Source organism: Pogona vitticeps, chromosome 10, assembly GCF_051106095.1.
Source record: "Pogona vitticeps strain Pit_001003342236 chromosome 10, PviZW2.1, whole genome shotgun sequence".
In the NCBI taxonomy this organism is placed as follows: Eukaryota; Metazoa; Chordata; class Lepidosauria; order Squamata; family Agamidae; genus Pogona; species Pogona vitticeps.
The window spans coordinates 10,893,847-11,038,025 of NC_135792.1; the positions used below are offsets into that span (position 1 = coordinate 10,893,847).

Genomic DNA, 144,179 nt, shown 5'->3' on the forward strand with positions numbered 1-144,179 from the left:
GGTAATTATCATCCCAGTATTTTTCCCTGTTAAAAGAACAACAAATACATTCTAGTAAATGGCTGAAATTTGGAGATGATGCATACAACTTTTCAGATGAGAATGTCATTGGATGCCTACTTGACAGGCCTAGTTTTGTGTGAATTCTGCAACTAAATGTAACTTAATGAACTAAAAGGCCGCCACCACCACCCACACTGCATAAGGGTGAACATTGCTGCCACACATTTCTATTATCTAAGGCAGGGGTCCCCAACCTTTTTCACCCTGCAGTCTGGCTGGGGAAGGCGGGGCACCTGCCGCGCGAACACAGGCGTGCGCGTGCACAAACAGTGGCACAGTGCTTGTGTAGGGACATGCGCTTGTGCGCATGCGCAAACGACACACAGTGCTCACATGCCAATGTGCATGCATAAACGGTGGTGCGGCGTGCAAATCAGGTGTGCGGCGGTGAGTGCGTATGGGGGGGCAGGGGAGGTCTGTCCGGCTCAGGCCACAGACCAGCACCGGGCCACAGACCAGGGGTTGGGGACCTCTGATCTAAGGGACTATCAAGTAGATTTCCAGAACATAGGAAGCTGTTTTATACTGAATTAGGCCATGTGTCCACTTAACCTCAGGGTTTTAATCTTGGGATACTTTAAATGAATACACCAAAAAGGATGAACCTGGGCTTTATGCAAATAAAACATATGCATACCAAGGAGGTGAAGAATAATCTCAAAATTCCTGATCCTCATTTGTTTTAGCTGCCTGAACCTGAAACACATCTTAACAAGCAATTTGAGAGCTGGATAAGATTCCTTTTCTCCTGTCAAAAAGGAGTCGACGGGATTCTGTTTTCTTAGTCTAAGGTTGCTGTATTTAAGAAAAGTATGCACAAGTAACAAGAAACTGACCTCATCCTAACAACCTATCTGCTATCAGTTGTCAAATTTCCTGAAAGCTAAGGAGCAGTCCTCACAGTTTTGTGCAATGAAACCATGCCACTGATGGGGAAGGATATGCAAAAAGCCTATCCTTGCAATTGTGAGGATGATTTGAGATCAGCAGGAAATCTGCTCTCGACAGGTAGGGGGAATGAGACTCTTCTTGCCTTCAAGGATGAATTCAATGAAGTTTTACATTTCTGTTGCACACTAAGCTATAGGTTTTAGGTCAGTGATGGCGAACATTTTTGAGCCCGAGTGCCCAAAATGGGGGGAAAAAAACAACCCAGCAGTGGCAGTGGTGGCGGAAGGGGGAATCCCAGGTACGGAGGTGCCTCCAGACGCCACTCCAGATCCGTCTCCAGTCGTCCCCAACTCCACCATGGCCTATAGCTCAGCTGGCCCCCCCAGTGTCAGCTGCTCCGGATCCTGGCCTGCCACCTGTCGGGGTGCTAGCAGTGCAGATGCAGCCTCCTCCTCAGGTTTGGCTGCTGGGGGTCACGATCCAGCGACTTATGGCTCGTATGCCCACAAAGAGGGCTCTGCGTGCCAGCTACACCATTGCTGCTGTAGTTTCTACAATGGAAATTGTAAAGCTAGACAAGTGCAGAAAAGGGCAATTATGAACAGGTGGCAAAAGCATTATATATGGGAGAGACAACATAGAGCTTTTAAGTTTAGGCCAAAAAAAAGTGACTGAGGATGAGATGGAAGTTTGTAAAATTATGGATGGTATGGAAAATACCAGCTAGAGAAACATTTTTCCTCCTCTGTCATGGTCCTAGAAGCCACCTAACAAAATTCAGAGGTATTATAGTCAGCATAGATGAAGGAGAGTATTTCTTCACATGTTTGACTCAACAATTTGCTGCCACATAATATAGTGATGGCTACGGGCTTAAGTGGCTTTAAAAAGGGAAGCCCCAGAGGAGAAGCCGATCGTTATTACCAACAGTGGCCACATCCTCCATGTTCGAAGGAAGTACTCCACTAAATGCCATTCATTTGGAATCTGGAGAGACTTTCTGGTTTCATACCTTGCTTTCTGATTAACTACTGTAGAAACCAAACCCTGGACTAGATAGAACTTCAGTTCAGCCTGTCCAGGTTCTTTTTCCATGAATCTTTTCTATGATCATCATCGGGGACTTGGTCTGTTGTTATCTGTCTGTCCTGTGCAACATCCAGCCCACCACCTGCTTTTATTTTACTTTATTATGCTTTTATTATGCGGTTTTTTAGTGCACTCATTTACTACTTTTTATATTTTCTTTGGTTGTTGTTGATTATCCTTGTTTTCATGTTATTGTCTTATCTTGTTTTGTAAACCACCCAGAGTGGCCTTGGCAGCCAGATGAGCGGCATAAAAATCAATTAAATAAATTTAGAGAAAGATGTATTGCCCTGCTAGATAGCTCAGTGGTTTAGGTGTCTGCCTATGGAGCCAGAAGTTGAGGGGTTGATTTTGCACTGTGCGTCCTCGACAAGGGCTAGACTCGATGACCTATAGAGACTCTTCCAGCTTAAGATGATTTAACATGATTGTCAACTCATAATACTTAGCTCAGGGTCAGGCTATCTGACAGTTCCCTCAAATGTGAGCTGATTTGGGATTTTAGGTTTGAAACAACCATCCTGTTATATGTCACATTACCATGATGTAGGCTGTGATGATGAGGACACAAGGTACAGCTGTCTCAGTAACAGCAACTCACTTGTGCAACACCGTTGTACAAGAAGTCAGGCTGGATCCGTCTTCGTTAAGATGTTGCAAGACTATTTTGTACGCATCATTTTGGAATCTGGGGTGGGCTGACAAGCATGTATGAAATACTGTTAATAAATAAGTAGCTACAGAAAGAAATTGAAGACTGGAGCATCAGAGAAAAGACTAGACACAGAAGCCAGAAATTGATGGGAGTCAGGAATGCAGCTGTGCAAGAGACCTACAACTCAGTAGGGAAAGAAAGCTTGCTTTTAAGCAAGAATAATGTAATATGGGTCTCTCTCCCTATCATTAGATGACTGCTCCCAGCATCCTTCACATTCAGCTATACTGGCTGGACACTATCTCAAGGGCCATGCATTCTCTACCGCTGCTGAAATGACCTTTCTCAAATATTTAGTCCAAGAGAACACAGAAACATATTCACAGATGCATGTCTACACACTGCAGTTGAAAAGCTATAGAACTGCCCTGGCTTCCCCTGGTGAATTAAAGAACTGCAGTTCAGCAATGTCATGGGAATCCTGCTACCCTTTACACCTTGTCTCTACAATTCCCAAGGATCTTTCCATAGAATGAATTATCAGAATTTGGCAACATTGCTTTCTTTCTTTGCTACAGATTCCATAATCCCCCAACCAACATGGCTACTAGCAATCCTAGGAAGTAAAGTAACTTGGAACTCAGAGACACTAGGATGGGGTGGGTGAGTTTAAGTCCCCTTAAGTCTAGGTTGAGAAGCGAACATGAACACTTCAACCCAGAGATGATTGGACACAGCTGGACGTTCTGCATAGTTGAGACTCTCCAGGAATGATAAATCAAAACCCAAAGTGTAATAAGAAAAACTACACACACAAAAAAGATAACTGCTATTACAGTTAGTTTCTCTCATGAGTAAGATGGAAAATACAGTGGTGCCTCGCTTAGCGATTGCTTCGTTTAACGATGTATTCGCTTTGCGATGGGTTTCTTTGAGGAATTTTCAGCATCGTTTAACGATGTTCTCTATGGAGGAGTTTCACTTAACGATGTCCATGTTTGCTCATTTGTAAGTGTCTTACAATGTTTGGAACATGTTTTGAATGGTTGGAATAGTTAGTCCACCTTGTGAAATCTATGCACACTTAGTTTGACTTTCTTCTGAGTATCGTTAATTTTTGGTGATTTTTTGTTTTTTCCCTCATTGAAATCCATTGGACGGACAGCAAGCTGTTATTGGGTTTTCCATATAACTACAGTACCTTGAAAAGACTCCTAAATAATCTGTGCTAAAATGGAACCTCCTAGAATTTAACATTGCTTTAGTAACTGTAAATATTATTTGATCTTTGAGGTCTGTTCTGGAACAAGTGTCCCTGTAGATTAACATTTTGGATTCCTCTCTCCTTGCAGTTTCAAATGATAAACATGCAGTTGTGTTGACTGAATTCTTACAGCTCTTACTGCATTTCTTTTTTTGGAAAAAAAAAAGAAAATCCAATATATACCCAGAGGAATTGTGCCAGCTCAAAACAGCAAGTTAACATGCACATTTGTGAGAGATACCTGAAATACCTCACTCTATTTTGCAATTTCTAGATATCACTAGGGTGTGCTATAGCTCATGAAATCTCAGGCAGGTTGTATTCTGTGTCGCCCTCCCAAGTCTTAAATTCTGTGGAAAACAGCTTTAGTTGAAAAGCACATCTACATATGAAGCAATGTATGTTACCAGAAAGGGTAAACAGGAAGAAACAATTTACTGGTTTACATGGCATTGTTTCGTGATATACAGCATGCTTAGATCGTCAAAACATTTTACATATATTATATTAGCATATGGATCCTTAAAAAAATAGAATGATAGTATTTTTAGCATTTCATTGTCATCACATCATGGCAATCTGTAGAATGGCAATATAAATGTATTATTGTTCCCATACTGCAGATGAGAGGGGCCATAATTTTGAAAGAAGTGACTTGCTAGAAGCCTAGTTTTTATTGAGAGGATAAATATATGTCCCAGTGATTCAGCTTCAGACTAGAGGTGGAGTCTCATTTATGTATAGATCAATATATCTATCTCTGCACATTAAGAAAAAAAAAAGCCTAACATGTCATGATCAAGCTAGAGGCTTTTTTTTCTTCCAGGAGTTACTAGCTTTCTGTGGGCGCAGGACTTTTCTGTACAGAGTAGCATTTCATCCTAGAATCTCCTTTTTATATATAGTTGGGATCACAATACGTATAAATGTCCAATATATTGCTTTGTGGTATGCAGCAATATGGCATGCAATAAATATTTATCCATAAGCTGCTAGAGAGCCAATTCACAAGCAAGCAACCAATGAAACTAGCTCCCAAGTGAGGGAAAGTAATTCTGAAATGGCACTCTGGAACCAATGCCAATATTGGCATTGGGAAGATTATTAAGTATTCGGAAACCACTTGCTAATTTTTGGAGAGTTTGCCATGTTGTAATAGCCTAGCCACATGTCCCATTTGCTCCTGGTAAATAGGTGGTTCCAGACTCCAATGATTTGGATTAATGTAACAGATCCAGATGATGTTACAGACATCTCAAATAAAACCATCCTACTTCCATTTTATTTTAGGATTATCTTCCCTCACCTGGCAACAGTTTTTTGTTTGTTTTTGCACCCCAGGTGCTTCCAGATCTGTTATCCCCATCTGGTCCTTTGTTTTGAACAAGCATGGGTCCTACGCGGGTGCGCAGAAGTAGCTCCGGGAGTGTTCTCCCCTATACAGAGTGGGGCTGCCTCTCCAAAGAGTGATGAGAAGGGCTTTTCTCCCCATTACAGCTGCCTTGTGCCTTCATTTTATGAAGAAGAAGAAAAGAGTGAATGGCTTTAAGTTCCAGGGGTCTCAAACTGTGGCCCTCCAGATGTTCTTGGACTTCAACTCCCAGAAATCCTGGCCAGCAGAGATGGTGCTGAAGGCTTCTGGGAGCTGTAGGCTAAGAACATCTGGAGGGCCACAGTTTGAGACCCCTGCTTCAAACTCTGCAGATTTTTCCCCATGTTCGGAAGAATCCCACACTCCCTTCTGCACAAAATGGAAACCTCCACTGCCAAATCAGGCAGCATTAAGAGAGGGAAATAGACAGAGGGTAGAAACAGGGCAGAAAGTGGGAAGGACAGGAGAGGGAAGTGAGGAGAGGTTGGATGAGGAAGAGAGAAGAAAGAAGTGAATGTGTTATGATTTGGAAACTCAATTTAGATTATTATTGAAGGGAAAGAAGCTTAGAGTGAGCCAATCTGGATCAATGGGGAAAGAGACCACCGTTCCAACCCATATCAACCTTAGCCATACGGCTTGTCTGGGAGGGCCCTTAGTTTGTTGTATTCAAAAAGCAATATGCACTGAAAGACCTTTAAAACTTAACAAACCGAATTTTCCATGTGAGCTTTCTTTCATGGATTACAACCCTGAGGTTTGAGGATTGCAATCCATGCAAACTCACGCTGATAAAGATTTGTTGGTCTTAAAGGTGCCACAATAACTTTGGTTTGGGTTCTAGGTTTCAGGCTGCTGGTTTTTTGTTGATTGGAGGTGTTTAAAGCAATTGTTTTTGCTTTCAAGAGACTGGTTTAAGCTTGACCCTTTATTGGTTCACTACGAAGTTAAAGAAAAGAGAACCGTTTATGTTCCCTCGAGTTCTTCAGGCTTGTTGCTCTTACATGCAATCGAGCTGAAACTGACTTATAGTGACCCTAATAGAAGTTTCAAGAAAAGCGGGGCATTAGAGAAATGGATTTCCAGTGCCACACAGCCCAGTGAGTTTCCACGGCCAAGTGAGAATTCAAACCCAGATGGCTTGAGTCCAGTCCACCACACTGGGCACCTTCAGAGATCAATGGCATAAGATTGGGGGTGAGGGGGACGTAAAGGAGAAATGTAAAGCCAAAAAGGGTGGGCAAGATGTTTGTGAAGGCAAGGGAGCTATAAAAGACCGCAGCCCGTCTCCTGTCCCCAAGCACATTATTTTGAGCTCACTCATTAATTTCTTCGGTGTTGTTCATCCATTCCCATTTTTACTAAGACACTGCCTTTCAATCTTCATTTATTGGAAAGCTAAAATATGTTTTCTAAAAATAATATTGGAGCTGCTAAAAAATGCAGCCGTTTACTTGTAAGCTCCCACCAGCTGGGCCTGTCTGCTTTAAAAGTGACACCCTTGAGAATTACAAATAGGATTTAAAGGGAGGGGTGGGATGGTTTATGGGAGAGTGGCAAACAGTCTTTTTAATTCCTCATTTTGTGAAAACTATTGCTTTAATTGTTTCTCCCCTTTACGTACTTAATTATGTAATCAGAGAGAGGCATGCTACAACATTATTACTTCTGCTCACCTGTACTGGGCTTTCATTGGTATATCTTAGGTTCGCCAACTGGTTCTTGTTTTTTTTTTAATACAAGTGTGGCTTTATTCGAGTCAACACTTAGTCCACTGCTTATGGTTGGTTGAGGGTTTGTCAGACTTATTCAAAAGAAGTACCGTATTTTTCGCACCATAAGACGCACTTTTTCCCCACAAAACAGGGGGGTGGAAAGTCTGTGTGTCTTATGGAGGGAAGAAAACAGATTATATTTTCCTGTTTTCTTCTCCTAAAAAATTGGTGCGTCTTATGGAAAGGTGCGTTTTATGGAGCGAAAAATACGGTAACTTTTACACTCTCAGTCTCCAGGAAACTGCATTACAATGCTAGATTGACTATGCTCTGTATCTCAGTCTCCAGCTCCTATGGGCTATGGAGGGTTAGACCATGGCCCGTTCAGATCTCAAGACCCCACATAAGCTCCAGCACAGAGCACAGGAACCCCTGCTAATTTCATCACCAATGAAATTATCTAAAATAAAGGCTGCACTGTCTAAGTGCCAATACTCACTAAGTGCAAATCACTCTGAAGCTGGAGCATACCTGCCACTTCTTAACTGCAACATCACAAGGACCTGCCGAAACAAATGGACCACCACATGGGTAACACAAGACAGAATGGGCATCTCACTTTGAGCGCACTGCTGGCACACAGTTGGCCATCATCAAATGCAAAGAGAGACCTGTGTTTCACAGTCTATGAAGCGCTCTCCATGTAATTAGAAACCCTGCAAAGCAGAGTTCTTGATCATGGAGAGCATCTCCACATGTAAAATTTCCTCTTCACATGCATTGTCTCCCATGGGAACAACAGCAAGCAGTGGGGAGAGCTAGAACTCACTCCTGCTCGTGTTTGCATATTAAACCTGCTTTGAACACCTGCATATAACTTACGGAATACAAGCCGGGAGCAAATTTAGGGCTTAAAGCACTAGATTTCTTTATTTCCACAAAGCAAGGTCTGACACAGAGCTGAGTGCTTGACAGAAGACTGCCACAAGTAAGAGATGTGCCTACCTTATACTGTATAGGTTTGTAGACTAGTTATGGAGAGCCCCAGATTGTCTTGATGGGGAATGTTGAGCTACCGGGCCTTGTCTCCCAATTATTCCTGCATGAGAGTGCAGTAGTGATCTTGTGCTGGCAGAGCAAATTTACCTTCTACAGTGCAATTCTAAAAATGGAGGCAGGCCAAACAAAAAAAATGGCAGCGCGTGCACAATAATGTGCAGCAACATAAAGCCATTTCTTGGCATTTTTAATCATGGATACAGAAGCACAATATTCCTCATCCATAGACCGGAGGTTTTTTGAAGAGCTGAATAGCTCCGTTATGATTTACTTTCTCTTCTGTTTAGTAGAGAATTTAATCTGATGTTTTAAATGTTTTATGATATTTGTTATTGTGTTGTTTTTATCATGTATGTAAGCTGCCCCAAGTAGACTTTGTCTAGGGGGGTGAGGTAAAAATCTAATAGAAATATTAGTAAAAGTATTAAAATATGTGTATTTTATTCCATACTGTTATGGTCAGAATTCCGATTCACACTTGCATAATGGAAATTGCATATCTTGACAGCAAATCCACTCATGACCAATTTGCTTCCAAGCTATGCATGATTTCCCTTACACAAGTGTACACTGGCAATAGAATTCTGGCCATTGCTTGATGTTTTATTATGTATTTATTGACGTGATTGTTCAAGTTGTCTTTGAATTGTTACTGTTATTCAGTATCTTGTGAGCCACTCTGGTGCCTCCTTTCCCAGTTAAAGTTTTCTCCCTGAATACAATACGGTGGTATAAGAAAAGAACAGTTCGTGTTCTGCAATATTTACTTTGTTAAATGTGTTTCCAATTAATCAGGCAGACTGTTAACAAATTATTTCTGTTTACAGCTGTTTATAAACACTGCAGATAGTGTTAACCAGTTTAAAAGAGGCATTTGCTCCTGTGTGTTTGGGAAAAGGGAGTGCTTCTTCTAAAATAACGTTTGATGTGGCACCTGTGCATCATTGTATAGTGTGCTTTTTTTCTTCCATTTTCTTAGATGAAAACTCGTGCAGATTTAGATTAATTAATTAATTGATTTCTCTGAACATTCAACTGGCTACGTTTTTTTTTTAAATAGGCTAATAGCTCAAAGGCACATTGTGTGGATTCCACAAAGACCTACAAAAAAGGAGAAAGGCCATGTAGTTTTTCCCTTCCGCTGACACAAATAACAACCTGCCATTTCAGAAACATTTTAAGAGAGGTATAAAAACACTTTAAATCGATAAACATTTTTTTCCCCAATCAATTCTTCCAACAGACTTGTGCAGCTCTGCTCTGCCAGCTTCACAATCATTTCTTAAAAGTGTTCCTTAGGATTGAAATGGACTGGACCAGAAGCCGCTTGCCATCTGGTGTAGCCAGCTTCTGCATCGAGTCATCTTGTATGGGACCAAAGAAAGGAGCTGCTAGCAAGAAACAAGAAAACGGGACGTTGTCTCTTCACAAAGAGGCTCTTCCACACTCTGCTCTGTAGTTATCAAATATGCCTTTTGCAGTTCAGGATTGGTAACAGAGAAGTTACCAAGGAAGAGAGGGATCTTAAAGAGTGGCTGCTAGGAGTCCCCTGCATAAATCTCCATATTCCTGATAGAGGGCAAAGCTTCAATTAAGATTTGGCCGTAAGTGGACACAGTCTCGTGCTTATATTACCCCTAGCTTTCCTTGTGCGCTTGTTAAGCTACTTAACAAGATTTCTCAGGGGCCTGCTGCAGAGACAATGGAAGTCCCCTGAACACCAGTTAAGTATATGCTAGTAATGAGAATAAATCATACCCATATACCAATTTCCACCAGTCTTGCGTGGAGTTAGCCCTTCCTACATAAATATTCTCTGCAGAAATAAATCAGAGACATTAGCAAGAGCCCTGCCACATGAAACAGAAGAAGTCTTAACAGTTATCAGGATAGTTAACAGAATAAACCTATTCAATAAATAAATTTGCTCTCCACCAATTTATGTCACTGCTGTACTTAAAGTGAAACCTTTTAAATGAACAGATTTACTGTGTAGGGAGATCTCCAATGGGCCAGGGTAATTACACAAACGTGAGGCGTTACTTTTAAAGTGGATGAATGGATTGATACTTTTTTGATTTACTGCTGGAAACAGAAAAGATGGTAATGGCGCAAAATAAGCTTTTGCAAACCCCTTTTGGCAGACAGAAAATGTTTGATTTACCTAGGACATCCATCAGGTTCTATATGGTAGATTAAAGAAGATAGATGTCAAGGCATATGTGGAGGGTGGAGGGGGGGGGCTGCCTCTTTCCTCTTCACATTGCAAGTTAAATTAAAGGCTGGGGGGGGGAGCAATCCTATTGTGCCAATGAGAGGAAGTCAAATATAATTCATTGGCTAATCTAGTAAATGGATATTCTATACTGCTGAGGCTGGGAAAGTCATACAAATGCAATTCATGCCATCTTTGTCTCTTCTCCACCCCAACAGTTTTTTTTGTGAGTCTCAGCTACCTCCCAGGCCCCTTTGGTCTTGACAAAAAAGGTGAAGTTGGCTCCAAGAGAATCCATTTGGATGGTCTACAGGCCTCTCCCTGCACTAGTTTACACTCAGGGAGGCCTCATTTTTCAAAACTAGGAGTGAGTTTCATTTATTTGCTTTTTGGCAGCCCACGGGGCACATGGATCCACCAAAATGATCCACTATTGTTTTTGAGGCATTTCTATAGAAGGGTATGAGTGGAGACATACCCCATCCAATGCACATGAACCTTACTCTAATCCTCGTCAACAGTCCATTAGTTCCATCAATAATCAACAGACTTGGAAAAACCCCAACTATGGTAGAGTCAACTCATACCTCAGTCCACGTGGCTCCAATTCTAATAAATATGGACAAATATTAAGGAGTTTAATTGTTCTATAGTAATTGCTACTTTAATGTCTAAATAGCCCTCCAGACCTGAATCTAATCTTATCTGGCAGTTACTTAAAACAACAACAACTTTAGCCTTCATCCTATCAATGTCTTACTTGCCTCTGAACCCTCTTTAACTATAACCATTCCTTACATACCACAAGGAAGTCCTATCTGGGAATGTGTCCTGAGAGGGAAAACAGCTGTTTTGCATCTTAGCACACCTTCCTCTTAAAAACTCCCTGCTACATGGATAGGTAACATGCCAATGTTCCTAGCCTTCTTCATGAAAGGCTCATTTTTCCTGTGCATGCACATAAAACTGGCAGCAGGATAAGCATAACAGACAATCTCATCACCTACATTTTGGTGATGTAAAACTTTATCACAGTTATTTTCTGAATGCTTCAGTTGGTTCATGACCTATTAGATCACAGGGTTGTTGTGAGCTTAAGCATGATACACAAGTAATACAGAAAATTTATTCAAGTCTGATCTTGAATGAAGGTGGGATAGGACAGAACGGCAACAGAGAGGAAGGCGAAAAGAAAGTAGCTCAAAGCCCGAAAATAATATACAAAACAACAAGCAAAGTGATGCAGAGTTTCTTGGGCTTAATTGTCACACTCTTTTCTAATGCCATAAAACTGCCACTAATAACCATCCTTCCGTATTAGATAGCATTTCATTTCCAAGCACCCAAGCAATAAGTTGCTCTTGCTATGCCAAAAGAAACGTGATTTTTCACTGTGACTGACAGCCAACCACAAAGAGGTTCATCCATTCAAAACAATGCCCACATAAAATGGATACATGTAAAACTGCTGGATAGCTCAGTGGTTTAGGTCTATGGCTGCTGAGCCAGCAGTTGTGAGTTCAATTCCCCCACTGTGCCTCCTTGATAAGGGACTGGGCTGAATGATCCATAGAGTCCATTTCAGCTCTGCCATTTTAAGGTGATGATGATGATGATGATGATGATGATGATGATGATGATGATGATGATGATGATGATGATGATGATGATAATAATAATAATAATAATAATAATAATAATAATAATAATAATAATAATAATAATAATAATAATAATAATAATAGTCATTGTAAGTATAAAAAGTTATAAAAACACACACACACATGGTGGCGGCTTTCATGTCTGGCGTGACTTCGTTTTTCGTAGAAGACAAAAAAGTTGTGCAGACATCTTTGAACTTTCTGCCTATTTCAGTCAACAATTCTTGAGTTGTCTCTTGGCTCAGAAGCAAAGCCTTGCTTGCAATTTGGAGGCATGAGAATTTCTGTACCGTACCTGGCAGATTTATGTAGCTGAACATGCTAATGTCCTCTGACCTACTTAAAAATAAATATGACCTACCAAATTGTCATTTTTATGGCTATTTACAGCCCAAGCACTCTGTAAACTTAAGAATTAATTTTCCCTCAAGGAGATCGGTACTCCTTTATCCTTGGATAAACCATTCAAAATGCATACGGTGACCAGACTTGTAGTTTCTACCAAACTTGTAGTTTCTATGCAGTCCCTTCTTTTCTATAGTCCTTCTGTTTAGCAAGACTAAATATCCTACAGATCTGAAATCTGTAAAGTTAGGGCATAGGAGAGATGGCATTTGTGGGGAAAGGAAGGAGTGAGCCCATATGGGCAATCCAAAGCATGCGGTAGCTGGAAATTAAGGGAAAATACTATGCAGCCCACAGGACAAACATTTTCTCTTCCTAGCTGAAAAGATAACGAATAATAAGAGGAAAAGTTAATATTTTAGTGCAGACACAGAATAATCATAATGTGACTGAAAAGAAATCATACTGAATATGCTACCATCACAAATACTAGCATCCTACAGATAGAATAGTACTTCCCCAATATAAGGAAGCTGTAGTGTTACAGATGCTGATTAACTGAACAGATAAAACATTTCAAAACCAAAAAGACCGACTCCAGATTTAGCTATCCTGCGGAGAGCAGAATATACCAATTGCAAAGTATGACCAGTTACAATCAACAGGAATTATGTTACTTATGACTAATTCGTCCCATCAATTTCAGTACGTCTGCTCCAAATATTAAATATGGCTCCAGCTATAAAATAAATATAATAAAGTAGCATAAAGATAATCTGACACATGTGCCTAAAGAAACAGATTATAATCCAAGATGAATTAATCTGTTACTTTTTAAAGATGCCACGAGTTTTATTTTGTTTGCTTTTGTTATATTTGCTATCACTTGGGAATATCACATAAAAAATTTAAAAAAGCATTTTTTCTAAACATTTTAGATATTAATGGTGGATATATGAAGAAGTATTTTCATTTGCTTCTGTTTTTGATTCACATGCAATTATACCCAACATTATCACTGCAGGGCAAACTACTGTAGCAGATATATTGATATACAGTGGTGCCTCACATTACGACGTTAATTTGTTCCAGCGAAATCGCTGTAGAATGAAAACGTCGTAAAGCGAAATTTAAAAGCCCATAGAAATGCATTAAAACCCGTTTAATGCGTTCCGAAGGGCTGGAAACTCACCGTCCAGCGAAGATCCTCCATAGGGTGCCCATTTTCGCTGCCTGTGCAGCAAGGAAACTGTCCCAGAAAACAGCGAGGGCCATTTTGTTTACCCGGCAGCCATTTTGAAACCGCCGATCAGCTGTCCGAAAATCATCGTTTTGCAAAGAATCTGTTCCTGAAGCAGGGAACTGATCATCGCAAAGCCAATTTCCCCCATAGGAAACATCGTAAAGCAATTGCAAAAGCGACATCAAAAAGTTTGTCGTAATGCGGTTTTGTCATTAAATGGAGCAATCATAAAGCGAGGCACCACTGTACCTGTTAACAACAGCCTTTTGCAAGCTATCTTACAGTTAGAAGGAACATTTAAACACCTGGCCCTAGAAGCCCCACTCTGACTAAAAGATTCAATAACATTGCAATCCCTTCACGATTCAACCATGATTGCCTAATGTCCCTTTTACCTGGTATTCCTCCTAATACCGCATGTTACATGACAGAAATATGCAGGCCCAGTGCAAAACTGAAATGTGAGAGGAAGGATAGATTCTACTAGGCAAAAGGCAGCTATATGACATTTTTAAAAGGGCAAATCGAAAGCAATCAACACAGAAAAAAATTGTGTTGTGTAGGCTGGGGTGTTAGCTTAGGATACTATAATGAACCTGGCAAGTGCTGTAGTGTTTTAATGTAAATTAACACTAGATAATCTCTTTGCATATTTAAGCAATGCACTTCAAATTAATTAATACATATTTAAGAGATGTCTCCTTGAACAGCTGTTATTTACTTCTAGAGTTTCTCCACATTAACACAAGTTGCTTTGTTCTCCTCCAAAGTTATTCATGCTTCTTACAGTACTTTGTGAACATGCATGATGTAAAAATCAGCATTCTTTGCTCCCAAAGAGATGAGCCTTTCTGATAACTTAATATTTTAACATTAAACATTCAAGCAATTTTCCAAAACAGAAAAGGTCAAATCGTACTTACAGCATCTGCTTGCGACAGACAAGCAGATGCTTAACGCTACTACACAAATACTTGCAGCAGTGAACATGATAAAAGGGAGGCAATCAATCTTCTACGGTGAATTTTAAAGTCAAATTTACTTTTGATGCTAGCCCACTAAATTTCACCATTACTTCTTTGTGTGTGTGTCATTATTTAAGGCCACATTACAGGCCTTTCTCTGGTTTCTGAAGTACCGGAAACTAGTACATGGAATGCCTATACTTGAAGAGAGGCACCAGAAAGTAGGATACATATTCTGAACACTACACAGTCAGAAATGTCATGTTCCTTTGCAACTCATTTATATATTGTTGTAAAATGCAAATGCTGTTTTTCCCCTAAAGAGCTATCTAAACTGCAATCAAACTGGTGTAATAAGCTTTTCAGCTTTCCCACCAAGATACAGGTCCTAGGATTTTTGGTGATTCCCTGGTGACAGTTTAAATGAGCATAAAAACCAATACCACTTGCTATGTAGATGCTTCTTAAGTACTGAATCATATGGCTGCAAAAAAAAAAAACCCCTAAATTCTGTTCCAAGGTTAAATAACCTTTTATCAATGTACCCTGGACTGCACAAGGCAGATTAAAGCAGCAGCTTGACAAAGTGTGATCTAAGACATCATTAGGTAAAGGTTTCCCTTGACATTTTGTCCCATCGTGTCCGACTCTAGGCGGCGGTGCTCATCCCCATCTCAAAGCCGTAGAGCTATCGTTTGTCCGTAGACAATCCTCCGTGGTCACGTGGCCAGCGTGACTAGACATGGAACGCCGTTACCTTCCCACCGAGGTGGTACCTATTTATCTACTCGCATTTTTACATGCTTTCGAACAGCTAGGCTGGCAGGAGCTGGGACAAGCAGTGGGAGCTCACTCCGTCGCGTGGTTTCGATCTTCCAACTGCTGATCTTCTGACCTCACAGCACAGAGGCTTCTGCGGTTTAACCCTCAGCGCCACCACGTTCCCAAGACATCATTATAATGTGACAAATTATGAACTATTTAAGATGAGGAGGATGTTAATGCAAGAGGTAGGCGCACCACCACATGTCCTGCCTCCCCCACTGTTGGTCAAATGTAGACCTAGTTAGCATGTCTTGGTTTGCTGAAAACTCTGAACCTCAGTCATATCTGATGAAGTGGACTTCTCCACGAAAGCTCAGATCAAAGAATACAAAAGTTCGTTTTTAAGGTGCCACCATATTGTTGTGTTTTTTTACTTTTTATTTTGTTTTCAGTTATGAAATTATCCCAAAATCCCGAGATGAACCCATGGAATATGCACATGCAAAGAACAGGAGAGAAGACAACCACAATGAAATGCCTGCTTACCACAGGGGACCTCAAAATTTAGTTATCACAGGAGAGCACAAAATGGAGCATTAAGTATTCTATAATTAAGAGCCAGAATGTAAGCAATAGATAGTGTCACTGTAAATTTGTTTATATAAAACACAATAATTTATTTATGTACTTATTTTAAACATTTTTATCCTGCCTTTCTCCTTAAAAAAGATACAAGGTGGCTTACATAATTAAAAATACAATATTTAAAATCTCAAACAGTAAGTATACAAATATTTAAAAAGAATTAAACAAGTGCTATATTAAAAACAGTAAATAAAATCAATGCTAAAACATATTTAAAACAATAGTGCACCACAGTCAATTTTTTTAAAAAAAAGCCCTCTCAGACCATCAGCGATTAAGGAAAAGCCTGCCTGAGGAGAAAGTTCTTTACCCCCGCTTGCGTGTGGACAAGAAAGATGGGGCCAGCCCGGCTTCGTTTGGGAGGGGATTAAAGAATCAGGGTGCAGCAATAGAGAAGGCCCTCTCGTATCTCTCATAAAGGGAGACGTAGTCTTTTAGATAGCTTTGGTCCAAGCTGTTTAGGGCTTTATGGGTTAAAACCAGCACGTTGAACTGGGCCCAGAAATGGATCAGCAGCCAGTGGAGCTGCTGTTAACAGGGAAATTCTGTGTACCCTGTAACCAGCTCCAGGAAGCAATCCGGCTGCTGCATTTTGGGCCATCTGGAGTTTCCAAATCCTTACCAAAGGCAGCCCTATGTAGAGCACATTACTGTACTTAACACCATATCCTCGAGATGTTACTAGGGCAATAATAACAACAGTCATGTGCTGTCATTAATTCTGACTTATAGCGATCCACTGAGCAATCTGGCCAGCATGTAAAACATAACACAATGTATAAAACAACACAAAATCCCTGATAAAATGTCCTAACATGGGTTCCGGACCATGACCTGAAGCTAAGTAGGTACAGACCCCACCTATTTTTGGACGGGAAGAGACAAATGTAATTTTAGAAATCTTAAGCTAAACAATGTATTTATCCAATTTATATCCCGCCTTTCTCCCAAGAATAAAATGCAAGAATGCTTACAATTACACAGAATAAAATTAAAGCATAGATTGAATTAAAGCATAACAAATTTAGCACATGTTTTTAAAACAGAACAATAAAGAAAACATTGTCTCCAAATTATAAGCCCCTTTCACAGCAAGGCAGGTCAGTTGCCAAAGTGTTACCTGAATGAAAAAGCTTGTGTCAGTGAAAAGACAACAGGGTGACATAGTATCCATTTACCTGATAAATAGATCCTTGTCAAATTTGTTAATGGTCTTGAGGCGCTTTTTAATCATCACTGGGCAATATACAGTTTATAGGATGTATGCGCCCATCACCCTCTCTGGGTAATCCACCTCCATATTTCTTTCACAGCCACTGTTAATTCTGCCACCAAGGAGAAGCAAGAAAAGTCACTTATAATTATAAGAATAATAAGAAGCAGCCTTAAAATGATTCAGACCATTCATCCATCTAACCGACACTTGTCAATTCCAGATGGCAGTGGCTCTCCGAAGGTTTTTAGAGGTTATCCAGAAATCCTTAGTATTGAATAATAGTCTCCCATCCAAATACTAACCAAGCCTGATCCAGCTCGGCTTCTAAAATCTGATGATAGCAGAACTGTTCATCATCAGATGATACCAGAGTACTCAGAGCCGTCTATATGAACTTAAACATCCATATTTATCGCTCAGTGACTGTCCTAAAATGTGATGAACTGCACACACGAAACAGCCATCACAGAGAGAACTTTTGCATCGTGAGACATCATCTCAAAACATTTTACCTTTCACTGAAGACCGTTCGCACATTCAGTTGAGAGACATCAATAGAACCTGAAAAGAGCTGCAACACACACATACACTGCTGCAGTGATTAAAATGTTGGTGTTCCACTAGAACAACTCTACCTTGGAACAACTCCAGTGGCACCACCAGCTATTACATCTTAAATTAAATGAGTGTAAAGGAAGGAATCAAATGCTCGTATTTTCTTTCCTTTTTAACTTGCATCACTGTAGTAACAGATTATAGCTTCACCTTCCCAATAATGAATAAATATGATTTCTAGCAAGTCAGCATCTGCAAAATCATGACAATCATTACTCCTGAACAGTCATTATCAACATCTCTAATGCAGCTTCTAAATGCTTTTCTAGAATTGTGTTTGTAACACTTGAAAAACATTAGCCTGTTTATTAGTTGATGCCTTAGGTTCTAACGGGAGGGATTTCTCAAAACGCAGTTTCAGAGCTGGTGATAATTTCATCAGGAAAAAACTATAGCAGCACAAAAAAACTTGGGGTGGAGGGTAAGACTTCAAATATAGACTTCTTCTTGATGAGTGAGTGGGCTACGAACGTCTTAAATGATTTCCACATGGACAAGTTAAACTGTGTAACTTACTACAGCAAATTTCCACCAACCAATGATTACAGTACAAGACAAACATCCAATAGCAGAACAGGAGTGGACCTTGTAACATGACTGGTACTTTGTTAGTTAGCAGCAATTCACCAAAGTGAGTTATGCAATTTAAGTTGCATTCATAAAAATCACCAACAAGATTTGGGCCAAGCTGCTTTAAAGCAGGCGTGTGCAGGTTTGGGGGCCTCCAAATCTACTCTGCCCCAATATTTGGACTAAAGATAAAGCATTTGGTGTAATTGTATTACATGATAAACCCTCAGTAGTGCAAATACTAGATATGCTTGCAACAAACGCTAACCATTTCATTCTTTCAGTTTACGAATATGCTCCATAAATCTCTTCACACGATCTGAATCAATTCTATTTGCCCAGTAGCCTTCCTTCTTGAAATAGGAACCAATGATCAAAGCGTTTGCAGCCAAGTAGTCCTGCACATTATCCAGAGTCACTCCAGATCCAACCAGCACTGGAATCTTCACAGCGTGTCCAACTTCTAGATAAAGTTTTTAAAAAATTATTAATAGACCCTCTTTGGATGCAAGGCAGGTTGGAAAGTTGTTTATAATTTGCAGCACCACACAATACATGGGTAATAAAGGTAAAGGTTCCCCTTGACAATTTTTGTCCAGTCGTGTTCAACTCTAGGGGGCGGTGCTCATCCCCGTTGCCAAGCCATAGAGCCAGCCAGTTTCCGTGGTCATGTGGCCAACGTGACTAGACACGGAACACATGGGTATTCCATACACAATTTTAAGCAGTATTTCATTGTACAATGTCACCTATCTGGAAGATTTAACTAATACAGGTCCTGTTCTGATGTATGTACCATGGCTTAGTAAGCCATGTTATTTATGAGAGTTTGGGTCTGGATGATCCTACCCATGAAAGAGGGAGAGAGAGAAACTGTAGCACAAGTATGCTTGTATTTGGGGTTTAAACTGAGCTGTACTGATGTTTTGCAGCAAGATTTTTAGCTTTCAGCCTCACCACCCTGTCTTATTCTGAAATGGGTGCTTTTCAAGAAGCCATAGCAGTCATTTTGAAAATGGCCAATTGTGAGGCGAACACCTCAGGAAACCTTGGTGGGCCATCTGCCCGCGGTCCTGCAGCCCCAGGTGAGCCCAGGAGAAACTGAATCTCAGAGCATCAGTGGCTGTAATCAAAAAAGCTGCCTGATGAAGGGCACCCAGAAAGGGAGGCAACAGCCAGGATAAAGGAGCTGGAGGAGGAGAGCTTGGGGTTTTTGGACAGAGCAAGAGTGGTGGAAGCATGGGTTCTCATCTTCTGCATCTCCAGAAGGGGTGGAGGGTCAGGTAGGAGACCTCTGGGAGAGCCTCCTCCTACTGAGCCTGTTTGGCTGCGGACCTCGAGCACCCACGTCAACACTGGCCATGAGCCAACACGCCAACACAGCCTTGGCATCCTGCCAACTGATGGGAGCTGCTGAGTCAATATCCGCCCGATTATAGCCTTGGAGATAATCTGGTCCCCTCATCCAACTATACCAGCTATTGCTGAAATGCATGCAGCCCAGGTCAGGCCTCTGCGCTTTCCAAGGCCAGGACCTAAGTGATATCCAAGTGATATCAACTGGGCTCCTCTTGGATAGACAGCACCCAAGGGGTTAGTTCCAGAAACTCACCCCCTTGGAGAACATGGTAAAGGAAAAAGACAGCGGAGACAGGTTATGTTAAAACAAAATAGGCTACTACTGTTTAGACTTCCAAGATAGAACCCGTGGAGTTATTGCCAAAGGACATTCTGGTTACCCCAGAGGTCAGGCCAGAGGCCCTCACAGCAACCAGCCAAAGCAACCTTTTTTAAATAAAAGCATTCATGACACTTTCTCACAATTCCAAATGTGGTCACCAAAAAAGGTTGAAGACCATTATTCTAGGATTGGTATCAATAACTGAAATTAGGCCTCTGGTCTTTAGTTGGTCAGTAAGGATACAATTATGGATGGTGATTACAGGCTGAGGGCCTCCCTGCCTTTTGGCTGTGGGACTTTGTCACACCATCTACATCCAAGCTTTGTGGAAAGACTCCTGTGTTCTCCTGAGCTGTAGTCCAAAGCATTAACATTCCTCTTTGTACTGCCACATATTGAATAACAATTGCACTACACACACTGTTCCCTTCAAACTGCAGGGTAATACCATTTTTTTAACTGTACCATTAATTGGAAAGAGAACCAGCAAACATAGCCAACAAAATCATTTAGAGCTCTTCAATTCCCACATCCTATGACCAATGACAAAAAAGCATAACAATTCGAGAAACTGATATAATACACTCTCACATCAGTTCAGCTTTCAAAGAGACAAGTCATTAGATCAAAACGCAAACTGGCGTAAGCTGTTCAATAGGTTTATTTTGTAATATGATGAAAGGAATACAATTGTGTCTACACTTAAACAGCAGCAGGAGGTCCGATGGTACAGACAAGCTCAATTTGCTGTCATAGATCTCCATTAGGAGGAGGGAAAATACCACCCACCCATCCTATCATTCCATTTCCCCCATTCAGAAATACAGCGCTAGGATGCATCCATCTGGTTCACTATGAGACAACATACATTACTGAGAAAATACTGAAGTGTCTCTCAGGCACAATTTCATCAGCACCTCCTCAAAAAGGTATGGAACAGGTTTATTTTCTTCATAACTCCACTATCCCAATTTCTAGTTAAAAATCTCACAGGGTTGGTCATATTCTGTGTTCTGAACACACAAGGAAAGGAAAAGGAAGAAGTTTCCCCCACCGACCCACCCACCTGAATTTTGCATATTGCAGATTTTGTATCCTGACTGCAGCACTGAATCTTTAGCAGCATTTAAAATGATTTATGAACAACTCGAGCAAATAAAAGGTAAACAAGAAGGTGACAATCAGGCAGATGAGTTGGCAAAAGGTCCACTCTGCTAGTCACCGAGAATCCTTCCCAAAGGTTCACTTTAGTTTGGGCGCTATGGCCTCATTTTCTCCTGCGTCTTAGGAAGCTGGACATTTCCTTTTTCTTTTTTTTTTACAGTTAGGCTATTTACCCTATAACTGAGTAAAAAGCATTCAACAAAGTTTATTTTCTGCACATTAAAATAATGTGTAACTGTTGCAGCAGCGGAAGAGAAGAACACTTTGCCTGTAGAGCAGGTGGCAGGTTCTTCATAAGCTTAGCACTTGAAATGCAATATTGGCAAAGTTTAGACCAGGACGAGGAAAGCATGACTTTCCAGATGTTGGTGGAGAGCAATGCCAAGCACACCTCACCTTTGGCTGTGCCAGCTAAGGCTGAGGGAAGCATCAGTCCAACCACATTGGAAGGGCCACACTTGCCCACCCCCAATTTTGGTGAATCCAAGGAGCAAGCATCCATCCTGAAAGACCCATACAACAGCCCTTTCACAAAATACAACCTTAGACAGGAGTCCTGCTCATGCCAACAAATGGATCTCCTCGCCCATGAATTTTTAATAAGGGATCAGATCTGGCTATTAAGGTCTATACCAAGAAAGCCTATCAGGGATCACATCTTATTCTGCTGAGCACTTACGAATCCAACGGCTCTGCTCTGACTCATGTATACACCTTAAAATAATGTAATGCATTTGTATCAATGAAAATCTGACTCCCAATGGCGTCTAGGCATTTTCACTTATACTTTTATTTCTTCCGATGTTGTTGTTCTCACTGGAATGTCAGTTCCCAAGCTAAACCTCAGTATTTCTCCCCTCATGTTTTTAATTTACCTTCATTAGAAATAACCTTTCAAAAAAGGTTATGAAGAATGTCATCATTCATGAGCTACAGCTATCAAAAATGAGGGCTTTCCTTTTTTTTTAATTAATAGAAATATGTTCATCCACTTATATAGTTATCAGCTTACTATGACAGCTAGTTACACCAGAAAAAAACACCCCTGAAACTTTTTTCTTAGGTGACTATGGTAAGGGGACTGTCTGTGCAGACTGAACAAAATGGGTTCAAGTTAAACCATACAAGAGAAGAACTAAAACAGTAATTAGTGTCACTTATATCCCATATACAGAAATTGGCAAAAAGATGATTTGTCACATAAACAACAGCAAAGGTCTTTTGGATGAACAATTTTAACATGTTAAGAGGGTTTGAATGTGCCAGGAGAGCAGAAAGCAATACCTTCAAGAAGCTAAACTCCACTTCAAATATAGACTCTTGAAGGCCCACAGAGGCTGCAATGGTCAAAAGCTGAGACATCAGACTAAGAGGCATCCATTCTTGAAGGACACTTACTGGGCAGTCCGAGCAGCAATAACTGAGCCCGAAAAACCCACAACAACCAATAACTGGTACTGTTGAAGAAACTTTTGTATACAAGAAAAGTGACCCTGAAACTTGTACGCTTGTAACTACTGCATAGAAGAAGGCAATGGTAAACTACGTCTGAATTCTTATACCTTAAACACCCTATCATAAGAAACAAGAGATGCTACTGCAGAATGAGATTCTTAGGTAGGAGTGGTGATATAGTCAATTTCTGGGCCCAATTCAAAGGGCTGGTGTTACTTATAAAGCCCTCTACTGTTTAGGTCCAGGCTATCTGAAGGGCCCTGTCTCTCCAAATAAGCCTTGCTGGCCCTTAAGATCTTCAGAGGAGGCCTTCCTCTCAGTCCCATTACCATCAGAAAGCCCAAAGACCTCCTTCATGATGCGGACATGAGAGAAGGCTTTCTCTGTGGCTGCTTCCAGGCTGTCGAATGCTCTCCCTCAGGAGATCGGGTTGGGCCCACCTCCCTTTTTATCTTTCTGAGGACAGTTGAAGATCCACCTCTTCAGGCAGGCTTTTAATGCTCATAACTGAGTCCCTGGGTGCCGGTTTTTAGCTAAGCAAGCTTGCTTTCAAAGTTTCAAATTTAATGTATTTTAATTATTTTAATAGTTTAATTCGTTTTTAAATGTGTAATTTATTGTGTTTTTAATCTTACTTGTTTTAAAGTGAGTCACTTTGGGTAGAGAGAAAAGTGCACAAAAAAAGATACAGAATAAATAAATAACTGATGAAGAAAGCAAACGTATTAAAGATTTTAGATACCGTAGTCCTATCATCAATCAAAATAGTGAACCACAGCCAAGAAATCTGAAAAAGACTGAAACCTGGAAGGGCAGCTATCAAGGAGGTGTGTGAGGCCAGAAAGTTTGATCCTTGAATATCACCCTAAGAGCCCTACAGAACTATATAAACCTCTGGGGAAAAACAGAAGTCCGTGTTTGTCACAGTTGGCCTTAATCCTATTTAAAAGTTAATTTCAGTATGAAAAGAGATAACAATTTCCATTCATTTCAACATTCATCTGAATGTTAAAGTAAATGTTGCTTCATTGTTGTAATGATTCCAGGCTACATCAGCTTGACTAGAAATAGTCAAGCTGATGTAGCCTGACTAGAAAATAAGACCTAACTTGAAAATAAGCCCTAGTATAATTTTTCAGGATGCTCATATAAGCCCTATCACCCCAAATAAGCCCCAATTAAGTGAAATCCTGCCTTTCACCATTGTGCAGCAACCAGAAGATGACATGACTGTATTTGAATAAATATAGATGGTTCTACATGAAAAAAATAAAACATCTCCTGAAAATAAGCCCTAATGCATTTTTGGAGCAAAAATTAATATAAGACCCTTGTCTTGTTTTCGGGAAAACATGGTACAAGCTTTATTCAACTATAGTTGGAAAAAACTTAACTGTAATGACGTGTCACTACAGACTAAGGCTAAGCTTAACCATATTATGTCATTATCGATTATATTGGTTGCATGTGAAAACTGGACAATGAAGAAAGCTGACAGGGGAAAAAACTGATTCATTTAAAATGTAGTGTTGGAGGAGAGCCTTAGAACTACCACAGACTGTGAGAAAGACAGAAAAGTACATTCTAGAACAAATTAAGGCTTAATTCTCATGAGAAGTTAAACTAACTGTAGCAAAGCCATACTTAGGGTGTATGATATCACAAGAAGGCAAGACTCACTGGAGAAGAGGATAATGCTAGGAAATGTTGAAGGCAGCAAATAAAAGGCAGATCTGACATGAACCTGCTTAAAGGAAGCCACTGCCTTTACTCTGCAAGGCCTGAGTTGCACTATTAATGACAGCACCTTTTGGAGGTCATTAATTCACAGGCTTGCTATAGGTCAGAAGTAACTTGATAGCACAAAACGGCAACATTCCGTCTCAAACTCACTGGAAGAACAGCAGCAGGCGAATGTAGCTAACGAGGCAAACAAATGGCAATTCCGTATATCTCGGACGCTATCCTGGTTCTCACCTTCTAATTCCTTGGGATCTGCCTCCAATCCGGTTGCACTTCCAGTCAACACCACACCATCAGCCATGAAGAATTCAGCTGCCTTAGCGGTCTCTGCGACACTGACATCAGCTGTAAGAGCATGAGCGCTGTCAACAGCAGAAACATAACCTGTTTATTTTGTGCAGTTATACCTGGAGTGACTAGTGCAGTCGTAAAACCTTCATTCTCTTTGCAAAATAACTGACGGATTATGTTTCTGTCTCCTCAAGATTTAATAAATCAAAGTAAAGTGTGTTAGGATTGCGTGCTTAGCTAACAACCACTCATTCACAGTGGCCCCCATCAACAATATACATGTTACATCTATTCAGATATTCAGCGTATCTGTTTGTAGCTATGTAATGTTTCATAGAAAGGACATTTTCATTCAGGCAGTCCCATATTATACCCTAGAATGTACTCGATGTGCCACTGTTTTATAACCTCTTACCTGCTCAATATCTTAAAAAGCTCAAGTGTGAGTGAGGCTATCTTTGTGGCTGGAAATAACCAGGTCCTTGGTTCATTTAGTCAGCATAGACCTTTTATCCCTGGTAAACAGAGATCATCCACCCATCATTACCGTTAAGAGAACTCTTCAGTGTGGTCCTCCTTGCCAAAGTAACTGTCTACTAGAAAAACATTTTTATCATGGGTTCCTATTTACCTGTGTTTCTTTTTTATGTCAGCAAAAATCTGGACGTGTTCTGCTCCAATTTGCTTCCGGTATCTTAGCAAGTCGCCAGCACAGGCATTTAAAATCCCTTCGTCTGCCACATGAGAAAAAACAAAGCCTTCTGCTCGGATAAAGTCAAGACCTACAAATGGTGATAAACCAAGATTACTGTAATAAATCTGAACGAGCATCAGGCAGAAACATGCTTCACTACTAGACAATCCCAAATACAAATGGGGTACGTTAAGGCAAGTGGTGTATTACTATGCTGAGTGGATGCACACCACTATGTCATGCTTGCTCCATGACCTTGCGCACATCATTGTATCTTTTCCTAAATATCCTGCAGGTTGTTTTAAAGAATGGCACAGGTGCCAGAAATGTATTTCTTAGACAGGAATTAGTGGGCAATGAAAAGAGGAAGGAGCTGTGCCTCAAACAGAAACTGCAGTACAGAAAATTATTCTGCCACCTGTTAGATTTCTGCATGTTTCACTGTTCTCTCATTTGCAAGCCAGTCCTACTATCCATGACCTTCGCCAGATCTAACACTTGAGGTTTTTAAATCGACATTTCGTGAATGGAACTGCTGCTGTTCTATACCAAAAGCATTTGCTCTACCGTTACGTTATAGCTCCTCCTTAAAGCACAAATCCTGGTCAATATTGCATCATTATAATGCCACTCTAAGTGAACAAGGCAGGCAGCCGTGCAATTCACAGCAAGGAGACAGAGATCACAACAGAACAGAATTTAACTCTGACTTAATACTAATTGTTCTGTCAAAAAACAACAAAACAAAAACCAGGACTGGGAGGCTAGAACACAAGCCAGATTTGGTGGCATTGACCAAATAGTCCTGAAAATTATCAGGAAAAATAGCAAAATGTGATTTACAGTGCAATCTGCATCTCTATTTGTATCTTTATCACTTCCATAAATGCTCCCAAGCTTCAGTAATATGCATCATTCTGTTCAGTCCCCAAACAGATGTAGTTAATTAAATCAGGATCTATGCACAGGAAATTATGCACTACTGAAGAACACATGGCACACCTGTTAATAATGAAGCAGTTGTGAACAAAGCCTGGCAAACCATTTCAGATATGGGACAGCTCTTGCTGTTCACACTCAGATGCGAGGAAAATGAAGACAGAATGTAGTTTTAGACAAGACATTTTTTTTTGCCATTAAAAAGCAAGAAGATATTCTGCTATAAAGCAAGCCCTTAAATCAAGAAATAGAAAATAAGGCTGAACTTTGTAACTCTGATCCATCAGTGTGCTCAGTGTTAATATTTATTAACCTCCAGTCCCTATTACGACCCCTTTTATTTTATACCTATTGCTTCCTTGTGTCTATAGTGCCTGCCATTATCCTCTGCTGACAGAGTCCCTCACAATTATTATTCTTGCCATGTTTTTCTAAGGGGTTATTGAGAAAGTGCTTCAGAAGCCTGAGATCAATTCAACAGTAAAGAAATGGGGTCGACTGATAGGACCAGAGGCCAAAAACGTTACATTTTTGAACTGCATCTCCCAGAATCCCCCTACCGAGCATAAGGACTACCTTTTTTTTGTAGGCTCTTAAAAACTAATGTCACCCATCAAGAATGATGCATTATGACCATCTGAGTAATTCACACAGGACCTCATTGAAAAACCCCTTTTTAAAAGCCATACTTTTTTAAAAATGTGGATTTTACTGCAGTAGTAGTTTTATATCAAGCCTTTAATATAGCAGTGAAAATAGGTTTTCCTTGCCAGTGAACCAGATGGCACAAAAGGCTTTAAAGTGGAAGTGTCACATTTTGGAGCTCTCAAAAAACATATTACAATGCAGTAAGGATTAATTTTTTTTTAAATCCTGCTTAAAAACACAACACTCAAGATTTTAAGATTCAGTTTGAGCAGGCTGTGGGAAGTAAGAGTAATTCCCTCACTAGTCAGGTTTTGATAATATTTTTTCCAAGTCTATATTTTTAGATATGACTTTCAGAACTATGAACAAAAAGAAAACTATAATGTAAAGAATGTGCCCAACTACACATTCAGAGGCCTTGGACAACTGTTTTCTCTCTCTCTCTCTCTCTCTCTCTCTCTCTCACTCACTCACACACACACACACACACACACTTTAGTGTCATCATTTTCTTTTTAGTGCCTTTTTTTAAAGAAAAAGAGAGAAAGGGGAGAGAATGAAGGGGATGAGTAATATGCAGGACAGAGACTGAGGAGAAAAAAATGGGATATTTGGCAAAAACTATTGCAGGTTATCACCAAATTTGAGCCCTGACTTTGAAAGTTTAAGGCTACTAACAGAAACTTAATAAAGAGCTATTATTGGCTCAAGATTTGTAAGTTTTAACTTGCAAAGTCGCCAGATGCACTAATGGAGTAGTATATACATCAAATAAATTTTAAAAATATGATGGTTCCCAATATCAAACTGTAAAACATTCTCATTCCTATCACTCAAAAAAAAGAAAGGCCACCTTTTACAAAATAATTTGCAAAATAATTTTTCTTTTCTTTTTTCTTTTCTTTTCTTTTCTTTCTTTTCTTTTCTTTCTTTCTTTCTTTCTTTCTTTCTTTTTTTTTTTTTTTTTGATGTGGCAGAAACATTCAACAGACTGTTACTTATGTGGCATCTGTGTATGTTGGTACCTTTTCCAAAGAGTACTAGAAGAAACATAAAGAAAGGAAGACTTGTTTTGGGGTTCTGTATTGATAACACGGACAGCTAGTATAACTCGATGGACTGGAGTGACCGCTTGCATAGCTAGTAGCTGGAAGCTTCAGTCCCTCACTATTGGACCATAAGAGAGGGTCCAACTGAGATTTCTGCACAACTAGACAAGTTGGAGAGTGCCAACAAAGACCACTTCTGTGTACAGTGGACCCTCGACTTACAGACGGCTCGACTTACAGACTTTTCGAGTTACAGACTTCTCTGGCTGCAAAATTTTGATTCGACTTGCAGCCAGAGAATCGACTTACAGAACAGAAAAAACTTAAAATGGAATAAAAATAGAATAAAAACCACTGGTTATGGGATTCATCGGTTTTCAGTGCATTGTAGGTCAATGGAGATTTGACTTACAGACTTTTCGACTTGCAGCCACCATTCCAATACGGATTAATTCCTTAAGTAGAGGGTCCACTGTACTTGATACTTAGGAAACCTTGGTCAATCAACTTGATAAGACATTACCGTGTTTTCCCAAAAATACGACAGGGTCTCATATTAATTTTTGCTCCAAAAACGCATTAGGGCTTATTTTCAGGGGGTGTTTTATTGTTTTCATGTACAACAATCTACATTTATTCAAATACAGTCATGTCATCTTCTTCTGGTGGCTGCACAAGGATGGAGGGCGGGGTTTCTCTTAACTAGGGCTTATTTTGGGGGTAGGGCTTATATTACGAGCATCCTGAAATATCATACGAGGGCTTATTTTCAGGATAGGTCTTATTTTCAGGGAAACAGGGTACAATAATTATTATATTCTATTACAAGTTTCATATTTGTCCTGTTTTGGACACATCATGAAAAGATAGGATTCTCTGGAAAAGACAGTAATGCAGGAAAAGGTTGAAGGCAGCAGGAAAAGAGGAAGACCAAATATGAAATGGATTGATGCCCTAAAGAAAGTCACAGGCTTCAGTTTACAAGAGTTGAGCAGGCTGTTGAGGATAGGATATTTTGGAGATTGTTCATTCACAGGAACGCCATAAGTCAGAGGCAACTTGACAGCACATAACATAAAAGGTTAAGGCAAAAACGAATGATTTTTATTTGTATACATCTGTATTTTAATTATTTTAATAGTTTAATTGCTTTTTAATGTGCAATTTATTGTGTTATTTATTTATTTATTTATTTATTTATTTATTTATTTATTTATTTATTTATTGCATTTATATGCCGGCCATCTAGACATAGTCTACTCTTAATCTTTTAATCTTACTTGTTTTCAAGTGAGTCACCTTGGGTCCCCTCACTGAGAGAAAAGTGCCCCACAAAAGATACAAAATAAATAAATAACTGATAAATAAATAAAAAAACTAATTTGCAAAGTATGATTTTCAGAAATTCAGGATTACACTTGACATGAATTGTTTGAAATGATGGGCATGGTTAGCAGCTAGAGATCAAACAAAGATGTTTGGTTGTTTAAAACTGTCACTCCTAAAAGTTCTACAGCTGCCTTCGCCCATGCATATTCACTCAAATGTTAGTCCCCTGGCTTCAACTGAAACTGCAACCCTAAATTTGCATTGGATCAGGCTCCAGGGTTTATGTATATATCTGTATATAACTCCAAGTTACTGGAAAAGTTGTTGAAAAGTTATTCAGAGGTCCATTTAATTCAAAATAAATGAAGAATATAAAATGTTATCCTAAGACAGAAAGGGGGCAATCATATTCAAGAAATCTTTTCTAGAAACACAGAAATAATGTTAAGAAAGGAGGAGGTGCACTTGAAATTATAAAGTGCACTTTAATGTGAAGCTGTATCGGCTGTTTAATCAATTCTGTTTACTGACTCAAGATCCTAGATGTTTAAGTAAACCAAAGCATTCATCTACAACAATGTAGGAGGAAAAATGCTGTTATATTTTTTGAAAATAAAGTGTAATATGAAAAAAAGTGGTGCCAATCTAGGAAACAGATGTTAGGTATAATGGGTGATTCATCTGTCACCGTTTGCATCCAGATACATTAAAGAGATTGTATAAAAGTAATGTGCGCTTTCAGTATTAATCACCTAGCATTCTTGCACAAGACAAAGAAATGAAATGCTGAAACTTTTAAACCAGTGTTTCAGCAGATAAAGACAAAGCTGTGTTGGCACAATTTGCATTATTAATGTAGTTGGCTTTTTATTCAAGTAAACTTTCTCTACTTTTGCATGAAATACGCTATGCAAAGTTTAAAGTATATATTTTTACCCTCGTGAGGGTTCTTATTTGGCACAGCAGAATTCACCACTCAGCCTGATACATGTCTGGTAAATAATGTAACCAAAAAGGGGGGGAGGGGGCACTTTTTGGGATACACACACACACATATATTGTTGTTGTTTAGTCGTGTCCCACTCTTCGTGACCCCATGGACCAGAGCATGCCAGGCCCTCCTGTCTTCCATTGCCTCCCAGAGTTGGGTCAAATTCATTCTGGTAGCTTCGATGACACTGTCCAACCATCTCATCCTCTGTCGTCCCCTTCTCCTCTTGCCTTCACACTTTCCTAACATCAAGGTCTTTCCCAAGGAGTCTTCTCTTCAGATGAGATGGCCAAAGTATTGGAGCCTCAGCTTCAGGATATTTCCTTCCAGTGAGCACTCAGGGTTGATTTCCTTCAGAATGGATAGGTTTGTTTTCCTTGCAGTCCAGGGGACTCTCAAGAGCCTCCTCCAGCACCACAATTCAAAAGCATCAATTCTTCGGCAGTCAGCTTTCTTTATGGTCCAACTCTCACTTCCATACATCACTACTGGAAAAATCATAGCTTTGAGTATGCGGACCTTTGTCGGCAAGGTGATGTCTCTGCTTTTTAAGATGCTGTTGAGGTTTGTCATTGCTTTCCTCCCAAGAAGCAGGCATCTTTTAATTCTGTGGCTGCTGTCACCATCTGCAGTGATCAAGGAGCCCAAGAAAGTAAAATCTGTCACTGCCTCCATATCTTCCCCTTCCATTTGCCAGGAGGTGATTATAAGCTTGAATATTGCTACAAGAAGCTGATGATCAAAGCCACAATCAGCTCCAGTTCTTGTTTTGGCTGACTGTATAGAGCTTCTCCATCTTTGGCTGCAGAGAATATAATCAATCTGATTTCAGTATTGCCCATCTGGTGATGTCCATGTGTAGAGTTGCCTCTAGTGTTGTTGGAAGAGTGTTTGTGATGGCCAGCTTGTTCTCTTGACAAAACCCCATTAGCCTTTGCCCTGCTTCATTTTGAACTCTAAGGCCAAACTTCCCTGTTGTTCCTTTTATCTCTTGACTCCCTACTTTAGCATTCCAGTCCCCTATAATGACAAGAACATCTTTTTTTTGGTATCAGTTCTAGAAGGTGTTGTAAGTCTTCATAGAATTGGTCAATTTCAGCCTCTTCAGCATTGATGGTTGGTGCATAAACTTGGATTATTGTGATGTTGAAAGGTCTGCCTTGGATTCATATTGAAATGGTTCTATCATTTTTGAGATTGTATCTCAGTACAGCTTTTCCCACTCTTTTGTTGACTGAGGGCTACTCCATTTCTTCTACGGAATTCTTGCCCACAGTAGTAGATATGGTAATCGTCTGAACTGAATTCATCCATTCCCGTCCATTTTAGTTCACTGACACCCAGGATGTCAATATTTATTCTTGCCATCTCCTGCTTGACTGCATCCAGCTTACCAAGGTTCATAGATCTTACATTCCAGGATCCTATGCAGTATTTTTCTTTGCAGCATCGGACTTTCCTTTCACTTCCACGAACGTTCGCAGCAGAGCGTCCTTTCAGCTTTGTCCCAACCACTTCATTAGCTCTGGAGCTACTTGTCCTTGTTCTTCACTCTTCCTCAGTAGCATGTTGGACACCTTCTGACCTGAGGGGCTCATCTTTCAGCGTCATATCTTTTAGTCTTTTGTTTCTGTTCATGGAGTTTTCTTGGCAAAGATACTGGAGTGGCTTGCCAGTTCCTGTTCCAGGTGGATCACGTTTAGTCAGAACTCTCCACTATGACCTGTCCTTCTTGGGTGTCTTTCACAGCATAGCCCATAGCTTCTCTGAATTACTCAAGCCCCTTCGCCACGACAAGGCAGCAATCCGTATATATTTTACTGGGCTTCTAAAATATTACAAGTAGGAGAGCTTTGAGTCCAGCAGGATTCTTCTCCAGGATCAGGTACTACAGAGCTTGATGATGCAGAGGAAGGAGAAAAGTCCACATGATCTGGACTAGAGGAACTGAAATTCATCCTACATTACCTGAGATGAAACCTCCTTGCAACAAGCTTGGAGATTCTTTCTTGGAATATAACTTTAGTATCTTGACTTTACAACATCTGGTCAAGACAATTTTCTCTCACAGCCCCTTCAAAATGAAAAACGTCCTCTTGAAGAAACATCCGCCTGGACTTGAAAGCTCTTATTTTCTTATATTTTAGTGGCTCAATAAGAGTATTACGTAGCACTGTTCGTGAATGAACCAGAACACCTTTGTGTCCATTTTAAAGAGAGAGAGAGAGCAAAGGATAAAAACCTGTAACAATATCTAAAACCACCCAGCTGTGTGAATGAACTCACCTTTGAACCCACAGCTAAGACGGTCACTACCCCTCGGCCTGCGGTCAGTTTAGGTTAATTTAATTTGTGCCTAAGTGAATTTCATTAATTCCATTGAAGTGTAATAGTTCATTACAGTAGATTACTACAGTATCCTGAGGTATAACTAGAATTAGATGAGTAATTCTAATGATAGAAAATTAATCCTTCATATCATTTTATCAAACTAAAGGGATAAAAGCTATCAATGGAAATATATCATGAAGATGCATAAGGTAAAAGGTAAAGGTTCCCCTTGACAATTTTTGTCCAGTCGTGTCCGACTCTAGGGGGTGGTGCTCATCCCCGTTTCCAAGCCATAGAGCCAGCGTTTTGTCCGAAGACAATCTTCCGTGGTCACATGGCCAGTGCGACTTAGACACGGAACGCTGTTACCTTCCCACCGAGGTGGTCCCTATTTATCTACTTGCATTTACATGCTTTCAAACCGCTAGGTTGGCGGGAGCTGGGACAAGCGATGGGCGCTCACTCCGTCGCGTGGATTCGATTTTACGACTGCTTGGTCTTCTGACCCTGCAGCACAGGCTTCTGCGGTTTAGCCTGCAGCGCCACCACGTCCCACAAGATGCATAAAGCAATTGTTAATATGGCCATGGAAAGAAGCTCAGATAGAACAAGGGCTTATGATCTGTCTCTCAATATTGGGTTCGGAGATATTGGTGTATACACTTGACATCTAATTGTGTGGTCTATGTGTGATAGGATTTACAGGCCAACAAATCTCGAGACGCAAGGTCCAATCCAATGTGAATAGAAAATATCTTTTGTTGAAAGGAAGTAGGATATCTGAGACAAAACCACTTTCTATTAAAAGCTTTTTACTGTTCCAAACTAATGGTAGTGTAAATTATATCTGCACTAATGTTAATATAAAGTTAGGGGCAGAATTTTAGAGGCATGGTATAAGCTGAGTTGCACAACCTGATTAAAGTGTTACTTGTCAGTACCGCTAACACAAAAACTGCTGGACTCATGGCATGAGATAATTGTGAGATGTTTTCAACAAATAAAGTGCTCAACGGTTCATAAAGCTATACCTCCAGGGACACACAAGAAGGACCTTTGGGCATTCTTAAACAATCCCCCTTTTTTATGATGAGAAGAAATGGACACTATTTAAGGGACACAGGGCCATTCTGAACTATTTGCTGGCAGAACCCCTAAAAAGTTAGTGCAATTTTAAACACAAGTATAAGACTTTAATCCCTTATGACTTAAGTTTTTCCAAATTCAATACTTTACATTTATGACCCAGATTATAAGACAACCCAAAGGACTCTCAATATCAATGGAACTGCTAACGGGCACTGATAATCAAAGGGTAAGGGTCTCCAAACTCTATAAAATAATGATGAAATCCTTATGTAGAAAGGCTTAGGGTCACAGATAAATATGGAGTGGTGATCAGGTATATCATATTAACAAAGAAAAAAGGGAAAGGATTTTGAATAACCCAATATTTAAATCAGTTTCCATTGCCTTATAGTGGTACTACATACCCCTAAAATTAAGCTAAATAAATCAAGACATGAGCCCCAAATGTTGGAAGCAATGTGCCTCATACTTGCATATGTGGTGGAAGTGCCACAAGGAACTATGATTCTGAAAACGGGTATTTGAAAAAAACAGAATTAATAGCTAAGCAAACAATTCAGTTATTCCCCATACTGGGCCTTCTGTCTCTTTACGCATAACCTACCAATCTTACCTATTTTTTTTATGTCTGGCAGTAAAATTAATAAATAAAAGTTTGAGGGACTATGATTAAACCTATGGGAGGAAATATGAGAGAAATTAACTAATAGAGCACTAATAGGGAAATTAACAGTTCCTACACGTGAAATCAATATAAATAACTACAACAAAAGATTTTTATTGTTATGTTCTTCGCTAATATCTCATATGAACTTACAGAGAGATGTTTTAACCTTCTCTGTTTAGCTAAGCTACTAAATAACCCTCCCTCGGTTTCTGTGTATTACATGTTTGTTCCCCATAGTTTTCATTAAAAAAAATTTAAAAAAATAATTAATATCAACAAAGATGAAATGGTACACCAAGGTTAGCTCTTAAACTGCAGGAAGTAGGGGTTTCCTCTGTGATACGGAAGAACTGTCAGATCAAGAACATTATATGTCCTTTGGACTTCTCAGCTGGATTGCATAACTTTGGGTAAATAGAAGCTAACCTCTCCTCTACTGGATCTGTAAAATGTGACAGATGTGCCAACATCAGCAGAAAATGTGTATGTATAGCACTATAAGAAATAGAAAGAGAAAGAAAAAGGATTCAAACAATAGTGATATAATAAAATTTATTTTTTATGATGTTTGCTTAATACATTCTAACCACAAGTCTTCCCCAGAGCATGAAAAATCACTTTCCAAACTGTAAATACTGTAGTTGTTACAGTATTCACAGTTCAAATACTGTAACAACCACACCTCTTACTTGTTACAGTATTTCAAAACTACTGTGTTGCTATTGCAACTGTTATATTATTTGTTGTGCCACTCACTACTTTTTCTTTATTATTTTTTATCCCTCTCCCCCCAAACATCTTATATCCAATAACAGAAGGGTATAAAACTTGAAAAAAAATCGTATCAAAGTATCTCTAAAATGTCGTTTAAAAGTATTCTTTGAAAGGGACTAGCCTGTAAACTAACAAAGTAACTTCAATCCTACTTGTATTGGTTTTGAAAGGTAACCTTGTTATACCATCTTTTCCAGACTCCAACTAGCTATAAATAACTAGTCATGCAGTTATTTGTAACTCATTACTTCTAGTCTTCCTTTGAGCAAACCTGAAGTTCAGGTAACCCATGCTAGAGCAAGACAAAATAAGTTCTTTGCCTGAGAGAGGCTTGCATAGTCAAAATATGCTAGCCATTTATTGCAAAATAAATCGCTATTTTCTAGAGTCAGCCTGAGGCCCATCTCTTCATTTATTCAATACCACCACCTTAGAATGACTGGCTGAAGACTGAAATAATATATATTACAGAACGGCACAAAATTCATTGTAGTTTTGCACAAGCAGTCGCAAATCTAGTCAACTCGATCACATTTAGTCTACCCTTCTGTGCAGTACAGAAAAAAAAATTCGAGTAGTTCCACTTACCTGAAGCAAGTGCAACAGCTACAGCCTGTTGATTTGAGGCACAAAGAATCTGAACACCAACTGGAAGAAGAGGGCACGTTTGTTTCACCCTCGCACAAATGACTGCCATGGCTGCAGTAATTTCTGGACCAACATTGATTACATACGGCAGGTCATGCATGTTCTCTACAATTAAGCCATCCTATGGGAATTAACACAGAGGAAGTAGATTAAGATCAGCGGAACTCCTCAGAAACAAATAGAGGGCTTTGCATACAATAAAAAACCAGATAGATAATGCTCAATAGTTTGCACTGTTCTTATGTAGCTGGCAGTGCAGCACAGTATCTGTTCATCTAGGCTTATACAGTAATCTATATACTGAGACTATGCTTATATAAAGTAAGGCAAAAGCCTCATTTATGTAGTGAAGCTCATGAAAGATATTTTATGGGTCTCAAGCATTACTGTGAAAGAGAAGGCAGTATCAGCAAACAAGCTTAAGACTAAGGTGCCATACTACATTCTACCAAATACAATTTTTCCTTCCAAAGAAGAGATTATGAGCATGACTCAGCTGGTACCAACACCCATTTGCGAACACACCTTGACCAACAGCATACTCTTTGTAAAGCAATCAAATAAAGAATTAACTTTGATGGTTGTTGTAAGTTTTTCGGACTGTTTGGCCATTGACTGTTTGGTCAATGAACTCTACCCAGCCACAATGACCAGTGATCACTGCACACAAGACTAGCTAACGACACCCATCAATCACCATGGCAGATTATCTCTCCCCCCCTTATCACAACAATACACCCAAAACAAAAAACACCCTGATCACCATAATCACCCAATCTCCTGAAAAGAACAAAAAGCTAATCCCACAGCTATAAATACTCAACTGTCTCACACACTACACCAGAACACAGACAGAGTTCTAACTCCTGTCCTCTGAAGATGCCAGCCACAGAGACTGGCAAAATGTTACAAAGAAAAACCTTCAGATCATGGCCAAACAGCCCGAAAGACCTACAACAACCATCAGATCCTGGCCATGAAAGCCTTCGAGAATACAAATGAACCTTAAGTTCAGTAAGACTCTTTCTGAATAAAATCTAAAGTACTGTACAAAGAACATGAAATTGTAACTCTCATTTCAGGTGAGAGTTACCAAGTCAAACCTTAATTGTCCTAACAAAATAGGGGGCACTGACTCATTTGTGATAATTGAAGGATCTGCTAATCAGATCCTCAATTAATACACATCAGGGAAAAAAGATGCTTATTCAGAACACCTGGGGCTTTTGCTTTCATTCTGCTTTTCCATCAACGTAAGATAATGAAAAGGTTGGGGGAACCCAAGTAATTTTGACCACTTACTATTCTCCCAGCTAAGTCCAACTCTGAGGGTTAAAGTGAGCAGTAGGTTTCCTTCTATAATAGCTTATTAATAGTTATTTATAAGCCCATCTTGGCCGGCTGGATAGCTCAGTGTTTTAGGCATCTGGCTGGGAAGCCAGAGATTGGAAATTCAATTCCCCTGCTGTGCCTCCTAAGAGAAGAGACAGCCTGTGTGGCCTTGGGCAAGCTGCACAGTCCCAGGGCACCTCTCTAGGCACCTCTGGGGCCTAGAGGAAAAGAAGGATATGCCACATCCGAGCATTTCTCTACCTGGTACACTATGAAGAGGGTCACCATATTTCAGAATTGACTTGATTGAACACGATAATGATGATAAACCCATTTTAACATGTAAAGTGCTTTAAAATAATGGATTTTATGTCTCTGTGTTTGTGTGTGTTTGTGTGTGGTCCTGTTTCGGCTACATAAGCAACAGCACTCTTGATAATTTAGCAAAGTATCAGCTTGATCTTTCTTGAGTTTCAGTTTTTTTCTCCAGGGTCAAAATTTATTTATTTACAGTATTTAAATTTATACCCCACCCATTTAGACCCAAGTCTACTCTGGGCGGCTAACAATAAAAAATGGCGTAAAAGTGATATAATAAAATACAGTAGAGAACAACAATAGTAATATCGTTCAAGATGGGGAAAAGATAAAAATAATCAAGTGATGACAGGAGGGAAAGCCTGCCTAAAGAGCCAGGTCTTAAGTAGGCTCTTAAAAACACCCAGTGAGGGAGCCAGATGGATCTCTGAAGGGAGACCATTCCAAAGGCGAGGGGCCACCGCCGAGAAGGCCCGGATTCTTGTTCTTTCTCTCCAGGCCTCCCTCGGCGTTATTTATAATAATCATTGCAGTAATTCACTTGGAGCACATTATATTCCAATGATGTGGCACTATTTTTTTACCTGGCCCCTTATCATTTCAAAAGCTATCCCCGCTTCCCCAACTGAGACCATGACTAGACTCATAGATTTCCTAGGTCCAATGTCATCATCATCCACTAATCCCTGTCCCCGTCTTTCCACATCCATATATCACTCACATATGAATTCAGAATTGCTCAGTGGAGATTTTTGTTCCTTCCATTGATTCCTATGAATCAGAACTCCAGCCTTTACGATTTAGAGCACAGCTACACCTTTTACAGATAAAATTCTAAATAGCAAGCCATCGCTATTTCCAAAGTGCCTTTAAAATCTTGCAGCAGCACTTAGGTGAAAATAAGTAAGATTTTTTTAAAAAAAAATATGAAAATTAATTTAATAGAAAATGAGTAAAAATATTATTCCTGGCAAAAAGCCAGCTGTGTATATTTATAGACCCATTAGAGAATCAATATAATTTTATGTTTTACTGCTAGAGTGGCTTCACCCACTAGTGGAAAGTATCTAAATTGCACAGGGGAAGTTGATATCTCCTGAAGCATGCTTATTGGCCAGAATCCTCTTGAGGATTTCTTAACTTGAGGCAATTTGCCTCCAAAGGTTGCACTATTAGCATTATTGTACACTAGTGTGGTTACAAATGAAGATTTGCACCACCAAGTGGTAGTTTTAAAATACAAAAAATTCTAAAGCAGCAAGGAACCACAACGCCAACACTATTGAACTGTTTATATTATAGAGTATTACTTGTACTTCTTTAAATATTCTGCTAGTGACTATTACCATGAAAAGCTGGCATTGTAAAATATATTCAGTATCATTCAAGCCAAAAGTTGCACACCAGCATGCCTTTCCTTCCTAAATTACATGAAACCAAGACACTGCATGAATGGACTCAATTAGAGCTAACAGAAGAACTAACAATAATGGTTCATAGATGCTTAAGGGTCTAAAACAGTAGTCACAAAAGCCAGCAGGGCCATGACAGTAATAGCTTGCCCTGTTTTCTGACTGAAGCAATAAGCATTGTGGTTCTAAAACTCTTGTCTTCCCAATGTCTTAGACTTCAGCTAAGTGGAACCCTGTAACTCTGATTTTATGGGGGCCTGAGTTTTTAATTTGAATTGTACAAGAGCCAGCCAGAGGTTCTGAACCCTAATTCCAAATTGGCTCAGAATCCTCAGTGGCCCTTTTAGAAAAAAACCCAGATTAGATTCAATATCCCAAGGGAAGTGGAGTCGCTAGCCTCCTCTGCCTCAACTTACAGGATCCTCACCCAGCACATCCAACAGTCAGGAATTGTGGAAGATAAAATCCAAAACACCAGCAGTTAAAAACCACTGTTCTAAACTATCCCATCTGTGTTTGCATATATTGATTTCACCATCCAACATATTAATGGCAAAACAGTCTCTGAAGGTGGATCCTCATGCAGAAGGAGTGGTATTGGAAGGCTCAAGAGAATGGTGTGGTTTGCAAAAGTACATCCAAGTTTCAAAGAAAAGAAAACCAAAAGAGGAAAAGCATTTCCCCCCTCAAAAACAATTTAATAAAGTGCTATCTGATGGAGGAGGGGAAGGGAAAGTGGCTAATTGGAGTGTTCTGGAACGGGACATAGTTGGCTGCCACACTGAACTAAATTGTGCATAAATTTGGTTGCATGTCCTACTTGCTACAGAGAATGCCCATCTCCATGGAGTTTGCCAAATTACTCAGTAACCACATTTTCTGAAAATTATTTTTACTAACTTACTTCTATGATGCATGAAAAAATATTTGTTTTTGCCAGTCTTGCAATACGGCCAGTCATCACTACAATGGTGGTGAGCTAGAATTCTAGTATTAGGAAGTTAGGGAGAAAGAATCTTCATAATTTCTGAATGAAAATTTTAAGGGACAATCTGGTTACTTTATGGTGCAAGGCATCACCACAACCTGAGGATGCAGGCTTTCCAACCATATTGATGCTGGCTATAGATACAATGGCCAAAATCCTGTTAGTTAGCATAATAAATTAAACTAGAGGAAGCCCGACAGAATTTACAGAGGAGCTGCTCACTCAAACTCCATTGATTCAACGTGCCTGCTCTAGAGTGATTTACTACACTAAGCTGCCCGGAGACCTTTGGGTAGTGTGGGCAGCATATAAGTTAAATACATAAATACATAAATACATAAATAAATACATACACACATACACATACACATACACATACACATACACACACACACACACACACACACACACACACACACACACACACACACACACACATACATACATACATACATACATACATAAGCAAAAGGATTTGGGCCAGTCTGAGAAAATGTTCAGTAAGTCCATAAAATTAATAAATTGTGGTATATCCAGTTTTAGAAAGAGGAAAGAAGGGCCTAATAAAAGGGAGAGTTCTAAACTCCTCTGAATATGTCACTGCATATAATCTTGTCATGGCAGTTCTGATTGTGTTTGGCAAAACAAGCATATAGCAGCTACAATTTTTCAGCACAGATGGCTTCATGTCTGAGCATTCACTTGTTTTCATTAATATGCTCCAGCATTATAAATCTTCCATATTTATGTTCTTTTAAAAAAGAATCACTAATACATCAAACAAGCCACATTCTTTTTTTTAAAAAAAGGACTGAGAATTTCCTTTCATCAGTCATGTCTGCATACCACTTTGAAACAGCAAGATGTACTTACAATCCTTTCTATTCCACTTCACAGTTTCAGCAAAAAAAATATATTTTTAAAGGCCATGGAATAGCTATAGCAACAAGAAAAGGCTGTGTGATTGATAGACCAATCATATTAGTGCATTAGTCTTAAATGTGTTCAAATATACCCATGTTGAATTGTTTGAAAGGATTCTATAATGATGATATTAGATGAAACCAAAACTTCTAATAGGGTAATAGTTTTATTGAGGCCAACTTCATATGGTACACAATAATGAACAAACTTTTGAGTTCTCCAGGCAGAATGTCAAACAAGTTGGGGAAGGAGAGAATCTGGAAGTAGTGTCATGGCTCCACAAACCTACAGATTGCAACAGTCTTAAGATGGAATGTAGGAGAAAAGTTTTGCAGGCTCACAAACCCAAGACAGATTTTAAGAAACGTTAAGAGCTACTGGGCAGAAAAGAAAAAAACAATGCTCCCCATTCTGAAAACTAAGAGAATTTAATAGTTAATTCTCTTTTAAGACCACAGGGCCCTTGGGAGACAGAAAACAAAAACAAACAGAAACATAATAGTCTTTATGTTAACAAAGCTGGAAATTAATTTTTAAGTAAAAAGTCAATAGAAGCCAATTTTGAATAGAATTACTTACTGCCTGGAAATTATTATTTCAAGTGTTTAAACTACCTCAAGCTGCCAAAATTTCCAATGCACCCCATATGAATTATAAACTAATATGAAACAACCAGATGCATTTGCAGAAGTAAATACTTAGACATATAAACATTTCTTCAGCTGTATTTCATACAGGGAGCCTATCCTATATTTTTCTTTTCAGCATATGCCATTTCTCTCTCCCAGTAATTGACCTTCTTTATATATCTATTCAGGATCTGAATAGCTCTTTACTCCCTTAGTCTATTGAGAACTTAAGTTCTGACTCTGATCCTATAATGGTGTGAGTTTATGAACCTAAATCAAATGCCTACTGATTAAAAATAATTTGCCCCAATTAAAAGAACAGCCAGGAAATAACTCAAAGGGCAGAAACTAGTGGTCCAAGTCTAGCTTGAAGGCTAGCTTACTAGGGCACCACAGCAAAGCTGGCAGTTTATATGTTCACTGCAGGCAGGCTGAGGAAGTAGTGTGTTGCAACAGAGGGATTCAGAGGTGCAGTGGAACATATAAAACACCCCTTGACCTTTTAAAAGGACACATATCCTGTTAAAAATCTCTCAGCCTACAGAAATTACTGCAACACCGGAAGACCAAAGGAAATTCAGTCACTAGCACCCAACTGTTGTTGCCTCTGGCTCAAAATGGCCTTTCAAGTCTTGCTTTCTAAATATACACAGCAGAATACTGCTTGTTGTCAAACGATCTGTCATAGGAAAGTTACGGCTGGGCAACGGTACAGACAAGTAGAAACTGCACTTGAGCATATTGCTTTTTAATCAGATATGCCATTTAATAAGATATGCTACACTGCCCTTCAAACTCTTAAAAATGCACCCAGCAGCCAGGGTGCGTGCAGTGGCATGATTATAGAATAAAGGCACATACAAAAATGAGTATTGTAACTGTTTGAATAAACAGATGTGCTTCATAGAAAGAGATAGACAAAGGCCCTGATAGTTCAGTTCATCAATATTAAGTGGCTAAATCTTTCCCAAGGTTTCAGGTACAGGTAGTTTCAGCCTACTGTCTGAGGTGTTTTGTTTTTTTAATCAGAAATGAAACTGCAACATTTCCCCATACAAAGGCTGAGGTCCACCACTGAGCTTTTAGCTCTCTTGTGATGCTTGCCCAATTCAAAGTACTTGTTTTGACATATAAAGCCCTAAACGGCTTGGGCCCTGGATACCTGAAGGACCGCCTCCTTCCATATGAGCCTACCCGGCAGTTAAGATCTAGCCAGGGGGCCCTTTTGAAAGAGCCGTCCCTTAAGGAGGTAAGAGGGACGGCTTGTAGACAAAGGGCCTTTTCGGCAGCTGCCCCCAGACTATGGAATGCCCTCCCGACTGAGATTCGTCTGGCGCCAACGTTGATAACATTTCGGCGCCAGGTCAAAACCTTCCTGTTCCAGAAGGCTTTTAATTGAAATAACATCAAATGTGGGTCCTGATGGCAATCTTAATTGTATTTTAATCATTTTATCTTTTATTGTATTTTAATTGAATTTTAATTGTTATAAGCCGCCCAGAGACCTTTGGGTAGAGTGGGCGGCATATAAGTTAAATAAATAAATAAATAAATAAATAAATAAAATAAGATCAGTGAACTCATCTTTAATGACATAACATTTAGCTGTACAGCAGCAAACATCAGTTATCTGCAAGGCAAAAAAGTACAACTGTCTCTTTCCATAATGTACGGCTTGCACCACGGCTTGCACCACTATTTTATTAAGCTATTCTTCCAATTGCATGGATATCTTTGATACAACTCTGACCAAATGAATGGCAGGAAGTTAACATAAGTACGTTTCATATCTTGTAGTCCTCAGATTCTATGTTCTTAAGAGTTTTAGGACACAGCAACTCCCATGAAAAGATATTCTTCAACCTCTGCTTAAAAACATTGCCATTTGGACAACACACATGATCTTAACACTGAATCAAATCAATGCTGAAAATATTCCACTAACCTGTAGTTTGTACAGGCTAGAAATTTGAGGATAATTAGAAATCAGAAATAGTATTCTGGGTCTGAGCACAACTACATCAGTTCGATAAATCTAGTCATGATGATCTGACAATTGCAAAAATAGAAATCCAGAAAAAGAAGTTTGTTTTACTGGTTGGAGAATTTATAATCCTTCTTCCTAAAGTGGAGGATTCTACATTTTGCATGTGAGATGACACCTCCAGATGAAGGACACTACAGAAATTCCACCACCCACTTCTCCCCACAGGACAAGACCTTGTGCACACTTCATTAATTCAAGAGAAACAGTTTCAGTGGCATCATAAGATAAACTAGCTTCTCATTTTTTCAGGCCCTGTCAAATTTTTGGACATGGCTTTCAGTTCTGAACCCGATGACTAACAATGGTTTTGCTTATGTACGAAATATGAATTTTTATTTCTAACATGCCAATGTGTTTTTTTTAACATCAATATTTCACACAAAGTTCTACCACATAAAATATTAATAACCAGGAAGTTTGGGAGATGTGAAAGCAGGGGGGAGAGAGAGGGAGGAGAAGATATATCTTACAAGTCCTGCAGCGCTGTAAATTTCAGCTTCCTGGCAGGCTTCTTCAGTAATCTGAGCCAATGACAATGAACTCCTTGGTGTTCCTGCAAAGACAAAGATGGTGTTCTGGATCAGAAAGCAACCCCTCCCTAGCATTTGGACCCATCAGAATTATGGATATTGTATAAAGAAACAAACGATAAGCTAACCTCCCCGTTATATGGCCAAAAGGAGACAAAACAATAACAATGTGTCAGTTGTTATTCCCTCACTTAAGTTCCTTACATATTAATGCAGCTCAAGCACAACAATGTAGAAAGTGAACAGTAAGGTATGTCTCTGAACAAATGACACTATTTCATATGAATTAGCTGGGTAACAAACCTATCCATTCTAAAGGAAATCAACCCTGACTGCTCACTGGAAGGACAGATCCTGAAGCTGAGGTTCCAATACTTTGGCCATCTCATGAGAAGAGAAGATTTCCTGGAAAAGACCCTGATGTTGGGAAAGTGTGAAGGCAAGAGAAGAAAGGGACGGCAGAGGATGAGATGGCTGGACAGTGTCATCGAAGCGACCAACATGAATTAGACCCAACTCTGGGAGGCAGTGGAAGATAGGAGGGCCTGGCATGCTCTGGTTCATGGGGTCACGAAGAGTCGGACACAACTAAACAACAACAACAAGCTGGGGAAAACATGACCCATAAGACGTTGCCAGGCTTCTGTGTTCTGCCTTTGACTTCTATGGAAGGTTGCGGTTCCTAGTCATTCAGAGTAACAGTAACCAAAGGTAACAATAACCAAGGGTGCATTGTTATAGGGATGAACTGAAGTAAGCCTCAGGTTTGAATGCTCCATTTCCTCCTGCAGAGCAGCCATAAGAAAGAGTCTGGGTGCTCTTCCATTCATTAAAATGCAAATTAAGGAAAACAAAGTCAATACAGCTGCTTCTTAATGAATGCATTTCAATATATTATCCCATCTGCTTGGTTGGCCGAACAAAGGTTTTATCTCAGTATGGACATCATGCCTTATCTTGTTGCCCCAACTTTTAATAGCTAAGATTTTCTGAAGATGAAGGTATTAAGTACTAAAAATTATACACATGCACTTCCATTTAGGTTTTTCTGAGGTGGCGAGCTTTGTTACCTGAATAAACGTTATGCATGTTTAGTCTTTAAAAAGTAATTCCCATTCTTTAAAAAAATAAATAAGAACATACCTGGCAGAGCTTTCACATGGATCATGCCAATTACAACCGACTTCAATCGCCCAAAAAGCTGCAGAAAATTCATGATCTACAGAAGAAAAAAGGATTTCAGATGAATTCTCACAATTCAATATTTTCAAATCAGTAACACACCCAAAAGGCCGTGGAAGACAGGAGGGCCTGGCGTGCTCTGGTCCATGGAGTCATGAAGAGTCGGACACGACTAAACAAATAAACAACAACACACACGAAATAAATATCTGCAAGTGAGAACACTTGTGGTTTACTTTCTTTGAATATGTTCAAAGGCACCAGGGCTCTCATTTTACAGAGAATTCCTCATTAGATTTTCTGTTACTTAGGTAATTTGCTGTTCCGTGTTCAGCATCAAATGTTACATTTAAATTTAATTAAAGTGCTTAAGATTTAACCACTGCAATTACTGATGAATTAAGGACCCCACACGCACCCTCCAAAACATCTTCTTTTATCTCTGGTATAAGTTGTGTGTAAATAGCTGCTCACAGCAAAAAGCATTCTGCGTATGCTCAGTGACATTTTACAGTTTTTCTACATATTGTAATAAGTTATATACTTATTGGCTCAGGACAGACCTTAACTACAAATTAAGAGAGTGGGTGTAATACAGCAGTAAGAGTGTTGCAACGAGGACTCGGGAGACTGGGTATAAATCCCCATCAGCCATGAAATACATTGGGTGACCTTAGGTCAGCCATACTTTCTAAGCTTGGCCTGCTTCACAGAACTGATACAAGGAAAATAGAGATATAGAGAACCATGTACAGTGGTGCCTCGCATTACGATCACTTCGTTTAATGACAAAATCACATTACGATGAACTTTTTGCGATCGCAAAACGATGATTCCTATGGGGAAATTTCGCTTTGCGATGATCGGTTCCCTGCTTTGGGAACCGATTCTTCGCAAAACGATGATTTTCCAACAGCTGATTGGCGGTTTCAAAATGGCCACAGGGTAAATAAAATGGCTCCCCACTGTGTTTAGGGACGGATTCCTCGCAAGACAGGCAGCGAAAATGGCCACCCTATGGAGGATCTTCGCTGGACAGTGAGTTTTAAGCCCATCGGAACGCATTAAACAGGTTTTAATCCGTTTCCATGGGCTTTTAAATTTCGCTTTACGATGTTTTCGTTCTACAGCGATTTCGTTGGAACAAATTAACATTGTAATGCAAGGCACCACTGTACACATCACAGACATTGTTAGAGGAAAGGCAGGCTCTAATATGTAAAGAAAAATAAAATCCTATTGTTTCAGTAATAATGCTGGTGACAATCTTTGCCCCATCAGCCAAAGAGGACAGCTGTAATCAAGCCAGATTACTACTGCCCTGGTTGAGAATGAGATGTAAACAGAGATTATATTTGTTCTACCCTTCCAAAGGCAGAGAAAACTATATATGTTCAATAAGATATTATAAAATATCCTGCTTTAAACAAGTAAAAAAAAAGCCAAGTGTGCTGCTTATATATTGCTCCATAGCGCTTCAACCACTTTCTGGGTGGTTTACAAGTCAATTATGCAGGCTACCCATTTCCCCCCCCCCAAAAAAAAATTTTGGGTACTCGTTTTACCAACCTTGGAAGGATAGAAAGCTGAGTTAACTTTGAATATATCAAACACTCTTTCTAAAAACATATTTTTGTCATAAGAAAAATGTACTGCACATCCACAGAAGAATTTTGGTGCATTATTGTTTTTCTTGGTAATTTCACAAAGTTTTAAAACAAAGTGCTTTGCTGAATGTACAATGTACATTTCCCTTCTAACAGAAACTATCTTTTAAAAAAACATGTAAAGGCAGTAAACATTTTTCAACAGTAAATATCCTCCTCCTGAAAAGGATTATGTTCTGTAATTTATTAGGCTTTTGGTCACTGTACAGTGGGGTCTTGACTTGAGAACTTAATCCGTATTGGAAGGCGGTTCTCAAGTCAAAAAGTTCTCAAGTCAAATCTGCATTTCCCATAGGAATGCATTGAAAACCATTTGATCCGTATCTGCTCTTTTCCGTCCATAGAAACTAATGGGAAGCTGCTATTCTGCCTTCTGCCACTGGAGGGGGATATTTTGTTTCTTTTTTTCTTAGGTCAAGAAAGGTTCAGGGAAGGCAGGGAAAATACAGTCCAGGCAGTACAAGTACCAGGCAGTCCGAAGACTGTCTCCCAATCCACTCTCTAAACACTGGGAGGAGTGAGGAAGCAGACAGGCACCCTTTTCACTGGCCAACAGTTAACTGAAAGTTCACATTTTGCACTTTCCTTGCCTCCCACGTGGACTTTTTTCAGTTCTTAACTCAAATCTAAGTATGTAAGTCAAGTCAATATTTTCCTATGAGAGTGGTTCTTAAGTCAAAATGTTCTTAACTCGAGCCGTCCTTAAGTCAAGACCCCACTGTACACAAAATGTTCTTCTCAGGATGTATGTTCTTCTCAAGAGCCTGTGAAGGAAGCTACACAGAAATGCAGGAAGTAGATTTCTAAAGCAATTAAAAACAATAACGCAAAAAGCAATCCCCCCCCATTACTTATCAGTATCAGTCTACTCTTTATAGACCTACAGCAAAGCCTTCAACTTATGCAGACCATGGAAATATCATGGATCATTTGAACAGAAAATGGAGTGCCTCAGCACTTGATTGTCCTAATGCAACGTCAGCTCCAAGTTATGGCGACGCTACGAACAAGTGATCGCCAACGTCCTGTCCTGAACATTCTTGCACAGCTCTTACAAACTCAAGCCCGTGTTACTTTAGGAAGTCAACCCAACACATGTTTGGTCTTCCTCTTTTCCTGTTGCCTTCCACCTTTCCCAGCATTGTTAGATTTTCCAGAGAATCTTGCAGTCTCTGGATGCGCCCAAAGCAGGACAGCTTCAGTTTCAACATTTTTGCCTCCAGAGATCGTTCAGGCTTGATTTGCTCTAGAACCTATTTGTTCATCTTTCTGGCAGCCCAGGGTATTGACAAAGTTCTTCTCCAGCACCATTTTTCCCTTTCAGCTTTCTTTACTGTCCGGCATTCACACTGTTACATGGTAACTGGGAGTACAACAGCATAAATGATTTCAGTCTTGGTCTCCAGTAAAACATCCTTACATCTAATGATATTTTCTAATAGCATCAATACTGCCCTTCCAAGATTCAATCTTCTGACTTCATGGCTGGAGTCTCCCTTTGGATTGATGACTGAATCAAGGTACAGTGGTGCCTCGCTTGACAAGGATAATTTGTTTCATTCAAATCGCTGTTAAGCTAAATCCTCGCCAAGCGAAATGAAAAAGCCCATTGAAATGCACTGAAAACCAGTTCAATGCGTTCCAATGGGTGAAATACCTCAGTGTCCAGCGAAGATCCTCCATAGGGCGGCCATTATCCGGTGCCTTTAATGCGAGGAATCTGTCCTAAAGCACAGTGGGGAGCCATTTTGCACAGTGGGTGGCCATTTTGAAAACTGACGATCAGCTGTTTTTGATCGTCGTTAAGTGAAAAATCGGTTCACGAAGCGAAAAAAGCCCATTCAGTCATTGTTTAGCGATCACAGTAGTGATTGCAAAAAACTAATCGTCAAGCGATTTCCTCGTCTAACGAGGTAATTGTCAAGCGAGGCACCACTGTATACAAAATCTTCCACTATTTCAATTTCTTTATTGTTGATGTTAAAGTTACATACCTATCTGGCAATCAACATTTTGTCTTCTTATGGCTCAACTGCAGTCTTGCTTTGGCACTCTCTGCTTTCGCTAAAAGTAGTTTCAAGTCATTACTGCTTTCTTCTATTATGATAGTGTCATGTGCATATTTTAAATTATGGACATCATCAGATGGCCAATATAGAAATCATATACTGTAGACTAAATAACTGGAAGCAGGTGGAGGAACACCAAAAGAATCGTAGAGCCAAAATATAATGACTATTATGATGAAATAGTCCATTGGACTATTTCAGTGACGTGGAGAGGGGGGATATGCTGCTTGGGTAACAGCCTATCCTCCAAATTATTTTACCCAGCTTCATGCTCTGGAGAGGACACTCCAGCTTTGGATACAGCTTCAAAGTCCTCCATACAGAGCACAGTACCATAACTGAAGGTTGCCTATGATGATTATGATGACTATTACAATAATAAGTGCAAAGAAACAGAGAACAACAAAAGTGGAAAAATAAAAGATCTCTTCTGGAAGATCCAGGAAAACCAAAGGGAAATTTAAGTCTAGATTAGGAATGCTGAATGATTAAAAGGGAAGCGCACTATCAGACTAGGAGGAAATAAAGGTAAGGTGGAAACAGTATACAGAACTGAACAGCTATGCAGAATAGATAAAAACATGGCAGACTCCATTGAAGAGCAATCCTACCAAGGACCTGCGTATCCCACTCTGTTGGTTCTCCCTTTACTAGGCGTAACTTGGAAAAGTTCCAATTTTGACCTACAACTCCCAGAATCTAATAGGAACACAAGAGTTTTATTTAATGCAAAGAACCCTTTCACAGAGCACTGAATTAGCTTGGAGAAAAGAAGGTTCTGGCTGGGACAACTATACAAGGAACAACCTCAAAACAGTGGTTAGATGGTTTAAGGGGGGGGGGGTGTTCTTGCAGTTTAACATACTGTATTTCCCAGTGGCACAAAAGAGGAGTGGCTGGAACTTCAGGTATTAAAAGGTGCAAAGCACTGCCTGGACAGGTGCTTGTGACATCCCCAGGTGTATGTGTGTGTGTGAACTACCCAGCAGGAAACCAGCCAAAGGGCCAGCCCCCCCCCATCCTGGGCCTGTGAGGCTGCAAAAAAAAAAAAAAACCTAAGCAGGGCAGGGGATGCTGGTAGGTGTAGTCCAAAAGAGTAGTCGACATACTTCCTTTTGCGGGGCTATCTGAAGCAACATGTCTCCTACCTCTCTCTCCCCCCCCCCCCCATTTGTGGGCAACACAAATGAAACCCATTCTTTTAGAAACTTGAAGCAATACTTCTCCTTTGTCTCTCCCCTCCATCCCTTTCCCACTGGGCTGGGGATTCTGGGACTTGTAGTCCAAAGGAGCAATACTCAGACCAATGAAACCCATCCTTTTAGGAACCTGAAGCAATACTTCTCCTACCTCTCCCCCCCTCCATCCTTTTTCCACTGGGCAGGGGATTCTGGGACTTGTAGTCCAAAGAAGCGATAAGCCACACCAATGAAACCCATCCTTTTAGGAACCTGAAGCAATACTTCTCCTACCTCTCCCCCCCTCCATCCTTTTTCCACTGGGCAGGGGATTCTGGGACTTGTAGTCCAAAGAAGCGATACGCCACACCAATGAAACCCATCCTTTTAGGAACCTGAAGCAATACTTCTCCTACCTCTCCCCCCTCCTTTTCCCACTGGGCAGGGGATTCTGGGACTTGTAGTCCAAAGAAATAATACGCCACACCAATGAAACCCATCCTTTTAGGAACCTGAAGCAATACTTCTCCTACCTCTCCCCCCCTCCATCCTTTTCCCACTGGGCAGGGGATTTTGGGACCCTCTCGTGTGTGCGTGTGTGTGTGTGGGGAGAAAGAGAGTGATCTGAGGCAACGTCGCTTCTTTTCCCCCTCCCGCCAAAAAGGAGCGTCCCGAAGTTCCCGCTCAGCGGCGTCGTCCGCGGCGAGGCCCCGCCCCCCTCGGCCGTCCAGGCCCCGCCCCCCCTCTCCGTCTCTCTCTCTCTCTCTCTCTCCCCCCCTTCTTCTTTTCCGGGGGATCCGGCCTGGGCCGCTCACCTGGATGGCGGGTCCCGGGCCTTCTACCTGCCGGGCGCGGGGGGCCGGGGGGGGGAAGGAAATGGAGGAAGAGGAAGGATCCCGCCACCCAGTCTCCCTCTCTGTGGCCCCGACGCGCACCCGCGAGGCTTCAAGGGCCCCCCCTGGGCCCGCCCTGCGCGCAGGAAGGGAAGGGGAGAAAAAAAAGACCGCGCCGGCTGGCCCGACTCGGGTTCCGCTGCGCTGTGAGTAGGCGCCCAACCCAGGCCGGGCGCCGCGACGGGCCCGCCTTCCTGCGTCCCGACGCCTGCCCGCCAACGCCGCCACCACCCCCGGGGGGGGGGGCCCACAAGAGACTCCCTCCTCACACGAGAGCGCAGGACGCTCTCTCTCTCCTCTCTCTGCCTGCCGGTAAGGAGAAGCTCAGCAGCCCCCCCCCCCACTCAGACACACACACACACACACACACACACACTTACTTGACCCCCCACACACACACCTTTGGGCAGGGGCCACACGGAGACTTCTGCAGGGGAGCCTCGAAATGACAGGGTCTTTCCCCCCCCACGCCCCCACCCTGATTAAAATAAGTGGCGGGAGATAACCATGCTTAAGATGAAGTGTTTTTAATTGGGGGGGTAGGTGGTCTCTCCTCTTCCCCCCCCCTTGACTGCAATACTTGCCTTTTGGGCTAGCTCAGTATTGTAGAGACGTGGGGATGGGGGGGGGAAGGCCCACGTTTTGCATTGGGTTTTTTTTTGGGGGGGAAGAGAGAGGTGGTAATTTGTTTTGTATTGCACTGGTTTTGATTATTGGGGGGGACGGTTTGTGAAGTCAAGGGGGTAAATAAAGGTTTCTCATGATTACTTTTCTAGGATGATTTGGATGGGGGGGGAATAAGGGGGCCATTTTCTCTATTTGGTGTCTCCTGGAGCATGGGAGGTGAAAAAAATCGTTTGGGTTTGTGTGTCTCCTGCTGCACAATCCTTCTCTTTCTGGGCAAGGCTTTAGGCCTGGAAGTTTTAGGAAGTCTCTCTCTCTTCCCCCCCAATTCAATGTTTAAATCATCTTTGTTGTAATGTATAATGTATACTGTTCTCTCTTTCTTGCTATTTTACTTTGCAACTTTCCATCTTCCTGTGTATCATATTTGTTTCATTTTTGAACTTGAATCAGACCATTTTCAAACTATGCTTGTTTGAACTGGAAGCATTTAATGATGCTGCTCTGCAATTATTATTATTTTTCTTCTTTTAGGATCCAAGTCAGCCTTGTATTGACCTTTGCAAGCGACCATGCCCAGTGAGAGGTGAGTAGCATGTCTATCTGCTCTCCACCACCCCCTTTTTTTTGGCGAGGCCTGTTACAGAATTGTAGGCCTGGAACTCTTCAACAAATCCCAGATAAAACTCTTACGTCATGTATTCTTGCTCACATAGTGTTACTAGAGGAAAGAAATTGATCCACTTTTTAATATTAACAATTGGAATTATAAAAGCCATGTGCCTGGCATAAGATGATGAGTTCTAGTCTTGATCTCTTTGCAGTGATCTTAAGGATGTAAAAGCTTCCGCAGAGGGCCAGAGTACTGCTGACTTTGCTGTTAGAACTCGCAAAAGAAAAGCCGATGTCGTAATAGTAAGTGCACTATTGTAGGAAAGGAAAATAGTTTTCACTATCATTACCCCAATGAAGTCTTGTTGGTGTGAAGGTAAACATTTAATCCATCCATTTGAAGGATCTCCTTTTCTTCTGCTCTGAAATGTTCATTCTGTGAAATTAACTACTCAGGATGGGGTTTGACCACCCAGGGGTCTTATTTATAGTGTGCATTTGATACAGCATTCAGGTAGAATATTGGCTTGCCATCTACAGGCATCCTGTTGGTACATACTTCCACTCTTTTCTTCCTGGAAGCAGAGATAGTTAATGAAACCATGCTCAAGGGCCCATGGTTCAGTTAGCTACCTAGGTTTGTAGGGAGGGGCAAACAAGAATGATTGGGTGCATCATCTCATAAATGGTGAGTCAGGAGTGTTGGGTTATCAGAACAAGGTCATTGTCTCTTATTTAACCTTGGTCAAGTGCAGTGGTGCCTTGCTTGAGGAGGATAATTCGTTCCGTTCAAATCGCTGTTAAGCTAAATCCTCGCCAAGTGAAATGAAAAAGCCCATTGAAAGGCATTGAAAACTGGTTCAATGAGTTCCAATGGGCGAAATACCTCAGTGTCCAACAAAGATCCTCCATAGGGCAGCCATTTTCCAGTGCCTGTAATGTGAGGAATCTGTCCTAAAGCACAGCAGGAAGCCATTTTGCACAGCGGGCGGCCATTTTGAAACTCGTCAAGCGAAAAAGCGGTTCCCGAAGTAGGGAACCGATCAACATTAAGGGAAAAAAGGCCATTCAGTCATCGTTTAGCGATCGCAAAAAACTAATCGGCAAGCGATTTCCTCATCTAGCGAGGTAATCGTCAGGCAAGGCACCACTGTATTCCATTAAGCCAAGATCACAACTATGCGAAGAACAGTCCTTTTCTGTTTTTATTATTGCATTGCTTTTAAGAAAGGGCAGCAGTGATGGCTACTTGCCCCTTAGCCTTTGGCTAGGGATAAGTCTAGAAGCACACACTCAGATGTTGCTCCATTTGTCTTTGTGCTGGGTGGCTATGATTTTCCTTGGTTTTAGACCTCAGTATTTCCTGGCAGTCCTATTTGAAGATGCCAGGGATTGAATCTGGGACCTTTTGTATGTAAAATATTATCTGAGATCACCTCCCCAAGTTAAGAGGTGGGAAATTTAGGACAGGGCATATTTTTTTCACAGTTAAATTGTATAATTGCCATGAGATGCAGTGATAGCTACCCACTTGAGCAGGTTTAAAAGGACATAACATTTTTGTGGAGATTCCAAGTCATGGGTGAAATCATAGGCTATCAATAGCCAATAATATAACTCTGTATATAACTTCTAATACCAGAGGTATCGTGGGAAACATGAATGGAGGGGTACAGTTCCCTCTTGTTGGCATGTCTCCCACATGCAATTGGTTGGCCACTGTGTGGGCAGAATCTTGGATGAGGTGAGTCTTTGGTCTGATCTAGCATGGCTCCTCTGAAGTGTATGTTGTACCACTGGGCTATGGCTTTTTGCCACAGCTGCAAAAAGCTTTTACTGTGGACCTGGTGCAGCTGCAGGTCTGTCAGAACAGGGACTCAGTGTGACCCTATCCAAAATGATACAGTTCATACAGAGAAGCAAGCCCTTAGCAGTAATGGCTCATATGTGTAAGTGTAGCAGGTGCATTAATGTTTGAATTTATTCAGTGAGAGGTACAATCTCAGAGCTGTGTATTTCGTTGACTACTGGTTTTCTGAATTCCTTCTTTACTGTGTAGTTTTTACAAGATCCAGATGAAGACCTTGGAGAAATAGATATGACCAGGAAGAGACAGAATGAAAGCCAGGTAAAAATTGTTGGGATGCTGGTTTGGAACCTAGTAATAATGTAGTAGTAGTGAGTCTTCTGCCATCTTTAAAAACTTGACTAATTATGGCATGAACTTTTGCATGCTGGAGTCCACTTCATCAGAGATACAAAGTTATATCCTGGTTTGAAAATTTCCATTTTTTCTGGGGGAAAACGTTTTTTCTCAGAAAAAAATTGTATGTATGTAAAGTTGTCTAGACTGGATCGACTGAGAAATGGAAATTTCAATTCCCGCCCCCCCCCCCCCAGGAAAATGTTTTTTTTCACCTATTTTTGTTCTGGGGGAAAATGGAAATATTTGGAAATTTTATATCTGTGTCCTGGTTTGCATCTAAATATGCATGTTGGTTGGAGGGGGAGTAACTAGAAATAGTTATCGTATAGTGGTATTGTAATTACAACTTTATTAGGTTATAAAGTACCCTTTTCCCCCTAAAATAAGTCCTACCCCAAAAATAAGCCCCAGTTAAGTGAAGCCCCACCCTCCACCACTGTGCAGCAACCAGAAGATGATGACATGACTGTATTTGAATAAATGTAGATGGCTGTACATGGAAAAAAAAACATCCCCTGAAAATAAGCCCTAATGCGTTTTTGGAGCAAAAATTAATATAAGACCCTGTCTTATTTTCGGGGAAAGAGGGTATTAAATGTAAAATTCTTATAATAGATCATACATTCAAGTTGAGGTTTTTTTCTCTTGCTGCTGTTTATTGTTAGGAGTACATCACCGATTTGTCCTGTGAAAACACCTTATTAAAATGATGTTAGTATGAATCTAAATTTTCAGGATTCATGACTGCTGAGTGTATCTAAAAATTATAATTCAAAGTGATGATAGCTGATGTATATCTCTCCTATGGATATAAAAGCATGTGTATCACTAAGACATAATGTGATGCATAGTGTGCCAATTCACATACTGTAGGTGCTGAGGTATTGTTTGATAGAGTATTATTACCTAATTGTGTTTTATAATACATCTTTAACAAAAGCAAATGCAAACCCACTTTTTCAGTCAGTGGAGAATAAGAAGTTGCAGAATAAATAAGCAGACAAAATAGTCTTTAGCATTCTGCTGAAGGCTGTGCTCTTTGGTGCACAGCAAAGACTTCCTGGTTTCTTTGTATCTTCTAATATGAAATTTTGGACAGTTTGGTATTCATAGTTCAGTAACTAAATACAGTCTTGACCTTTGACAGTGTGCCCCAGACTCATCTAGATAGTCTTCCCTCCAGGGAGGAGGACACAGGTTGGTCCTTGGAGAACAAGGTCTAGCTTCAGCTTCCTTCCTCTCCATCCATACAAATCTCTCTCCCTCTGTGTGTGTGGGGGGGTGGTGGTCATGGTCATGTTATGCACAGGAACTTGAGTTTGTAGTATCCAAAGCCTACAGTCTTTAGACCCATACCCACACACAAGTGACATGGGGATGGGAGAGATGTCCCCATTCTGGAGGTGTCATAGAGAATTCCTCTCCCATTCATTGCTTCTGGGGGGGAAAGTAATTTAAATGAGGAGAAAATGACAAATTGGATGCAAGGGTTCATCCTCTGTCAGAACTCCCTATTACAGCTGGTAGGTGTTCTGTATCTCTGTGTGAGTTGTGGGTGAGACATAATATTGCCTCTCCTTTGCTCATTAATTTCTGTCAATCCAACACCTCTTTGCTATAAAGCAGAATATTTAGGGCAGATTTTTGTGACTCCCTACCATTTACTTCCAGCAGCCTTTTCTGCTAGTATATATTGGTGAGAATGCCAGACATGTTTGTACTTTTAATTTTAAAAAAACCTTCTTTTTCATTCCTGTGTTTTTGTTATACAGGACTATGCAGAACATATTTTCTTGATAGTTGGACATCTCTATGACAGTGTGAAATTTGGCTGGTGCTTGAAAAGAGGACCCCTGTTTTCTTTCTTGTGGCAGCATTCATTGGCGTGGTTAGAACTGTGAAAATAGTGATCAGGAAATGTATGTTTGTAGAGTGTAGGCTAAATCCAAAATGTGATGCTTTTTACCGATTACAGCAGCTGGAGGCTAATGCTGTCATAACAGATGGCCTTTGTTTGTTCTGTATTCTGTTTGCTGCCGTTGCCTATGCCAATTGTCAACCTGTTAAGGGTTTTCTGGATCTTTCCCTTTGCTGAAGGAATTTCTTTCCTTTCTGTCTTCATCTTTGCGCACTCCTTTAAAAAGGCAAAGTCCGAGCAAGGGAAAAGGTACAGTCTATCTTTCAAATGTGTCTTTCAACAGGTCCACTGTTCAGGGCCGGGTTACAGCTTCCTTAAGAATGTACAGCTCGCAGTGGCAAATCCCAATTTGCCACCATTTTGTGTGGGCAGCAGGCTTCATGTATGGCCATATTTGTGTTGAGTAGGATGGTGGTTTTCTGTTTGCCTTTGCAGACCGTTTTGCACAGCGTGTTGGTTATTTGAATTATTTGAACAGTGGTTGTATCTTCCCCTTTCACGTAGCCTTTTGGTAAAAAGTGCAAGAATCTCTATGATTATGGTCAGGATTTCCAAAGCAAAAGTTGTATGAAACATACGTTTGCATAAATGTTCTGGCCTTGGAGCACTTACTGAAGTAAAGCTGTCTCTCAGCCTCTGTTGCTGCGTAGAGAACATGGAAGCTTTTTTGTGTATTGTTCTAGTTATCTTGTATGTTCATGAAATCAACATTTTGGCAACTCAGCAGCAGCAGTTCTGTTAGTCTGTAGTGTGATATTCTGTAAGCCAAAAACCAGAATAATATTGTGTAGTTGCACGTGTCCAAGTGAAGTGGTGAATTACCAGTAGTTAATGTGTTACTATTTGTTTCCCTCATTATACTCTTGATTCATATGACTGGTGTGTGATGGGGAACACATGTATCAGCTTGTCAATTTGCTGATTTTTACACCATTGCACTTATGCCACTGTGACTAACCACTAGGATTCTGACCATCTTCTGGTATGAATTACCTGCAGCAGTTGACAAACATAGGTAAAGGTAAAGGTTCCCCTTGACATTTAGTCTGGCCGTGTCCGACTCTAGGGGGCGGTGCTCACCCCGGTTTCAAAGCCATAGTGCCAGCATTTGTCCGAAGACAGTTTCCGGGGTCACGTGGCCAGCACGACTAGACACGGAATGCTGTTACCTTCCCACCGAGGTAGTGCCTAGTCATCTACTCGCATTTTTACATGCTTTCGGATAGGTAGGTTGGCAGGAGCTGGGACAAGCGACGGGAGCTCACTCCATTGCTTGGATTCAATCTTACGATCTTGCTGGTCTTCTGACCTTGCAGCACAGAGGCTTCTGCGATTTAACCCTGCAACACCACCACGTCCCTGGCTGACAAACATAGCACACTATAAATTGAAAAGCAAGAGCAGCATAAGAATGTTGTTGTTTAGTTGTTAAGTCGTGTCCGACTCTTCGTGACCCCATGAACCAGAGCATGCCAGGCCCTCCTATCTTCCACTGCCTCCTGGAGTTCAGTCAAATTCATGTTGGTCCCTTCAGTGACACTTTCCAACCATCTCGTCTTCTGTCGCCCCCTTCTCCTGCATTCACCCTTTCTCAACATCACGGTCTTTTCCAGGGAGTCTTCTCATGAGATGGCCAAAGTATTGGAGCCTCAGCTTCAGGATAAGACTAGCACATATTATTAATAAAATAAAATATGTGTATCTCAATTGATGAATCACCTTGTGACATTCTCTTGTAGAGAAGTGCTGTTGTGTCTGCATACAGAAAACATGCTGCTTATTAGTGACTTCAGTCTAAACTAAGGGCAGAATTGCAGTACAGTTACCCTTTTATAAGATGAAAGGGCAATTGTGCCACCCGGCTGGCAGAAGCCAAGTGTTTCATCCTGCACCCATCTAGATCTTAAGGCAATTGGGCCAGGAATAAAGAGTCAAAAGTATTTCTCAAACAAGCTGTATTTATTAACACATAAACCTATTGCTTGGTAGGAAGCAGTAGAAGTTGAAACTGACATTAATTCTCCTAGAAACTATGGAGGGAAGTGGAAGTAGGAAAATATCAATGATGGTGTTTCCTCCACTGCATTTTCTGCCTTGCTTGTAATTATCTGTTACTTCATACACTCTGTCTAGTAGGCCAAAAGTTACGTCTAAAGGGCGAGCCCATTTTTTTTCAGATGATAAGCATTCATAAAATGAGTGTGTTCATCTCAATATTTTAATTCAGTGTGGGCAACTCCTTCTATCAAAATAGAAGACTGCAGATGATAAATGTATATTTTAATTAGCATTTTTTCATGACTAGCTTTGGCACGTTTTTCTGCATATAATACTTTCATGGTTTTTGGAACATCTTTTTGCAGCTAGGAAGTCTTGCTGCATTGTGAACAAGTGTGAGGATTTTCTGGTTTTCCTGAACCTACACTAAAGTCTTTATAGAATTGTACAAGCCTGTAACTTAGATGTTGCTTTCTTTTGTCTCTGTACCAGTGTAGTATCTCATACAACATTCGGACACAAAATTCATGTCCACTCTTCTCAGTTACGTAATCAGAGCGAATAAAAATTAGTGATACTTTAAAAATCAAATTGATTTAAATCACAGTTTTAATTAAAATAATCCATTTTTTTTTTCATTTAAATTGTCAGAAAATCTAGGGGTTTTTGGACAATTGTTAAGGTGAAGAATCTGTGGTTAGCCATGGGATTTCCAGATTTGGGGGGTGGACTAAAAATCCTGCAATTCTCTATTCTGGAAGTTGCGACTAACACATGAATGTGGTTCCCTTGGGAGAAAGGCTTAAAGTAGAAGGCTGGGTGGCCTGTCTGGGTCGACCTTTTTTTTAAGCTTCCTGTTCAGAAAGGAAGCTCCTAGAGAGTAGCGGGACAACTTCCTATCTGCAGACGAAACTAGGCAGGGCCAGGCCAGGCCAGAGAAACGCCTTCTAGCTTAGCCACATTTAGGTGTCTGTCAGGTGGAACTCCCAGAATGAAAAACTATGTGATTTGTAGTCCAAAACCTCAAAAAAATAATAATCTTATTCCTGTCTGTGGCCCTTCAGATTATTTTGGACTCCTAATTCCCATCCAAACCAGCCGGTATGTCTCATAGTGAGGGTTGGCAGGAATAGTATTTCATCATAAGCTGGACAGCCACAGGTCCTTTGCTCCTTCAGAAGAGATTTTCAGTATCTGTAGAGCTCCAGATTCAGAATCCAAACATCAACTTTTTTAAGCCATTGCCTGACTGAGGTTAAGCTCTGGCCATCTTGAGGGCACTGTGGCGTCCTACCAGTGCAGGTTCACAGTGATGTGAGAACAGTTAATTCAGGGACTGTATGTGAGCTAGATATCTGGCTGCAGGGTCTAAGGTTGGGAGTTCGATTCCCCTGCTGTGCCTCCTGAGAGATGAGACAGCCTGGGTGGCCTTGGGCAAGCTGCGCAGTCCCAGGGCGCCCCCTAGAGGAAGGGAATAGTAAACCACTTCTAAGTATCCTCTGCCTGGAAAAACCTGAAAAGGGTCACCATAAGTCATAGTTGACAGCAGATGATGATAATGATGATTATGGAGAATTGGCTCTTCATTTAACATCTTCACCGCTGGGAACCTTATTTTCCCTCCTTTGTTTTTCTTTAATATTAAGTGATATAAAGACAGAGCAAAGAAACAAAGGGGGAGAGGAAGCACCAGCAAAGGAGGCAGGAGGGACCGTTTGTTGACCTACAGATACACATATTTGGATATATAATAGTTAAAACAATACGTATTCTTTGTTTCACCAGGTCCCCTTAAAAATATGCCATGTAGCACATGACCAAGTTGTTTCATAGGAGACAACTCAGTTGAAAGTTGCTGAGGGATGAGTGGCTTAGGAGGAATGGGTTCGTAGTCGTTTAGTCGTGTCCGACTCTTCATGACCCCATGGACCAGAGCACGCCAGGCCCTCCTATCTTCCACTGCCTCCCGGAGTTCTGTCAATTTCATGTTGGTAGCTTCGCAGACACTGTCCAGCCATCTCATCCTCGGTCGCCCCCTTCTCTTCTTGCCGGCACACTTTCCTAACATCAAGGTCTTTTCCAAGGAGTCTTCTCTTCTCATGAGATGGCCAAAGTATTGGAGCCTCAGCTTGAGGATCTGTCCTTCCAGTGAGCACTCACGGTTGATTTCCTTTAGAATTGATAGGTTTGTTCTCCTTGCAGTCCAGGGGACTCTCAAGAGCACCACAATTCAAAGGCATCAATTCTTCGGTGGTCAGCTTTCTTTATGGTCCAGCTCTCACTTCCATACATCACAACAGGAAAAACCATAGCTTTGACTACTCGGACTTTTGTTGGCAAGGTGATGTCTCTGCTTTTTAAGATGCTGTCAAGGTTTGTCATCGCTTTCCTTCCAAGAACCAGGCATCTTTTAATTTCGTGGCTGCTGTCACCATCTGCAGTGATCATGGAGCCCAAGAAAATAAAATCTGTCACTGCCTCCATGTCTTCCCCTTCTATTTCTCAGGAGGTGATGGGACCAGTGGCCATGATCTTAGTTTTTTTGCTATTGAGTTTAGTCATGCCTAAATATGAAACCAAATTCTTGAAAGCCAGGCAGATGTCAGTTGAGACAAAGTGATATTTAGAAGTTTTATCCAGCAAGGAACCTGTTGGGTATAACTTCTAAATATCATTCAGTCTAAACTGACATCTGCCTGGCTTTCAAGATCTTGGTTTCATATTTAGTCATGACTAACTCATTACTCCCAAGCTACTCTCAGTTCTGAGTTTCCCATAAGACAACTTGGTTATGTTGTACATGGTGAATTGGTCGAGGTGAAACAAATAGTACCTACCATTTCAGCTAAGATTACACACAGGGCTGTGGTTATTAAAAACCTGAAACTTTGGAGGAAGCCGTTTTCAGAAAACCTTAAGCGTGGATATGTAGCATGTCTGTACAATTAAAACATGAGCAACTTTGAAGCTCTGGTTTTTTAAAAAAGTTATTATATTTCTTTATTCATTTTTATTTTGTTGTAGAATGTAGCTACATTTATACCACAGTTGCAAAATATATGCAGCTTTAGCTGCTGGCTTGAGGTTCCCAGTGCTTGGGTTGGTTGGTTTTACTTCTCCCCTTAGCAGTCAAGTTACCTACTTCACTTTCTTTTTGGCATGCTATGTTCACATGAGTATAATTTTCCAGAATGCACAATTTCAGAATGCATAGACTAGAACCTGGGTGCCATTGTGCAGTTGGCATTTCCACTTTTCCACGTAGACTTTCTGTACTATAATTCTGAAGCAATTTCATGCCTTTTAAGTCTATCGTGTACATGCTTTAAGTGGTAACAGTCCTTTAGAATAAAGCAGCCAGAAGTTTTTTCTTTTTGTGTTCATTACCCGAGGAGAAAAAAGGTAACTGTTTTGGACTCCCATCTGTTTTCTCCCACCTGAAGTCCTAATCCCTCTGTTTCTTGATTTCCACTATCAAGGACCTCACCATCAGGTGGGAAATAGACAGATGGGATTTCAGAACCGAAAGCCAGTCTTCCTTCATGCGAAATGTTTATTTGTCTGACAGAATAAATGCAGTGTTTCAAGAGTTCTTTTAAGAAGACCACTTGCTGCTTGGGTGGCAGTTTGTTTCTTCCCTTGAAGCAACAACAGCTTTTTAAAAAAGGAATTGTGAGAAGAAATCACCATATAGCTGAACACAGTGGTAGAAACTGTGCGAGAGAGAAAATCGTCCTTTTGACTTTTTGAATGCATCATATGGAGGATTAGCTGTTCAACGAACATCTTTACCATTGGAAAACTTAAAGTCCCTCCTTTGTTTTTCTTTCAATAGCCATCTTCAAATCATGATGCATGCACATTTCCACATATGCTGATCCCAACACCAGACAAAGAGGATGATCTGGGGAGTCCACACTTCTCCTCATTCATGCACCAAAGCTTTATTTCAGCTAGAGATTCACCATTGCCTGTCTTGGGGTAACTTCTTTTTTTTCTTATTTCATAGTCTACAACTTTATTCTTTTCTGGCAAACTTAACCTGTTATATACCCTTTCTCTCTTTTTTTTTGTTTGCAGCTGGGCGAATAGGGACGAAGTATGGAAAAGCATGATCAACAAAGAGCAGAAGTATATGAAGGATAAACTATACATGCAAAGGCATCCACTCTTGCAACCTAAGATGCGGGTAATTCTTCTGGACTGGTTAATGGAGGTAAGATTCTCTTGTTCAGCTGACTTCTGAAGATAAATATTCACCAGTGAAAGACTGTTGATCAGATTGTCTGGATAGGAAGATTAAGGACTTGATAAATTAGGATTCCTAGCCTAAAACAGGAGGGTGGGTTTTTTTTAATCCTCTTAGTGTTTGCTGAACTACAGTCCCTGTCATTTCTTGCCACTGGCTTCGCTGGTTGGGGTTTCGGAATGCACTAGTCTCTGATCTAAAAAGTGTAACATCAACAAAAGAACTTTATGCAGGACTCAAAGCTTGAAACTTCAGGTTTTAACCATGAGGTGTGCTAGTTGAAAGAGAAGCAAAAGAAGTGTTGTTAGGTAATAGGAGTTGAAAAGGCCTGGGTATGATCTGTTTTTCATCATCTGAGAGAATAAGCAGAAAATGAGTCCTTGGCAGTGAGTTGGATCCGGAGAGGAGAAGATTGGAAATTCCCGGAAGAGCAGGAATGCAGGGGGGACGGGACCCAGCGATGCCATCTTCCCCACCCAGTCCCCAGCTTTATGAGAGCTTCTAAGAATCAGGCAAAATACCTACCAGCAAGACTTCTAATGAAATCATGCAAATTATAGAAATCCAAGAACAGTAGTATATTTTACAAAACAAAGGCGTCATAGAGAAACAAATGGGAAGGGTTAAGGAGCTTGAAACAGGAGTTGAGATAGTGGGTGAGGCAAACACTAGAATCACAAAAGGCGCAGTGCTGATATGGTGATAATTGGATTGCATTTGGGAGTGGAGAAAGACTGGATTAGCCTATCTGAGATCTCCATTGCCCTGAGCATTTGCAAAGGCTGAGTAGCTGAGGAGCCCCAGTGCCTGGAGCTGTGAGCATTTTTTCAGGGTGACTGCCAGAGTCAAGGGAAAATGAGGTGTCAAAGAGAAAGAAAGGTGACCTGCAAGCAAGCCATATTGTTAACGGGATTAATACATCTAGTTAGTTAATCCAGTTCAAATTGTAGAATTATTTTGCCTGTCATAACACCATGGCTCAGGATTATTCTGGTTTCCCCAAAGTTTAGGAAAATAGTGGTTTGCAATTTATATCGGTTTCCTTTAAAGTGTCATTAAGGGCTGTTAATAAGGAAGAAGGGGATGCTCAGTGTGGTGTAATGGATTGAATGAAGGACTAGGACTCTGGAGACCTGGGTTTGAATCCCTGCTCAGCCATGGAAACTGATTGGAGGAGTAGAACTGGTAAAGCCACTCTTTAAATATCTCACTTAACTTGGAAACCCTAGTAGGGTTGCTGTAAGTCAGTTCCAACTTCACAGCACAGAATGCACGTGTAACAAAAGGAAAGAGGGAGGAGATGAAAACTTATTTCGTCCTTCTGTTAATTACCACTATAGTTATTCTCTCCTCCTTCCCTTGACCATGGTTTCTTCATATAGATGCCTTTCTATACTCCACTCTACCTTTTGCACTTTGTTCTGGTGGGGCTGCTACTTAGTGTTGTGCTGAAACCGGAGGGACTTCCTTCCTTTCCCCATAGAGCTCTGTGAACTGAACTTTTCTGTGTTGTCTTGAGATGGGCCAGTCTCAAAAGAAAAAGCAAATCTGTTCCAGATTCCCGGTTATCCATGAAAACCTCAGTAGGCTTAGCAAAACACCTTTAAAGCACCTTCAGTTTGTGCTTTAAAGAATAAACAGGAGAGCCTATCTCTCATCGATTAAGGGAATGTATGCCTAATGTATAATAATAATAATTTATTGTCATTGTAAGTATATACACATACAATGAAATTCACATAGTATAGCATAATAGGCTGAAATTCTGTTGCATGTTAGAGATGTAACATTTCCAGAAATGTTGAAGCCATATAAAACAGCTTTGGAAAAAAGCAGAAAAAGGCTTTTCTTTCCATTTTTTTCCCATGCCTTCCCATCTCTAGGCAAGGTGTAGTCTCAGCTAGAAATGTAAAATTCCCAGAAGTCTTAAAGCTATATATAAAATGGCTTTGGAAGAAAACTGGAAAAATTGGAGTGGGGGGGGGGGGAGAGGGTTTTTTATTATTATTTTTTTCCAAAAGTCATTTTATCTGGCTTCAAAATTTCCAGAAATTTTACATCACAGTTATACAAACTGTGTAAATTTTAGCAGTGAATTGCTGTACATTAAGCAATTTCCATAAGTATTATCTTTTGCATACCCAGTGTGCAACAGATAATACCTATGGAGATCTCCTAAATTATGGTGATTCTCAACTGAATGTTGCACCTTTTGCCTAACTGCAACAGGATTTTGCCCAACGCGTTCCCATTATAACCGAATGGTTACTGAATAATGCTATAACGTGGGATAACATTTTTACCTGGTTGCAGGTTTGCGAGGTCTACAAGCTTCACAGAGAGACATTTTATTTGGCGCAAGATTTCTTTGACCGTTTCATGGCAACGCAACAGAACATTGTCAAGACGCTTCTGCAACTTATTGGCATTTCATCGTTATTCATCGCTGCAAAACTTGAGGTAAAATGAAGACCAGGCTGCATCACCATCTCTGTGATAAACCCTATTGATCATATTTGACCCGTTGAAGGCCAGATTTGGCTTCAGGACCTTAGTATCCCACCCATCCACTTCCAGTTTGAAAGAATAGTTGAGTCCTTAATAAATATTGACGCTACAAAGAATGTGTTTCAAATGAGCCAAGAGGACTTGGAAAAGAGCAGTTTTATGTATTTTTCACATACATTTTAAGAGCAGCCCCTATTGCATGGCTGCATTGTAAGTTGGAAGAGGCTATGATCCTTGACAGATCTCTGTTGCTGACAGTAACTGTGATATGTGAATTTGCTATTGCATTATGTTTGCAGTTATTGCTTGCCCTGATTGATCGGAGCTCAAGAAATCTGTCTCTCTCAAAGTAATTCTGTTAACCCAAAACGTAGACATTGAAAGCTGTCAAGTGTCTGAAACCATCTGGCTTTGCCATTTTCTGCTATTCTAAACACCGCAGTTGACAAATATAGTTATGTCTTTTTATTTCTACGTTTCAGGAAATCTACCCTCCGAAATTGCATCAGTTTGCATACGTTACAGATGGCGCTTGCACAGAAGAAGAGATTCTTAGTATGGAACTCATAATTATGAAGGTATGTACGATTCTGTATGTGTGTAATAAGATTAAAAAAGAAGAGTGGTCTTAACCGACCAGATAGGCGGGATATAAATAAAATAAATAAATAAAAATAAGAAGAAGAAGCGACACTATTTAAGGAAGCATTCTGCTTTTAAAAACCTTCACACTCGATGCTAGGGAATTCCAGTTATAGTTATATTTCTAACATCTTTTACCATTGGCCATGCTGGGTGGGGGCTGATGGAAGATGATAGCCAACTTTTGAAGGGCAGAGTAGGCTTCCCGTCATCAGTTCTACAAGAAGAAACAGATTTTTGTTGAGGGATACAGTCCCTTTTGGGGGTACATTCTGGTGATCCTTGGGGTTTCTGGGCTACCCATGAAGGCCCTTCTTTCTTCATTTTCATGATGGGAACCATAGGGTCGAGGATCAGACATGGGTCAAAAGTACCCCATTCCTGTTTCTAAGGCATCTTGGCTCTCCAGCTCTTTTTGTCTGCAGCTTCTGGGAGCCCCACCCACCCTGGCAGTTCTGAGGAACTGTAAGCTAAGATAGTTGGAGCCCGAAGCTTCCATATCCTGGCTTTTCATAATGTGGTCTGATGTGGTGAGCTTACCCATTGTCATGCCTTAGATCAGCGATGGTGAATCTATGGCACGCGTGCCACAGCTGGCACGTGGAGCCTTTTCTCCTGGCATGCGAGCTGTAAGTCGCCGGATCGCTACTCACACCCTCCCGGCAGCCAAACCTGAGCAGGTGGCTGCAGTCGCGGTGCTGGTGCCCAGACAGGCGGCAGGTCAGGATCCGGAGCAGCTGGTGCTGGCAGTGGATACGGAGTGGGGTCTCGAGGCACCTTTGTGCCTTGGATTCTCCCTTCCACCGCCACCAATTCCAGTTCACCACCACTGCCCTAGATGAATCCAGGTTAATAATTCTGTTTTCCATGACTATTCTTTATAATAACTCTGGATGGAAGTCTGCTCATTTTGAGATTTCTTGGATAGCTTAGTTGATCAGCAAAGGCTCTGGGTTACTCCTGGTAAAGAAGTGCAGGGCGTGTACTCTTGTAATACATTCTTGTTAGTTCTTAATGGCAAGAGCATGAATTAATGGCCTCAAACCAAGAGGAATTATTTCCTGACCGTTCATTGCCAAACCACAGTGTTGAAGATATTTTTAGAAGTTGCAAATTCAATTCAGATACATCTTTGTGCATAAATATAATGAAACAATTTATAAACACGTGCCATGTTCTTGTATACAGATCAGCAACATGCAGATATGTATCAATTGTCAAACCAAAGCCAACATCTAAATTCTTTGGTTACACTGGGAAAGATAGAATATAACTTACCCGCCTTTCGGAAATGGTCAACACTCCAGCCTCTCAGATAGGCTGTACTGCTAAATACTAGTTTACATAAATGCATTTGTCGGTTGACAGTATAGATCTGTTCTAAACCCTTCTTGAGAAACTAAAAAGTTAGTCAGTTACACTAGGTTAGGTTACTTTTCAGTACACACTCCCTGTAACTATGGAATTTAGCAGTTTGTATATTTCTGTGTGTGGCAAATTGCTAAATGCTCAGCTGTATTTCATTGGGAAATTGTGCACTTTTTTTACTGTATTTAGAAGCATAAATTAATCTGTATAATCCAGAACCTAGAATTATTGTTGCTACATACTCCCTGTAAGACTCTTATATATGAAATATTATTTTTATATGAAATTATCTTCCCTGCCATCTCAATCCTTTTGTTATTGCAGCATCCATAAGGGGTTAGGCTAGGACTGGCTTACTGTGTCATTCAGTCTGATGGCTTTTTGAGTTTAGATCTCATGCTACAATGATTCCCCATTCGTATTTAATATGTGGCCGTATTTGACTATATAGTGTGACAACAGAATTGCAGTTGACATTAGGTGTCCCTTAATTCTTGCATGTTGGTGTAAATTGGTGTTTGGTTCAACAGATGTGATTCAACTAAAACTCTCAGAATTCCTGAACATTGACTATGATAGTTGCCTCTTTGAGTTGATTCAGTAGCATAAATGCCTTTTGAAGTGACAGCTGGATATCTTCCATCCTTGGTTTTGAAAACTAAGCAGGAAGTATTTCCAGTGTCTGTGCATTAGAATTAATTTATATAGATCTGTACATGCCAAATCGCCATGAAAAATCATGGCACGTTCTAGTGCTCCACCATTCATTTGCTGTAGGTACTTAGATCTGTGTGAATTTAGCTGTCTTATAGATGGGGGGCGGTTACGTGAGACATGGCTTGCTGTAACAGGACCTATTACAGATCATTTAGTCCCAGGCTATGTTATTAATTCTTAACGAAACTGCTGTCATGTTGGTAGAGAAAAAGCAGACATAGGCTGTGTGCTTACCTTAGATTCTAAAGAAGTCAACTTTATTCCCTGACATGCACATTCTTTTCCAGGCACTCAATTGGAATTTGAGTCCTCTTACAGCCGTGTCCTGGCTAAATATATACTTGCAAGTTGCGTATTTAAATGAGTTCTATGAGATGTTGCTGCCACAGTATCCTCAACAGATATTTGTGCAAATCGCCGAGGTAAGGATAGCTACAATGATGTCACCTTTATCCTGTCTTAAAGGTGGCCCTGTTGCCTTAAAAAGTGTCCTCCCCTGAGCTTTCTGTTTTTTTCTCTGTAGCTTCTGGATCTCTGCATTCTGGATGTTGGCTGTCTGGAATATACATATGGGATTCTAGCTGCTTCTGCTTTATATCACTTCTCCTCTTGTGAACTGATGCAGAGGGTTTCAGGTAAGCAGCATTTGGGGGAAAAACACTAGGTTAAGTAAAGGCTTGCTTTGCAAATAGGAGGGGCCTCTAATCGTCCAAGTAATGAATTAAAATCCTGGATCACTCCGTGGCTTTGTTGAATCTCGAAAAGGTTATTTATTCATTTGATTTGATTTGTACCCCGCCCCTCTAGACAGCGTCTACTCGGGGCGGCTAGAAACAGGTTGAGCTTTGGAGTTCTGCAGAACTCTGATTCAGGCATAGCTGGCACAAAATTGGGATGGGGTGAAGCAAAGGTTTTTTAAAAAAACATCTGGCCAGATGGTGATGGTCAGTCAGCCTGCAAGAACAAGATGAGATTTGTAGATTCAGTGAAAACATCTCTGCTCACTGTAGACAAAAGCCTGGCTGTGACCTCTATAGATCTGCCTGCCATTTTGGGTGACTGTCAATGGAGACCTTGATGCTTCTGTTTTTTACTCAGATGTTACTCTCCGCTGCAACATACAGTAGTGGAGGGGGAGGGCAGGGTAGTAGAGTGACACTGAGCCTTGCCACCATCTTAGAAATCTTTCACAGCACTTTGTAGTGCCAGATCTCTGGCCTCCAAACATTGCAAGGTGACACATCTCATGAGATTTCACCTGGCTTGGCCCTACGTAGAAAGAGACTGGCCATCGAAACCCTGGCCTTTTTCTGACTGCATTACCCACGCATTGGCTCCCCTTGTTTTGGAGGTCAGGAAGATGTGTTAACTTCCTGTCTAGGGCTTAGACACCATACTTAGGCCATTCCTGATTTGGCTTTCATGGCCTAACAGTCTCTTTTTGTAAGAAAAAAGAAGTGTAAAGTTTTTGTGTGAGTTCTCCCAATGATGTGTTTGCTCTGTTTTTCACAATACATTCCTGGTGGAGGCTGGGATGGAAAAGGAATTCCTGGAAATCATGCCTGTCTAGCTTGGCACAACCAAGGTCAGCAGCCACTAATAGCCAATTGGCTTCATGGGGGTAAAAAGGTAAAGGTTCCCCTTGACAATTTTTGTCCAGTCGTGTTCAACTCTAGGGGGCGGTGCTCATCCCCGGTTCCAAGCCATAGAGCCAGCGTTTTCTCCGAAGACAATCCGTGGTCACATGGCCAGTACGACTTAGACACGAAACGCTATAGCAACAGAAAATGAGCACCCTCGTTCCCAATACGTTGCTGTCTTTATGTCCTGCAGTAAAAGGATAATTCGTGTTTAACTGACATTGCAGTCTTGACTGCATCATACAAATTAGCCTGACAATAATAATAATAATAATAATAATAATAATAATAATAATAATAATAATAATAATAATAATAATAATAATAATAATAATAATAATAATAATATAGTGGTGCCTCGCATAGCGATAGCTTTGTTTTATGACGAAATCGCTTTGCGATGCATTTTTTGCGATCGCAAAAGCAATCGCTTTGCAGTGTTCCCTATGGGGGAATTTCGCTTTGTGATGATTGCAGGGAAGCGATCGTCGCAAAGCCCCCATTTCTGCACAGCTCATCGGCGGTTTCAAAATGGCCGCCGGGAAAAAACCATGGCTGCCCGTTGTGTTTAGGGATGGATTCCTCGCTTTAGAGGCACCGAAAATGGCGGCACTATGGAAGATCGTCACTCAACGGTGAGCTTTAAGCCCATAGGAACGCATTGAAGGGGTTTCAATGCGTTTCTATGGGCTTTTTAATATCGCATAGCGACATTTTCATTCTGCAGTGATTTTTGCAGAACGATTTAACGTTGCTATGCGAGGCACCACTGTAGTAGTAGTAGTAGTAGTAGTAGTAGTAATAACAATAATAACAATAATAATAATAAAAGAACTGCAAAGCAGCAGTCCAGCATAGTGTGATATTGAATTCCCAACCTCTGGCCAGGTAGAGGTGCCTACCTGAACCACTGAGCTATCCAGCAAGTATTACAGGTCGACAGATTTTCTGCTGTCTATACCTGAGAAGAGTTCCAGGAAACTGAAACCTACCTTGCTTGTAACTTTTGGCTTTTCTGTAGGTTATGAATTGTGCGACATAGAGGACTGTGTGAAGTGGATGGTTCCTTTTGCGGTGGCCATCAAGGAAATGGGGAGCACCACAGTGAAACACTTTAGAGGAATTCCTGCGGAAGATTTGCACAATATACAAACGCACATAAACTCCTTTGAGCTGCTGGTAAGTGCTGCACTGAGTGATATAATCTCATTGGCAAAAGTCATCTGATTTCTGCAGAGCCTCAGAACATATTTTTGAGCATAAAGAGCTGGAAATACACTGTGGAGTACTTTGTTAACCTTGTGACTTCTACAGCTAGCTGCAAGTTAAGCATATTGTTAATGCAGCAAATGTCTGTGGTTTTTTTAATAAAGGAATGTGCAGACTATTAACTATGGGGAATAATAGTTCCCGGATGTAATTTTTAATACTTAAGCCTGGACAGTTACATTCTCAGGAGTGATTCTTACTTTGTTTGGTCCCTGGATGTGCTTATACAAATCAGGAACATACATACCTATCTTTTTGACACCTAGTCTTTTAAAATGCGAGTAAGCAACTTCTGTTTTTCCAAGTACCGTATTTTTCGCTCCATAAGATGCACCTTTCCATAAGACGCACCAATTTTTTTAGGAGAAGAAAACAGGAAAATATAATCTGTTTTCTTCGCTCCATAAGACGTACAGACTTTCCACCTCCCTGTTTTGTGGGGAAAAAAGTGCGTCTTATGGTGCGAAAAATACGGTATATATTTTCACCATAGCCAGTAAATGAAGTATGATTGAAAATGCCGTCTGTGTCAGCTCATGAAGGGCCACTGAGATGTTTAAAATATATGAGGGGCTGTAGTCCTTTTCTGAAGACTATATTTTAGGAAGGTCACTGTCAGGCAGTACAAGAATGCGGGTCCTTCACTTCTGCTGCAGCTCTTCATGTGTTTCTTTGTGGTGAGCCACTTGCCGTAGGTTTGCACTTGCCACTGAAAAACAGTGCAGGTCCTCTGCACACATGTGACAAAGCATTTGATCCTTGGCTCCTGCCGTTCTTCTCTTCTAGGACAAAGTTCAAGCCAAACAGGCCAGGCTGGCTGAGAAAAACAGAAGCTCTCCTTTGCCGACAGGGGTCCTTACCCCACCTCAGAGTAGCAAGAAGCCGGCTCAGACCTCCAAACCCCTGTAACTCGGGAAGCTGCCCAGCCTGAAGACCTCTTGGTTTGAAGTGCCTTTATTATCATCCTTCCTCCATGAGGCTGCCAGCAATGGACTGAAAAAAATTTTTTAACAAATTCTCGAAAAGGAAAGTGCTTGTTAACCTTTTTTTTTTTTTAAATGGAAGAAACTTGCATTATGGAAATTATTTTTATTTAACATTTGCTACTAAATGAACTGTTTTGAGTACATCCATCCATCCGAAATAACAGGCATTTGCTTGGATTGCTGCTAAGGATGGGGATACTCAGGGAGTGGAGCGGGGGGGGGGGGGAGAGAGAAGGGGGTTGTGCCCTCAGCTGTTCTGCTGCAGAAAAGAAAGCTCATTTGAGCAGCTGTGGTTGCTGATCCTTTTCTCAGACCTTTTTAGTTTACAACTTGATCTTTGTTATAAATGCTCTTATGTGTCTATGATTTTTAAATAAAGTGCTGTCGTCTGTGCTTTGTGTAGTCTTTTCATATTTTTAAAACTCTGCAAGAGGGAAGACAGCATTGATAGGGTCATTTTTTTACTTCCACACACAGGAAAAAGGATCCTTTTTATAGTGCCACTCATGTACATAATGCATTACAAAGTATGAGAAGTCTATAGGTAAAGGTTCCACTTGACAATTGAGTCCAGTTGTGTCCAACTCTAGGGGCCGATGCTCATCCCTGCTTGTAAGCTGAAGAGCCGGTGTTCGTCCGTAGACACTTTTCTGTGGTCACGTGGCCGGCATGACTAGACATGGAACGCCGTGACCTTCCCACCGTGGTGTTACCTATACACCTACTTGCATTCGCATGCTTTTGAACTGCTAGGTTGGCAGGAGCTGGGACAAGCAACAGGAGCTCAGCCCGTTGGGCAGATTCAAACGGCCGACCTTTCAATCAACAGCCTAATGGCTCAATGGTTTAACCTGCAGCACCACCAGCATCCCTGTGAGAAGTCTTTATCTTTTACCTATTCCCAGCTAAGAGAGAGAGAGACTGTTGCAGAGGGGAATGGCTTTGTTCAAGGTTGTGATGGTGATAAGATCCGTCTCCCATCGTTTGCCTTGAGTGGTGGCCCATCTAGCTCCTCCTAGAAAATTACAGCTAATGGTTTAATTGTGGATATAAAATCTAGCCTCTGTAATGTAACAAATGTGTGACAGGTTAAACTAGCAGTGGAACACATCAGAGAGAATCCATTCTACTCTGCTCCATCTTATCTGCGCAAGGAAATGGAAGTGATGAAGAATGGGAGCTGCCTTTCAGAAACAATGTGTGTTTTTGAACCATAGTATCATTTTTTGTAGATTATAAAACACACAGTGCATTACCATTGTTGTTCATCCTGATCCACAAGGCAAGATTTAGCTGAAACGTAGTTGCGTTTTACAAAATATCAGCAATCTGCTGAGAAAGATAATTTGATATTATTAGATGTTCTGGAGCCCTTTGGAAGCAACATTTTGGAATATGCCTTTCCTTTGCAGTAAAGAAATAATGCAAGAAGCACAGGTTTTCCTGGTTCAACCAGTATTCTCATTAGAATAGCTGCTCCTTGTATCTAAGAAACACCTGACTCTCAAAAGATGGCTGAAAATTCCATGATAGAAATAGCGTAAATGTAAAATTAGTTTTACTATTTGTTTTATTACCAACTTAGTAGCAGCAATGGGTATAAAAGGCTGGGCTTACATCATACTCAAATTCAGATAAATTTCCAGCTGATGTTTACTTTGTGGACTTTATTTTTTGGTAGAGATGAGAGTAAAGTTTATACATGATTCTTAATTTCAGATGACCACATCACATTAAATCAGCAATTGTTCCTTCAGAAAGGGGTACTTTTTGCCCCCCTCTAAATTATCTCTCGGATTTTATGGGATAATAAAAAATGATTCGGTTTCTCCCGCTCAAAGGCCAGACCCTCTAGCCTTAACCAGCACTCTTGTCTAGACAAAGCTACTGCTGTGTTGCAGCCATATGGAAGAATAACAGTCCCAGCGGATGGATATGAGATAAACATCTATTCCCTCCTCATTTAGATATCCTGGCTTGATATGGCAAGAGTTTCAGAGCAGTGATGAGAATGGGTTAAGTTACTATGCATTTTCCCTGTGCTTGCTTGCTTCTCATTGCAACATTTCCTGAATACAACCTGGGGGATTTATTGTTCTGAGAATTCAGAGCAATAAAAGATATAGAAGCCCCTAGAGTGGTTGACCGTTTTTGCTCTGCTTTTGCCCTGATGTCTTCAGCTTACACTGAGGTTACACAATTGGAGATCTAGAAGGACCACTTAGTCCACCATGTAAAGAAACCAGATCATACCAATGAAAGGCTGTCCAGTTGTACTTCGAACACCTCCGGAAGGGAGCATCAAACATTCTCTCAGTAGCTTCTCAGCTCTTTGTCCTGATCAAGGTGGGCAGTTCTGTCTCTTGAGCGGGTCAGTCTGTTACAGACTGCCCAGCATCCACTAAATTAGGCTGCTACTTTAAGGGGTGTTGCCGGTCCTGAAGTGAGGTTCAGCTTCCAGTCCATACGGGTTCCGTAAATGGACGGGAGGGGCTGCAATTTTGACTTTGTCTCAGGCAGCAAAACATCTTGAGGTGACCTTGCATGCTTTTTAAATTACATGTTTAGTTCGCCTTTCCTCTGAACGTCTTTGAGCTGTGTGGTTATTTTAGGTGAAATGTTCTGACAATGCATTTTAAGAAAACCCCACAATAACTGTGTTTTGCCTTTCCTCTGCCTACCGGAAGCCTCTTTGCAAGGATCCTCTTCCATATGGCCACCGATGGAGATTGTAGGCTTGGGTCCTGTTGCTTTTCTGAAGAAGAAGACTGGTGTGGAGCTAAGTATAGCCCCGGCTGAAGATTGAAATATTCACTCGCCGTCATGAGGGTGGGGAGCCAAAGCACTTTAATTTCCTCAAATTAAAGGCAGCCACAACTGTTCTTTGCAAGGTTTGCAGAACGCTCATGTCCCTATTGAACAAGTGAAGTAGAAAGCATGGCCTCTTTGTGGGACCTTGCCTAATGCACTTCACAGCAATTTCGGGGGGACTTCTAAAAATCACCCTGTCCCTCCGAATGCTTCACCCAGCCATGTGCATTTGAGTGAAAATACCTCAGGGGCTGCCTGTACATATAAATTCTTCCTGAATACATGAGTTCTCAACGTATTTGTTTGTGAGCTGGTTGAATAACCCACTGTTCTTAGCTCTGATCCTGTGTTCTAATGATCTAAGCTGCCCTCGGTCCTTTCGTAAGGGAAAGATGGGGTAAAAATATTAGAATAAATAAATAAACTTGCATAAATGCCCATTCAAAATGTTCCTGGATTGCACCTACCTAGGGTAAAAGAGCTGTACAGGATGGAAAAGGAGATTAAAGAGTTGTCCCTCCCCTAAATACAAGTGTGTTTGATCTATTAATGTTGCAATGATAAGGATTATTGGAAAATGAGCAGAGGTAGGATATAACCAGATATGGGTAACTAAATTACCTATGAGAACTAACTACTTTTTCATACAAGCAGTGTAAAAAATGATTATGTTATAATAGAAGTAATGTAGCAAGTAGTGAGAAACTTCCTTTTTGTAGAATGAATGGTGCTTTCTAGTTCCTTAAAAACTATTCTTAACATTTTGAGAGCAATTTTTTAAAATTTTTGCAATTCTCTCTTAAGCGTCAAGGGAATTAATTTTTGGTTGGGTTTTCTTTTTCTTTTGGTTTTCATTTTTGGATTATTGGGGGGGGGTGTAGAGTTAGGGCTATCACATTGACCGTGTTGTTGTTCGGGAAGGTCTGTGTTTGGCTTCATCGAGGTCGTTGGTTGGAGAAAAAGCTCTGTTCACGCCAGGACTGGGTCTTGAGATAGCTCAGTAGTAGAGATGAGCACGGATCGCTGGCTTGGCTGTTCGGCATGGTTTATTTCCCAGCCAAGCAGCTGATCTGCTGTTCAGCACTTTGCCCCTTCTTAATTCTGGCTTGGGATTCCTCCTGTCCAGCCTTTCGCGTGACGTATTCTGCATATAAGTTAAATAAGCAGGGGGACAATATACAGCTTTGTTGTACTCCTTTCCCAATTTTGAACCAACCAGTTGTTCTATATCCACTTCTAACTGTTGCTTCCTGTCCCACATATAGGTTTCTCAGGAGATAGAGAAGGTGATCACTCCCATTTCTTCAAGAAATGGCCATAGTTTGCTGTGGTCCACACAGTCAAAGGCTTTTGTGTAGTCAGTGAAGCAGAAGAAGATGTTTTTCTGGAACTCTCTATGGCTTTCTCCATAATCCAGTGCATGTTAGCAATTTGGTCTCTAGTTCCTCTGCCCCTTCGAAATCCAGCTTGTACTTCTGGGAGTTCTCGGTCCACATACTGCTGAAGCATGCCTTGTAGGATTTTGAGTATAACCTTGCTAGCGTGTGAATTGAGTGCAGGAATGTTGTTGTTGTTTAGTTGTTTAGTCATGTCCGACTCTTCGTGACCCCACGGACCAGAGCACGCCAGGCCCTCCTGTCTTCCACTGCCTCCCAGAGTTGGGTCAAATTCATGTTGGTCGCTTCGGTGACACTGTCCAGCCATAGTGTCCTCTGTCATCCCCTTCTCCTCCTGCAGGAATACAGGACATCATTTCTGGAGTCAATGGGTTGCAATTTTATTCAGTTTTTTGTTGCTTTAGAATGAACTATGCTCTTTTTCTCATTATTTTTTTCCAAATATTTGGTGTGCTGTTCAAAAGAAATAGTTTACCAATACTTGTAAAATCAATAATCAATACAGTAGGACCGTGATATTCTTGGGGATCAGTTCCAAACCACAACCACAGATACTGAAAAATGTGGAAGTATCAAACACTATACATTGCGTGGTCTCTCCCTCCACCTAGTGACCAATTCAGTTACATGCACCCTGGAAATATGTATAAATATGTATTTCTGAGGGTTTTTATTTTGTATTTTCAGGCAGTGGATAAAGGAATCAGCGGATACTAATCCTGTGGATAGGGTGGTTGTATTGTAAGACTATGGCTGGGTAAATATGTGCTGGTTGAAAATATTAATCACGACCTAAATGCCTATACCAGTATGTGCTGATACAGGGCAGGCGTTCCCACTCCAAAATGTACGGAATCAGTTTACAGCAATGATGTATTGGCTGGTCAAGGTATGTTGCATGTATGGCTGCCTAGTCACCACTATCCCACCCAGACTGGCTTTCATGCTCTTTCTGTCTGAGCTCAAGTCAGTAGAATCAGCCAGTGGGAGAGAACAAAGGGGAGGCTACATGTTTTTCCACCACCTCAGTCTTTCTGCTTCTTCCATGCTCAAAGAGAACAGCTGAACATCGGTAACAAATAACTTCAAGGGTTGGCAGTGTTTGACGAGGGACCTCAACCCATAGCCAGTGATGCCAAACCTTGGAACCAGGCCTAGTCGGCACATACATTTATATTTGGTTAAGGTCCCCTTCATTCTGCTCAAGAGAGGCTTTAGGAAATACCTACTCCTTCCTATAACTTTTCACTACATTGTTGGACGAAATCGTTGAGAAAAGTGAGTAGGAAGCACTGACGTACACAGGAGCACAGAAAGCTACTTTATGCCAAGGAAGCACGGAGAAAGGGATACCTCCGGGACCTTGGGCCCCTGTGAGAGAGAAGGGGAACCTTTATGGGGATTGACCAGAGATGAGGAACCCCACCATTACTAGGGAATGAAGAAAGAGACCTCCCCAATGAAGACAGTGACCCCCTTCTTACCCGGGCCATGGGAGAACAGATCATTGAACCCTTTTGATCCAGATGTTTGGTTGCCTTTGCGTCGCCCATTGGTGCCAAGAGATAAGTTACAGGACGAACAGTTGAACGGCGCATTGCAGTTAAATGACTCAATAAACCCAAGCTTTGATTTAACTTTTAAAAATGACTCCTGCTTTATTTGAAAAAGAGATTTAGGTTCCCTATGAACCCATACATGTAGTAGAGAATTCACAGGGCCAGAATGATGGGATACGTTAGCAGGGATGAGAGTGGCGCCATAGGTTCCCCCATCCAGCCTTCCAGGTTCCCACTGCGCTCACAACAGGTGGAGGACAAGTGGATCTTTCTATCCCGGATGTAGTGTGAGCTGTTTCTGTTGTAATGCAAAGTTCTTTGACGTGGCTCAATCTTGAATTAAGAACCATTAGATTTGCAAAAGACCTGCTCCTGATCCATAGAAGTGGCTTGTTCATATGAGTCAATGCAGCTGCATGTATGTTTAGATCGTTTGGTGCTGTAGCTATTCAGGACGGTCACAACGAAACCTTCCACTTGAAAATCTATCCCCGTGCCACTTATGGAAACGGAAAGGACCCATCTTTCCTTTGTCTCTGCTCTGAGCCTTCCATTCCTTCCTCTACTTCAAAAGCTACAACAAACTTTTTCTTCTTGCCATACATGCAAGATTTTTTTTTTACTAAAATATTTCTTGTTTTCTCAAGTTTACATCTCCCAAGCTTTCACGGTTGCTGCGAGGCAGAGATGAAAATAAATCTGTGTCATTTTATTTCCCACCCTGTTATGTGCGAAGCTCATTTCTGCTCATTTCCCCTCCATATATCTACATATTATGCATGATTATGCAGGCTTAGTAAAATACTTACGTTCCTCTGATGTTCTTGTGTGAAGGCATACATATGCACACCACACTGTTCTCGCACGACCATATGCTTGGGTCTGTCAGCTTAAAATAACCCAGTTTGATTCAAACAATCAAACCTACCTTCCACCCCTGCTCATCTTTCAAGGTTAACTCATCTCCCGTGAAACCCCTTAACCCATATTCAGCCAGGCTGGCTAAAGACATGTGTTCCAGGTCAAAGGACAAGATGGCGCCTTGTCCACCAAGGCCACCAATAGAAGTCTGCTGCTCATTTACCACCTGATAAGGCTTAAAGCCTGTAGGGACGTGGTGGCGCTGCAGGCTAAACCGCAGAAGCCTGTGCTGCAGGATCAGAAGACCAGCAGTCGTAAGATCGAATCCACGCGACGGAGTGAGCGCCCGTCGCTTGTTCCAGCTCCCGCCAACCTAGCGGTTCGAAAGCATGCAAATGCAAGTAGATAAATAGGGACCACTTCGGTGGGAAGGTAACAGCGTTCCGTGTCTAAGTCGCGCTGGCCATGTGACCACGGAAGATTGTCTTCGGACAAAAACGCTGGCTCTATGGCTTGGAAACGGGGATGAGCACCGCCCCCTAGAGTCAAACACGACTGGACAACAATTGTCAAGGGGAACCTTTACCTTTACCTTTAAGGCTTAAAGCCACTCTCTAGGTGGTTTACAATTTCATTATGCCGGCGACACGTTGTCTCTCCCGGAGCAAGATGGACACTCAGTTTCCTGACCATGGAAGAATAGAGGGATGAGTCGGCATCAAGCTGGGCGTCCTGAGCTCATTGGGATCAAACCTCAGGTCATGAGCAGAGTCTTCCCTGCAGTACTGCAGTTTAATCACCGCACCACAAGGCTCCATTGGGAGCTGGACAAGCAGGTAATATGAACCTCGTGGCGCAGTGGTTAAACCGCTGTACTGCAGCCAAAACTGTGCTCACGATCCGGGGTTCAATCCCAAGTAGCCAGCTCAAGATTGACTCAGCCTTCTATCCTTCCGAGGTCGGTAAAATGAGTAACCAGCTTGCTGGGGGGGGGGCAATGTGTAGCCACCATCATTAACTTGTAGACCTCCCAGAGAGTGCTTGAAGCACTATGGGACAGTATATAAGCAGCACGCTTTTTGCTTTAAATTTGGGGGGATGACAATTCGCAGAATAGTTCAGTCAGCATGGGAACTGAAATCCCCCCAAAAAAGAGTAATTTTTCCTATCTTTGATAGAACAGCACCATACACCACAGAGGAGGGCAGCAAGAAAGCTGAAAGAATGCAGATAGGCTCCTAAGGATGTGGGGCGTTGTTAAGCAGAGGACGGCCCTCTGACAGCAGTACAAAGTAGAGGACTGCCCTCAAAAGCAGAGCTTGGTAGCGATGGGTTACAAGCAAGGTTAGCTGTCTCAAGTTACTTGCTGGAATGCAACAAGGGCATGGCAAAACTGCATTTCAAAAGTAACAGAACAAGTGGGGCAACGGGTACATGTCTGTGTGTAACACGCAACTTTTCTAGTAACATTTTAGTCAGTTTTGACGGGCCCTTTTTAGAGCTAATTCGGGCAGTATCTTCTAAGTTTTATACCCATCTCTCAACAGCCCTTAAGTGTTTTTAGATAGCTAAGGAGAAGTCATCTCTAAACAAGAAGTAATGCAAGCAAATTCCTGAAATCCAAGCTGATCATGGCGAAAAGAGCAAAGAGTCTTGTGGCATTTTAAAAAACTAACACATTTTATGTCACATCAACTTTGAGGGGGACAATGGCATGCAGGAAGTGCATATTAGATGTCTCTGGAAAGGTGTGCTGGGGTTGGGAATGCTTAATTATAATAAATAATAATGTGCCTTCAAGTTGATTCTGACTTACAACAACCCTTTCAGGGTTTTCTAGGCAGCAAATACTCAGACATGGTTTACCATTCTCTTCTTCCGGGGATGTCCTGGGACTGTGCAGCTTGCCCAAGGCCACCCAGGCTGGCTCTACTCTCAGGAGGCACAGGAGGGGAATCGAACTCCCAACTTCTGGCTCTGCGGCCAGAGACCTAAACTACTGAACTGTCCAGCCAACTTAAGAAAGATTAGGCTGAATAAACATATTATATCTTTAAAACTTTAGGTGATTTTTTTTCCCGAAGGGCAGATGGTAAAGCTAATGCCAGTAATGCCAGTAATGTTAACAAGTAATTGGAGAGGGTGATTTAGGATTTTTTTTAGGATTAGGCATCCTTCAGTCTCGAGAGACTATGGTAACATGCTCTGAATGGAGGATTTGGAACAGCATCTAGTGTGGCTGAGGAGGCCAATTCAAGAGTGACCATCCCTTCCACACTGAAGACAAAGACAATCTGTCCATTGTCCAGCTCCCTGATTTTGCTGCTTTCATGACTGCCTCTTTGCCTCGGCCTGCTGGACAAGGGTCTCTTCAAATTGGGAGAGGCTGTGATGCACCGCCTGCCTCCAGGCTGAATGCTCAGATGTCAAGATTTCCCATCTGTGGAGGTCCATTCATAAGGTCTTCAGATCCTGCTTGCAGATATCCTTGTATCACAGCTGTGGTCTCCCTCTGGGGCGCTTTCCCTGCACTAATCCTCCATACAGAAGATCTTTTGGAATCCGACCCTCAGCCATTCTCACGACATGCCCGAGCCAACGTAGACGTCACTGTTTCAGTAATGTATATATGCTAAAAACTCCAGTTCATTCTAGGACTGCTCTGTTTGAGACTTTGTCCTGCCAGGTGATACCAAAAATGCGTTGGAGACAACGCATATGGAATGTGAGGGCAAGTGTGTGTAATGACTTATGTAACAAGTTGCTTCGAAAAAGGAACTTCCAAAGCTTTGCTACATGGAGGCTGGAGCAAGAAGAAAAAGTTGTCCCTAACTTGTAAAGACAGGGCCCATCAATTCATCTCGCCGTCTCCTCACTCCCGTCTGGATAAGAGAGACTTGCCTCGGCCAGAGAAGCATTAACATTTCAGTTAATAGGCCCAGCCCTGCCGTTACAGAGTATGAATCCAACTTTGGTTACTTATTAATGAAGCCGCAAAGTGCCTACACTTTAGACTTCACTTAGCTGAGGGGAGCCTTTGAGCACCGATTTGACTTCTATTAAATGACTAATGGCTATTGAGACATAATGTCCTTGCAGCTGATATCACATCCTATTTAGTATTTAATGTTTAAATATTTAATTAATTAAACACTGCCAAATATTTAATTAAATGCCATCAATGCCTCCCCTACACTTCCACTGTGCATTATGCAAAAAGAAGAGAGAGCAGGAAGAGATGAAGGGAAATGGGGGGGACACTCCACCCCTTTACTTGCCTGGTTTTAACAGCAATGTCTATTCCCCCCCCCCAAAAAATGTGAGCATCGAAGTAAATTTTGCAGAAAAAAAAGCATGCTGCCTCACATATCCATAGCACATGATGATTTCTGAGCAAATTCAACATCTCTTGAAATGGGCAGTCTTCCTTTTGTTTACAAGGAGTGGCCGCTTTGGGTCAGAAGGTCAGGAAGTGGAAGAAGGATCGTTATGAAGGTGAAGAGGTTTTGCTACTCCCTCAGTGCCAAGACAAGCTGTGAAGAATTCCCTACTTCCCTTCTCAAGAGAGTTTTCATTTCCAGCAGGAGATGAATAGGAGAAATTTCCCATTTTGTTTCAGAATTTGCTGGAAAATGTAGTTGCTCCAGATTTTTTCCAGTCATCTCGCCAAAGGGCAGGCTAAGTGACCATGCAAGAAGGTAAGCGAGAAAGAGAAAGGACCTGTTGTAGCTCAGTGGGTTGGAGCCCCTGACTCCAGAGCCTGCAGGTTTGAACCCTCGCTTTGCCTCCCAGGAGGCTAATGGGATGATATGCGCTCTCACCCGAGCACCCTTGGGCAAGCTGCACCGTCCCGGAAGGAAGGACCGATAAACCACTCATGGGTACTGGATGCCTACAAAATATTGGAAAGGTCAGCTTCATAGTATGTCATCGATCAATCTGGGCCATAAAGAAAGCAGACCGCCGAAGAATTGATGCTTTTGACCTGTGGTGCTGCAGGAGAGTCCCCTGGACTGCAAGGAGAACAAACCTACCTGTTCTGAAGGAAATCAAGCCTGAGTTTTCACTGGAAGGACAGATCCTGAAGCTGAGGCTCCAATACCTTCGCCATCTCATGAGAAGAGAAGACTCCCAGGAAAAGATCCTGATGCTGAGAAAGTGTGAAGGCAGGAGGAGAAGGGGACGACAGAGGAGGAGATGGATGGACAGTGTCATCGAAGTAACCAACATGAATTTTACCAAACTCCGGGAGGCAGTGGAAGACAGGAGAGCCTGGCGTGCTTTGGTCACAAAGAGTCGGACACAACTAAATGACTAAACAACAACGACGAATCAATCAATCATGTTTAAGATATACAGATGGAAGCATCCTGAAATGACTTTTAGAGAAAGTGAAAGGAAACAGTGTCATACCGGGACTGCAGCTGAACGGGAAGTCCAAAATCATGACTATAGAAGAACTACACAGCCTTAGCGTTGGCAATGAAGAAATTGAAATAGCTAGAGATTTTGTATACCTTGGTTCAATCATGAATCCCAAATGAGACGGGCAGCCAAGAAATCAGAAGATGGCTGAGATTTGGAAGGGCAGCAATGAAGGAATGAGAAAAGATCGTCAAGCGTAAGCACGAGTCATTGGAGAGCGAGACCAAGATCATCCAAATAGTGAAAAATATGTCCGTTATGGTAAAGAAAAAATTCTTACAAAGTAATATGGAGATGGTATTTAACACCAACAAAATTAAATAGGATGAATAAAGAGATACCTTCTCTATGTTTGTAAGAAAGAAAGGGGAACATACTACCATATATGGAGATATGAAGAGAGACAGAAGAATTGATGACTGTTTTCAATGAGATTAAATAAATTTTAGGGACAGATATACAAAGATGTTCAGTGATAGGATTGTTAAATATATTTGGAAACAGTTAGAGGAAAAATAGAACTGCCTACTACTATGTTAAGATTGATATTTTCAAGGAATTGGAAAAATACTAATCAATTGAGTTTGGAAGAATGGTGTCATAAGATGTAGAATCTAGCTATTAATGATAAATTAACTTGCAAACTGAAAGTTAGAAAAGGATTATTGAAATTAAACCATTTTAATGGGGTCTGGAATGCTTTTTCAGAACATGCATTTACTAAGCATAAAGGTTATATCCCAATATAAGAATCATTATATTTTAAGAAAGATACGGGGCACATGATATAAATTAAGACAAAATGTATTGATGAATATACATACATATACATATACATAAACATATACATACAGTACATATACATATACATAAATATATATTCTCAAAGGTGGTGAGTTACACTGTATATGTGAGTTATGACTGTATTTGTCATTTATGTGTTCGTTATCAAGTATTGTTTGATTTATAGTTGTGTGTTTTTTGATGATCCATTCTCTTGTATTTCCCATCACTATTTGTGTGGTTGTAAAGAAAGCTAACAGGGAAAAAAATTCATTCATTTGAAATGTGGAGCTGGAGGAGTGCTTTGCAGATACCCTGGACTGACAGAAAGGCGAACAAGTGGGTCCCAGAGCAAATCAAGCCTGAATTTCTCTCTGGAGGCAAAAATCTTGACGCTGAGGTCATGCAACTTTGGGCCCATCACAAGAAGGCAGGATTCTCTGGAAAAGACAGTAATGCTGAAAAAAGGTGGAAGGCAGCAGGAAAGGAGGAAGACCAAATAGGAGATGGAGTGATTCCAGAAAGGAAGCCACAGGCTTGAGTCTGTTGAGCGGGATAGTTGAGGAGAGGACATGCTGGAGATCACTCATTCCTAGGGTCACCATAAGTTAGGGACAACTTGACGGCACATAACAACAAGAAAGAATCGATCCTTCAGGAAGGCATATAGGAAACCATCCGGTCGAAGCCCCTGCTCCATGCAGAGTCTGCATTCCCAGCCGATCCTAGTCCTGCTTGGCAATGCAGTCATATGTGTTTGTGCCCATATTGATCTGATTTGGGATAGAGGTATAATCAAAGACACAGAGAACGTACCATACGATGTACTTGGCAGACCACATGCGCCTTCTGGTACAAATTCAACACCCTCATGAGGCATTATTCAAGGGGGGGGGAAGAGAATCAACTGCCTTGCCATTCTTTTTTTTCAAAGACAACCCAGATCTTTTGACTGGATTGCTCAAACAGGAGATTTCAAAGATTTTACTGCCATCTTGTGGACAAGCGGAGGCCTCTTGTTAATCCGGGCCTTGCACTTTAAAGCCTAAGGGTTATGTCATGCTCATCCTTCTCAGGAGGCACCTGGTCCTTTCTCCAGCTAAGCCAAACACGTGACATATTGCTTTTAGAGGGGAAAAAAAACACACACGATGCATCAGAAACATAAAATGCAGTTTTGCATCTCAGAGCTTGTTAAAATGTGCAGAGTGGGAAATGGGCTTAATGTGAAGATTTAACACGGTGTCGTGTGCTTGTTGCATTTCTCTCCCACTGTACCTTGAATGAGTTCAGGCCAGCATACATGGCTGTCCTACCTATTTTCCCTCACCACAACCCTTCGAGGTAGATCAGGCTGGGGGAATGAGACTAGCCCAAGTTCTCTCAGTGAGCCCTATGGCCGAAGTGGGACATCGCCCATCTCCACACCCAACATCCTAATGGGCGCATTGCACTGGCCCAGCTAGTAAGTTCTCCTGGGTCCATCTTTGCCACAAGAGACTCAACTCAAGCAGCCTCGTGGTGGCCTAGTGTGTTTCTTCCTGGCAATTTCACCATCTTCTCGGACAAGGAGAATTTAGCCAGTGTAACACACTGTCAAGGGGAACCTTTACCTTTACCTTTACACACTCTTTGGTGACTTCCCTGTTAAATGCACGAATGCCATGGGGCTGCCTCTAAAGAAGATCTGAATGCTTCAGTTGGACTAAATTTCTCCAGCAAGAGTCTCTCCGGATTGAATCTTTTTTTTTAAAAAAAGTGGCTACCTGTCCATTCCCGAGCTGAATTCGAAGAGCTAATATTAGTCTTAAAACTCTAAAAATCTTGGGAACCAGGTATCTGATGGTTCCTTGTCCCATACAATCCTATTAAGACTTTAAGGAGGGGGAGGGAGGTTGTTTCAAATCACACACAAAAGGAAATGCATATTTTTTTGTTTGATATGACAATGTTTCCTTCCAGGCATTCCTTCAACGCTCAATCAGACTTGCAAATGAAGCCAGAGTTTACCTGCTGAGAACCAATCCCGAAACAAAAGCAGGCTAGCCTGCACCATGTGGACTGAGCAAAACCCATGCTAGGATGAACAGGCCTGTTTTCACCACTTCGGAGAGCTCTGTTTCTTATGACATCATCATCAAGTTTTGGTCTTAGATCATCAGGCAAAAGCTCCTTTGTTTTTACCTGCTCAGAAATGGGGCAAGAGATAAAATAGGGGGGTTTTCAGCCTTGGCACCTGTCACATACAGCACTGATGGTACCTGTCTGTCATGGGTTTGGAGGGAAAGTTCCATCCTATGGGGAGTGGAAGGCGGGACATCAGGGGGGAGGAGCTGTACTGTATATATATTTGGAGCTTGTGTGGAGAGTTAGGTGTTGGAGTCTGTGTGTCAGACTGAGTACAACTGTGTGTCAGTTAGTACATACCTGATAGGTTCAGGTTTCTATCTAGGTAGCCAGAACTGATAGGTTCAGGGTCTGTGCGTGACCTTAAAGTGTTCCGTGGGAACCAATTTGTTGTATGTGTATGATTTGGACTATGCCACGTTCCAGTATTCTATTTACCTGATCCTTTTATTTACCCTGTTTGTTATTTCAATAAACCTTGTTCTTTTGTTTATTAAAATCCATTCCTGGTCTGTGTGACTCCTTATAGGGAATGGTTGGTGGCAGCATAATTAAAGGGTGGTATACTCCAGTAGGTCTGGGGTTGTAACATTGATTGGTGGCAGCGGTGTAGATGATGAACTCCCAGTGCTGCGTGCTCCCGACTTCGACCGGGAGTTCATCATCTACACCGATGCGTCTAACAGCGGGGTAGGAGCAGTTCTTTGCCAGGAGGATGAAAATGGTGACCAGCATCCAGTGTCCTACCTGAGTAGGAAACTCCAGAAAGGTGAGAGACATTGGGCAACTGTGGAAAAGGAGTGCCTGGCCATCGTATACGCGATTCAGAAGGCCAAACCTTACATCTGGGGAAGACATTTTGTTCTGTGCACTGACCACTCACCACTGCAGTGGTTAAAGACAATGAAAACCCATAATAGTAAACTTATGAGGTGGGCTTTAAACCTGCAAGATTTTGACTTTGAAGTGAAGGTGGTCAGAGGGTCAATGAACTGTGTTGCTGACGCCTTGTCAAGAAGACCCGACGAGTGAAGATGGCGAAGAAACCATGGACTATGTATATTTTGGTGACCAAAAGTTAAATGTACCTCTTTATTGAACAGGCTTGGTTTGTATTAATAAAGGTAACTTAATGTATTGCAAATATTAATGTTTAAATGCATAAGTGATATGTTTGACCTAGAGTGAGTAAGTATGGTATTGTGTTATAATGTATAACTGTTTTGTGTTTTGATCCTGGTTGTTTTTTTTGGAGAAAAGCACTTTAGCTTTTCCCCCGCAAAACAACTTATAAAGAGGGGAGGTGTCACATACAGCACTGATGGTACCTGTCTGTCATGGGTTTGGAGGGAAAGTTCCATCCTATGGGGAGTGGAAGGCGGGACATCAGGGGGGAGGAGCTGTACTGTATATATATTTGGAGCTTGTGTGGAGAGTTAGGTGTTGGAGTCTGTGTGTCAGACTGGGTACAACTGTGTGTCAGTTAGTACATACCTGATAGGTTCAGGTTTCTATCTAGGTAGCCAGAACTGATAGGTTCAGGGTCTGTGCGTGACCTTAAAGTGTTCCGTGGGAACCAATTTGTTGTATGTGTATGATTTGGACTATGCCACGTTCCAGTATTCTATTTACCTGATCCTTTTATTTACCCTGTTTGTTATTTCAATAAACCTTGTTCTTTTGTTTATTAAAATCCATTCCCGGTCTGTGTGACTCCTTATAGGGAATGGTTGGTGGCAGCATAATTAAAGGGTGGTATACTCCAGTAGGTCTGGAGTTGTAACAGCACCCCATCTGCAAAATGCTTTCTTTGGGTAGCTTTGCCTGGCACCATAACTGATTAGGGTGCCAGAGAGAAGGGGTGGAAAACCATCCATTATTACAGGCCTAGGCGTCTACTCATCTAACACAACAATTTCTTCCCCACCTCCTTCCCAAGTCTGCTCCAGATGGTTTCCCAGTCTTTGGGTGTCTCGCTGCAAAGAAGAGGTGTCAGGCAGTTTTGCCAAAACGTTCAGTGAAGATCCCAGGTTTTTCAACGACGGGTGTTTCCAAATCTTGCCAGTAAAACTGCTTATCTGGTACTGGACTGATAGTTGGGGCAGTAAATTCTGAAGCACAGTCAATCATCCAGACTATTTCCTAGGTTAACCAATAAGGCATGTCCAAGAAGGGAGGCACCTGGATTGATCGGTATTAACAACAACATTCCAACGCTATTTCCTCTACCAGGGGTAGGTCTTTTGTAAATCTAATGGATCCTAACTGGCTGGATAGCTCAGCACACTAGGCATCTGCTTGCAGAACCAGAGGTTGGGAGTTTGATTTCCCCCTGGTGCATCCTAGAAGAGTCAGCCTGTATAGCCTTGGGCAAGCAAAACCCAGTCCCAGGACGCCCCCTAGAGGAAGGGAATGGTGGGCCGCTTCAGAGGACTTTCTCTACCTAGAAAACCCTGTAAAGCAGTGGTCCCCAACTTTTCCCCAACCGCAGACCATTTGGGGGGGGTGTTGCGCTCATGCGGTGGGTGTCGCACATGGGGGGCATGTTACATTCACGTGCATGCATGTGGGAGCATGTCACGCTCGCAGAGGGGTATGTCATACTCGTGGGAGCGTGTCATGCTCAAACGCATGCATGGGGCGCACTCATGAGGGGAGCGCTGGGGGGTTCAGGTGATCTCCCTACGCCGCAGACCTCTGGTGAGTCGTGGACTGGGGGTTGTGGGCCCCTGCCATAAAAGGTCACCTAATGTCAGAATTGACTTGATGACAGATGATTACTATTTATCATTATTAACAGGTCTTAAGTAGCCATTTAGAACATCACGAAAGACTCTGCATAATTGCAAGGACAGATTATCACAACAGTATATTCCAGTTCCATTGAAGAAATAGAGGGAAGAAAACCAATGCTCTAAGAATGGAGATATAATGGTAACTAACTACCTTTTAAAACCTTGCAAAATAAATGTAACTCATGAGTTTACAAAGAACCTTTCCAAGCTCTGAAAGGTACAAAAGAGGTACAAGAAGTAATTTTCTTCCCAAAACTCTGTCTCCAGTGCCCATGTATCAGAGGAGTTTTGTTCCCAATGTATTCCGTCTGGAGAAATATTATACATAGATGATATCAACCCCTTTTGTGGTTGTCGCTTCTTTAAATGATCACAATAAAGTTTTATTCACATTCCAGATGCTAACAAAAAGTAATATTTTAAAAAAGCGATCTCTTGATGAGAACATGCCGTACAAATGAAAAGGAGAGGTGTGGAGATCCTCTGCAGAACGGAGTGCCATCTCTTCCTTTGTCTTGGCTCGTATGCTGTTGGTGCAACATGGAGGAATTCGACGTAGGAAATCCCCAGCCCCACCAAGGTCACCTGCATGCCAAGAAAGAACTTTCCTGCTCAAATAAACTTTTGCACACACTGAATGTTCACACATCAGCACGTAGGGCGTTGAATCATGGGTGGGTTCACTCCTTACAATCTTGTGTCTTATCTAATCATAGAATTGCAAAGCTGGAAGGGGCCCTTGGGATCATCCAATCTAACCCCTGTCAAGGAGGCCCGCTGGGGGATCAAACTCCCAACCTCTGGCTCCGCAGTTAGATACGTGAACCACTGAGCTATCCCAACCGTTTAGGCTGGCATATCATTAAGAAAGAACGGTTCAATTTTTCAGAACATGGAAGCTGTAACAAGAATGAGCAGGATAGCTTTAATGTAAATTGATGGTTTGGCAAACTGCTGGGACGTTGAGAGATTTTACTGGAAATGATAAAATGAGAATCAACACCATCTCAGCAATTACTGCAAAAAAAGAAATACCCTCCCCCACAAGTCTCGAATAATAAGCATATCTCAGCCAAGGGACCTGCAAAACCAAGACCGACTGCCAAAGTTTCAACAAAAGGCTCACGCAATCCTGCTTGAGTGAAACAACAACTTCTTGACAAAGGCATTTTGTCAGTAGATATGGCAGGGGCGCCATACCCCCAAGGAGAGCCAAAAAGACATCAGAAATCTTTCTGTCTTTTTGCTTTTAATTGAGAGTCAAGATTGACTAGAACTCTAGGCTGGGACATTAAACCATAAGTGGTCTTCCAATAAATTTAGCTATCTCTGTTCAGGGAAGGTAAAGTTATTCCCTGCTGTATTTAACAAGACACCAAAAGATAAATAGTTTTGTACTGGGGCAGCATACCAGATTCGGAAAAATCATGAACTCTGAATCGAATCAGCCTGCTTGAATCATAAAATCATGGAATAATGCAGTTGGAAGGGGCCTATAAGGCCCAAAAGTCGAACTCCCTGCTTAATACAGGAATCCAAATCAAAGTACATCTATAAGTTAGATAACCATTTGGTTATCTAACTCAGTGGTCCTCAACCTTGGCCCTCCAGATGTTCTTGGACCAACTCCCAGAAATCCTGGCCAGCAGAGGTGGTAGTGAAGGCTTCTGGGAGTTGTAGTCCAAGAACATCTGGAGGCCCAAGGTTGGGGACCACTGATCTAACTTACTTTCGAATGCTTTCAATGTTGGAGCGTTCACCAGCTCCCAAGATAATTTATTCCATTTTTATACTGCGCTAACACTTAGGAAGTTTTTCCTGATATTCAACCAAAATATGGCTTCCTCTAAATTGGCCCTATTATTATGTGTCCTGCATTCTGGAAATGTTTGAGAGCAGATCATGCCTTCTTCTGTATGACAACTTTTCAAGTACCTGTACTTGAAGAGTGCTATCATATCTCCCCTCAGTCTTTATTTTTCAAGGCTAAACACTTCCTTCAGTTCTTTCCTCGAAGAGATTGGTTCCCTATTCCCTAATGTCCTCCTTTGCACCTGTTCCAGCCTGTCTGCATCCTTTTTAAAGTGCAGTGTCCAGAGTCCTCAAGACATCACCTAACCAGTGCCGAATAGAGGGGAACCGGTACTTTACGGAATTTGGAGACTATACTTCGGTTAATGTGCATTTGCCTTTTTTGCAGCCACATCATACTCTTGGATTCAGCTTGTGATCTACAAAATCCTTTTCTCGTGTGGTATAACTGAGCCAGGTAACCCACGTGTTACAACTCTGCATTTGGTTTCTTTTTCCTACAGTAGGTGTAGAACTTTTCATTTATTAAAGACCAGGCTAAACTAGGAATTGAACACTTATGCCTTTTCTTTGTTACCTGTTATCATTTTGTCATCCCCACTGAGTAGCTGAGCCACTATTTCTTTTCTCTGTCTTTTGCTACACATGTACCTGAAGAATGTTTTTGTTGTTGTTGCTTTTAGCATCTCTTGCTAACCTCAGCTCATTCTCAGCTTTTTCCTTCCTAATGCCATCATTGCAATTCTTTGCTACCTGTCTATACTCTTCCTTTTTTGGCCTGGCCTTCCTTCCACTTCTTATTTGTGTCCTTTTGTTTTGTTTTCAGGTCCACTCTGAACTTCTTGCGAACCCGAATTGGACTTTTTAAAGGTGGTTCAAGAGTGATTGCTTTATAATCCATTCCTTATTTTATAATCTGCTCCAGAATCAACTTGTATGAGGTCTGGATCTAAGCAGAATGAACCAGTTTTGGTCTAGAACACAGCAAGTATATTTACACACTAGTTCAGATCCCAAAAACAAACTGTATTAGATGAGGCAGAAACTGTTTCTGCCTATTATTGTTGGGTTTTGGGTTTTTCCAACAAGCAAACTTTAAAGGTATCTAGTATGCAATTTCTGGAAGATAAGCTGCATGAAAATTTGCAGCCTTACTTTCCTCTTCAACGTCTCTGATACCTCCACATTTTGTTTAATTTTGCAACAAAAAGAGTTACAGCCACGTCAGTTTTCCAATAGACTTTAAGAATTGGCAAAACTATGGGAAGCCAGGACATAAATCAAACAGGATGGACTGAATTCTGGACTGAACTGAGATACATTCTAGAGCTCTGGATGTATCTTCTTCCACAGATGCGTCCTCTGCCGAAACTTGGCAATTAATTTATGTGTCCCATAGGTGTCGGAATGTAACAGATGCACTTGAAAAGTTAGTAATAGCTCCTTGGGAGGCTGTTAAACGCAGGTCGGCAGCAGGTTTCTACCACTCCAAAAGAAGCAGAGGAGGAGCGACTCTAGAAGCCGTGCTGTACTTAAAGGGACAGTATGTCGTTGCTTGCGTTTGAATTTGGGATGGGTGAATTCAGTCCATCAACTTTAAACAAACAGCAGCAGTTTGTCCCTATTTACTCTCTCAGAGCCATACACGGTACTCACTTTGTAATCCAACATTCATGTATCGTCAACCTTGCAATATATTGTGCAAGAGAAAAGGGGAAACGCATCTAATAATAATGTGCTTTCAAGATGAACAAAATAGACATCTTCCCATTCTAAATGTGTGCATAAACACTCTTTAGCCCATAGAAGCACACTTACAAAACTCTATACTTTTAAGACTGCAGTGGAAATATGTCTGAATTTCTGGTGGCAGAAAAAAATTTAGTGCCTGGATGAGCTTGATATAACTATTCTTCCAGCTTTGTTTATGCAAGGGCAGCGTTATTTCTGCTGTATACGGCTTCAGAAACCTGTCTGTTTCATCAGTATTATGAAGCAAATCTCTGAGCTGCAACTAGTTGTATTTCCAGAGATGGGGACACACTTTTTTGTCTCCCCCGCCCGTCCCTCTTGCAAACGACTGATCAAGCCTGTGCTTTCCATCATGAGACTGGGTCTAATTACAGAGCTTGCCACTTAAACCACCTAGTCAATATTTTGAACTTCCTCCATGCCTGCATTTTAGTTATTATTATTTTTGTTGTCATGGAAGGTGACATAGTTCTGGAGAACTCAAAAGCTTGCTTACAGCTGAAGGATTGTGCTTGTTTCCTAAACCGAGGTTTCGCTGTGGATTTTGTCTTGTTCTTATGGATCAACATGGACACTTCTGTTCTTGTGCTCAAAAAGTTATTATATTCTCGAAGGCTTTCACAGCCGGGATCCGATGGTTGTTGTAGGTTTTTCGGGCTGCTTGGTTGTGTTCTGGAGGTTTTTCTTCCTAACGTTTCACCAGTCTCTATGGCCGGCATCTTCAGAGGACAGGAGGTAGAACAGCCTGAAAAACCTACAACAATCATCAGTCCCATGAGTCCCTGCTATCATAGGTTGCATCTCATTCAAGTATTCCATACCACCGAAGCCCTACTGTAACTCCTAGATGATGCCAGCTTCATGGTTGGGCCTGACCACTAGTCCTTCCCCTGGATTAGAGTCTTCAGGTATGCAAAAACTGGCCATCTGAAGCATTTGTGTCTATTGCTAGAGTTCACCTTTCTGAGGTAGCTCCAATTTCCTGATGATATAAATGACTGTCAGTTGATCCCTCATTCTTTCAGCAACGATAACCAGTTTTTGAACCGCCATAAATGAGGCCAATCAACATTACTTTTGTCTCATTACTTCAAGAGCTTATACATAAATTTCCTCTTATCCTTTCCCCCCCATTTGGTCTGGAATTAGCCGTAGCTCTCAGTATGTGCTATTATACCCGGGACTTCTCGACTGGAGATCAAACAGTTTGATCTCTGCTGGCTTCCGTAAATTGATTGGCAAACAGGTTTTGCTTGCTTTGGTTTAGGAGAATCTAGTTCTGCTCATCCAGCTGTCTGAGTCTACAGGGCTATGGGGTTAAGCATTAACCTCTATAGAACATAGCAGAGAATGAAGTCCAAAGCTGTTCATAGATCCTACTTAGCTCTCTTGGTTTTATTCCTTGGATGAAAACAACAAGAGAGACTGGATTCTGTAGAGTATGGTAAATATTGTGCCATAAGGCACTGGAGCATTTGGGCTGGTGCTACATGGACCACTCTCTTGTACAAAGGTAAAGATCCGAGACTCCATAATATTAGACCAAAAGTCTCCTTTCAGCCTCAGAAGCTAATTCAATTTCAGATAAGTATTTAGTGAAGAGGGTGCATTCCAGTGGTGGATACGGCAAAAGGGTGGGACCAACAACAGTTACATATTCTAGCTTCATGCTCCTGCTTCCCTTTACTAAGTCTTAGGAGAGGCATTATGGCTTTTTAGAATGGGAAGCCCCTTATACAAAATCTGAGAAACCACCAAATAATGGCATCATAGGGAAGACAGGCAAGGCCACTGGGGGAAACCAGAGGGCTTTATTTCACCCCCAGGGCCCAGAGTCCTCAACTTCTGCACTAGAGTGAATTTATATGATTCTTCATTTGACCAAAAAGCCCACAACTTTCACCAACTGGTTCCTCCTACCCCCCGTCGTTCAGAATTCTTCTGAATGTCCATCCACTGGGTCAGATTTCTATTTTACCCAAAGACTTTCTTCTTTTTCTCTCCGTTTTCTTTCTCTCGCTAAGCGTGCCATGTGGCATGGCACCATGGCTGCTCATGATGGCAGCAGCAGCGGCAGCAAGGGAAGGCAACTGGGATCACAAGGAGTCCAATCCATAACCCTCACTTCCTCTGCCACCGCTCTCCTGAAAGTTGCTCCTGCTGCTTGACATGGGAAGGAAGCTGCCAAGAAGGCCAATCGCAAGTTTTATCCTCTGTTAAATATGGGATTGCACCAGAAGACCCGTGGTCCAGTCCCCTTTCTGTGGGGCACAGTCCCATTTCTGGTTGCTTCCTATTGGGGCTGCTAACACACACACACACACACACACACACAGAGAGAGAGAGAGAGAGAGAGAGAGAGAGAGAGAGAGAGAGAGAGAGAGAGAGAGAGAGAGACTTGGTGACAGGTTCCACCATCCCCAGATAATATACATATTTCCTGGCCAACGTATCTGCAAGACACTGGGATGGAATGGGATGGGGTGCAGTTTATCAAGGGTGCATGCATGTTTGTGTATCTGTCTGTCAGCTGAAACCCTGACTCTTGCACAGGTACACATACATACACATGCATGCTTGAAGGACCAAAAGAAACAGCTGTTATACAACTTAAGTTTTCACCAGATGCCTTTAGCACGAGCCAAATGGTCCTGTCTTGTAATTAGAAATGACGTGGAGGGTATTTGACGCTCTTCTCATGGCTGATGTCTGCAGGGGTCATTGAACAGCACTGGAGGGGGATCTATATTTTTGGAAGGAAAGAAATATCGTTTGGGTGCTTGAGTAAAATAGTCTCCCTAGAACTGTGAATACTTTTCCATCTGAATCCAGCTCCTCCGAGCAAATCGCCCCGAGGTGAATGTTTGGGTCAAAGTTAAATACAGCTGCTTGGGGAGTTGGTGAGTATGAAAACAGACTAATTTGGGGCATATGTCATTTTTATGGCCCTAATTTCCTGTATTACATGCAGAAATGGTCCATAAATGGCACAAAAGACTGTAGTAAACTGAACCTTAAAGAATTTTCTTTTCTCCTCCCCTTCTCTTGGATTTGCAAAAACGGGGGCTTTCTTTATGAACTATCAAAAGCAAAGTCTTGCCTTCTCAGTTTTACTAGATCCCATTCTTCCAAGTTATTTGTGAGCTATTGTATTGCAAATCCCTATCCTAAGCATTCGTAGGTATTCTATTGTTAACATCACCAGGTTTTTATCCACTCTGTTTTTCTAAGAAGCTATCAATCATCGTCAGGCACCTTTATTTATTCTTGTGTTCCTAACGGGGAAAATTATTGGCTGTTCCTTATCATGCTGAAGCACTTCAATATACTTCTTACTGAAGTCTGAACTTCTGTATCTTCATTCCTTCCCCCTTCAGTTAGATTTGTGTTATTCCTACATTTAATTCATTTGTCTGTTACATAAACACTGTGAATTTTCTCTAGTGGGCTCAAAATTGCGTACATAGCTCCTCTCTTCACTTTATCCTCATTGCAACCACCCTTGGAGGTGGTTCAGGTTAAAAGAGAGAGATTGGCTGGCTTAGGATCACCCAGGGATTTTCATCACTGAAAGGACAGATCCTGAAGCTGAGGCTCCAATAATTTGGCCATCTCATGAGAAGAGAAGACTCCCTGGAAAAGACCCTGATGCTGGGAAAATGTGAAGGCAAGAGGAGAAGGGGAGGACAGAGGACGAGATGGCTAGACAGTGTCATCGAAGCTACCAGCATGAATTTGACCCAACTCCGGGAGGGAGTGGAAGACGGGAGGGCCTGGCGTGCTCTGGTCCGTGGGGTCACGAAAAATTGGACATGACTTAACGACTAAACAACAAAAAGGGATTTTCATGGCTCACTAGGGACTTCAACCTGGATTTTTCAAGCCTTGCTTCACCACACTAGTTATCATACTTTATCAGAATGGCACAGGAGTCTCTTCCTCAGTTGATGGTCCAGTCCACATAACTTAGCAAAGAGAACATTCCATTGCATAACAACGCAAATTGACCTGTTGCCATAATGCAAGCTTTCAAATGCAAATGAGTGTGAATAAGTGGCAAGGACAAACATGGAGCCCATGAATGGAAATCCCAGGCATTGCCTGACTCTGGCTGGCCATTATATGCAAATCTAACCACCCTGAACTAACTTCTATAATCCACTCGGCATGACATCCTGAAGGAGAGGCTGAAGGGCAGCTTGGAAATGTTTTGTGTAGAGGAAAGTTTGGAAGAGTTACTTTTTCTAAGTACAACTCAGCAGCCATGCTTGCAGGGAGTGTTGTCATCCAAAAAAAAAGAGAGCAATTTTTGTCCCCACTCTCTGGGTTGGAGAGAGAAAGAGCTGGACAATTGCAATCCCCGGGTCCCGCAAAACGGAAATGCAGGCCCTAATTCACCTTGACAGATAATACCATTTATTTCCATTTGCGCATTGCTGGGGGTGGGTAGCATTGGGACATGGTGGCACCGAAGCCTCTGTGCTGCAAGGTCGGAAGACCAGCAGTCGTAAGATCGCTTGTCCCAGCTCCCATCGCTTGTCCCAGCTCCTGCCAACCTAGCAGTTCGAAGGCATGTAAAAATGCAAGTAGATAAATAGGCACCGCTTTGGTGCGAAGGTCACGGCGTTCCGTGTCTAGTCACACTGGCCACGTGACCACGGAAACTGTCTTTGGACAATACTGGCTCTACAGCTTGGAGACGGGGATGAGCACCGCCCCCTAGAGTTGGACACGACTGGACTAAATGTCAACGGGGATGGGTAGGATGAAAGGGCAGGTTCTTTAAAGTGGGTGTGATGTGTTTGTTGTATGGTTCTATTGAGGTGATTACTACATTGCTTCTGTTTGATTGCACCAGAAAAAAAAACCCTGGAAGACAAGAATGGCAAGACTTGTTCACTGACTTTGTTGCATCTTGTTTCAAACCCATGCTGCTGTTTTTGTTTTGTTTTGTTTTTTTGGTTGCCTGAGCATCTCTTTCATGCACAAACTTTGAGTGAAGTCACAGTTTATTGGCAGAGTGGATGTGTAATCCCTATGAAATATTCGTCCAACTCTAGAGGGCGATGCTTATCCCCGTTTCCAAGCCATAGAGCCAGCGTTTGTCCATAGACAGTTTCCGTCGTCACGTGGCCAGCACGACTTAGACACGGAACGCCGTTTTACCTTCCCACCGAGGTGGTCCCTATTTATCTACTCACATTTACATGCTTTCGAACAGCTAGGTTGGCAGGAGCTGGGACAAGCGACGGGAGCTCACTCCGTTGCGTGGATTCGATCTTACAACTGCAGGTCTTCCAACCTTGCAACACAGAGGCTTCTGCGGTTTAACCCACAGCGCCACCACGTCCCAGACCTCGATATGCTATAAATGGGCTTTTGTCTACAAAGAGAGAGGAAAAAGTGAACGGCATCTTAACACAAGGTTGGGCAAAGTGCCATCCCTGTGTCACAGGCAGCCTCACAAGGCGACTTTTTTGCCATCCCTGGTCCTCTTAACCCCCCCGCCCACCCCATTTTTCAAAATGATGACGATGAATTGCAGGTCCTAGGGGCTTTCAGAAATAACAATTAATTTTTCAATAGGTCATAATGGCTTCTCCTGCACTGTTTTAAAACCCCAAAATACTCCCCCCCCAAAAAAAGAACTAGAAATGAACATCTAGCCAGTTCTATTCCTATCTCTTTCTTGGGTGTGTGTGTGTGTTCTGACCAAACATGATTTAGGGGCAGAAAACTGACCTCCAAGCCATCCAACATTACTGATTCTTACTCAATACTTTCCTTCTCCACTTTTCTCCGGTCTCCACCTTACATGTCAGTCTGCCCAGAGACAGAACGGCCTGAAGGGACGAGACTTTCAGGTTATCCCGAATGGGTAAAAACATGAAAGAGGCCCTTTTCTTTTCTTTTTTGGAATCTTTCGTGGCTTTATGATACAGAGCGCCTTTGAAATATGAATGGTTTGGGATTCTGGAAGTGGTCAATGAAATGTACAGATCTGTTGTGTTTTACCTTTTATTTTATTGGTCTTCGGAAGATTCCCCCCCCCCCAAATTTCCTTTATCGTGGCCTGGAGTGCCTGCCTGCCTGTCTGCCCTTCACCTGGCAGACTACTGCCTGCTTGACCGAAGCTATCAAGGCTATTGAGACCTGTCTCCCAAGTCTCCCCATTTGGGAGGCGCAATTATAGCACCCCTAGTAAGCGCGTGTTTGTTTTATTTCGATTGTCAGTGATTGCTGTTTCTCATCTCTATTCTTTCTTTCTGAAGAACTGATGAGGATGAGGATGTTATGATAAGTGTGAACTTTTAATGCATACACTCACCGTGGATGATTGATTCTTCTTCCTCATATACTGTTGCTGCTAACCTTCGGAGCCCATAATTGTCTATTGTTTTGTCCTTTCACTTTCTGAGTTAGTTTTGGGGGTTCTGTACGGCCTAATTGGCTCTAAGGCCATAAACTAGAATGGGAAAAATCAAAGCAAAAGACCCAAATATTCTATTATTTGGACTTAGTGGATGGTCCTGATCCACAAAAGCTTGCAGATTGTATGATGATTTTTTTAGTGGTACCACCTACTTGTTCATTTGTATTTTGTACTGACCACATGACTCCCTTTTATTTCAATGCTAGTTGGCCCCCCCCGCACCCACCAATCACCTTGCAATTACCATGCCAATTGGCCAAGCTTCTGTCACAGGCCTGTAGCCAAATGAACCTGAAAGCCAAAGAGGAGCCCCTTTCAAATATGCTGAAATGAAAGCAATATGAACGTTTCCCCCCCCCGAACATCACTAATGGCACTCTCAATATTTGGCTGTTTTGCTTCTCCCCCAATTTGCCCAAATTTCTACCACTTAAGCCTGAAATAGAATTATGCAGAAACTGAATAGCTCGCCACATTTGTGACAATTTAGTGATCCAGGAAAAGTATTACTCAACCTTGAATTCTTGAATGATTTTGCTTAAAACAAATCTTTATCTGTCTCTCATTGGCTTAGTATTATTTTACAGTGGATAAATCTTTATCACAGCCAGATGCTGCTCATCACTTGATATCACACTTACGTGTGTTTCTCTCTGTGTGTGTACATATGTTTCAGTTACATCCAATCGAAACACTGAGGTAGGGCTGACTGACGCCAAGCCAGATGGTTTGTCCCAAATGTTCCAGATTTATAAATATCTGTTATCATCAAGAACAGGGAAAGTTTGCAGTCTTCTGAGATGATATCTTTAAAGATTCAAAAGTATGTCTCCTACATTATATGTTACCTGTACATACAAACTCTTGAATGACTGAAAAACATTTATATTCCTATTGTTTGAATACAGTTTAAGCTGTTTTCTGTCCCCTCCTCCCAATTTTATTATTTGTTCCTTTAATGTATTGCTTATTCTTTTGGCCCGTCATTTTTCTTATCTCAACTAGTTCTGGGAATGTTTTTCATCCTGGCTGGGCTCCACGGAACTGCTTTAGGCATGCTAAATGGTCTGTAATTTTATTCCATATATAGGACCTTTTCCTCTACGAGAAAGTGATTCTGAAACCTCCTTTCCATTTGGGAACATCTTTTGACACTGCAATGTGTTGGTATGCTGGACCACAGCCTGGATTCCCTGGGGCCTAGTTCTCACTCAACCATACTGGGGGGCACAGTAGACATCAAAGGGCATTATATAACTGGAGCTACCTCAGTGCGGGGATGTGGTGGCTCTGTGGGTTAAACTGCTGAAGCCTCTGTGCTGCAAGGTCAGAAGACCTGCAGTCATAAGATCAAATCCATACGACAGAGTGAGCCCCCGTCGCTTCTCCCGGCTCCCGCCAACCTAGCGGTTTGAAAGCATGCAAAATGCAAAAATTCGAGTAGATAAATAGGTACCACCTCAGTGGGAACGTAAACGGCGTTCCATGTCTAGTCACGCTGGCCACGTGACCACGGAGGATTGTCTGTGGACAAACACTAGCTCTATGGGTTGGAAATGGAGATGAGCACCGCCCTCTAGAGTCGGACACAACTGGACAAAATTGTCAAGGGGAACCTTTACCTTTTTCTAACCTCACTGCAGGATGAGGTGGTTGGACAGTGTCATCGAAGCGACCAACATGAATTTGACCAAACTCCGGGAGGCAGTGGAAGACAGGAGGGCCTGGCGTGCTCTGGTCCATGGGGTCACGAAGAGTCGGATACGACTTAACAACTAAACAACAACAACCTCAGTGCAACTGTACCAGTAACCCAAAGTGAATGGAGCCAACACACATGTACACCATGGGCAGGCTCACACTCTTCTGCCTGTCCATGGTGAATTTTTTTTTAATGTTTAACTTTCTCTTGCTAATTTAAAATGTACTGCTGTTGTTGCTACTGGTTATTGACTTTTGTGGGTGTGCTGGTTGAGCAAAGACTTTGGTTCACAGGTGGAAGATCTAACCAACTGCTAACAAACCTATTAAAAAATTCAAATAAAATACACTTGCCACTAACCTCCTCCACTAGGCCCAACACCTATGGCTCCAAGTTGAATAAATAGGTCTTCAAACCTCATAGAAATTTGTCCAACTCTGGTTCCATAGAAAGTTGTTGAGGGAGAGAATTCCACCTTTTTTGAGCCAGGTTGGTGGGGGGGAAGCCTAAAGCCGTGAATTTGCCCCCTTAGTCCAAGGGACCAACAAAAGTCTAGAATCGGTGGATGGAGTCCTCTTTAAGAGGACTATGCCATGCCACCAGCTCTGCTAAAATAATTAGGGCAAGGAAATAATAGGGCTTGAAATGTCTAGACAAGGATTTTAAAGTATGTCCCTGACTTGATAAGCAGTTAGTGCAACGCCCTACGATGATGGGAAATGTGGGAGTAAAATGGCCCATTTAAAACCACATGTACCACTCCATTCTGTACCACGTTAAGAAGGAAGACATGAAGAAGGAAGACCTGTGTCTTTGAGAGGAGAGCAACAGCTATGGAGACAGTCTCCGATATTTTGTTACCTGAGGCCTCAGAAGGAAAAAATTCGCTTTTTGGACTATAGTCACCAGAATGCCTCACTGAGCACTGGCTGGCCAAGTCTGGGAGGAACTGTCCAGAAAAGTAACTTTCCCTCTTCTCTGCCGAAGGCAGAACAGGAAATGGTGCACTTCCCTCACCTGAACCAAGGATTAGAATAGCCAAGGCCAGGCAAGTTATTTTGGTACAATACAGTATATCAGGTAGGAAAGCCCACAGACATGTCTCTCCATCCCTAGAAGAAAAAGGAAAGGCGGAAAAAGGGAAATAAGAGCCGCCTTTTCCTGACCTGACATTTGGTGCCTAAGAAAAAAACGCTCAACTAGTGTTAATGGTTGTCAATGGACACTGGCCGCATTCCTCTCCTTCTCCAAGTGACCAGGTAGGGAGACAAATCTCAAGGTGGAATGATGGAGGGAAAAGGAGAACATTTCATATTTGTGCGAGAGGTGGAGTTAAAGCCCCTTTCCATGCTTCCCCAGCTGTCACCAGGACTGACCCACTCAAGGCGGGGGCGTTTGCACGTGTGTTGTGCTTCTGCAGTATCAGCACACCCCAAAGCTAGAAGTGTGGGGAGAAATCTAGGGACACAGGGTACACACACTTGGGCCCATCAAGCCATTTGGAGCCAGACGGGGAGTGGAATGCTAGCATCATGATTCATGAGCCTTCCTGCCCTACAAATCTGAGTAGCCGTCATGCAAGGCCTGAGAGAAAAACGTCCCCCACAGGCTGGTTGTGAGCCTTTCATATCCTCCAACAGGGCTGACAAAATTGCCCTGCATGTTACACGTGCTGTAGGTGAGGCTGCACAGACTGGAAGGCCAGGGCAGCCCCCAGGGAAACTGCCACAGATGGTTCTGCATGTGCCAGAAACCACTTTTCCCCTCCAGCTCTTGGTTGCCATAATAACTGGGTTTGCGCCATATTCTGGGGCCATTTACTGAAACAGTCCCATTTCAGTAACTGGTTCAACTGGCCCAGAAGCAGTGTCAGCCAGCCTCTACGCCCTTGATCTCCTTGCCAGCTGCCCCCTGGTCTCAGGCTTTAGCTCTGACCCCCCCCTCATGGCGCTGATCTGGCAATCCAAGTCACGGCTGGTTCTGGAGGACGACGCGTGCAAACGGCAGATACTGTCCACATGCAGGCCACACCTTGGAATCCAATGCATTGCCTCCATGTTGAGGCAGGGCAATATGGAAGTTCTGCCCAGGGTGATTAATCTGAGTGCTCTCTTTCATGCCTGCTACCGTCCATGAGTGATGAATGTACATGCATCGACCAGCCCTTCATGCTCTACATGCGCTTAGAGACACTTTATCATAACGTCCCTTTTTCCGAGACAGAGGCCCAGCATTAATTAAAACGGGTTGCAGGACTGATCCTTCGCTCCAATCAAGCTCAGTATGTAAAAACACAATTCTGGAAAATGCAGAATGAGTGGCTTGCTAATTAACACATTTCCCCTCTCCCCCTCCCTTGGAGTTGGTCAAGCCATTTGGGCTTGCTGTTTTCGCTTCATTCGTGTGTCTTCCTTCTAAAGGGTAATAGATATCAAACATGCAGGTATGACACACGCCATCACTACTACGACTGCCTCTAATGCTCATTACAGTGATGACCAGGAGCAAGAATAGGGTAGCCTAGTATTAATGATTATGAATATCACAATTACTATTAGAGTCATGACATCTAATGGTGCATTAAAAAGATTCAAGGGAAGGGAAGCTTAGCCTTTATAGCATATCCATGATCTAGTAAATACCATGTTGGGCTGGTTGAGAAATCCAGATTCTAGTCATTCAGAAGCTTTGAAACTCTCTGGGTAACCTTTCATGGGTCACACTCTCCGCCTATGTCATGGGAATGTTGTGGAGACAAAATGGGGGAGGTCCATGGGTGCCACCTTGAGCGTACGGAAGGTGAGAGGGAGATGCTGCTAATCAAATAAACAGAGTGCAGGAACATTTGACCATGAAATCTGGGCCTTCCCTCCTGATGAAAAAGCTCAACAGGTAACAATGAAATTATGCTGGCACTGTGAGAGACACAATTGGATCGCAGGCATAGGGAAATGCCCAGTTGCAGTCCATCAGTGATTCAGGAGGAACCTTCTGCCTGAAATCCTGGAGCTCTTCACTGTTGGGCATGATAGAGTCTCGTTGGGGATGGCTGGCCTGCACATGGTACACCATGTGAAGTCCCCACAATCATTTTTGCAGCCACCCAGTACCCCCAAACCTCTCTACACACAGAGACCAAAATTTCAACATTTTTTGGGGGGGAGGGAAGGCTGTTCAAAAAGTCACCTTGTGCCTTGAAGGAAGCATAAAGGACACCTTTGTCGTGTTTCGAGCACCTCCCGAGGGCCACATGCCCAAACATTAAAAAGCGTCAGGGCCACAAAAGTGTCTAAGGTGTTAAGCCTCCCCCAATTTCTTAGCTAATCTCATTTCTCAGCCCACAAAAACCCAGTGAAGCAGTCTTTACAGTAAGAACTACATTTGAAGAAGTTGTGTAAACAACAAAACATTAAATATGGCAATTAACTTATTTGGCCATGGCTTTTAGCCCCTCCTCAAGTACAACCTTTGGGCTGTTGGCAAATCTGAAAATGGCCCTTGGCCTTGATAAGGCTGCTCACCTATGAGTTGGACAGGCCAAAAATCTGACTCACAGGGGATCAGCCCCCTGGGCTGGTTTTGTCCCCCATGGCAATTTAGCAACAGCCTACAATGTATTTGGCAAGATTCAACTTCCTTTCCATCTCCATTTGAATCGGAACCATTTTTCAATGCCAGGTCCAATTTCTGAGTGTCTTGGGCAAAATTATCCTTCTCGTCTTGGAACGGCAGGGCTGAAAGAGATCATGGGGTCCAGCCCCGATCAAGGAGACCCAGTGGGGGATCAAACTCCCAACCTCTGGCTCCGCAGCCAGAGACCTAAACCACTGAGCTATTCAGCAATTACTCCCTGAGAGTTTCTGTCCTTGCATATATCCACATCCTTCTTGCCACTGTTCTCCTAAACCCATGCAATTGCCTCTCAGGACAAAACTGACCCTCCAATGTCATTTCCTTCCTGTGGGAAGCATCCATGCGAGCCTCAAACCTTCATGTCATGAGTCTTTGCCCAAGCTTATCCCTCACTCTGGCTACTGGGGGAGGAGAATCTGGTGGTGATTCAGCTGTCTGCGATTCTGATTGCCCAGCATTTTCCTCAGCTGCAATTAACCCCTCAGATTCCAGATCTTCTTCAGAACTCATGACAACTAACTGCTGTATTTTAATATGAGCTTCCATGGACAAGTCCACTTCCGCAGACCTAGTCCCACTCTTATGTCTGAGGGGCTGGACTTGTCCACAAAAGCTCACATTAAAATAGACTCCTGTTCACTTGCTTTTATGCTTTCAAAAAAAAGCATGTGTGTGTTTGTGTGAAGAGGGCTTTTTCCTCCTCCTCCTCCTTTTTCATGGGGGGCTTACGCCCATGCATCTGGATGGAATGAATTCAAGATGGTGCTGCCTGTCCCAAATGGCAACATGGCTAGTTATGCCAAGGAGCAAAAATGGGCAATTGGCCCAGTGACCTTCCACAGAACAGGCCCTAAATGTTTCGCCACCTGAGCAAAGATTGTGTCCCCACCTCCCAAATTTGGCTCATGACACCAAGGGGGGGGATAACTTGGAGATGGCCCAGTGTAGCTGACTCTGGCCACATTCAAGGAGCAGTTTGTCAGGTATCCAGGTTTTCAAACTGCTTAGTATTTTGAAGGCCAGAAACAGACATATAAATTGTGTCCTGAAAGGGACTTCATTTCTGGCTCTTGCCTAAGAGACGTCTGGCTGCAACTATCAAACTGCTGGCTATTTATCAATGTTCTGTCTCATCAGTGGACAACGTACGTTTCTCCATATATTGTTAGACTGCAGGTCTTGCCAGTTCTTATAGTTGTTGATGCTACCGCGGATTGAGGAGCGTTGTAGCTCAACAACATCTAGAGAATCCCAAGTTGCCCATCCCTGTATTATCTTAACACCCACACCATAGACTGTTTGTAATTTTTGGTGGTGGGTGGAAGACCAACATCTTGCCTAATTTCCATTCTGTGCATTTCCGAAAGGATAGCATCTGGTTCTTTCCAGTGCAAACAGGCTCTTTTGAGACCCTGGACAATGTTCCATTGATATATCTATTTAACTTCTAATTTCATTTCATTCAGATTCTTTTGCATCTGTAATGGGTGATATCAGACTTATTAGATATCATAATTAAGGAATGCTATGCACTCCGCTCTGTTCTGACCCTCTTCCCACCCCCTAGCCCAACTGCTCTCTAAGATATGGATGGGATATGATAAAAACAGCAACTAAATTCTCTGTAAAACTTACAAAACAATTAGATGGCTATCTCTCCATCTGCATGTTAATTCCTGTGTTTTTTAGTGTCTCACTCAGATTCTCAATGTACACTTCTATTCCAGGCTTATGCTGTACTCTGGCTTTAATATACTATTTGCTTAATGGTCCATTGACATAATCATTTGATATAGATCCTAGTCATACCACATTACCAGGTTGTGATATATTTAGCTACATATTAATGTTGGATGGGGAACCTATTACATCATTATCCATGAGCAATTAGTTGCTATCTGTCGCAGGTATACACATCTAGTGCTAGTCATTATCAGGCTTGGCTTTTCAAAGTGCTGGATACTCTCAGTTAAGATTGAAATCAACTGGAAAACTTTCCAGATCTATCATTCAGATGTGTGTGCAAAATAGCCTTCCCCATAATTTCCTGTGCGCCAGAGGAACATGCCGTTTTGAATGAAAAGATAAACATAGAAGCCAGAATCCTGCTGGGGATTTCTTCCTGCATAACTAGTCTTGCACACGCAGTTATGCTATCCAGTGAAGTGTCAGTTGTGCAGATAATTGTGCTACTGATTGGGTAACCATTTACACCGCCAGTTGTGTAATGACACCTGGCCAAATAGCTCACCTGCTTGGCCAATGTTAGTTGCATGAGTATAAATCCCCAATAAGATGCCAGTTATAGTACAAGGAAACAGAATCACAGATTTATGGAAGCTTAATAGGAGTTGTCCAATCTAGGGTGTGCCTTCATCTCGCCTCTAAAGGGGCATAGACCTGTTGCTCCAAGCATGCGTCCATAGTTGACTATAATATACAATATATGATTCAGCAATCTATTACAAAAGCATTACTTCTTCAGTCCGTTGCCCTGGGGGTTAGAGTCCCTCATCTGAAGGCAATGGTTTACAGGAAGGTTGACTGGATAGAACTTCAAGAGACTGAGATGCAACTTGGTTATTGCATTGAACAATAATGTAGTCATATGCCTTATTCAGGCATTATGCCAGAAACCATGGGGGGCTAAAGAGGTAGACATGTTTATAAGCACCATCACCACTTCTTCCCTCCCAAAGGTCACTCACATTTTTACAAGTTCAGCATGAAGGTCTGCAAAGCCATATAGGGCTTCATAGGTCATAACAGGACTTTGAACTGGGTCCGGATAAAGACTATATGGCCATTCTAGTTGTCTTTGAGGGCCTCCAGTAAACTCTCACTGCCATAATAGTTATCTGTCACATTTTCATTGCTAATATACACATATGTTCATAATCCACATATAGGATCAGTATTATGGAAATATAGCTGTCTAGGTTGGGGAAACAGGGCAATATGTGAATGGCAAAGTAAACTGGGGAAGGCAAGGCCGCTACAGAGTGGAGGGGAGGGGACAATGCATTGGGAGGCAGACAGAGAGGTAGATTAATACAAATAAAGGTAGATTAATAATGACAGAAATAGATCGATGATTTGCGGAACCAAACATCTGCCTAAGCAAAAAGGCCATCACTACGGCAATGTAGGAGGTATCTACATTGTCTCCAAAAGAGGACAGGCAGGTTGGGCACCAGTCTGTGCATCCCCTTTTCAGCCAGAATGTTTTTTTTGGGGGGGGGGAGGACAAATGCACATCTGTCCTGTTTTAGCAAGAAGCCAAAGAGGAGGGTTGGGTGCAATGGCAGCTGGGAAATCATTTCAGATTCGCACCCCCCCTCCCCAGACAGTTTTGTTTGTACTACCACCCAGGTTCTGCCTCAATGAGAAATTACCAATTAGCTAATTTGACCTGGGTAATTTGAACTGTGTTCATCAACAGATTATGGGAATCTTTCTCTCTCTCTCTTTTTGTTCTTTCTTTTTTTTGGGGGGGGGGACAACTGCCAGAATCCTCCATGCCAGCAAAGTCATCAATTACTTCATGCTGATTCAACAACAGTAAATCAAATGCTCAAAAGAAGATGTGCTCAGAAAGTTACTTTTAAAAAGAAGGAGGGCTGAGACCGGCTGAAGCCGTTCAACCCTGCACAGTCCTAGGATCATCGATGTCTCGTCTTACCGCTATACGATTACAGATGGTTTCAGCCTTCTTAAAAGTAACTTTCTAAGATGGGTGGAGGGGTGGGGGTGGAGGGAGCAGTACTTGGGTGGTATTTCATGGAAATTGGAACAAAAAAAGATAACCATTCCCATGCACATAATTAGTGTTTTCTCATGACATATTTAGAAGAAAAACAGCTTTGAACACTGCCTGATCGTTTCAGTGTGTGTTAATATAAATATATACAAGCACAGACAGATACATCAAACCAAGCCTGTACTCTCCCTAGAAGCTGAAATGACTGAACAGGGCCTCTTGTACTGTGAGCATTTCATGAGAAATCAAGATTCCCTGGGAAATGTAATAAAGCAAGGAGAAGTTGAAAACGGTAGGAGCCGAGGAAGACTAAAAATGAGATGGATTGACTCAGGTAACATAAGATATAGCCTTTTGTTCACAAGCCCTGAGCAGGACTGTTAATTATATGACCTTTTGGAGGATATGAATGCATAGCATTGTCATATGCCAGAAATGACTTGATGGCCCCTAACAACAGCAGATGTAGATAGGATCAAAGAGAATGCGTCAGCTCTCAAGCCACATGGAAAAGGGGTGCCAATTATCATATCAGAACTCCGTAGGCCAACATGTAGCTACACATTTTTAGAAAGGTCTGTATGCACAGTTGGCCATATACAATACACACAGGTCACTGCAACTGAATCATGACCCATTGTGTTAGTGGAAAAGACAGCATCAAACAATGTGCCCTTTCAATATCCTCCCCTCAGTGAAAGAAACACATCTACAAGGCTGGGAGTTCTACAAGGTTGTGAGAATATTTAGCAGTGCAGTTCTACCGAGATTGGGTGAAATTAATAGAAAACCATTAACGGTTTAGTTGACTGTTAGTGAGCTCAAAAATCTAATTCAGTTAACTCACAATTGGAGGGAACAAAAGCATCTTGTTTAGCGCTGTTGCTTTTGATTACTTTTCTCACTAACCGAATGATGCAGGGCTAAATTCCCTGAGATCTGTGCCCTTCTGCACATGAACCAAGACACTACCATCAATGTGCAATAAGGCTTACTCCCAAAGAAAGTGTTTGTTGGATTGTGGGTGCTTATCAGTGTAAACCAGTGCAGATTTACTCAGCAATAAATCATTATCATCATCCTAGAACTGAGAGCCAGAAGGGATCCTATGAATTGTTGAGTCTAGCCCCTGCCAAGGGGTGGGGATCGAACTCCCAACCTCTGGCTCCACACACAGAGACCTAAACTACTTAGCTATCCATCAATGCTACCATGTTTTCCCTCCTATGTATAAGCTTATTTATTAGTTACATCTATAGTCTATCTTTTGTCTAAATAATTTATATATTTTATGCAAACATATTTATTTTAAGTAAAATATATATATTTCTGGAAATATTTTGTGCAAAGAAAGGGAGGCAGTGATTTTTTGTTGTTGTTTAGTTGTTAAGTCATGTCTGACTCTTCGTGACCCCATGGACCAGAGCATGCCAGGCCCTCCTGTCTTCCACTGCCTCCCGGAGTTTGGTCAAATTCATGTTGGGACTCTCAAGAGCCTCCTCCAGCACCACAATTCTAAAGCATCAACTCTTTAGAGGTCAGCCTTCTTTATGGTCCAGCTCTCACTTCCATACATTGCTACTGGAAAAACCATAGCTTTTGACTATGTGGACCTTTGTCGGTAAGGTGATGTCTCTGCTTTTTAAGATGCTGTCTAGGTTTGTTATTACTTTCCTCCCAAGAAGCGGCGTCTTTTAATTTCACCTTCATTAAGAGGCTCTTTAATTTCTCCTCACTTTCTGCCATCAGAGTGGTATCATATGCATATCTGAGGTTGTTGATATTTCTTCCTGCAATCTTAATTCCAGTTTGGGATTCCCTACTTTAGCATTCCAGTCACCTATAATCCACTTCATGCAAACTTATCCCAGCTTTTGTGTTATTCAACACAAAAACCACATTGTGAGATCATTCAATATGTTATGGCTAGACATGCACCATTTTCACAACAGGTCAAAAGTTATGTTGTTTGTGCAAGTGTGTGTTGCACATTTGGGCACAATGGAAATCTCACCAAATTGCACAACTATATGCATAATGTTAGTTGTATGCATGCAGCTGCCCAACAAGATCTTGACCCCTGCAAGTGTGGGTGGTTGAACTACTCTGTCCTTCAGCAGCATTTCTGGAACTACATTCATTGCTTTTTCACTTTGAAAAACAGAACTAAGTTACTCTAGAGGAAAAAGCTCATGGGGAATTACTTCTGAGTGTTTCCAGATAACGAGAGATTAGAACCACTCAGTTCTTTCTACTCTTATGTCAGTTTTATATAGTTATTACTTTGCATATCATGAAACGACTAGGATCTCCTTAGGAAACACAAGCATGCCATTGTAACAACGTTGTAATGCACAGTGGTGTAAACAGAGAGTGGGATCACAGGCTTGAAAAATGCACCAGGATTTTCAAATTAGCCATGATACCATCATTTGTTCCCCATTTAGCTTTTCTTGGCTGAGTTCAGCTGCAACTCTCAGACTACTGGCAGTGGCAGTATTAGTGGATTCTCAGAACAACAGTATATTGTTGTAAACTGCTCTTATTATTTTGTAAAATATTTTGTGCTTGGCCTCTCTTTAATGGAGCATTAAGTAATACTTTGTTTAGAGATCTTCTGTTCCTGGTGGAGAGGTACACCTCTACAATTAGTTTGTTGATACAAATTGACATAGCTGCCTGAATGTTTGGTAGCATTTCCATAAGAAAAACCAGCAACATCAGACACCAGAGTGGTAGTGTCTGATTTATTTAGATATTTTCACTTCAGAATTTCCCACAATGTCACGAGAGAGAGAGAGAGAGAGAGAGAGAGAGAGAGAGAGAGAGAAACTGAATTATGGAACATAATTCACTACAAGTGAGATGGATATTTTCTACAAGTGAGACGGATATTTTCAAAGAGAGATCAAGAGTGAGCACAGCGAGGCCCTCCAGATGTTATTGCACTGCAACATCTTGTGCTCCTCATCATCATCATCATCTATGCTGGCTGGGACTGATAGAAGTTGCAGTCTAATAAAATCTGGAAAGCTGCACTTTACCCACCTGGCTTAGATTATACAATGTGAAAATACACTGCATTAATGGCCACCACATTTGAGCTAAGCAGTTACATGTATGCCTTACTAAGAAACTTCACACAGTCAATGGGTTAGCTAGCTCTCAGGGAAACAGAATGCTGGCCTAGATAGGCCATTGGTCTGGTCCCACATAGCTTTTCTTATGTTCTTCAGCCATCCATCTCTCTCTCTCTCTCTCTCTCTCTCTCTCTCCTCAAAATTACCACAAGAGTGAGAAGGCAGTATGAAGCAAGAAGGTTTCCCAGTCCTCTCTGAGCCATGAAGAAAATTTATCTGTCAGGCAGTCCTGTGGAAGGGGGTGCCAACTCCCTGAGATAGCAAGACCAAAATCTGAGGCAAGGAGGGAGATCCTTGTGACTTCAGGAGGAAGATCCCCTTTGGATATCAAATATGTGGGTCCTTGTGATGTCCCAGAGACAGATTAGGCAGAGGTTTGAAAGAGAGAGAGAGAGAGAGAGGACAATATTCTTACACACACTTTGGCATTGAGACATTTAGCCCTGTTACTAGCTGGCAACAGTTTGAAATGGATACCCAAGCTCCGAGGACAACTCAGACACAAAAATCAAAGTTGGGTCCCTCTTCCAGAGCCATTCATTGTGAGATTTGTCTCCACATCTGAACATCTAGGGACGAAGGGCAGCTCCATAAGACTTGAGCCAATGCCCTGCAACCTGGCAACACTACCTATGGGGAAACACCTAGTGTGCCTTCCTACAGAAGTACAGGATGAAGCCAGTTGGGTGGCTCTTTTAGCAGAGAGGTTGAGTATAAATATTTCAAATAAATAAATTAAAGAAGAGTATCTTACTGACATCAGTGGGGCTTGCTCCTGCGTAGAGGACTGCAGCCTTAATGACTCTACCATGTAGGTGGAGCTGATTGCATTTCTTTTCCAGGTGTCAATTCCAGAAGAAAAACCATCAAGATCAGTGTTGTCTAGGTGTCTGAGTCATTTAGAGACAACCCTTAACCATGTCTGGGTTTGTTCATGGAAAAGTGATCCACATGTGATCAGGAATATCTTTCAAGGTCACCAGACCCAGGCTGGGAAAAAAAGGTTGGGGGGAAAAAGAGGAGTGTCTTATTTTTTGTATATATATATATTTTTGTTGACTCCAGACATAAATTAAAAATCAGAGTCTCTTCTTCTTGAGCTTAGACAACTGGCAGCCATATGTGTAAGCAAACCAAGTTTTACTGCTTTTCTCTTGCACAGATCATTTTCAGATCTTTCGTTCTTTGCCAGCTGGCTATGGAATGAAAAAGAACAATAGATTCAAGATAAAGTTATTTGCATTTATGATGAACGCTAGTACTATCTACCTTGCATTATCCTAAAAAAAGAAGAAAAAAATAAAACACATTTTTAATTAACTGATAAACTATTAATCAAATTTTTGCAATGTTAGGTGACACATTATTCATTTAGATAGAATGGCTGTGAACTTAACTAATCAAATCTGATTTGCTCACATATGCTTGATTGAAATACATTTTAACTAGCATATACAAAGCAAAAATCTTGGGTTTCTTACCTAATCTTCAGAGTATACTGCTGAGTTAATAAGGGCAATATTTTTTTTTAGACGAGACCACCATTTCTTAATCTGCATATCAAAATCAAGAGCAACTTAATTGCAAAACACATATTCCTGAAATCTAATCATTATACTGCTTTAGGGTATTTTATTGAAGCATGTTAAATTATGGACAGAATATTAATGATGAAGCTAATCAAACCCAATTAGTCACTTCTAACAATAGTCACATAAATATACAAGTCAGGTACTAAAGTACCGTAGGTAAGGTTTTACATTTTTTTTACATCAAATTCATGTGGTATTTATGAATTACATACTTGTTATTTTTAATCTAAGAAATCCAGGACAGGTCATTTCAAAGAAAATGAGCAGGTCTAGAAGACAAATGAATCTTTTTTTCATAATATTTCTGTGATTTATGCTGGATGTTCAGCATCTGCTACCATGGGATGCTTATGAGTTGAATGCTAATATGTCAGCAGGACAACATTTTAAATACTGTATATATGTAAGTGAAATCCCTTATATTCAGAAAGTGTGCAATGCAGTGTTCACTTCAGAATGATCAGCAAAGTAGCTCGTATCAAGTTATTGACTCCAACTAAAACAGTTGCATCAAATCAATGGGAAAGTCTTCCACTTACCTGCTCTAGTGTGGTCTAACCATTAGAAGGGCACTGTGTACATATTCATCTGTTTTGTTCCCAGAATTACCTTGCTTATTTATTTATTTAAAAATATTTTAGGCCACTTTTAAGAATGGAACCATCTGCAGATGGCAGACTAAAAGAAATTGTTATGTGCTGTCAAGTTTCCTCCGGCTTATGGTGACCCTATGAGCGACTTTCAGAAGGTCAAGTCCTCTACAGCCCTACTCAGCTCTGGTTACCTCAAGGTTGTGGAGGTCAATCCATCTCAGACTTGATCTTACTGTCTTCATGCAGCCTTCAATTGTTTCCAGTACTATTGTCTTTTCCAGGGAATCTTGCCTTCTCATTATCTGCCCAGTGGATGACAGCCTCAGTTCTATAATTTTTGCCTTCAAAGACAGTTCAAGATTGATTTGATATAGGACCCACTTGTTTCTCTTTCTGGCAGTCCAGGATATCCACAAAGCTCTGCTCCAGCACCTTATTTCTAACAAATTAATTATTTTTCCTGTCAACTTTCTTCATTGTCCAGTCTTCACACCAGTACATAGTGATCATGAGTATAACAGTATGGATGATCTTTGATCTCCAGTGATTGATGCATTATGATATTTTCTAATTCCTTCATTGTTGACCTTCCAAGTCCTCAGTCCTCCTTTGATTTCTTGGCTGCAGTCTCTATTTGGATTGATGTTTGAGTCAAGGTATACAAAAACTTCAACAATGTCAATTTCTTCATCATTAACATTAAATTTCTGTAATTCTTCTACAGTCATAATTTTGATCTTCTCAGTGTTTGACTGCTGTCCTACTCTGGCACTTTTTCCTTCACTTTAACTAACAGTAATTTCAAGTCATAGAATCATAAAATCATGAAGTTGGCCATCGAGTCCAACCCCTTGCTCAATGCAGGAATCCAAGTCAAAAGCAGATCTGACAGATGGCTGTCTAAATTTCTCTTGAATGCTTCCAGTGTTGGAGCACTCACCACCTCTTGAAGTAATTGGTTCCATTGTTGTACTACTCTAACAGTTAGGAAGTTTTTTTTCCTGATATTCAACCAAAATCTGGCTTCCTGTAACTTGAGCCTATTGTTGTGTGTCCTGCACTCTGGGATGATCAAGAAGAGATCTTGCCCCAAGAGTGGTCTTATAGACCAGATGGGCAGGGTACAAATCAAATCAAATCAAATCAAATCAAATCAAATCAAATCAAATCAATCAATCAATCAATCAATCAATCAATCAATCAATCAATCAATCAATCAATCAATCAATCAATCAATCAATCAATCAATCAATCAATCAATTCTCTGTATTTGAAAAGTGCTATCCTATCTCCCCTCTATCTTCTTTTCTCAAGGCTAAGCATGCTAGTTCTTTCAGTCTTTCCTCATAGATTTTGTTTCCAGCCACCTGATCATCCCTGTCGCCCTTCTTTGAACTTGTTCCAATTTGTCAGCATCCTTCTTGAAGTGTGGTGTTCAGAACTGGACACAAGACTCAAGGTGAGGCCTAACCAGTGCTGAATAGAGGGGGACTAGCACCTCACGGGATTTGGAAACTAGACTTCTGTTAACGAAGCCTAAAATAGCATGTGCCTTTTTTGTAGCCACATCACACTGTTGGCTCATATTCAGCTTGTGATCTGCAATGGTCCTTCTCACTCGTAATATTGCTGAGCCAGGTATCCCCCATCTTGCAACTATGTGTTTGGTTTCTTTTCCCCAGGTGCAGCACTTTGCATTTATCCCTGTTAAATTTCATTCTTTTGTTTTCAGCCCCAGTGCTCAAGCCTATCCAGATTGTTTTGAATTTTTTTTTATTTTTCCAGGGTATTAGCTATTCCACCCAATTTTGTGTCATTCCCAAATTTGACTAGCATTCCCTGCACCCACTAATCAAGGTCATTAATAAAAATGTTGAAGAGCACAAGGCCCAGGACTGAACCCTGGAGTACCCCACTTGTTACTTCCACCCAGTTTGAAAATGAGCCATTAATCATCACCCTCTTCTAGTTATTGCTGCATTGTTTTCTAGGTGCTTGCATAGTGACCGCTTTATAATACTTTCCTGAATTTTCCCTGGGATTGATGTCTGGTCTGTAGTTCCAGATTGTACCTGTCAGCCCTTTTTTAAAAAATATAGGGAGAATGTTAGCCCTCCTCCAATCATCTGACACTTCACTCATCTTCCATGATTTCAGGAAAATAATGGACAGTGGTTCTGAGAGTTCCACAGCCAATTCCTTCAATAAGTCATTGCTTTCTGTCAGTAAGATGGTATCATCTGTATATCTTAAATTCTTGATATTTCATTCACTAGTTTTCACTCCTTCATTTGAATTGAATCTCATTTTCCATGTGATATGTTCTGCATTCAGATAAGGAGATAAAATGCACCCTTGTCTGACTCCTTTGCCTAAAGGGAAACATTCTTTCTCTCTATTCTGTCCTAATGATAGCTTCTTGTCCACAATACGTGGTCTCATGATCCACAGAGTCAAAGGCTTTGCTTTAGTCTACAAAACATAGACTGATCTTCTTCTGTAATTGTTTGATGTGCTCCAATAACTGGCAGATATTTGCAATATGACCTCGCGTGCCTCTTCTTCTTTGGAATCCAGCTTGAACATCAGACATTTCTTACTCCATATAAGGTAAAAGGTTTTGCTGTAGTACAAACACATGTTAAGAAACAATGGCATTTAATTTAAAAAGAACATAGGAGAAGTGAAATGAGAGGAAGCTAAAGTTGAGGCCAAACAGCAAACACTAGCACTGAGTCACAATATACTGAATTACCTGGATTGTAAATGAATGAACAAGAGGCCTGCATCACATTTCAACCAAGCCTTCCTGCCTTTGTGATGTTGTCAATGTATCCAGTCCTAGAGAAGTTGGGTCCACATGGAGACTCTCAAAAGACGCAGATGAGAGTAATAACTAGCTGTACTGACACCTGGGGCAAGTGGTTCCACCTCCTCTACCCTGAAGCATGGGTGGAAGATTCCCATGAAGAAGGAGGAGAATATGATGTCTCTACAAAAGACAGAGAACATGTATGCTTTCAAAAAGTAGGAAGAAGAGAAAATGGATCAGAGCTAGGAGGTGTTGCTGCTTCTTTTCCTAACTCACTACTAGATTTGTCTCTAACTTTTGGTGCCCCAGGACAAAGCCTCCGTTGCTCTATCTTATTTACATCTCTGATGCAGGTTCACAAAGAAAGCTACCTGTGAGTCCAAGGGGCACCCCTTGGTAGGTAGCTAGCTAAGTTGATTCCATTGCTGTCAGATTTCTAGCTGTCAGTCCAGTTGGCTTTTGGACAGAGGCTGGAGAATGGAGCAACATCTTCTCTTTCAGTTGCTGTAGGTTTTTCCAGCTGTTTGGCCTGTGTTGACTGGGAAGAAAAAACATGGCCAAACAGCCCGAAAAACCTACAACAACCATTGGATCTCAACCGTGAAAGCCTTCAAGAGTACATCTTCTCTTTTATTTTGAGCAATGAAATGTTTTGCCCTGATTCTTGTTCATTTCCCTGTTACTCCTTCTTCAGGTCAAAGTTGGATATAAACTAAAGGTCTCAGACCAGTGATTCTCCATCTTTTGTTCACCAAATGTCTTGGACTTCAGCTCCCAGAATCCTTGAACACTGACCTTGCAGGCTTGGGTTTTTGAGAAATCTGAAATGGGATGGCCAACCTTTAGCACTCCAGATTTTTTTGACTTCACCTCCCAGAATTCCCAGCCTGTGCTACCAATAATAAAGGATTATGAGAGTTGTAGTCAAAAAAATGCGAAGTGCCAAAGGTTCACTACACTGGTCTAAATATCTGGAGGACCAAAGCTTGGGAACACTAACTAGTTCAGAGCACCAATTCCACCAGATATTACAGTCAATGGGCAAAGTCTTCATAAATATGCAATGATAAAATAATAATGTGCCATCAAGTTGATTCTCACTTTAGCAACTCTTTACAAGGTTTTCTAGGTGCAGAGTACTTGGAATAATTTGCCATTCCTTTCTTCACAGGCTGTCCTGGGACTGTGCAGCTTGCCCAAGGCTACACAACCTGGCTCTTCTCCTAGAAGGCACAGTGGGGAATTGAACTCCCAATTTAACTTTTGGTTCTGCAGCCAGATATCTATCTCTATAATCTCCATTAAAGGCTGCAAAGTGATCTCCCAATACATGTCTTGCACACCATTTTTGGTATATTCCACGACAAATTGCCAAGAGATTGTGAGGGTGGCAGAGTTCAGCACTGATAAAAGATTGAAAGGGTTATGCTTTCCAACCATTTCTTAGGCAATTGATACATATGAATGGAGACGTAGAAAACACACTTATACCACCCACTGGATTTGCTACAGCATTGGCATGGAGGGGAAAAAAAAAGAACAAAGTCTGTGGTTTCTTCCAATTTGTTTCACAGCCTCACTACAATTCCTGTTTTTAATAAAGATTAATGCAATGCTCAGTAGCATTTGGAAGTTGACTGGGAAGAATTAAACAAAACTGGTAGGGAGTCCGCAAATAGGAGATGCCTTGGGCAAGAGAATACAGTTTGTTAGAACAGAACAGATGGTAAGGAACCATAGAAAAGGTGAAGGAAATAAAAGGAGTAGTGGGCACGAGGGGAAATAGATTGAATTTTAGCACTGAAGAGCACTGAATTTGTCAATAGATATATTCTATCAAGTGAACAGGGGAAAAAAACTATACAAAAGGCTTGCATCATTCTCAGAAGTGAAGCAAAACACACCAATATGTATATATTTAAACAAACCCCACCCCAGGACAGATAGGAATTTTTAAAAAATAAATGAAATAACAATGAAACATTAACACGGAAGCAATTTCCTCTCATGGTTGCCTCAAGGCAAGGAAACTGGGCATATTTACATTTTCACTTTCTCCAGTGAGGTACTAGCATGAAAGCATGAAGTCCTGGGCAATTGCTTTGGTTTGCCTTATTTACTGACACGTCCAATGCCAGAGCTTCCCTTAAAGTAAAGTCACGGCCATGTAAATTTGGAGACAATTGCCCTCTTTTACAAATAGATTGCAAGCAGATGCACTTGTAGAGATCATACCTTTATTCTTTTCAGAGGGCAGCAAGGAAAATAAGGCACCCTGTAAATAAAGCTTTGGTAGAAGGTGATGAGCCAAGAAAGGAATGTCTACATCTTGATCCGAGGGTGTAAGGGAACTCGCAACAGATCTAGCTAACTCACTACCAGATACTAAATAATGGGTAACATATATAAGAGGGAGGGCAATGCTTCAATTAATAGTTCCCTCATAGTACTAAACCTCTGGCCCTAAGAGGTTGCAAATGTCTTATCTATTATTGATTTTATTCAATTTATATCCTGGCTTTTATCCAGGGAATGCATGGGCAGTATATATTGACCTCTCCCAGCTGATCTCCTGTCCAGGCACTGACCAGGCTAGATTGATTGGATTAGCTTCGTCAAGACTGCTGCTTTGTGCACCTTTAGCGCATAAATGAGCCACGTGTGTCTCTTCAGAGGTGGCTGAATTGCTGCTCCCACCAGCCCTACTCTGTAATCAGGGACTGCCAAGAATGATGGAGTAACATCTGTAGGGCTGCATAGCCACCTCTTATGCTTCGGATCATGCCTTGAACAGAATTCGGTAAGGTGGCAGAGAAACACTGGAGGTTGTCTTTTAATGAATCAGAACATGGTCCACTAGCCTGATATGGCCAGTTCCGACTGGCACCGAATCTTCAGGGTTTCAGGCAGGATTCTCTTCTGCTTGAGGATCCCTGATATTCCCTGGAGGTCTCCCTTCCCACGAGCCAGGCCACATCCTACTTAACTATTGAAATCAAATGAAATTGGAAATGGTCGGGATGGGAAGGTGTCTATGGACAGATAGTAAAAAACAGTAATTTTTCTCAGGCTGTGCTAAAGAAAAATGAGAGAATTTCTAATCACCACATAACCATACAGTACAGTGGTGCCTTGCTAGATGATGATAATCCGTTCCACTGAAATCGCTGTTTAGTGAAATCATTGTCTAGCGAAAAGCATTTCCCCATTGGAATGCATTGAAACCTGTTTAATGCATTCCAATGGGGAAGAATCGTCATTGTCTAGTGAAGATCGGCCATAGGAAAGCCGCTTTGCGAACCGCCGGTCAGCTGTTTAAATAGCTATCTTGCGAAGCTTAGGTCCCAAAAACACCCGTTTTTCGAGCGCGGAGGGAGCTGTCAAAATCGTTGTCTAGCGAAAATTGGTTTGTGAAACAGGGACCAAACATTGTCCAGCGAAATTCCCCCATAGGAATCACTGTTTTGCAAATCGCTATAGCGATCGCAAAAAGTCAATGTCTAGCGAAAAAACTGTCATGCGGGGTAACTGTCTAGGGAGGCACCACTGTATATGGATCCACCCTCCATTCTGCAGTAGTTTTTGAAAATTCTGTTTTCCACGACAATGGTAAGCATTCTAGGAGAGAAGGAAGAGATTGTGTAGCATGTAAACCATTATCTTTTTAGGAGACTACAAAGGTTTCACACAGCCATGTCTTTCCCATGACTTCGCCTTTTCCCTGGGGTTTCTCCAACAGGAAACGTGAAGCCTACATCTCCTGCTCTTTCTGGTTCCCTTTGATCTGCTCTCTTCTTCTCCACCAAAGGCAAAAGCAAACACTGAACGTCTTGTGCGCTGCCTCAGCTGCACCTGGTAAGGTTCAAACTGTCTGTCTCCCTGACCAAGGATAAATATTCACTTTCATTAAGTTTGAGAACCTGCTCTTCTGCAGAGACACAAACCAATTCAAATCGTTTTGCTGAAGCAGCTTGGGTAGTTCAAAGATAAGACATCTTAGCAATAGATTCCATCAAGAGATGCTGCAGGAAGAGCTGATAGTGCTTGGCAAAAGAAAGAAGCTTTGTGTGCGTGTGTGTATGTGAATGAGTGTGGAAGTGTAGTGTAGCACTCGAGCGAAAAGCTTTCTGGTTTGGTAGTTCTTAACCTGTAGCATCCAGTGAGACAGAGAGATAGGGAAAGTGAGAAGCAGCATTTCGAGAACATGAAATTATGGAATTACTGTTTCTTTTTTTCCCTTTTGTTTTAGCAGCAGCAGTAACATCTATTCATAATAATATATATGTATTTTTAAAGTGTATTATCTCCATATTTTACACTTACAGTAGCAGTCATGTTTCTACTCAACAGTAGGAAAATTACAACACTAGTGTAATTATGATGTTGATTTGTGCTAGTAAAGGTAAAGGTTCCCCTTGACAGTTTGTCCAGTCGTGTCCGACTTTAGGGGGCGGTGCTCATTTCCGTTTCCAAGCCGTAGAGCCAGCGTTTGTCCACAGACAAACCTCCGTGGTCAAGTGGCCAGCGTGATTAAGACACGGAATGCTGTTTACCTTCCCACCGAGGTGGTACCTATTTATCTACTCATATTTTGCTTTTTGCATGCTTTCGAACCACTAGGTTAGCAGGAGCTGGGACAAGTGATGGGGGCTCACTCCGATGCGTGGATTCGATCTTACAACTGCAGGTCTTCTGACCTTGCCGCACAGAGGCTTCTGCGGTTTAACCTGCAGCGCCACCATGTCCCTACCTTATTTGTGCTAACTCTCAGTAATAATATTGAATTTTTTATTCAGAAAATTTATCATAATCCTTATTTATTGTAAATGGTAACCATAAGAATAGAATGCATGTGAAATATTTAAGTGGCCTTCCTAGAAAATGGGGGGGGGGATTATACCAGGGGAGGGAAATGAGGAAAGGGCTGATGGGTGCTTACATTCTTAAACTTTGTCATTTTTCTCTGACACCACAAAAACTACTTACCCTGTTTTCCCGAAAATAAGACCTAACCTGAAAATAAGCCCTAGTATCATTTTTCAGGATGCTCATAATATAAGCCCTACCCCAAAAATAAGCCCCAGTTGAGTGAAACCCCACCCTCCACCCTTGTGTAGCAACCAGAAGAAGATGACATGATTGTATTTGAATAAATGTAGATTGTTGTACATGAAAAAAAAAGCATCCCCTGAAAATAAGCCCTAATGCATTTTTGGAGCAAAAATTAATATAAAACCCTGTCTTATTTTTGGGGAAGCATGGTAGTAACATCATAAAGGGGACCTTGAAATCTCAAGAGTAACAGATCCATGCTTATATGATTGGAACTCTGGATATAGAAAGAAAAGGCAGCCTTAATGCCAACTGCATGCCATCAAGCCAATTCTGAGTAATGGCAACTCTTTCCAAGGTTTCTAGGTAGAGAATACACAGAAGCAGTTTACCATTCCCTTCTTCGTGTGTGTGTGTGTGTGTGTGTGTGTGTGTGTGTGTGTGTGTGTGTGTGTGTGTGTGTGTGTGTGTGTGTGTGTGTGTGTGTGTGTGTGTGTGTGTGTGTGTGTGTGTGTGTGTGTGTGTGTGTGTGTGTGTGTGTGTGTGTGTGTGTCCTGGGACTGTGCAGCTTGTTCGTGATTGCACAGGCTGGCTCTTCTCACAGGAGGCACAGCAGGGAATCAAACTCTCAAACTGCTGAGCTATTCAGCCAGCTCAGAATGCCAAGTGCAGGAGAAAATATGTCCCCAACCAGGTAACATTGTGGAGGGATTCTTGAGATTTTGAGAGAGAGCTAAGAAGCCTAATCAGAACAGGACAACTTGATAGATAGGTAGCCTACAATTTGGGAGGGTGAAAAAGAGGCAAAAGAGGAGCTAGGAGAAGAGGGAAATTGACTTATAAGGAATCAAAATAAAAATATTACATTCCCTAAGATGAAGGGAAGGGAGTGGTTTTGATTTTTTTATGTGAAGGCCTGAGAGTCTGCCAACATTTTAAGCCACTGGAAACATTCATTTATTTTCCTTAGGATGAACACGATAATAAAACAACTGCATAAGCCTTGGAGAATACATTAAACTGCATAAGGGTTAGGAACACCCCCAGACAAAGAAGGGTATTAGTATGTTACTGAACACAGGTGGTAGTGGTGGTGGGAAAATCCTAGTTGTGCTCATTGAACTTTGTTGTTGTTGTTGTTTAGTCATTAAGTCCAACTCTTCATGACCCCATGGACCAGAGCACGCCAGGCCCTCCTGTCTTCTACTGCCTCCCGGAGTTGGGTCAAATTCATGTTGGTCGCTTCGATGACCCTGTTCAACCATCTCGTCCTCTGACATTCTCTTCTTCTCTTGCCTTCACACTTTCCCAACATCAGTGTCTTTTCCAGGGAGTCTTCTCTTCTCATGAGATGGCCAAAGGATTGGAGCCTCAGCTTCAGGATCTGTCCTTCCAGTGATCTTTACTCTGCAGTAAAGTTGCACTCACTGAACTTTACTCTGGTGTTTTGGGGATTAAAAATGCTGAAAAATGAACAAAAATACTTGGCATCAAACGGAAGTAAACTGACAGCTGAAGCCTCAATGAAAGTCAAAACCTGTTCTGGAAACTCCTGTTGCTGAGATGGCCTCCGCAGACTCTCTTTAAACATACATCCCTCTAACTTGGGTTATGCAGTGACTGGGCAGATTTGAGCAAGCCAGGCGAGTGATTAGAGACACCGCGGGGCATCTTCTCCAACTCCAAAAGATATTTTCCTCCTAATTCTTCTCCTTATTTTTCCCTTTCCATGGAATGCAGGAGATTCTAACAAGAACATTTGCCTGCACTTACCTGCCTGCTGTTCCTCTCTGTGGGGACACCCTCTCCGGGGCTATTGCAACCAAGGAGGTTGGTCACTTTCCACTTACATACTGCCCCATTATTGGAAGGAAGGAAGCTGGTAGGAGCTTTGCCTACAACCCGAATGTCCACCATATTCCTGTCCCATCAGAGGTGATAGCTCTTTCTTTCCCACATTTTCAGGTTTTTCTCTCTCTCCTGACCCAGATATGTACAAGTACATATGAAAATCTGCAGAAGATCAAAAATAAATCAGGTTAGGCCGCCAGCAAACCAGGTTGGGGTGGATTGGTCCGAACATGCACAAGAAACATTTGGATACAGATTAGATCAGATGGTATGTGGACACCCCTATTCTTAGCCTTTCTTTGGAAATGGTACTTCATGAAATGGTGAAACATGCCTGTTTGCCTCAGTCCAAGCTCTTCTCACCTGCCTATCATGCAATTTCAGTGTGCTTAATACTTGGTAACTTGTAGGTAAAGAGGTGCTTACCGTAATTTGCAAGTCTGATTGCCAAGGCAATCTCTGTCTCTGAGGACAGTGTGTTGTTGGAAGAAGAGTGGGCTAAATGCATTATTTCTCTCAATGCCTACCTTGACCTTTCTTTCAGGCAACAATCTTGCTGAGTGCCTCCCCGGGCAACTTAGCAGGGATGGGGAAAGTTCCTTTTGGAGACTACAGCTTCCAAAATAAATACTTCCAAAGTTTGTTGAAGCCAGTAGTTGTGCTGGTGGGATGTTCTGGCATATAAATAGCCTGTGAAAGAAAGAAAGAAAGAAAGAAAGAAAGAAAGAAAGAAAGAAAGAAAGAAAGAAAGAAAGAAAGAAAGAAAGAAAGAAAGAAAGAAAGAAAGAAAGAAAGAAAGAAAGAAAGAAAGAAAGAAAGAAAGAAAGAAAGAAAGAAAGAAAGAAAGAAGGAAGGAAGGAAGGAAGGAAGGAAGGAAGGAAGGAAGGAAGGAAGGAAGGAAGGAAGGAAGGAAAGAAAGAAAGAAAGAAAGAAAGAAAGAAAGAAAGAAAGAAAGAACCAACCAACCAACCAACCAACCAACCAACCAACCAACCAACCAACCAACCAACCAACCAACCAACCAACCAACCAACCAACCAACCATCTCTGCAATTTTAAGCACTGAAAAAAGCAGCATGAAAAGTCATATGGGTAGCCTCTACGGATACACATGCAGTGGAAATTATGTCAGAGGTTCCCTCTCCTCACACATTTATTTTGCACCAGTTTTAGAACACCGTTATGTAGCTTAGGCAACATGTTCTAGCCTAAGAGGTTTAGATCCCATTAGAAACCTGTCTGGTTAACTCTGATGATGTACAATTGACAAGTTCAAAAAGTTCACCTCCTTAATACAGAAAAATATGAAGAAAGACCACTACAGTGACACTAATTGTATCAAAACCAGGTTGCCTCCCACATGAACAGGAGAGAGCAAAGCTAGAATTTCCAGGTGATGTTAATCAGATCTAGCAGAAGTGACCAGGAAGCATATGAATGAGCTGTCCAGTTTCCACAGCTAACAAATCAGAGCTGGATTTATTTCTCTATGTATTTAGCATAGAAACGGTGTGAAGATTGTTTCTTTTACATACACTTTTAAATTCAAATGTAAATAGATTTTAAGTATGCTCTATGCAGTCTGAAGTTGGATTTGCATGCATGGACAGTTTTTACATATTTATTACTATGTTAGAGGTGCTCAAGCAGTTCTGATTTTTGGGGCCATGATGAAGACTTACCTGTTATTGCAAGACTTCCTAGAGTAGTTCAGCCCATGTTGTATTTAATTCATAATGTAGCAGGACTGTGCTTATAATATCCATTTTGATTTGGTCTGAATTATTTGCCTTACAAATCACAACCGATTCAGTATGAGACAATTTATAACCTAAATAGTGAAAAAGGAAAAAGGGAGAAGAATTAAGGGCTGTTACCTTAATATCATTAGTCCATTGTGAAATGGCACAATTTCTCAAAGGCTAACTAGATGTAAGGCTCAGAACTAAGCCCAGGGGTGACCCCTAACTAGAATAAACTCATTGAATGAGTGGGACTTGGTAAGGGCTCTTACCTTACTATCTTGTCACCGAAGCTACCACCATGAATTTGACCCAACTCCGGGAGGCAGTGGAAGACAGGAGGGCCTGGCGTGCTTTGGTCCATGGAATCACGAAGAGCTGGATATGACTTAACGACTAAACAACAACAAAACCTTAATATCTGGGGCTCACTGTGGCATCAGCTACTGTCTAATCTTCTGTATGTAACCTTCCTGCCTTCTTTCCTTGGATTTCTGCAATTTATTCCTTGCTCATCTCCTGTCCTTCACAAAGCGCAGAAGCCTTTGTGTGCTGCAGGGTCAGAAGACCAGCAGTCGTAAGATCAAATCCACGTGATGGAGTGAGCTCTCGTTGCTTTGTCCCAGCTCCTTGCCAACCTAGCAGTTCGAAAGCATGCAAATGTGAGTAGATAAATAGGCACCACCTTGGTGGGAAGGTCACGGCATTCCGTGTCTAGTCACGCTGGCCACGTGACCACGGAAACTGTCTTTGGACAAAACGCTGGCTCTACAGCTTGGAGACGGGGATGAGCACCACACCCTAGAGTCGGACACGACTGGACTAAAAATGTCAAGGGGAACCTTTACCTTTACCTTTTACACAGCTGTTAGCCATTCCCAGACCCTTCACAGCGAAAGCTATAGGTCTGAGTTTTTATCTATATAAAACTCTTTTATCTATGTAAAATGAATCTTCATAAGGTACCAAAATTCAGAGATTCAGAAAGCCACAATTCAATCTGAGGACCACTTTGACTTTCCACACACACTTCACTTGGGATTGATTTGGAAATGGACCAATACCGCCTCTTCACTTTGCATTCTGAATAATTTCTGACTCTGAAGCACATCCCTATAATGTAGACATTGTATATTTATTTCATGTACTATTTTATATTGGATTGCACATTTTATTAGTCTTGTACACAGCTATGAAATCTTCTAATGTACAGGGTTTATAAATATTCATCAATAAACAATAAATGTGTGCCACCCCATAAAGGCAGTGATCAATTGGTTACAAGAAGTTACTTTCTTCTCTTCTGTATGGACTAACCACTAATTATGTTGTTCAAGCAAGGGAATGAAAATGCTTTGGCATGTTTTGTGTTACTTCTGAAGCCTGCTTGATGCTGCTGCTGCTGCTTCTTTGTATGGGAATTTTCTTAGCAAAGGAGGAATAAGAAGCTCAAATTAAGTCTCATCCTTAATCTTCTTTATTTCATACCATGCATATCCCATCCCTACATGCTTCCCATGTATGAATTTCACGGGTTAAAGTAAGTACACATTGAATTTTGGCCTCCAGATATATCTCATATTCTTCCTAAGCAGCATCTGCTTGACATGATTAAAAAAAATTTCTTGAGGCACACACATTACATGTAGACAGTTCAGATACTGTACCATCCTGTTTGGTTGGTGGAGTAATGGCAATACAGTCTGATAAATGGCATTCCTTTGCCAGCTCTTGAACCACAGCACAGTGGAGTGTGTGTTTTAGTCACTAAAGCAAGGATTAGTGGCACACCTACTGGTGGGAAGTTGTATAAATTGACACGTGGGGACATCTGTGTGCTTCCTCATTGTATTTAACAGATGCACAGTGATACTTGCAGACGTAGGTTTACTGCACTGTGCTTTTATTTTATGCTGCTTTTGCACTCTGTATGGAGAGATTCTTAATTTATTTTTTCTTTTGGTTTTCTTAACACTTTTTGAAATAGGTTGGGGTTGTGTAGATGTTCAATATCTAAGGCACCTGAATGCCACGCATTAATGAGACCTTAATTTTAAGGTTCCTTGGGACGTGGTGGCGCTGCGGGCTAAACCGCAGAAGCCTTTGTGTGCTGCAGGGTCAGAAGACCAGCAGTCGTAAGACTGAATCCAACGACGGAGTGAGCTCCCGTCACTTTGTCCCAGCTCCTCGCCAACCTAGCGGTTCGAAAGCATGTAAATGCGAGTAGATAAATAGGGACCACCTTGGTGGGAAGGTAAACAGCGTTCCGGGTCTAAGTCACGCTGGCCACGTGACAACGGAAACTGTCTTCGGACAAACACTGGCTCTACGGCTTGGAAACGGAGATGAGCACCACCCCCTAGAGTTGAACATGACTGACTAAAATGTCAAGGGGAACCTTTACCTTTACCTTTAATATTAAGGTTGGTTATTTAATTAAGATGGTGTTGAACAATGCTGCAGAGATGAAGCAAAGTGATTAAAAGGAAGTTTTCTATGAAAGGTTGCACAAATAATAGCTACATTCCCAGAAAAGTACCAGAGAAGAGAGTGCACATTTCTGCTGCCAGGGGAATTCTGCGAGTTGTCAACCAAACCACAAATTTCCACATCTGTGCTGGAAACAAAAGTCAATTTGCTTAGAATTACAATGCATTCAATGTGAAGATAATTGAACAGGCCCATTTTGCAAAAGACTCAGTCTACACATATCTGGGACTCACTGTCCTCATGTATTTATGCGCTAATTGGGTAAGTGGATCTTAATAAGGATTTGATTCAGTTTGGACTGAAACTGGTTGTAGCTGCTATGACAAAAAGTGGTTCATGTACGGTATTCGTTCGTTCGTTCATTCATTCATTCATTCATTCATTCATTCATTCATTCATTCATTCATTCATTCCTTTGATTTATATACCACCTATCTGGCAGCCAAGGCCACTCTGGGCAGTTTACAGCAAATAACAAAAAAAACCCCACAAAGTAACAAAATAGCAAATAGCAACATTAATACATGGGGTGAAAATTAAAAAAAAATCATAAAGTGCAGTGAGGATAAAATTATAATGCAATTAAAAGCGTAGAAAAATTAAAACATGGAGCATGGCAGTATGACAAAAGTTGTACTATTGGACCCTATTGTATCAGAGTATAGTTTGCTCAGAGAAAGCCTGTCTAAATAGCCAGGTTTTCAGTAGCTTCTGGAATGCACCCAGTGAAGGGGCCAGGCGGACTTCGGGTGGAAGAGAATTCCATAATTGTGAGGCTACCATCGAGAAGGTAAATTACCCCAAATGGGGTAAAAATGAAAATCCTGGGGGTAATGGGGATGGTCGCTGCAGGCATTTTACCCCCAGGCATTTTATTTCCAACGATGCTGTGTGTAGGTGGGCATTCCATCGTGGGGAGAGCGAGCCCTGGCGAGGAACTGCACAGGGCACCTGCCTGGCTTCCTCACCTCCAAAGTGTGTGTGGGGGAGGCAGTGGACCAGGCCAACTGGACTCTTAGCCGGGGCTCTCCTTCCTGCCTGCACCCACCTGCCCAGTGCACTGTCAAGGAGGCCCCCTTCCCACCCCGACTCCCCTGAGCTCATGGCCAGTGGACCTGCCGGCCCTGCAGTGCCCGCCTCCCCTCTCCAAGGACACGCTTTCCCAGTGGTGTGGTAGCTCCAGACTGGCTGCCTGGACGGTGGCCACAGGTCCCGGGCGAGCGCAGGAGAGGTAGGTGTCAGCCGTGGACGGCAAGAGCCGGGGGGGGGGGGGAATGTCAACGTAAATAAATTTTTTGGGGGGTAAAAGGTAAAAAAGTTTTCTGACCCCTGATTGAGAGCCTTATAGGTTAGTACCATCACCTGGAAACCGAAACGGAAGTAAACAGGTAGCCAGTGTAAGGTGGCCAGGGTGGGGGAGATATGTTGGTATTTTATAACCCCACTCAGAAGTCTGGCTGCTACACTCTAGACCCGTTACAGTCTCCAAGGGCAGCCCCACATAGAGGGCATTACAGTAGTCTAATCTCAAGACTACCAGCACATGGACCAGCATGGTGAGGGACCTGGTGTCAACATAGGGATGTAGCTGGGCAATCCACTTTAGATGGAAATAATCAGATCAGACCACAGATGCTACCTGTGATGTCATTGATAGTGATGGGTGCAAAAGCATGCCCAAGCTACCCACCTCATCCTTCATGGAAACAGTGCCCCCCGAAAGACAGGGAGGCACCCAGACCACAGACACTGGGGGGCCCCATCCGCAGGATTTCCATTTTGTCTGGATTCTGCCTCAGTCTATTTTCCCTCATCCATCCCAGCGCCGCATCCAGGCAGCACTCAAGGGATGGGACAGATGTGCTGCAGAAGGGTGGAAGGATAGAGGTGAGTGTGCCACTCAACATGTATTCGCAAACTTCGGATGACCTCCCTCAATGGCCTCATATAGATATTAAATAGCATTGGGGGGTCAGGAATGCCATGGACCATACAGTTCCTTCTTTGTTCATGTCAGTACAATAAATAAATATAGTAAATTTACCAGATAATTTTCATCCAATAATGGGAAATATTTGGGAGAGCTAACACCAAATCTTCCATGGTATGTGTTGAGTGGCACAGAGTACACTGACAGAGATGTGAAGTTGCCTGTTATTCTTCACTTACAAAGGACCACGACAGTACAAAAATTAAATTCTCTTAGATTCACCTGGCTCTGCCAATGCCACTCCATAGCCTATTAAGTGACTTCCAAGCAACCCAGTTCTTCTTGTGACAGTGTTAGACTTTGTTAGGGTTCCATCTATTTTGAGAGATGACTTTCTTTCCACATTATAATCCTGGCATTTTCTGTTGTTTCTTCAGATGTTCTGAAAAACTCCTTTATTTTAATGGGGGTGGCATGGATGTTAGCCATGGGTGCACATTTGATGTAGATGCTTTTAGTCTTTCACTATTAGCTGTTACCTCCCTTTTTATGTTACTGAATGCAATATGTCCTAGGTAATAGATTTTATCAAAAGGAGTTGGCTTCAGGCATCCAGTTGTAGAAAAATTATTGGATATGGTTGCTAACCCAGACTAACACCTATGAGACCTTTAAAGCAACTTCTCTGCAATACATATGGACACAATGGTAAAACTTGCAAGGTAATGGGGCAAACCATGTTGGGCAATCAGGTGCAAGAAATACTTTTGCCATTAGTCCATCGTGAAATGGGACCATCTCTCAAAGGCTGATTAGATGTAAGGCTCAGAACTAAGCCCAGGGGTGACCCCAAACTAGAATAAACTCATTGAATAAATGGGACTCTAAGTCTCATTGCTTTAACAGGTGTCATTTAGTTGGGACTAACAATTCATCATAGCCCTAAATGTGTGAATCAATACAGGATGTGTGGGTTTGAGGATCTGGGCTTTTCCTATTTCAATGGGATCTAAAATTTAAAATTTTGGTGTCTGCCAGAATGTTAGTAGATATTCCAGTTGCTTGCTACAGGAGTTCTATAAGACATAAGACATAAGACATAAGAAATTTATTTGTCATTGCGCTCACAAGTGGGTGCAACGAAATGAGGTGCTCTTCCCCAAGGTAAAACTGGACAACACTACAAAAAAAAGTTAAAATATACACAACTTTCACCATCCAAATATAGATACCCCGTTTTCTCTCAGCAATTAAAATCCACCAAAAACCTATGGCCCCACATTTAAACTCAATACTGCACTTGGGTAAAAACTGTTCTTGAATCTGCTTGTCCTTGCTTTCAATACCCTGAATCTCCTTCCTGATGGTAATAGTTTAAAGAGCTGATATCCCGGATGAGAGGAGTCTTTCAGTATGTTAGATATCTTCCTCTTACATCTGTTCTTATACAATTCTTCCAAAGAGGGGAGTGAACAGCCAACGATGTTTTGGGCCGTCTTAATCACCCTTTGAATTGCCTTTTTCTCTGCCACTGTGCAGCTCGTGAACCATACACAGAGACAGTAGGATAATATGCTCTCAATCGAACTCCGATAGAAGGTGATTAACAAACTCTCAGTCAATTGTTGCTTTCTAAGAATCCTTAGAAAATACAACCGTTGTTGTGCCTTCCTGATTAACGCAGCGGTGTTTGCACTCCAAGTCAGGTCATTTGTTATGATAGTCCCAAGAAACTTACATTCAACCACCTGTTCCACACAAACTCCATCTATATACAGTGGCTGAATGTCTGCTCTTTTTTTCCTATAGTCCACTATGAATTCCTTGGTTTTTTGGATGTTAAATAAAAGATTGTTTTTTTTGCACCAGCGGGATAGCTGTAATACCTCGTCCCGATACGCAGACTCATCATCTCCAGAGATAAGTCCTACTAGTGTAGTATCGTCTGCAAATTTGATAATCCTATTACTGGGATGGTTATTGGTGCAATCTGATGAATAAATGGAGAACAGTAGTGGACTAAGGACACAGCCTTGTGGAGTGCCAGTGCTGAGTATCTTGTCAGTAGAGATGTAGTCATTCAGTTTAACCCTTTGTGGACGATTTGTTAAAAAATCCAAAATCCACAACACCCTATGTATTTTTCAGAAAGGATTTTCAAATTTTCCAGTTAAACTCTATGCACTTAGTAAGTGCAATCAGAAATTGCGGGCCTCTGCTATTTGTCTGGGGTCCTATTTTCTCTGGTGCAAATACTATCCACCTAATCACAGAAGCAAGGACTGAGTACAGTATTGCTACACATGTTTTAGAGGAACGTGTGTCTTTTATTGCTTTATGCATTTTAAATATAGTCATTGTCACTGAAAATGCATCCTGGGCGGGGACAGGCCTACTATTAGCCAACGTGAACCACTACTTTCAGCCACAGATTTTGGGTATCATGAAAAGGCAACAAATTGTTAATTATATATTTATTATTGTACTTGTACTGCTGACGTTGCAGTAAAGGTGCTTATGGAATTTTATGATCACATGTCAAAATAATTGTTGACACTATACTGTATTTTTCTGTGTATAAAATGACACTTTTCCTTAAAAAATTGAAGGAAAAATTGAGGGTCGTTTTATACTCGGAAGCAAGAGGGGGAGGGATCAAAGTGCAATGAAAATGTAGGGGGAAAGCAGAAATCACTTTCCTCCTGCATTTTCTTTGCAAAACGTGGAGGGGAGAAGCTACTTTTTGCAACCAAAATGTAGGGAGAAAGCAGGAGCTTTCCCACCTCCACTTTCTTGCAAAGAAAGAAATTTTCATTTAGAAGTGGGGGGCGTTTTATACATAAGGACGTCTTATACATGGAAAAATACAGTATACTGTATCCTTGAATTGGTACCTTGAGCAAGCCCTGGTTTTAGGATCTGAGTGCAAATGAAATTTAAATCTTATCATTTTTTTTTGTGAAGCTTCCTTGATCTGCCTTGAACTTCCAGCTGTTCATGAAATGGAGAAATAAAACAACATACAAATACAATATGGATGGAACATTTAGCTTTTCCTTCCTATGTAATCCCCCTCTATTCTCTTAATTGTATGACTTTCTTCCCTCCACCCACACCCCCCATCTTTCTATGAAGATTTACAAGGCAAACCTACTCCATTAAGGAAATGATTTCTTACACTCTAGGGAGCAAAGGAAAAGCAAAGAGCAAGCCTTGGGCCTTGCTCAGTTTGAATGATAATCAAGGTACCAATTGTCTAATAGTTCAGTGTTCTGCCAGGGGCAGACACCTCTTCCTCATACTCAGTTTACAATAATTATGGTTACAGTACAATTGCACCAGCGCATTTTCCACATATATATATATACACAGTATTTTGTTCATATATGATTACCAATTATTCTCAGGACAGCTCAGGTTTGGAAACTGCAATCTAAGGTTCATTAATTTATAGCTTGATAGCAGGCCTCATTTTTAAAAACAGCAATTAGAAAACCATGTTTCTATTTCTGGAATTGTGAGACGTCAGTGGATAGGATGTTTAGGTGTGAGATGGTGCCGGAGACAAAATAGCTTATAAGGGTTAAGCTACAACTATTTGAACTCTTTACTTGCCAGTAGATCCTGTTCAACACTGGGCAGTATCCTATTGGTAATTGGCATTTGTGTATGAGAAATCCTTTGTCTTGGTGGCAAATTGCCATTAATTACTACGGTCCTAGATAGATTCTTGGGGATGCCCTCAACTGCAATTTCCTTTACATAAATGGCCATTTTGTTATATCTCATTCCTTCTCTCTGGGCATTTTCTTCTAATTTGCATGTTTTGAGCACATGGTTGTTTTATTCCGTTGCAAAATGTGGCACATGCCAAGATGTGCCACATTTTGGGCACATAGGAAGGGCATTTCCTGTTCCTCAAAGTGCCTTAAAGTGGGGGATTTGTGCCACTTACAAAAGACAGAGAATCAACTTTTTCCCCTGTCTTCTCCTCTTGCTATGCTAGAGGAAGCTGGAGGCCATTGTGGCTTTTGTGACACTGGATATGGAAACTGTACATGATGACATTCAAATAAGTTGCTCAGGTTCTTCAACCTGAAGTGAGATCAGGTAAATAACAACATAAACAAATACATAACTATATAAGCAACAAATGAGCATTAAGAGGCATCACTGCAGAGAAATAGATTATGATTGTGAAGAGCATGGGTGATCTGCAGTTTATATCACGGTACTTTAATAAGGGACGTAGTGGCACCGTGGGTTAAACTGCAAAGCCTCTGGGCTGCAAGTTTATAAGACCAGCAGTTTCAATCCACGAGATGGAGGGAGCTCCTGTCACTTGTCCCAGCTCCTGCCAACCTAGCAGTTCGAAAGCATGTAAAAACTGAGTAGATAAATAGGTACCACCTCGGTGGGAAGGTAATGGCGTTCCATGTCTAGTCGTGCTGGCCACATGACCCCGGAAAGTGTCTTCGGACAAAACGCTGGCTCTATGGCTTGGAAACGGGGATGAGCACCGCACCTTAGAGTCGGACACGACTAGACTAAAATATTACTTTAATATGATGCTTTCTTATTGACACTATTGTAATTGTTCTAATTTTTCAGAAATTCATTGCTAGTTGAATTGCCAAACCATCTTGGAAGGAGTACACAGAACCAATACCCCCAATAGCGTACATACAGGGGATTTGTGAATACAATGCCTTGGAATCCAGATAGGTAGTGAAAATTGTATGGCATCCAGGTTGATTAAATCTCTAGAGGGGAATTAAGATAGCGTATTTGCCCTTCCACTGTTAGGAAAATACTCCTTTAGTCACACATTTTTCAGAACTAATCCGGCTTACACCACAATGGGACTTTTATCAGGGCGAGTATAGAGGGTTTGGTGGCAGTAAAGATTTGCCCTTATACTGTAATTTATTATCAGATGGGTCTTGAGGGCACATTTCATTATTATCCACTTGTTTTACATCTTAATGGTGCGTGTTTTACTTTAACGTTAGAAACATTGAAGTTCCATGTTTTGTTTTGTTTTTTTGTCAGAAAGTAGAAAAGGTACAAACGTAATCCTGGTTCTTGATCTCTTGTGTTGTCTTCTTCAGTCGCTTTGCTGTGTTTTCAGTCCTGCCTGTTTGAGAAAGCACGGAGACCTCTGGTTCCTCTGCAGCCTAAAATTATTATATAAATAATATTTATATGATAATAAATATTATTATTTATTATTATATAAATAATAAGTGATCATAATGATGGTGCAAATCAATCAAACAAACAAAAAACAACAGGAGGAAGAATGCCTGAAGCCTAGCCTGTCCTCTGAACTTGAGGGAAAGGGATCTCCCGCGGGGGTGTTTATAATCTCTGCGCGCACGCGGCCTTCCGGGGTGAGGAGAAAGCAAGCCAGTGATCCAGTGGATCCCACCTCCGCGTGGGGCTGCCCTGAGAGCCCTCTAAAAGCCCCTAAAGGAGAGCGGGAGGGGGGGGAACCCAGACAGGGGCTCCTCTTCTCTCTCCCTCACAGGTGTCTCTCTCTCTCCCCGGTGACGGGCGAGGCAGGAGGGAGAGAGGCGGCGAAGGAAGCGGCCCGCCCCGCTGCCTCCGCCTCCTTCCTGCCTTTCCTTCCCTCGCCGCCTCCTCCTCCTCCCGGCGGCTACCCAGAGTGCCGTCGCTCGACCCGATCACGGCAGGCGCGGGGAGAGCGGGCCTTCGCCGGCGCCGCGGCTGGCCTTTGAGGAGCCCCCGGTGGGGCGAGAATCCCGCGCAGGAGGTCGGCGAGGCGGCGGGCTCGGCCCCGGTGGTGGCGGCGGCGGCGGCGGAGGAAGCGGCGAGGCCAGGACGCGGGCCCAGCATGCGAGTGTGAGATGCTTCCCCCGGCGGCAGCGGCATCGGCGGCGGCGGCGGCGCCTTCCCGGGCCCAGGTGGTGGCGGTGGCCCCCGCGCTGTGGATGCGACTCCGGAGCCGGCGCTTCGCCCTCCACAAACATTTCTATAGGACTCATTCGCCTTGCTGAGGAGGAGCGGGGGAGGCCTTTTCCCCTCCTCTTTCCTTCCCCCCTCTTTTTTTGGAAACTCCAGAAGAGTCTCCCTCCCTCAGAAACAGCAACGACCCCCCCTCAAAAAAAAATTCCCCTCAGCAGTCGTCGCCGCTGCCACACCGGACCGCAGGCCCGAGCCTGAGACTAACGTTGACCTCTCGCTCGTCAGACCGTTATACCTTGTCGTCCACCCCACTCCCCTCAGCCCAGCCACCCCTTTCCCGCTCTCGGCTCTTCCCCCCCCCCCCGCCTAGTCCGGTTGCATGGAGGCCGCCGGCCGAGCCCCGCCGCTCAGCGCCCCCCAGCTGAGCCGCCTGCGGGACGAGCAGGGCAAGGTAAACCGGGGAAAGGGTGGAAGGGAGGCCCGGCCGAGCCGAGCCGCCCCTCGCCTCAGCGGCGACCGACGGGACCGAAGCGGCCTCAGGCCTGCGCGCGAGAGGTGGGAGGGGCGGGGGCGTGAGTAGGCCGTGTGGGGGGGGAGAGGGGAAGGGGGCGGGCCTCCTCCTTCTTGGAGGGGGGGCTGAAGGGGCGGCGGCGAGGGGTCGCTCTCCTAGCGGTTGGGGGTCGGGATTTCGCGCGACCCTCTCTCACGCCAGCACCCTGTGGGGAGTCTCTTATTTGTTGCTTGGCTTCTCTCTCTCTCTCTCTCTCTCTGTGTCAAATTTACAGCTTAGTTTCTTGCTGCTTGTCTTTCTCTCTCCCCACTACAATATTGTTGTTGCCTGGTTATTTTTAAACTTTTTAATTCTTTTACAGTTCATATTTTTGCATTATTAATTTAGGTTAGTTTAATTTGGAGCAGGTTGCTATAGTATGTTTATGTTTTGTTACATTGTGAACTACCCAGTGACCAGAGGTCAGATGTAAAAGGTAAAGGTTCCCCTTGACAATTTTTGTCCAATCGTGTCCGACTCTAGGGGGCGGTGCTCATCCCCGTTTCCAAGCCATAGAGCCAGCATTTTGTCCGAAGACAATCTTCCGTGGTCACATGGCCAGTGCGACTTAGACACGGAACACTGTTACCTTCCCACCGAGGTGGTCCTTATTGATCTACTCGCATTTGCATGCTTTTGAACCACTAGGTCGGCGGGAGCAGGGACAAGTGACGGGCGCTCACTCCGTCGCGTGGATTCGATCTTACGACTGCTTGGTCTTCTGACCCTGCAGCACAGAGGCTTCTGCGGTTTAGCCCGCAGCGCCACCTATACAAATGCATAAAATAAAGAAATCATCGTCATCACGTTGTTGTTGTTTTGGCTTATATACAACCCCATAGTGCTAGAGAAATGTTCTGGGCAGTTTACAACATAATTATGCAAGAAACACATTGCCCCCCCCCAAATGGTCTCTCAGTAGTACCTTATTAGCGCTATAATGAGAGGGAAAAGATCAATAACTAACGGTGGTCATGATGGCAGTATGCGTTTGAAGAGGTGGTAGGGGAAATACAGTAGTGCCTCGCTTGATGAGGATAATTCGTTCCGTTCAAATCGCTGTTAAGCGAAATCCTCGTCAAGCGAAACGAAAAAGCCCATTGAAATGTATTGAAAACCGGTTTAATGCGTTCCAGTTGGCTAAATACCTCATCATAAAGCGAAGATCTTCCATAGGGCGGCCATTTTCCGGTGCCTGTATAGCGAGGAATCCGTCCTAAAGCACAGCGGGGAGCCATTTTGCACAGCGGGTGGCCATTTTAGAGCCGCCGATCAGCTGTTTTAAAATCGTCATCTAGGGAAAAATCGGTTCCCAAAGCAGGGAATCAATCATCGTGAAGTAAATTTTTCCTATTAGAACATTGTTTTGTGATGGCAGAAGTGATCGCAAAAAACTCATCGTCAAGCGGCACCACTGTATCCAAAAATCTTCACATTTTTAAATATAAAATTAAATCAGAGGGGGAGACCACTTGCACCGTTTACAAATGAAATGTATTTCCAAAATTGCAGCAATTATTAATAGAGAAGTAATCCAATAACAACTCCACAATATGTACTTTATTGTGGTATATAGTGGTTGTTATGTTTTGTATTTTGGAAAATAAAAATAATATATATTTTTAAAAGGCTCAGAGACTTTGATAGCTCCTTATTAGATATGGGAGGTTCAGATTCATATCCCCGAGGATACAGATAGGAAACTCTGTGTCACGGGTGCCATGGTTGGTCCATTTCCACTCCCTAGAACCATGCCAGTCCACTCACCGGGCTCCTTCCAGCACACACATCCATCAGTGGCAACATCGCATCAGTCGTGGACGTAATCCCACTGATGCTGCCTTGCCTCTCCTCACAGCCTACCACTCTGCCAAGGAGAAGATTGTCCCCACTCAGCTGCTGAGCAGTTGACTGTGGGGAGAAGTGGGGCAGTGCTGGTGGGACTATCGGGATTGGCACAATGTTATCACCAACGGATGCATGGGCTGTGGGGAGCCTGGTGAGAGCACTGGGCTCGTTCTGGGGCTTGGGAATGGACCGCCGTGGCACCTGTGGCGCTGAGCTTCGTATTCCTCTCTCTCAGGATTCGAATACGAAGCTCCCATGTTTATCATATTTATTTAGTTTATTATGTTTAGTATTTCCATGCTCCCCTTCACGAATTGCTGCCTTGGGGTGGCGAAGGGGCTTGAGTAACTCAGAGAAGCTATGGGCTATGGCCGTGCAGGGACATGCAAGACGGACAGGCCATAGTGGAGAGTTCCGACTAAACGCAATCCACCTGGAGCAGGAACTGGCAAGCCACTCCAGTATCTTTGCCAAGATAACTCCATGAACAGAAACAAAAGGCTAAAAGATATGATGCTGGAAGATGAGTCCCTCAGGTCGGAAGGGGGCCAACAGGCTACTGAGGAAGAGCGGAGGACAAGTAGCTCCAGAGCTAAGGAAGTGGTTGGGCCAAAGCTGAAAAGACGCTCTACTGCAGACGTGCATGGAAGTGAAAGGAAAGTCTGATGCTGCAATGCAAAATAATTCACGGGAACCTGGAATGTAAGATCTATGAACCTTGGTAAGCTGGATGTGGTCAAACAGGAAGTGGCAAGAATAAACATTGGCATCCTGGGCGTCAGTGAACTAAAATGGACGGGAATGAGCAAATTCAATTCAGACGATTATCATATCTAATGTTGTGAGCAAGAATCCCATAGAAGAAATGGAGTAGCCCTCATAGTCAAGAAAAGAATGGGAAAAGCTGTCCTGGGATACAATCTCAAAAATGTTAGAATGATTTCAGTACAAATCCGAGGCAGACCTTTCAACATCACAATAATCCAAGTTTACGGACCAACCATCAACGCTGAAGAGGCTGAAATTGACCAATTCTATGAAGAGTTACAACACCTTCTAAAACTGACACCAAAGAAAGATGTTCTCATTATAAGGGACTGGAATGCTAAAGTAGGGAGTCAAGAGATAAAAGGAACAACAGGGAAGTTTGGCCTTGGAGTTCAAAATGAAGCAGGGCAAAGGCTAATAGAGTTTTGTCAAGAGAACAAGCTGGTCATCACAAACACACTTTTCCAACAACACAAGAGGCGACTCTACACATGGACATCACCAGATGGCCAATACCGAAAACAGATTGATTATGTTCTCTGCAGCCAAAGATGGAAAAGCTCTATATAGCCAGGAAACCTGGAGCTGATTGTGGCTCTGATCATCAATTTTTAGTAGCAATATTCAAGCTTAAACTGAAGAAAGTAGGAAAAGCCACTGGCTAGTCAGGTATAATCTAAACCAAATCCCTTATGAATACACAGTGGAAGTGAAGAACAGATTTAAGGAACTCGATTTGGTGGACAGAGTGCCTGAAGAACTATGGATGGAGGCTCGTAACATTGTACAGGAGGCAGCAACAAAAACCATCCCAAAGAAAAGGAAATGCAAGAAAGCAAAGTGGCTGTCCATGAAGGCCTTACAAATAGCAGAGAAGAGAAGGGAAACAAAATGCAAGGGAGATAGGGAAAATTACAGAAAATTGAATGCAGACTTCCAAAGAATAGCAAGGAGAGACAAGAGGGCCTTCTTAAATGAACAGTGCAAAGATATAGAGGAAAGTAATAGAAAGGGAAAAACCAGAGAACTGTTCAGGAAAATTGGAGATATTAGAGGAACATTTTATGCAAAGATGAACATGATAAAGGACAAAAATGGGAGGGACCTAACAGAAGCAGAAGACATCAAGAAGAGGTGGCAAGAAAACACAGAGGAATTATACCAGAAAGATCTGGATATCCCAGACAACCCAGACAATGTAGTTGCTGACCTTGAGCCAGGCATCCTGGAGAGTGAAGTCAAGTGGGCCTTAGAAAGCCTGGCTAACAACAAGGCCAGTGGAGGTGATGGCATTCCAGTTGAACTATTTAAAATCTTGAAAGATGATGCTGTTAAGGTGCTACATTCAATATGCCAGCAGGTTTGGAAAATTCAACAGTGGCCAGAGGATTGGAAAAGATCAGTCTACATCCCAATCCCAAAGAAAGGCAGTGCCAAAGAATGCTCCAACTACCGCACAATTGCACTCATTTCACACGCTAGAAAGGTTATGCTCAAAATCATACAAGGTAGGCTTCATCAGTATGTGGACTGAGAACTCCCAGAAGTACAAGCTGGATTTCAAAGGGGCAGAGGAACTCGAGACCAAATTGCTAACATGCACTGGATTATGGAGAAAACCAGAGAGTTCCAGAAAAAACATCTACTTCTGCTTCATTGACTACGCAAAAGCCTTTGACTGTGTGAACCACAGTAAACTGGCAAGTCCTTAAAGAAATGGGCATGCTTGACCACCTTCTCTATCTCCTGAGAAATCTATACATGGGACAGGAAGCAACAGTTAGAACTGGATATGGAACAACTGATTGGTTCAAGATTGGGAAATGAGTGTGACAAGGCTGTATATTGTCCCCCTGCTTATTTAATTTATATGCAGAATACATCATGCGAAAGGCTGGACTGGAGGAATCCCAAGCCAGAATTAAGATTGCCGGAAGATACCACTCTGATGGCAGAAAGTGAGGAGGAATTAAAGAACCTCTTAATGAGAAGAGAGTGCAAAAAATGGTCTGAATCTCAACATAAAAAACAAACAAACAAAAAAACTAAGATCATGACCACATCACCTCCTGGCAAATTGAAGGGTAAGATATGGAGGTAGTGACAGATTTTACTGTCATGGGCTCCATGATCACTGCAGATGGTGACAGTAGCCATGAAATTAAAAGACACCAGCTTCTTGGGAGGAAAGCATTGACAAACCTAGACAACATCTTAAAAAGCAGAGACATCACCTTGCTGACAAAGTCAAAGCTATGGTTTTTCCAGTAGCAGTGTATGGAAGTGAGAGCTGGACCATAAAGAAGGCTGACCTTGAATTGATGCATTCGAATTGTGGTGCTGGAGGAGACTCTTAAGGGTCCCCTGGACTGCAAAGAGAACAAACCTATCCATTTTGAAAGAAATTAACCCTGAGTGTTCCCTGGAAGGACAGATCCTCAAGCTGAGGCTCCAATACTTTGGCCATCTCATGAGAAGAGAAGACTCCCTGGAAAAGACACTGATGTTGGGAAAGTGTGAAGGCAAGAGGAGAAGGGGACGACAGAGGATGAGATGGTTGGACAGTGTCATCGAAGCGACCAACATGAATCTGACCCAGCTCCAGGAGGCAGTGGAAGACAGGAGGGCCTGGCATGCTCTGATCCATGGGTTCATGAAGAGTCGGACACGACTTAACGACTAAACAACAACAATTTCCATGCTGGTTCTCTGGCAAAAGGTTTAATACTAATAAAAACAGTAGCAGTAGATGACAGCTTTGTGTTAATTTTCTTAAATTTGATTTGTGGTGTTAACTTGTCGAGATCCATCACTCGCCTTTGTATGATATCCTAAGGCAGTTTTGTTATTAGAATATGAAACCATACTCATAGCTATATAATAGTAAGACCCATTGACGTCTGTATAGCTTACTTTCAGGATAATGTCTGAATTTATGGAATGAAATCTTTTAATTTACATTAGTTTTTTTTGGTTAATTTGCCTAACATTGCCAACCTTTGTACATTTTAGGTGGGAGGAAATATTCACAGCAACCATGTGTGGACAAAGTTTGACTTTCCAGATATTGTTGAAGTGCAGATCCCATCATCCCTCACCATTGGTCATACTGTCCAACGACTTCTATAGTGCCACATTTTTGCCCCTCTCTCTTGTAAGGCAGCATTGCTTGGCCAGTGGTTATCCAGTGAACTTAATGGGGCTTTGAACCTGGATCTACCCATTCTAAGTAGGATACTCTAGTCACTGCAGCACAGTTTGTGGGATCATATGAGTTATGGATAAGGAGCTCGATCACCACATCAGACCATTGGTTAATCATGCTCAATATTTCTAGGAAAGGTTCTATTCCTTTGGCTCTCTACACTTTTTGAACTTCACATCCCAGGAGCTCCCTGCCAACATGGTCAGTAGTATAGTTTCTGGGAGCTAAAATTCGGAAAATTTGGAGAGCCAAAGGTCGGAAACTATTGGTCTGTATTGGCATATTGCTGCTTCCCATAGCTTCAGGCAGCATCATTTCCATCCTTACTTGGAGCCTTTCTGTACGCATGCTGTGTGCTTTGCCAGAAAGGTACATTTCTTGATCTTGCTTTCATTATGGTGAGAAGTCCTATGGCATTTTAATGGCATGAATTGAAAGGATCTAACATTATGTAGGTATTCCTTCAACTTTTAGAGCCTTTCCATTCTATAGTGAATATATACCTGCTTGTAGCCTTTGTTGAAGTTAGTTAACCCCAATTAGTTTTCTCTCAAGTCCCTTTAGTTAGCCTTTTGTACACCAATTACAGATTTAACTGTTTTTCCAGCCTGTAGGTGTAAGCGGGTTCAGTATTTATCTTTGGCTGTTCCTCTTCTGGCAATACAAAAGATGACTCAGAATTATTAATAAAAGAACTTTTATTAACGTAACTTGCAGTTTCATCCTTATTCAACTCTATTGAACTGTGTAAAGATAGCTGTTGGGGTGAACATTCCCAGTACCACATGAGAGACTTTTCATTGTTATTATCTCTTAATGGTAGGTTTTTGCTGCCTTCTCTTGTTCGGTGGGTAATCTCAGGTGCCCGCTGCGAACTGCACACAAGGTCCCGCAACAGGGGTGCCCTCCACTGGTTTCTCCCTCTCCATGGCTGGATCAGGATGGTGTACCATCCGTTCCGGACCCCTGCCCTTGGGGTAAACCAGGACAGTCCATTCTTCAGGGCTCAAACCTGGCATTATTGGGTTTGCTCTTTCTTTGATTAATTTCTAAGGATCTTCTTCATCGATCTCATTTGCAGCTCTTTTCCTGGGCACGGAAAATACTTGGACTCCTTTATCAAGTTTCTTTATCACATTCTCTTTAAATACTATTACTCTTTCAGTCTCTTTAGTTTCAGCTCTCTCTTCCGTGGTTAGAAAGACGTCGATGCTCTCTCTCGCTTCCTCTAACCCCTGCTTCTGTCCCCTCTCATCAGTTTCTAACGGCACTAACTGTCCTTCTTCCTCGCGGCTTCCTCTGTCTCGCGCCAACCCTATCTCCTCCGCGCGAACATCTTCCCTTTCTCCGGTGCGCGCCTCTGCCTCTTGTTTTACTTCTTGCTGTTTCCTTTGTCTTTTTCCTATTTCCCATTCCCCTTGCTGGCTCTAAGCTGGATGTATGAGGGGACGGCTCACTCTCAGACTCTTCCTCACAGTAGGCAGTTAACACATAGATTTAGTTTTCAACCTTTTTTAAACAAGACATATTGCTGCAATGATCCAGTACTATCAAGAGATATTGTCTTCATCCTTAGACTATGTTATTAACATTTCTAAAAAGTGGGTCCTGTCTTCCTTTTTATTATGTCTTTATGGACAAAGTGCAGGTTCCACTCTGCATTAGTGATTGTATGGAATGAGGAGTGTATGCATTTAGTGTTGCTGTATGAAATAAAAAAAGTATGACATGAATTTACAGATTAGAAGATAGGTTGTCATTTTGGGAGTTCAGGAATGCAGTGATATTAGGTGGCACAGAAGGATATTATGGCATCATTTCCCAGATGGTTGGCTAAGGATTTTGTGGTTATCTGAAGGTGTGTACATATGTGTATTGTAAGGCCACTTGATTTCTGGTTTCAGGCTATGAATCCAAGGTGCAGGGGCAGTGTTTAAATAGTTGCTAAGAATCACTAATATTGAATAAATCCTAGGGTGGTGGTAGAGGAGTTTGTCTAGCTTCTATTATAGTTCAGATTTGGATGGTGAACACTAGTGGAGATGGACCTGAAACAAGGAAGAAAGATCAGTGCACTTGGAAAAACTCTTGAGGTTTATGGTAGTGCATTTTTAGACTGAATAAATAACTCCCCCACAGCTTTCCCACACTAGAAATAACTTAAAGGGGATTTACCCTACTCCTTAGGATTAGAATGCTAAATATCAGTGGGAAAAGAAAAATTGTTTGAAAAGAGAGAATGCCATATTCCGAATGAAGACACAGATGACTGGCTTGAATGATCTTGAATGAGAGTAATCCTTTTAGAAGTTGAAGATATATATATATAGGAATATCTTGTGGCAGATCCTATATATTCCTCTAGGTCTGAGGGTAAAACGTCTTGGAGATGAGGCTAAACATCTTAATTCTAGTCTGGGCAGAGTGCAAGTCACTGTGGAAGATATAATTAGATCAACATATATAGGGGAAAGCACAGATGGTAAAGACTTTTTAGAGGAGTATTGCCATGTGGTTCATAAATTCAGTGGGAACTGTTGCTTATAGGAGGAGCAATGCAGTCTGCTCTGCTGTTCCTAGTGTACACTGGCCCCTCATTATGAACACCAGTCATATTCACATAACCTCCCTTTGCACTAATGGGGCAGTATACAAGTTGAATGAATGAATAAATAAGATCATATCAACTGTGTCTTCGTGTGACTGACCGCTGATTTCTTAATGTATGGCTTACAGTAAAACGAAAGGCCACACACTGCATTTAAGTGTCCTTATTTGAGCATCTTCCCCAGCTGAATGCATCAGGCTTCTTCACTTCACTTTACGTTATTTTATTTTATTTTATTTTATTTAACTTATATGCTGCCCACTCTACCCAAAGGTCTCTGGGCGGCTTACAACAATTAAAATTCAATTAAAATACAATAAAAGATAAAATGATTAAAATACAATTAAAATTGCCATCAGGACCCACAGTTGATGTTATTTCAATTAAAAGCCTTCTGGAACAGGAAGGTTTTGACCTGGCGCCAAAATGTCATCAGTGTCAGCGCCAGACGAATCTCAGTCGGGAGGGCATTC

General features: G+C 41.9%; 3 protein-coding genes across 5 annotated transcripts in view; 2 read left to right on the forward strand and 1 right to left on the reverse strand.

Moving 5' to 3' along the window:
• Window positions 1-15,837: 15,837 nt before the first annotated feature.
• Window positions 15,838-51,300, reverse strand: LOC110069791 (uncharacterized protein F13E9.13, mitochondrial). 3 transcript variants are annotated; one of them, XM_072980882.2, is made up of 8 exons: window positions 50,933-51,300; window positions 45,165-45,240; window positions 43,962-44,044; window positions 35,782-35,962; window positions 25,314-25,464; window positions 24,626-24,753; window positions 18,617-18,811; window positions 15,838-17,272 (listed from the first exon to the last, which is right to left on the reverse strand). In XM_072980882.2, the coding sequence occupies exons 2-7, from the start codon at window positions 45,235-45,237 to the stop codon at window positions 18,621-18,623; spliced, it is 807 nt and encodes a 268-aa protein (XP_072836983.2). In that variant the 5' UTR covers window positions 45,238-45,240; window positions 50,933-51,300; the 3' UTR covers window positions 15,838-17,272; window positions 18,617-18,620. The 3 variants fall into 3 exon arrangements, with proteins under 3 accessions (XP_072836983.2, XP_078236472.1, XP_072836984.2); XM_078380346.1 differs by having other exon boundaries at window positions 51,053-51,173; XM_072980883.2 differs by lacking the exon at window positions 18,617-18,811 and having other exon boundaries at window positions 16,391-17,272; window positions 50,933-51,029.
• On the forward strand, window positions 51,202-72,140 carry CCNE1 (cyclin E1). Its single transcript, XM_072980881.2, has 12 exons — window positions 51,202-51,322; window positions 52,169-52,220; window positions 52,459-52,549; window positions 54,306-54,374; window positions 62,204-62,349; window positions 62,449-62,584; window positions 64,931-65,077; window positions 65,608-65,703; window positions 68,140-68,274; window positions 68,376-68,487; window positions 70,514-70,671; window positions 71,548-72,140. Exons 2-12 carry the CDS (start codon window positions 52,207-52,209, stop codon window positions 71,668-71,670), a joined length of 1,227 nt encoding a protein of 408 aa, XP_072836982.2. The 5' UTR covers window positions 51,202-51,322; window positions 52,169-52,206; the 3' UTR covers window positions 71,671-72,140.
• Window positions 72,141-134,978: 62,838 nt separating this feature from the next.
• URI1 (URI1 prefoldin like chaperone) overlaps window positions 134,979-144,179 on the forward strand; it is a 68,133-nt gene continuing 58,932 nt past the window's right edge. Inside the window, exon 1 of the mRNA XM_072980793.2 lies at window positions 134,979-135,178. Within this exon, the coding sequence (XP_072836894.1) occupies window positions 135,107-135,178 (72 nt within the window). The 5' untranslated portion in view covers window positions 134,979-135,106. The remainder of the gene's footprint in view (window positions 135,179-144,179) is intronic.

What these genes read in the sequence shown, in the direction of transcription:
- LOC110069791 (XM_072980882.2), bottom strand. Translation starts at nt 45,237, where the DNA reads ATGAATTTTCTGCAGCTTTTTGGGCGATTGAAGTCGGTTGTAATTGGC. An exon ending in CCATGTGAAAGCTCTGCCAG is followed by an intron (nt 44,045 to 45,164) that starts GTATGTTCTTAT and finishes TTGTCTTTGCAG; the next exon opens with GAACACCAAGGAGTTCATTG. An exon ending in AGCTGTTGCACTTGCTTCAG is followed by an intron (nt 25,465 to 35,781) that starts GTAAGTGGAACT and finishes CACCATTTGTAG; the next exon opens with GTCTTGACTTTATCCGAGCA.
- CCNE1 (XM_072980881.2), top strand. An exon ending in GAAAAGCCGATGTCGTAATA is followed by an intron (nt 52,550 to 54,305) that starts GTAAGTGCACTA and finishes TTTACTGTGTAG; the next exon opens with TTTTTACAAGATCCAGATGA. An exon ending in ACTGATGCAGAGGGTTTCAG is followed by an intron (nt 68,488 to 70,513) that starts GTAAGCAGCATT and finishes GCTTTTCTGTAG; the next exon opens with GTTATGAATTGTGCGACATA.